At 42.5% G+C, this 121896-nt stretch overlaps 1 protein-coding gene across 5 annotated transcripts; it reads right to left on the bottom strand.

Annotated features, from left to right (window-relative positions):
- Window positions 1-4306: 4306 nt before the first annotated feature.
- On the bottom strand, window positions 4307-80014 carry PFKFB4 (6-phosphofructo-2-kinase/fructose-2,6-biphosphatase 4). Of its 5 annotated transcripts, none has more exons than XM_048488043.1 (15): window positions 79578-80014; window positions 41206-41322; window positions 39925-40021; window positions 38992-39058; window positions 36503-36577; window positions 35561-35617; window positions 34253-34374; window positions 30263-30470; window positions 29760-29906; window positions 27075-27179; window positions 23495-23624; window positions 21840-21902; window positions 19915-19979; window positions 13250-13341; window positions 4307-7101 (listed from the first exon to the last, which is right to left on the bottom strand). In XM_048488043.1, exons 1-14 carry the CDS (start codon window positions 79645-79647, stop codon window positions 13282-13284), a joined length of 1383 nt encoding a protein of 460 aa, XP_048344000.1. In that variant the 5' UTR covers window positions 79648-80014; the 3' UTR covers window positions 4307-7101; window positions 13250-13281. The 5 variants fall into 5 exon arrangements, with proteins under 5 accessions (XP_048344000.1, XP_048343995.1, XP_048343997.1 ...); XM_048488038.1 differs by lacking the exon at window positions 79578-80014 and adding an exon at window positions 51308-51541; XM_048488040.1 differs by lacking the exon at window positions 79578-80014 and adding an exon at window positions 51308-51541 and having other exon boundaries at window positions 13253-13341.
- Window positions 80015-121896: the final 41882 nt, after the last annotated feature.

Here is a 121896-nt window from a genome sequence, read left to right as displayed (position 1 = left end):
TGGGGGGGGGGGGGGGTGGGGGGGGGGGGGGGTGGGGGGGGGGGGGGGTGGGGGGGGGGGGGGGTGGGGGGGGGGGGGGGTGGGGGGGGGGGGGGGTGGGGGGGGGGGGGGGTGGGGGGGGGGGGGGGTGGGGGGGGGGGGGGGTGGGGGGGGGGGGGGGTGGGGGGGGGGGGGGGTGGGGGGGGGGGGGGGTGGGGGGGGGGGGGGGTGGGGGGGGGGGGGGGTGGGGGGGGGGGGGGGTGGGGGGGGGGGGGGGTGGGGGGGGGGGGGGGTGGGGGGGGGGGGGGGTGGGGGGGGGGGGGGGTGGGGGGGGGGGGGGGTGGGGGGGGGGGGGGGTGGGGGGGGGGGGGGGTGGGGGGGGGGGGGGGTGGGGGGGGGGGGGGGTGGGGGGGGGGGGGGGTGGGGGGGGGGGGGGGTGGGGGGGGGGGGGGGTGGGGGGGGGGGGGGGTGGGGGGGGGGGGGGGTGGGGGGGGGGGGGGGTGGGGGGGGGGGGGGGTGGGGGGGGGGGGGGGTGGGGGGGGGGGGGGGTGGGGGGGGGGGGGGGTGGGGGGGGGGGGGGGTGGGGGGGGGGGGGGGTGGGGGGGGGGGGGGGTGGGGGGGGGGGGGGGTGGGGGGGGGGGGGGGTGGGGGGGGGGGGGGGTGGGGGGGGGGGGGGGTGGGGGGGGGGGGGGGTGGGGGGGGGGGGGGGTGGGGGGGGGGGGGGGTGGGGGGGGGGGGGGGTGGGGGGGGGGGGGGGTGGGGGGGGGGGGGGGTGGGGGGGGGGGGGGGTGGGGGGGGGGGGGGGTGGGGGGGGGGGGGGGTGGGGGGGGGGGGGGGTGGGGGGGGGGGGGGGTGGGGGGGGGGGGGGGTGGGGGGGGGGGGGGGTGGGGGGGGGGGGGGGTGGGGGGGGGGGGGGGTGGGGGGGGGGGGGGGTGGGGGGGGGGGGGGGTGGGGGGGGGGGGGGGTGGGGGGGGGGGGGGGTGGGGGGGGGGGGGGGTGGGGGGGGGGGGGGGTGGGGGGGGGGGGGGGTGGGGGGGGGGGGGGGTGGGGGGGGGGGGGGGTGGGGGGGGGGGGGGGTGGGGGGGGGGGGGGGTGGGGGGGGGGGGGGGTGGGGGGGGGGGGGGGTGGGGGGGGGGGGGGGTGGGGGGGGGGGGGGGTGGGGGGGGGGGGGGGTGGGGGGGGGGGGGGGTGGGGGGGGGGGGGGGTGGGGGGGGGGGGGGGTGGGGGGGGGGGGGGGTGGGGGGGGGGGGGGGTGGGGGGGGGGGGGGGTGGGGGGGGGGGGGGGTGGGGGGGGGGGGGGGTGGGGGGGGGGGGGGGTGGGGGGGGGGGGGGGGGGGGGGGGGGGGGGGTGGGGTTACACCCAAAAAGCCTTTTATTTCTGCTTCTATGGAATTCCTTACACCCTGCAAGGAAATGTTGCTAGTAGGTGTTTGGGAGGGGGGCACCCCCTTATACCTCTATTCTCCCCTCTTCCACTTCCAATATTGGTGATGTATGGGCTGCCAGCATGAACAAGGGTTGGTGAGGGCCCATGTCTGCCAGTATTTCCTGCTAAGCTGTAAGCAAACGTAATTTTAGACTGTACAATGATGTGCTTCTTACACGATGCAGAAGCTAAAGTGGAAGTCAACGCTTACTACTTATGGAGGGCAAGTGAAAGTGCCTCTTAAACTAAAAATTATGTTTTTAAAGAAAATTCTAGAAATCTTTAGCTTTGTTACTTTTTGTTTCTCTGTTTTAGATGGCAGGAACATGCAATCTGCCTTCTGTAGCATTTTTCCTGTAAGATCTAAACTATTTTTTTCTTTACCAGCACTGTTGTTGCCTAAACAAAGGAGTTGTTTTGCAAATACACTGTGCTAAAGGCCAAGAGAAATACCTTGACCTGCTGAAAAAATGAAACACTCCTGTGTTCTCATGTGTGTGTTTAAAGACTGATACAGCTCAAAGTAAAGAAACTGAAGCAAGTACTTAATTTGATTTTTCTCCCAAGATATTCTGTTTGTAACTCCTTACAAGTTAAAACACAAAGAGCTTGTGAATATTCCCTGGAAATTATAATACTGCTGTGCAGTATACTCGGAAGAAATCATTACTGGTTTCCTGGAACATCTCGTGCTTATGAAGCAAAGATTGGCCAGGTATGAACATAACCAGTTACAAGGTCAGTTACAAACCTTGAAGTGAGCAGTCAACTATGACATGTTTTCTACTGTGCCCATCACAGGCTGCTGCCAAGGTATATATTTGGCCATTACCAGATATATTTGAGAGTCTCCCTGTTCTACACAAAGATTTCTAGACCCAATTAGTTGGTAATGAATGGAGATTATTCAGTGGAGATTTACATGTGAGCAAACTTGTGTAGGGTTGCCCTCTGAGTAGAGAAGCAATACATTGAGCTCATCCCTAATTATGCAAGGTATATTCTGGCTAACCAAGAAAAAATTGTATTAAAATTGTACAACTATCACGATGCAAGTGAACAAAAAGGGAACAAAAATTATCACTTTGCCTCTCTTTTTGCCCCTACATTTGTAATCTATATTGTAAAACTCTTACAAAACATTTAAAGGCTGCAAGTAAAATGTGCTTTTTCTGAATAGAATTTATAGCAACAGAGAACTAAGCATGTACTGTAGCTAATGGAAAGTGAACCTTGGTAAAGTCCTGCAAATTGACTAGATATGTCTGTTTCCACCATACCCTGCAGGGGCTGGTTTCAGGCTATGGGCATTGGTTTATTTATGTCCTCTGGCTATTTGCACTTGAAAGTGTTTTGTTACTTTGCCACTTGGTGTGTAATCTCAAATCCTAGCTCGGGATGAATGGTACAAACAATTCTTACAGACGCCCACATGAAAAATAAAGTTCCTCAATTGACTTCTACTTGAGCACCGGTTCTGTCCAAGTGCCACCTAGTGGAATACTCTACAAAGTACAGTACTTAATAAGTCCAGGATGCAGTTAAAGTGGATATGATTGCCTTTTCTGGTTCATATTATGAGGTTCAACATTATATAAATCCAAGTAGTGCAGGGAAGTTATCATAAAGAACAAAAATTACACCTCTATGTCTATGCTCCACATTAAACATGAAGCAGCCCCTTATCCAAGATCAATGTTGATAACTATTTTTATTCAAAAGTATAAAAATACTGAAAATTACTAAATATTGGATGTTTAAAATTACATTAAAATACTAAAAATACATAAAAACAGTGGCAGTGGCTTGAATATGGTATTCATCAACACAGATCTGTGGTTCACAAGCAATGAAAAAGAGAACCTCCACTGGTATGCAGTTGTACCAGTCCTGGCTGCAAGTATTACAGGCTTCTTAAATTCTATTAAGGAAAATAAATCTTCATCAACACACTTCACAAAACCAAGGGAAAAAAGAGAGCAAAAGGAGAGCTTTGCTGGCATAGGCCTGGCTGGCACTGCTGCTGACAAAGGCCTGCTAGTGTTGCTAATTATGGTTTTGCCAATGCTACAAAATTTTGTTACTGCTTCTGCCACACACACACACACCCACACCCCGGTCCTGTTCTATTGGTGGTCCTCAACATAGCCTGCTGCACTGCAGGTAGTAAAGAGCACGTATTGTAGCTGAGCACGTATTGTAGCTGCAGAGACTCATATCAGCTCCAGAGAAGATAAAACAGACAACATTTTCAAAGTATAGGTATAAGGTAACTATTCTAAGCACCAGCATGTCCAAATACCAGAGCCCTTTCAGTGGTCCTTTTCTTTCAGCATCCCTGCCTGCAGGGGCCACAGGTTGATATAGGCTGGAAATATTATATATTTGCTGATCACTAAAACACTGGATCAGAGCAGAGGTCTATTTCTAGTTCAGTATCCCTCTGCCTCATTGCAGCCAGGCAGTTTTTCTAGAGGCCCCACAACAGGGCATAGTAGCTGAGGTCTTCCCTTCATTGTACCTCCTGGTCTTCTGCCCACCACAAGATAACAGTTGTAACTCTTTTCTCACAGGACAGGAGATGCAGAGGATGCCTAGTTTACTACAGAGCATGCAAAGCCATAAAGCATAGGTCAAGGAAAGAATGACCAGATGGCAATGGTAACATAAAGCAGGCTTGTTACATCTTTCAAAGAGGAATTGATTTGTTATATCTGGTGTTATATCTGGTGTTTACATAGTTTCAAGAATGCATTTCATTTACTCACATACGCATTCCCCTGACACAAGGTGATCACACTGGATAAATCTAGAGAATGCTGGTTTTATAGTACTTTCCAAATAATGACAAGTGACAAAAAAGTCCATTGCAAAAGGGAGAGAAGCAAAATAGTACAAAACTAACACTTGAAATCAAACCTTTATTACTTTGAAATGAATGTTACATTAGATTAATATCTCTTTTAACATTAAGTTGAATGCTAAATATTTTGAGGACTTTATTATAACTAGGTAAATTAATTAACAGTCAAATCTGAATAAAAATATTTTCCAAAACAATTGGGGTCCCTTATACATGCACCAATATGACGGACATTTTAAAAATACATGTTTACTGCAATCATCTTTCTATTTCAAAATGTACAAACAGCCTGAAGAGCCAACCAATGCTATATATCTCTTGATCTTCAATGGAACTGATGATGGCTTTCAAAATCCCATTTCTAAATTTACTTGGAAGCAAGTAGTCAATTGCAAAAGGAGCTTTAAAATAAACTTTCAAAACTTATTTCCACATTGTGTGCTTAAGATCACAGCTTAAATTAGAACTCACAGATTCCTAGTTTTTCATTTTCAAGTATTAGCATATTTATATTTACACTTGCATACAATTTTTTTTCTCAATTGTACATCCATCTGTTTACGAGAAACCACTGTTATTACAATATATTTAAAGGTAGCCTATAAAAATATCTACTATACATAAAATATTTAGCCACAAAATTTAACACATTGAAAAACATGAAGATTAGAAAGTAAGAAAAACAAAACACTTCTCTCTTGTTAAGGAAAGGTTACTGGAACATTTTACACAGAAATATTAACTTAGAGAACAATATTTGTGTGTTTTACAAGAACTATACCTACCATACGTGGTTCCAAGGTTGTACCTACACAATTTTCTTTGAGCAGAACTTCAACTATCTCATGGCTTTCTATCTAGCAAACTTCTTCATGCTCTGTGATTCAGGTACACAGAAATTGGGACTAGTTTGCTTACAGGCCTCATCTGTAAATTCAGAAAACTTTTACAGAATGGTACAAACCCCCAACTCATGTATGTCATTTAATTGTGTTTCAACAGTGCTCTCAAATCTTACCGCTTCCACTAAGTGGAACCTACCAGAATAAATACATGACCACATAAATGCACATGATCTTACTGAATGGAAAAAAATTAAAGCACTTTGGACAGGTGTTTGGTTTATAAGCCATTGAGAGTTTAACAATATAGTCTTTATTCTTCTGAACTAAATCTCACTTTATGGCTTATCTCCAGAGCACTGAATATATTGCTAGAACTAGCTTATTGAAGAAATTCACAACGCAACTACAGGTTATATTATAGCACCCAGCTCCACATGAACTAAAATACATTTATCCCCTCCCTCTTGTAATGCCACCCTGGTACACTGCACCATACTTAACATTATTAAAATGGAGAGAGCTGGAAAGGTTCAGCAAAGTACTACTACAACCATCAAAACAGCAAACATTCCAACTGCAGAAGATAAAAGCTTTCTTTGTCTCAAGAGCTGTAATTTAAAGAATTATATACACGTACTTGACTGTGTCTGTGAATAACAGATAAAACATGCAGAAACTATTTTCCAGCAGGACTATGTTCTTCACAAGTTCTAGTGATTTCACAGAGAATTTTCCAATGGACTGTGTAGGAAAAATACATTTCAGATATTCACACACAATACTTGATTCTTCCAGTACAAAAGAATATTTGAAAATCCTCTTGAAGGACTCCACTTTCCCCTCATGCTTCATTTCCCTTTGGTCTCCAACACAAGTAAGGCTGAAAGAAGATGTGAAGAACTACAGAATATCATATCCATAATATCTTTTTTTGTGAGAATGAAGAACATTTCACTTATGAACATGCATATCTTGCCTTCTTCTGATCAGATACATAAAACTGGTATATTGAAGAATCCCTTTTGTCCTACACATCCGATGTACTTTAATTTACAAACAACTTCCATGCCACGTGTTAGTGCTAATCCACAATAGAAGTCAATCAGGCGATGTGAAGAACCATTACACAAAAAGAAAAAATCAACAAGGTGCCAATAGCTCACATGTACTTCTTAACAGACTTGTCATTTGTTGTATGTTCTGCTTTATTAATGCATATCATATATTGCCTTATTATGTGCTACGTGTAATTATGAACCATATCCTTTCTGCTCTTAGGAACAACTGAAACCTGAGTCTGGGAGAAGGGGATGTCTGCATAAATTTTTACTAGTATGAAAATAAAATAAAAATAATATTTTTGTGAATTTTAAAAAAACAAGCTGACATTCTACCAAATGTGATTCTGAAAAATAATCCAATGAGGGAGAAGGATGAAACATTTATAAAAGGTGGGAGTGTAGTGATAAACACCTGCACAGCTTTTCTGTGAGTCAGTGTTCAGTACCAAGTAGAGCCTTTAATGTATGAAATGCAAAGGTTAAAGCAAGGAAGTCTGAAGCTTGGTGGTCTCTCACAGCAAGAATAGTTTACAAAAATATTCCAGAAGAACACTGACATTTAAAAGCTGACACAGAAATTAAGACTGACAACAGAGTGTTATAACCTTTTTGATATACATAAAGAACGGAGTAAAAATAACATATATTAAGTTAGAAACAATTTCATTCCATGTTCCATAAATACTTGGTAAATTTCAGTCTCTAATGCCAAGCCTTCTCTCAGGAAAGAAAAACACATTCAGAGAGGAGTGTATGATTTTTTTTCATTGCTGCTTGGCTTCCTTGTAGGCTGTTTGTTCTTATGTCCCTGAGTTGTTTCCTTGACACTGCTTCAGCAGTTTGGGACGGTGGTGTTGGACAAGGGAGCTACAAATGATTAGGTACTGTCTTCAAGGCTTCCTCTCGTGAGCGGGTAATGCATACATTCTGAAAAGAAAACAAAATATTTCAGCAAGCCGAACAATGACTCTCAATCGTAAAATCTATAATCAAGAGTCAACCTCACCATGAAGCTTTCTGCAGTCAGTATTCCTTATCAATGTTCATTGTGAAACACTTGTAAAAAACTAAAACAAGATTCCTTTGCATACTTTCTTGACAGTAAATTCCTTTCCAAGAAGACATGAGTAGGATTGGGCTGAATTAAAAGAGCAGCTTTGTTCTATGTATTTTTTCCAATTCTGATCTATTACAGTCTGCAATGGATTCAATTCTTAATTGTGCTATGAACATCCAATCAATTAGGCTGTAAACCAGTTTATCAGAGATTACAACTTAAACCCTTGGCCCAAGGCTGTAGACCAATTATTGCGGTTGATTTGGAACTACTGACATCAGCCAAGTAGTATAGACAAAACATTTAGTTGGCTACCCAAACCACCCAAACAAATAGCAAGGGGTTCCATTTACACCAAGTAAACATAATAATACAGGTAGGGGGTCATCAAGAAACTCACAAGTTCTAGTCATTTCACAAACTCACAGAGAAAGAGTAATTCTAGTGGTAGCTACCCTCAACCACTGCCCTGTTCACTTGCTCAAGCATCCCTTTCCCCTTATCTGCCTAACTGGTGCTGCAGTTGTGCCTGCCGTCCCAATCCTCTGTCCCACGCACCTACAGCATTGCTTTGGCAACAGCAGTTCCTAAGGCAATTCCACCCTTCCCTTTCCTGACTTATATGGTGGCAGCAGTGCTTCTGCACCTTCCCCCACCCCATAAGACACTCACAAGACATTCACAGGGAAAGTAAATCTCACTTGACTGCCCCTTCCCCACCACTCAACAGTGTGTGGTGGGGCAGCAGCAGCTGCCACTCTCTCTCTAGCCCTCTCCTGCCTACCATAGCCCTACCACCTCCTTTACCTATGTAATTCAAGTTGTGATAGTAGCTGTCTACTACCTTCCCCATCTCGCAGACCCACCATAGATAACCACCCTGAGCCCAGCTTTGTGCTGGGGAAAGGCGGGATATTAAATCTGTTGAAATATGCTGCTCCAGAGTGTGACGGAGTCTTCTTCCTTGGAGATTTCTAAACAGAGGCTGGATGGCCATCTGTTTGGAGTGCTTTTGATTGTGTATTCCTGCATGGCAGGGAGTTGGATTTGATGGTCCTTGTGATCTCTTCAGCTCTATAATTCTATGCTTCTAAAAAAAGCATTTTTCAAAAATAAAAAATCCACATTGTTTGCAGAAGCCCAGACAATGCTGCTCAATCGGGGGGGGGGGGGGAATTTAAATCCCCCTTCATTTAAAAAAAGTTTTCTGATTTTTCTGCAAACCTGGGGATCTCCAAATTTATTTACTTTTATTTGTTAGGCTCGTATCTCACTCCTTTCCATCCAAAACACAGAGCGGCTTACAATATAAAATAATATATCAAAATATATTTCTACACAAAATAAAATCATATCAATTTAAATACCCCTTGGCATGGATTATTTCAACATATTATGCTTGTAATTTATTAGTTAAACTTACCCAGGAGAATGGGGCTAAGACAAAATCACACCTACCCTGCCCAACAAGATATCATAGCAAATAACTAAACAAATATCTCAACAAGGTACAGAAGGGCTAGGGTGGGCTGGTCAGCCAAGAGGGAACCATTGCTGCCTCAACATAGGTCTGGTGGAACATCTCCATTTTAGAACTGGGCTAAATCCCTCAGGGCTCAGCAGACAGGGTGTTCCACCAGGCCAGGGCCAGGGCCAGAGTAAAAAAAGGGTCTGACTCTGAGGACAGATAGACATTTTAAAGGTCAGAGACTACCAGCAGATTATTTCCTGCAGAATGTAACACTCTTCATGGGGTTTTATTGGGAGAAACTGTTCCATAGGTGCCACAGCCCTAAGGCACTAAAAGTTAACACCAAAACCTTGAACTTCATCTGGTGTTCAACTGGTAATTAGTGCAGCTAGCAGAGTACAGAATGAATATGTGATCTTAGAGATGTTCCTGTAAGAACCCTTGCTGCCACATTATGGACCAGCTGACATTTCTGGAGCAACCTCAAAAGTAGCCCTGAGTAGAGAAAGTTACAGGAGTCTAATCTGGAGGTGATTTATTTGGAAGAAATATGTTATCACATTATTTACCTCACTATATAGCCTCAATCCACAAATTTAAGTATCTGTAGATGGGGCCCCACCACCACATGGGGTTATGTGAGAATTAGATAAGATGTGCACCATGACAGAGAGAGGGGAGGGGAGAGAGAGAGAGAACAAGACTACTCCTGCGGACAAAGTCTCAAGTGTCTCCAGATTGTGGAGGAAAGAGAGATTTATTTTCCTTTACTCCAAGTGCTCTTAGTCAAACCTACTAGAAACTGCTACTTCTCATCACAAAATAAGGTATGTCATGATACCACTTGGAACATCCAGCTAGCTAGTCACACCATAAACATGGTTGTAAACGTCTAATTATAGAGTTATGAATTAAAGGATGAACCACAGGCACATGCAACTCATTTCACTTCTTAGTCATGTACATTTTCAAATTTCTCTTCTTGCCAATGGCAAACTATATTCTGCTGAATTATGTAGACTTACTGCTTTGATAAAATATGCATAGGAAAGCATATGATGCTTAATTTCTGTTTATCTGTATTAACTGCAACCTTTAACCTGTCAGCATAAGCTATCCATCAGCACAGCTTGTTAATATAGCTGCACTTTTACAGAATTAAGAAAATGTATTAAAATCAAGCAGTTAACTGTTAAGGCTGCTGGCCAATGCCACTTCAGAACTTGCCTTCACAAGGTCAGAGGGCCCCTCACCACCACTGTCATAAGCCTTCATATATCATTCTAGCATCTGGATTGGAGGAGGAATCAAGCTTGAGGAATCAAGCAGAATCATCAGGGGTTGTCCCTATGCTAAAAGGAAACACATAGGATGCCATGTGCTATGTGTCCTAGGACCAATCAATGCCATACTACACAGCTGCTGTGAGCTAAAGCTTCAGTTCCACAGAGTATAAGAACTACATGATTCAGAGGGCAGCAAAATCCCTCTTGCATGCAAATCATAGTTATCTGAAATTTATCTGCAGAGCCTGGTAATCAGAGACATAAATAGCAATTGTAGCTGACAGACATGAATAAAGACTTTTCCTTAAATGCAAATTCACTTCAAAGACATTAGCTGCACATGAATCAGAACAGAACAACTTGTATAAGTAGGGACGCTGTTTGGAATACTCACTCCATTAAAAAAACTCTCTGGGAGTAGAAAATGGATACACAGAAGGAAGCAGAGTTGGACTAGAACCTCTCTCAATGCAAATCTGGTATCAATAAGAAATTTTTTTCAAATGAGGGAAGCATTAAAAAAAACAGCATCCTCCATATGAAACCTGAAGTGCTACAGCATATTCAATCACATCCAGATTCTACCACTTAATTCTGCTGCCTTTGTGAACTAGCCAAACATAAATCTGTGCAAGCTACAGTCATCAACAGCCATTGCAGAAAGCTGCAACAGCTAAATGATTGAGTTGACAATGTGAACTGAGCCGTAATTACCCTTGAGGAAATTTGAATAGGTTTTTTTTATTTTCATGTCTTGAGATGCTTCACTATAACCCAGTCTGAGAATTCCTGCAGTTTGAGCAACATTAATTTCCCCACTATTTTTAGGAATCTTTATAACTGTCATCTATTTCACTGATCTCCAAAGAAAATAAATACATATGAAGATATGAAGTGATGTTTGTAGACCCCAAATAAAAATGACATCCACACACACCTGTCTTGCACCATTTGTTGCTGCCACTGCCGCTGCCACTGCTGTTCCCCACCCTTTCCCTGCTGCATGTGCACAAAAGCACAAATGTGAGATTTCACAGGGACACCCAATGGCTCAACCACCCTCCTTTGTTGTAAGAGGGTCATGGTGTATGGCAGAAAGTTGCCCCATATTGTCCTGAACTCAGAGATTAGCTCTGCTCTCCCCCTTCCTGTAGCACTTACAGGCAGAGTACAGAGATGCATGCTCCACCTGGAGCTACTCTGGGGTTTATTTTTTTCCCTTCAGATTAAAGGGAGGGGAAAAAACAAGAACAAGATGATTCATGCCCAGATTGGGTACACTATCATCTGGGTACTTTCCTTTATGGGGGGGAGGGGGGGGTGGCTTCCCCTGCCTATGTGGTGAAAAATCCCTGCATAGAAAAACTATTAAACAACTTCAGTGTTCGTAATATATATTGTAGTACTAACAAGATCTCTTACCTTTAGTGTTCTATATTGCCAGCAAGGGACACTATTGCATAAAACTTCATCAACAATGCCATCAACGTAGAATACTGTCGGTTACCATTGTAAAAGGTTTTCATATAGTATCTGAGATTAATTTTGATGTTCTAGTATTTATATTGTTTCTATATTATTTAAACTATCTATTTCTATGGTTGACTGACCTGATGTGAGCTGCCCCAAGGCCAAAAGGGGAGGGGCAGCATAGTAAGTCTAAATAATAATAATATCTAAAAGATTTGTTTCCAGTGGTATTCAGAACTTTTAAGTACAGAGAAAGAAGCCATACTAATTTTTAGATGATAGTTTTGGAGGGTAGCCACATTGGTCTGAAGTAGAAGAGCTACACTTGTGTCCAGTAGCACCTTACCAATCAACAAGTTTTTGGGGGTTTAAGCTTTTGAAATGAAGGGAAATAATTTGATTAAGGGAGCTCTGACGTTCGAAAGATTGTGCCTGAACATTTTATGGTCTCTAAGGTGCTGCTGGACTCAAATGTAGCTTTCCATTTTTAGATGAATAAGTTTTTTTCCCAGTGTACACCAAGTGTTTTTAGAAAGTAGGTAGGGCCAGGTGCGGCTTTTGTCCGCAAGGTTTCTGATTTTTAAAAATGTTACTTTGGCAGCAGCTGTCAGCACAGCACAAGGAAAGACTGAAGTCACTTGCAGCTGCCATCTTATGGCTAGTTTTGACTCCAGTGGCAACCATTTTGTGACTGCTATGTGCACCCACCTCACTGTGTCAGAACTCCAAAGGTGTCCCTGGGCTTAAAAAGGTTGGGGACCCCAGTCCAGTTTGCTTGTCAGCTGGTTATAATTTAGTATATATAAGTAAACAGTGGCTATGTATTATTACAGCAACTTACTGATCCACCTTAGAGTGTGTATCAGTTAAACTCCATTCTTGACACTTGTAAAATTCTGGGCTCATCTAGAAGCAAAAGTACCACCATGTACACTATATTTTTCATAAGTTACAATTTTGATATCTCATCAGCATGTTTTCACTCTCTTGAAACTTAAATTGTTTTCTATAGAATGGACTCTTGTGTCAGGGACAAAATATATTTTATAAGCTAATATATGCAATCCAATCCCCCATTCCATTAGAGCAACAGCAGGTTAAGAGAGAAGAATTTAGAGCACAAAAGCAGCAGGAAAGGAAATGGTTTTTTAACTCTTTCCCCACCTGCCATTTCTTCACTCCACATCTCTTCCAGCAGGTTTTTTTTTCTGGAGGAATTCAAAATAATGTTTGTTCTCCTATTAGTGATATTAGCAAGCAAAAAGCTGCTTCTATCTGCCAAAGTGAAAACAGTTTCTAAGATCTTATGAAATATGCTCCAAAAAGATTAGAAATCACCAAAAAAAATCCATTCTGAAAGGGTTAGTAGCTGTCACTAAAGCTAGTCATGAGCAGGAATAGCTGTAAGGGATTAATCAAGTTCTTCTAAATAAAACAATCCAATCACTCTAGAGAAAAATAAGAAAAAAATTCCAAGAAAATAACAAAAGACTGCAGTTATTGTACATGTATCTTCCAACACAGTTCCAGTATTCATAGTACTTAAAGCAAATCCTAGTAAACAAAACACATCAGTTTTAACATTGACAGTCATCCATGGTATTACAAAGCCTTCAAACAAATCACCCAGCCAATTAGTTCTATTTTGTGGGACAGAGCTGATTTGTCTCACAGGGTTGAATTATCTCTTAATGCCCACATACAACACAAAAGCGGATATGATTTATGACTGATTCCAAAGTGATTGGAATGATTATAAACAAATTTAATATAGTACGATGAAAACAGCACCACGGGTTTCATAGCTGATCAGGACACAGGATTCACTGGTGAGCAGGGACAGTTACAAGGGCTTCCTCTGGAGGTCTTGAAATGTCTACATTCTGTGTAATAATAAAAATACAGAGGAGAATATAATGTAGCATAAAAGCCAAGTTGCCTGCACAAGTACATAGTTGCACCCGTAAATTACCAAATACACTCATCCATAGGACCCAACTGCTTTTTAATTTTAATAAGCTAGCAACTATGAAGAGCTAAACCCTATTTCTTGTAGAAATAAAATCCTAATTTTATGCACCATGACCTCAAAGAGCCAACACACAGACACACATATATGCAGAAACTGCTTAGGTTTTAAAGTACAAAACGAAGTAATTACATACAAATAGCTATATTCACCTATACTTTCCAGACTCTATCAAACTGAGCATGTGTGTTGAGGCAACTAGTGAGGTCATTTTTCTGCTATTAGCAGCCTGTACACCAGCACAGGTAGCGATGTTTTAGAATTTTTAAAAATATTTTTATTATTGAAGCTACCATGAAGCTACCATTCTGAAGACAGAATGGATTTATTTATTTAGAATGGATTTGTACATTCTGCACTATAAAAACTATGAGACCGAGTTAGCAAAATTAAATTTTATGCTATTTCTATGTGTTGCAGTTTAAACAGTTACATATATTAAGAGGCTCTGTAGAACTTTAAGTACTGAAAATCCTGGTTTGCTCCCTTTCACATTTCTAAAATTTCATATTTTGTATCCTCAGTCCCAAAACTGCTGAAACTAGTATAAAGAAAGCTGGAATTCTTGAATTCTATATAAAATATCAAAATTTGCACTTCCAAAGCTATCACACAAAATTCTGGAATATACATTTTTGCTATATTATTCCAAGGTAACCCAGGACCAGTAATCCAATATTTTTAAAGCACCTTAAGCATTTATGTAGCTTCTTTCAGGCTGCATTCATAGGCAGAATTATGGTCCAGTCTAAGTGCAAGGAGGGGCAAAACACTGTCTGGGAGTGTTGCAGGGCTATGCAATGCCAATCCCTTTCCCCCCTCCACTGGCACAAGGGGCAACCACAGTGGCAGAGAGAGTAGACGTGCCAGCTTTTGGGCACTCCACAGATCCATAGCAGTAAAACCCAGTGGGTGCAGCTGTGGACCTAGGCTGGCATCCGAGCAGACACCAGTGCAGGGAAGAGGCAGGCCGGGGTGTTCCCAGGAATGGAGCCAATTTTAATCACCTTCCACCAGCATTCTGACCCAGGAATGGCACCCTCCAAGCCTGCAGATTTATGCCATATTATAAGCCTTTTTTGACTACGGGGTGATTCAAGGGGCAAGAGAATTTTCAAACTTCCCTCCTTTATGTGCCACCAAAGCCTCTTTGGAGGCAGTGTGGTGTCACTTTTGCCATGCTAACCCCAGCTGCCACAGTGTCCCGTCCCCCCATCTCAATTGTGCTGTCCAACTCCTTAAATTCCACAAATCTGACCAGGGTATACTATATTATAAACTTTTAAATATGCCATACAGAAAATAGTGCCCTAATAGAGCATATAGAGAATGAGGGTGAGGAATAAACTAATACTCTAGAGAAATCTGCTTGTTTTGTAGAAGTTGCATTATATAACTACGTCCAACTTAGTTCTTTGAAAGGAAAGGAGAACACAGCAGTTTTTCATGAATAACATATCTTGTATGAACTGACAGGGTTAGTGCAGGACTTTATCTCTGTGAGTTCTATCCAGAGCAGAAAACTACTACTGAGAAAAAAAGGTTGCTATTCAGAGTTGAGTATGTGCTAGGCCCAACTGACTTAGTGTTGTCAGATTACTATGAACTAGCTGTTTTCTACACTTTCAGCTGCCCCAAGTATAAAAAGCAGTGTGTTTCATGTTTTGCTGTGCAAGGTGAAATAGATGGCTCAGCAACTGCAAATTGTTCATAGGAAACCAGCTAGTAGTGACTTAGATCTCTAACGTGTCTATAAAACAAATGAAGAAAGCTATTGTACATGCTCTATAAAGGGCTAAGACAACTTTCTCTATGAATTACTTTGATACCAGGCATATTCTTCTTTGTTCTATAAAAGACCCAATTTTTATTTCTGCACATTATGGTAGCAGGTTGGCTATCAGTATAGTACAGTGGTGAGACTGCTGCATAAGTCAGGGAGGTCTGTCATAAGACCTTCTAGGAAACTGTGCCCCAGTCACTACCTTTTAAAAATTAACCAACTTCACCATGCTGTTGCAAAAAAAAAAAAGACTGTCTGCTCTCTTCTTAGCCTATATAATTTGCTAAAAAAGTGTCATGGCAATGAACCCTCAACCAATGGGCACATGAGACGGTCCTGCACACCCATTGGTTCAGTTATGGAAAGGAGAGCACCTGCCGCAAGCCCACCCAGACAACAGCAAGAGACCGGATGCCCAGTTGCTGTGGAAAGGGGGCATCTGTTGCGAGGCCAGCCACTCCAGAGCGTGAGTCTGCACAGTCTTTGGTTCAGCTGTGGAAAGGAACTGCTGGCTGCCATGAAAACAGGGCCACCCCGCTGCCATGGAAAGGACATGCCTGCCACAAGCCTGCTCAGATAAGAGTGACAAGCAGTGGAAAGTAGGCATCTGCTGTGAGTTCGCCCACATGCCACGACCACTTTCCCCAACCGCCAGAAAGGTTTGTCCATGCCAGAACACTGAATATGAGAGAATGGGAAAGGAAGCACAATATCTTTAGATGAAAAATCCAGCCATGAACAGGTTGGCACAGATCCGCAAGTATTTGCTGGGTAAACGGAATACATGAAGGGCCTGCCCTTGGCTTCACTGTGAAGTGCTGCCCTCCCGCCTCCCCTCTGTTGTATCAAAATCACAATTACCCAATCTCGCTACTATTTTTTCTTTTTAAAAATTACATAATTCAAATAGCCTTTTTTAAGCTGTAGTTTTTAAGGGTTTGCAATTTTTTAATCTATGTGCGCTGACAGTTACTTGAAAGGTTGGAATATATCTAAATCTACTATCAAGAACAGAATGGCATCTTTATAAATTAAATAAGGTTGTATTGCACTGTCCTCTATTGTATACCCAAGCCTTTCCATTGTGTGCAATATAATGTTTCACAGCACTATTACCCAGCCTTGCAATCTTGCTTTGACCATAGTACGTTGCCGTTTTCAGTGCCCTGTTCCCTAAATTTACTGGTTGTATTCACTATATTTTTCTCACTGTATTGTTTCCAGTTGTATTATGTTTTGAGCCTCAGGAAGAAAGGAAGAGTATAAAAGTAGTAAATAAAGAAAAATAAACACAACAATAGCTTATTTTCTGTTTTTTACTTCTCTGACTGGGAACATATACAAGGCAAAGTTGAAGCTCAGGCTTATCAAAATCCATTTTCATGCCATGCAGCAAAACATGAAAAATAAAATAGCCTATAACAGGTAAAAAGGAAATTCTGAGCTTTCACTGTGACTGTAATGTTGTGTCATTGTAGCTGCCATGATCAAAGAAAATGAATCAAGTTCCAGGGAAGCTCAATCATAAATGGAAAATTTCCTACAAAGCACAAAGATGTACATTTCTGTCAGCATATTATCCAGACCTTTGAGCCACCAACATAGCTGACAGAAATGGGTGCTAGTCTGAAAATATAATTTCTTCAGGGGGAATGTGCGTTTGTGTGGGCGCCCTCTGCAACATAAAAGTGCAAAGCTACATCAGAACAAACTTACCATATATACTCGCGTATAAGCCGAGTTTTTCAGCCCTGTTTTAAGGCTGAAAAATGCTCCCTCGGCTTATACATGAGTCACTGCTTACCAGCCGGCTCTTCAGGCCTCTGCCAAGGCTGGGGGCATAGCCGGGACGACCTCCCTGCGGCTGCACAAGCCGCTTGTTGCTGCCCTCCTGGGAGGGTGAAGGGGAACCCTGGCTGGCTGGGCTTCCTCAAACCCCGGGAGGCAGAGGGAGCTCCTTATTTGGGCAGTGACTCTCCCTGATGTCACTGCCCAAATAAGGAGCTCCCTCCACCTCCCGGTTGCCTGAGCTTCCTCAAACCCAGTCGGGAGGTGGAGGGAGCTCCTTATTTGGGCAATTACATCAGGGGGAGTCACTGCCCAAATAAGGAGCTCCCTCTGCCTCCCGGCTTCCCACCTTTGGCTTATACGTGAGTCAATACGTTTTCCCAGGTTTTGGTAGTAAAATTAGGTGCCTCGGCTTATACACAAGTTGGCTTATACACGAGTATATACGGTAAGATACTATGACAGGTAGGCAGTCAAAGAGTCAGACAATCCAAATTAACACAAATCCCTTTCTAAGATATACATTGATAAAAGAATGTTCCAAGATTCCATGTTCATCTACTTCTTATACTCAGAAAAAACAGAAAACAGAAAACTTAAACAGAAAATAAACAGCTGGAAAACTAGTGATGTAAGATTACAAACAACCTACCTACTTAATTCCAGTGCGTGTGCCACTGTTATAGGCTCCTTGAGCAAAAGTATAATGCAATGCCATTTTAAAGATTCAAGTATAAAACACTATTGAAATACAACACAGTGACTTCATATGATGAAAAGATTTAGTCATGTAATTGTGCTATTAGCAGCACAACTGCCATACTGTATCAGCTTTTAGGGATTCCATCAAACACCTCATTCATTAATTGGTCAGCAGGAACCTACATTGTACACACACTGCTAAACACACATTGTACACAAACTGCTAAACACTGAACACAAGGCCACTTCACAAGAGATACACAGCATATATATGTATTGATGCAGGTGATCACTGTTGAGAGAAAGTCCTTTTACCCAGCCTGGTTAAAAACATAATCTGAGTCATATATTGTGCTCTCAAAAAAACAGCCTCAATTTTACACACAACACATTTAAATGACATGCAGTATCTTCAGGCTTCACTATAAAGAGAGAGAAAAACCCTCCATTTTTTCAGCATAACTCCAAGAACACAAGTACTAAAGCCACAAAAATTACCAACTGTCGATTTGAAAGTCCTTCCTTTGTTTCGCAGAGCACTGTCATCTGAACCTTGAAGATCCACAGCATCCTTAAGCAATCTTTCTATATCCAACAACTTCCAATTTAGTTAAACATGTTTCAGTTCTCCCCCAAGCCATAAAAACAATTATGTTGTACTAGACTTCTTTTCCTAACATTTCTGAATGTTTTGAAGGATAATGTTCTCTATTTCAGTAGTCATAAAGATGTTAATTTATCCTGTACCAATAATCTTTCCATTTGACCATTATTAATTTGGAGTAAAGTATAACACATGCTGAAACAAATGGATGCATATATTATTGCTTACAAAATCACCCAGTCAGAGTACATTCTGTGCTACTGATTGGCAATATTGGTCGTACTACTACTACTACTACTACTACTCCTCATCCCTCTCAGTTAAATAACAGAAAGGCAACAAAAGCAAAGCAATTCTGTACATGAACAGCTGACATCTCTAGCAGCATCAACAGGATGTGGTTCAATCTAACACATGCGTATTTACTAGACACAGGGTTCTCTGCTGTTTTACTGGAACACTCTAATTCCATTCCCATGTATACTGCTAAGCCAACATGTTCTGCCTTCTTACCTTATACATGAGCACATACATACAATATGTGTGTAAGTTACCCAGGCAATATAGTTTCCAGTGAGAAGGCAAACTATGTTAGCATCTTCTCAAGGAGTCAGCCAATGTTTCATGTGGTTCTTCCAACTTCCTACGGATAATTGTTTTTATACTTTGTATTTTAAAGCTTGTTTTAATGGTATTTAATTATTAACTACCTTGAAACTTCTAAGCTGTGTAGAAATGCAGCATAAAATGTTTTAAAGGGGAAGGGCAGCCTAGAAATCAAATTATAAAAAAACTTAACTGCATGCTAGGAAAACATCTCATGTATTTCTTTCCAAAATAAAAAACTTGAAATGTATTTCAAAAAACAAATTAAAAATGCATCTTTCTGAACTAACTGAGCCCTGTTTGACATGTAGCTAACTTTGCTGAGAAGCAACAACATCATTGGCAGCAATTAGGTTATTGCAGAAATGTCTTAAATGGACAAGAAACAGGCAAGATGATCAAGAAATATGGGTAAGAAAAACCAATGAAAGTAAAAAGCAAAAAGACTGGAAACTGACACAGCCAAAGTAAGCAGTAAGAAGCTTTACAGGCAAAAAAGTACACTTATACAACAAATCTGAAACTGCTTTATTCTTCACATTTAAAAACTAAAAAGCATTTCATCTATAATGGCCCTATATTTTGTTGTTATTTGTGTCCCTACTTTAAGTATTGAACAAGACATTACACACATACACACATATGATATGGTTGTTTAGGATTATTGTGAGCCGCCTAGAGCCCTTTGGGGATGAGGCGGCCTATAAAATAAAATAAAATAAAATAAAATAAATAAATAAATATGCTGCAACATCCCCCTCCCCCAAAAGAAGAAACCAAAAGCAGCTTTGAAAGAAGGTGTCTAGAAACTGAGATGGTGAGAACATGGAAGAAGTGGTATTTAAGCCTTTTTGCCACCACTGGTTTGCAGATTCTAATATTCTTCATCTTTGGTTTTTCCTCCCAAGTTCAAAATGAATGTTAGGACGGAAAGAGAATCCTACCTGTGGTTTGTCTCTGTGCGTATTTACAGCTTCAACATTCAGAAATATAGATTCCACCTTGCAACCTGTAGACAGAAACCACTGATTTAGGTATTTTAGTTCATTATTTCATTAGACACTCACTATAAAAGATTGATTTTTATCTCCAAATCCATTAACACTGAAGATACAGTGGAACAGTGGTGATTAACACACTTCAGACAAATCAGATTCTTTCCAACTACATGGCAATTTGTTCATCTAAGGGACACAGGCAATGTTTATGTTACCTTAGCAGCATGGGAGTTAAAATGGGGCATCTTTCTCATTCCTTTTCAGGAACAGTGCAAGATACATGTAATGTGGGACAATGTAATTCCTTCCCAATAAACTTAAAGCTACCAACTTATCTGAGGGACATGAGAAGGGCCCATGCTGAAGTACCTCCCATGCCACTGTGATAACATTGGAATATGTCCAACGGCTGAAACCCTCACTCATAGTCTGCTCCTTTCTGATAGACATGGGATGGATCACAAGCAGCCTCCAAAATACTTAATATGTAAGCTCTGGTGTTTCCTCATACCCCTAATTTTAACTGAAACTTTACAGAGTTGTAAATTTGAAAATACAATATCAGGATAGAAAGTGAATATTGTTGAGGTGTTCATAACCACAGTCAACCATCTAAATGCATTAAAATACATCTAAAAAGTATTCTCTAAAAAGCAGGTGGCTCAAAAACAACTTGTCTTGCAAGACATGATTAATTTTGCACTTCAAGTGTCATTTTAGCCTACCCTTTGTTTAAAAAAATGAAACTATACAAAATAACAATGTTACTATAAGGGGAAAAAATCTGGGGGGTTGGCCTCCAGAACACATTGGCCTTACGGTTTATGACAGGTTGAATAGTACCGTGTTTCCCCGAAAATAAAACGGGGTCTTATATTAATTTTTGCACCAAAAAATGAATTAGGGCTTATTTTCGGGGTAGGGCTAATTTTAGGGGAAATACGGTACCTTCACAATTAATTAAGGCAGGCTCTTGGCAGCCCTGTTGCTTCCTCATCACGTGTGATGCAAGCTGCATCCTCATTGGCAGGAAGCACCCTGCTGGATCACACCATCCTGATCTGCGACTACCAGTAGGGGTTATTTTTGGAGTAGGGCTTATATTTTAAGCCTCCTCCAAAAATCCTGAAAAATCATGATAGGACTTATTTTCAGGGTAGGTCTTATTTTCGGGGAAACACAGTACTACAGTATTTGAACCAACTAAGAAGCAAACTTCTGAATTATATGTGTGTGTGCTGTCAAGTTACAGCTGACTGATGGAAAACCCATACGGTTGTTAGGGTTTTCAAGGCAAGAGATATTCAGAGGTACCCATCTCTGCCATTTCCCATCTCTGCATGGGCTGAGAGAGTTCTGAGAGGACTCGCCCAAAGTCACCCAGCAGGCTTCCTGTAAAGGATTAGAGTCCACTGCTCTTAACCACTATACCACACTGTCATCAAAAGAAAGGAGAGGCACCAATGGATATTGTAATATGACATCTATCAAAGCATATTTCATTTCTGAAGTTTTACTTTAGTCCAGATGTGATAAAATAAATTGGAAAAGGTGATTAGACTAAAACGTGCCATGTGATAATGCTTGAAATTGTGACATGGCTGATAATATACTAAAGTAACTATAGAATATAAATTATACTTTTATTAACTCAAAATGCCTAGCCTAACTTTTACATCCTACGGCTAAAGGAGAGAAGAATAAATATAATGTCAATACTGTAGCAGGGTTTACTGATAAAATTTCTTCAATCAATCAGCAACAAATAACTAGGTGTGCAAATAATAGTAATTAGCAGCTTGGCTACCTCATATTAGAATTAAATGGAAGGAAACTGAGTACTTTTACTGGGTAAATCTTGAATAACTTACCATAAGCCACTGGGGTTAGCTTTAAGACAGTATGCAGCGGGCACTTGAGATAAGGCAGTTGTCCTGAAAGGGGAAGGCAAAATAAAAATTCATGGTAACTACAAACATGAGCTTCTTTTGTCAAGTAACAGTAATTTAAAAGTCTACTGCTCCCAAAGAATCAAAAGCTGTATGTATTCAAATATCATCCTCCTTAGGCAGATAGGATTATGAGCTGGGAATGGGTCCTGAAAAGCATAACTTTTTCTGCTCATTTAAAATTTATTATTTATTTATTTTTCCTTATTTATAGACTACCTTTCTCACTAACGCTCAAGGTGGATTACATAGTGTAAGTGAATATGAACAAGAGCATGGGATATTCAATAAACAACGCAATATGGACTACACTGGTTTATGGCTGTAATAAAGATTGATTGAGGGCTGCACTGCAAACAAGCAAAATTCAGAAAAACCGCCAAAAGAAAGCATAAACATTTAAATAGGACACTTTGGGACCATCATATCTAGGACCGCCTCTCCCAAAAAAAAAAACTGCAGGACAGCATTATGATCAACTGGAAGCATTTGATGATGATATCTAGTTCTAGACGCATCCAGCTGTCCTCAAACAGAGCGCATGCTTTTTCTGATCTGCCACCAGCCTGTGGAACTCTCTACCAACTGAGACCTGGACCCTGCGGGATCTGACTCAATATCGCAGGGGCTGTAAGGAGATGTTCCACCAGGCCTATGATTGAGGCAGCAACAATTACATCACTGCTGGCATCCCTAACTCTATCCTTATTATTTGTCTTTACTTATGTAATTATTATAGCTGTTTTTGTTTTGGCTGCTTCATTTTCCTTGTGTCCCTCCCTACTTGATTGGTCATCCTTAGGAACTACAAATGATTGAAATAACTGGAGTATTGATGGGAACTTAATTGATGGGATTTTAAATCAATTGATGTGTTTTAACTGATTGAGTATTTCTATGTTATTAACTGCCCTTAGCTCGACTTCAGTCAGGAAAGGGCGGGACATAAATTTAACAAAATAAAATATATACAGTAAGAATTTACAGACAGCAACAGACAGTGCACATTAGTACAGTCCACAGTCCCCATCCCTTTCTTAAAGCATTTTTGTAAAACATTTCATAATAGTACAGTTGTGTAAAAACAACCTCCTGAATAATTCAGTTTCATACAGTATGCGGAAAGCTAGGAAACTGGTAACCTTTCTAACCTTATCAATAAGGGTCAGCTAAACTATGCTGAAAACATGAAAGACAGTGTGCTTCAAGATCTCTGCTGTTCTAACCAGCACCACTTCCATCTTGTCCCAGTTTGATTGCAGTTTGTTTCAACCATTAACCACAGTAGTCAGGCAGCTGCTCGAAATCTCTGCTATATCACCAGGAGAAATGGATAGAGAGATACTGAGCTGGACATCATGCGCTCATTGGTAATATCCAATTGCAAACCTACGGATGACGTCTCGTAAATGCTTTGCACAGAGGGTGAGTAACATGGGGGATAAAACTGTGCCCCAAGGAACCTCAATTCGTGACTTTCAATTGATGAATCACGAGGAAGAAATTATCATCTGCACAAAAACTGCTGATGGGCAAATGTGAAAAATTTCCATTACAGTTTGTACAAAGGTTCCTACCTGCAGGCTTGTCCAGAAAGTAAGCAAGTAGACAGCGCATAACAGCTTGATGACAGATTACAAGCACATTTTCCTGCCTTTCCAATTCCATAATTACTGGTTCCAATCTTTGAACAAGATCTTCATAGGACTGGAAAAATCAACACAACATAAAAAGTGGCTCACTGAACCAATCATTCAAATCTATTCAACCTTAATCACTTCAAGGCAAGACCAGGCTTAATGGATAATTTTTTAAAAGAAAAATCCTTCAAACATTTGCTTAGGGTTGTAAGAATTGTTGGTGTGTATCACGTCATCTGTGGACTCTGTAGAACAGGGCTTTCCTACCTCCCCATCTGGCTGCAGAAATTTTGTCAGCAGACTCTCAGGAACAGCATAGGTAATAAAAAGAATGTGGGTCTGCAGCAGGAAGGGAGAGCCGATAGATGTCACTCCTCCTCTTCCTCAAACAGAGAGGCCATTCCACTGAATTGTGTAGCTGAATACATGCCACTAATGACAACTATAGGACAGGATATGATCTCACAGAAGGGATAACACATAATGTGCACATGATTGTCATCTGGCCTTTTTTTTCACATATACACATACACTTTTGTTTCCACAAACACACACAATCAGGATTTGCATCCATTTTCTATTTTTCTATATCACCCGAGGAAATGGGGTACAACAGATAATGGGTAGATTATCCCATTTCTATGGTTTTCCTGGTATATTTTAAGAATTTACAGGCTGCTCAGATTTGTGGTTTAGCCTCATTTTTCTAAAATTTAATAAATGGTATGTCAAACTGTAAAGCTATGTTTCTCTGTTAAAAATAATTAGACATGCTTTCTTGTTAGTTTTGGGAACAACTGAAATAGTTCTGTGTAAGTGGCAGATGGAAATTGTTGGCTGGATAAGTTAGGAAGGGATTGAGTGAGTGAACTGAGGTAAATTAGCTGAAGAGAAGAAGAGTTTTGGATTTATATCCTCCCTTTCTCTCCTGAAAGGAGACTCAAAGGAATTTACACTCTCCTTTCCCTTCCCCCCACAACAAACACTCTGTGAGGTGGGTGGGGCTGGGAGAGCTCTGAAGGACTGTGACTAGCCCAAGGTCACCCAGCTGGCATGTATTGGAGTGCACAAGCTAATCTAGTTCACTAGATAAGCCTCCTTAGCTCAAGTGGCAGGGCAGGGAATCAAACCCAGTTCTCCAGATTAGTGTGCCTTCTCTTAACCACTACACCACGTTGGCTCTCCTCTGGGGAGTACTAGCTGTCCTTTATACTGTAAATAGTTGTTATTGTGTTATTTCCACTGCCCTTAGGAACTTGGGAATTGTGCACCAACAAAATTACCTACTCACAGGGGCGTAACGAGGCAGCCCTGGGCAAACTGTAGCCCTGGGCAAAACCTGAGTTGGATGCCCCCCCTCCATGGGCGGCCACTCCACCACGACCAATTTTTTTGCACCAGGACATTGGTGCCTGCAGGGGGTGCATTTTTAGACATATCAGCACCACAATTTCAGCACATCATCAGGAGACTGTTCTTATGTTACTCCCCAAGTTTGGTGAGGTTTGGTTCAAGGAGTCCAAAGTTATGGACTCCCAAAGGGGGTACCCCATCCCAAATTGTTTCCAATGGGAGCTAATAGGAGATGGGGGGCTACAGATTTGAGGGTCCATAACTTCGCCCCTGAAGGCCAAACTGCACCAAACCTCTGAAGTTATCATCGAAACAGTCTCCCTGATAATTTCTGAAAGGATTTTGAGACTGTGCCTTCAGAAAAGTCCCCAGCCTGCAACTCCCATGGACAGCAATGCAGAAAACTCAATGCAGAACAAAGATTCTTGGGCAAATTTCTGGGATGTTCCTGCAGGGGGCGCATTTTTTGATGTATCAGCACCAAAATTTTAGGGTATCATCTGGAAACTGTCCTCATGGTACCCCCAAAGTTTGGTGCGGTTTGGTTTAGGGGGTCCAAAGTTATGGACCCTCAAAGGGGGTGCTCCATCCCCCATTCTTTGCTAAGGAGATGGGGGCTACCGCTTTAACGAGGTCGCATAACTTTGGACCCCCTGAACTAATTGCGCCATAACTTGAGGGGTGCCATCATCTTTAGATGATACCCTGGAAATTGGTGCCAGTACTTCCAAAAATGCACCCCCTGTAGCAAAATCCTATTGCCCATCTTCGTTACCGACCATTGACCTACTGCATTGCTGTCTACTATCGGGGTTGCAGGCTGAAGAGGCGGAAGCGTTTCTGAAGTCTACAGATCTCAAAACTCAGAAGTCTCATCAGGAGACTGCCCTAATGATACCCCCCCAAGTTTGGTGCAGTTTGGTTCAGGGGGGCCAAAGTTATGGATCCTCAAAACTGTAGCCCCCATCTCCTATTAGCTCCCATTAGAAACAATGGGGGATAGGGGCACCCCCTTTGGGAGTCCATAACTTTGGACTCCTTGAACCAAACCTCACCAAACTTGGGGAGTAGCATAAGGACAGTCTCCTGATGATATGCTGAAATTTTGGTGCCGCTAGCCTAAAAACCGCGCCCCCTGCAGGCCAAAAATGGAAAACCACTAAAATACCCAAAAACGAACCCAGCATTTTGATGCCCCCCCCCCCACAAGGTGATGCCCTGGGCAGCTGCCCATCTTGCCCAATGGGCATTACGCCAGTGCCTACTCAATCAGAAAAACAAACAGAAAGGCAGAAAGGTCTCCCTCTGAAAGGTTAGCAAACAATATTAGAAAGTTTTCCATTTTATCAAACAGCCATTAGGACATGTGTACAATAAATAATGGCCATCTGTACTCCAGTACTGTTCTCAGACTGATGTCCACGTGGCCAATTTAAGGTAGGCAGAGCACTGAGCTAACAGCAAAGTGCACAGTTTTCATACATATAAAAACAGGTGTTTAATCAGTGCTTATTGTTAACACAGGAATTCTAATACTGACCTCTTTCTAATAAATGAATGTTCCAGTTTAATGGCTTGACATTACCATCAGCAGAAAATTTCTCCCCCTTCCCCAAGGTTGCTATTATGTTATTCCAAAAAAAATGACTAACTGGAATTCAAGCTTATCCAGGAGTTAAATTAAGAAAGTTACATTCCATATGAAAAGACTATACAGTTATGCTACAACTGTAATACTTCTCTACACAAATGAGAATCTGGTTGTTTTAATACGTTTATAGGATAAAAACTTGCAAAACTTCATTGCCACCCTGAGCCCATTTGGGGAAGGGCTGTCTAGAAGACAGACTTTGTTTTCAGTTTCAGCAGGGGTGAAGGGAGGGGAAAATGCAGTTGGGGTACGAACGCACCCTGCGCCCCTGCCACAGCACCGCCCACCCCCACCACGGCTCAGCCATACACACCCCACGGCTCTGCCTGGGGCATTGCACCCCCCCCGCCCCGTTGGCACTACACCACTAAGTTTCAGTATGCATAGATAATGAGAAAAAACCTTTTCCCTGCAGTAATATTCTTTTTTCACTTTCTGCCTAGTATCCCCTTTGCTAATCATGACTTTTACATTCTTAGCTTACAGGGAGCAAAATATTCAAAGTAAACATACTTCTCCTTTAGGATATCTGTATCTGTATTTATCCTGGTCTCTCAATGCAAATTCTAATGGATAATTTTCTTGAATTTCTTCATACATCATTTCTTCACAGACTCCCTGAATAAAACAAAAGAAACATAACAGAACTAGTCTAGCTTCCAATGAAACAGTAACTGGATGTACAATTTTACTTCAGGATTTAGGTATTAACCTTTTCCCTTAAAAATGATTCTGAAAATTGGAAGCAGCTATTTATAAGGTCACAATAAATCCAAAGAACTCACAAAATGTATGTCACAAGGTAAAATAAAGGCTGCTGCAACACAGGTTAGGTTTGCTTTCCAAACTGAAGTGATTTGTTTTGGGAGAAGGTTGCCCTCTGCAATATATGTTTGCCCCAGCTGATTTTCCAAAAACTGGTTGGCAATAAGAGCATGATCTGGCATCATGCGAATGGCAAGGTGTCTATTTTTGCGGTTTCACCCACAGGGATGCCATTCTCCTAGCCTCAGCCCTGGAGCTGCCATTCCCCACCACCAGAACAGAGGGTGTTTTTTGGGAGAAAAGCACAATATAAATGCTTTAAGTAAATAACTAACTAACACAGTATTGAAATGATTAATTGTTAGATTTTGTTTTCTCTGAATTTCTGGATTTTGTTTTCTAAAAGATAAGTTTCTAGCCCTTTTTCTTACTCCATTGTTTCTGAGAAGGTCTCTGCATTTGCCACAACATGAAAGTACACGGCCGATTACACACAATGTGTTTACTGCATTGTGAATGTCCATTGCAGCAACATTCCTTATATCAGTGGTTCTCAACCTGTGGGTAGGGACCCCTTTGGGGGTCAAACGACCCTTTCACAGGGGTTGCCTAAGACTCTCTGCATCAGTGTTCTCCATCTATAAAATGGATAAATGTTAGGGTTGGGGGTCACCACAATATGAGGAACTGTATTAAAGGGTCGCAGTATTAGGAAGGTTGAGAACCACTGCCTTATATGGACATATTTCTTCAAGTCCCACTTTCACTTTTTAGTCTCCCTGCAGCAAGTGAGAACACTTCTAGCACAAACATAATTTTGCTTCACCACTAAAGCAGGACAGGTGAGCCAGAGGGCACAGCTTTGCCCTGGACCGGCTCTTCCCTCCACCCATGGCCAGCCATGCCACCCCTTCACGCTGCTTTGCCTGCTTTCCCCCTCACCCCCTTCCACGTTGCCAGCTCCTCCTGCCTCTCTAAATATCTCTGTCAATATATTGACATTATTATATGATATTAACATCCAATGCACGCTCCAGGTGCATACCTAACTCGCTGACAGCTGCTTCCCTCCCCTCTTTCCCCTCCTCACACCAGAAGCCTGGGCTCCAGTGATGCTTCCTCACCACTGCGCTCAAATTGCAGTCACTTCACCTGAATCTCTCCCCCCTACCCCACCCTTCCTTCAAAACATCCCTTACTTCTCTTCCAGTCTTCTATCCCTGCCTTTTCCCGCCTCCTTCCATCAACTCTTCCCAAAGAGAAAATCCACCCTCCAGAGAACAGAATGAGCAGCGTTCTTCAGAGCGGCAATGTCATGAACCAGACCCTGGGCACTGAGAACTCTGATGTAGAGTCTGTGCATTCAGAGCTGACTTCTCAAGAGGAAATGCAGGCAGCAGAACCAGTTCCAAGCCCTTTCTTGCATGCTCAGGCAAAGCCTGATGCCATGAAGCTGGGAGAGCCTTCTGAGAGCCAAGTAATGAGCCAGCTACTCAAAGGAGGCAAAGGCAGAGGATACAACTGAAGAGTCAAAGGAGAAGTGCTCACAATGTTGCAGGGTATGGCAGAAGACTGCCAGATGGAGGCATCTGCATCGGAGGACGATATATAAACCCTGCCTAGGGCTAGGCTCTGCCTGGGTGCAACGAGTGTACTTCCTGGTAAGCCTCACATGCCTCTGACCTGCAGCTCTCAGCCTGCCTGCCTGATCTCTTACCTGTGCCTTGACCTTGGACTGCCCTGACCATGCATTTGCTTGATGCCTGCCCTAACTCTGGACTGATTATGACTACACTTTTGCTGGCAGCCTGCTCTGACTCTGGACTGGTTGACTAAGCCTCACGTGCTGCCTGCCTTGACTCTGGCTTGTCCCACATTCTAGCTCCTGCCTGCCTGCAGCACAGGCAAAAAAGCCCAGGGAAAGGGGACACTGGCCACAGCACGCACACACACGCACCCAGTCAGGGCTTGTGCAAGCAGTCAAAGTCTTTATTTTAAAACAAGCCAGTGTGTGTTGGGTGGGTGAGAGTATCAGCTCTCAGCTCTGTGCCTTTAAGGCTGTTGATGGGAGCAGTTTAGAGAACCAGGAGGACAACAGACAAACTGCCATGCAGGCTGTGGGCTGCCTCCTCGTGTATAAACAGAAAACCACAAGGAGGTCCCTCTGCAAGTCCTGAGGTAAGCGTTGTATGGTAATGAGCCACAGAATTGTCATTTGGTGAAAGCACAGACCTCAAGCAGGAACTGAACAGTTTGCATGCGAAGCAAATATTTATTATTTTCTAGCATTTGTTGAAGCTCAAATTAAAAGGACAAAAGACAAGCTTTGCCAACTTACAGTATTATAGAAACTAACTCCTTTGTTGCATTCTCTTTCCACCATAAAAGACAACAACTGAGAAGGGATCAAGAGAGAAAACTGGAATACCTTACCGCATCTATTTCGTTCAAAACTTTCCACTGCTCATAAGGCACTCCCAAGGCCTCTGCAGTCTGAATGGTCCTTTTCATCTGGCTTGTCCATACTTTCAGGTCTTTGATGTTTTGTTCATTAATAAACTGTGCCAGACCCTTGGCAAACTGCAAAAGCCATTAATATTTCATGAGAAAATTACAGCTAATGTTCTGCACACAAGTTAGAGATCCCAATAGGCCCTGTTGTTCCAACTACAAGATAATGAAGTCTTTGAAAAACAGTGAGCATATGACTTTAACCAAACAAGTCTAGTGGCATTTAGAATGAGAATCTCATAAGAGAGACTTTATATTGAATCTCTATTTCCTCATCTACAAAGAATCTATATTTATTCTCAGAAGGTGAGCAAAAGCAATACAGAGACTAAAGTGTTAAAATTAAAATTTAAACTGAAGTCCAGTTTAACTTTATTGAAGATAAGGAAAGGAAAAATATAGCTACTTAGCTAAAAGACATATACCTCTTTTCCTCTGAGGGACAACCCTGTGTCTCCTCCTATCCTTCCCTTCAGATTTAGTTCACTTTCTCCGTGACGACAGAGGTAGATGGAACGAGGAGTTACGTGGATATTCATGAGGTAGTAAACAATCCGACTTTGGATGTGGTCCATTACTCGATTCACAAGGTAACTCCGTCCAACATCCATTATTTTAATATAAGAAAGATCCCTTATGAAAAGAGAATAACATTTTCCAACTTTAAGTATAATATGAAGAACAACTATCATGTTTGTTTTGAAAACACTGGCATAGGTTAAATTACCACCAATGATTTAGGCACAAATGTCACTGTTCTTTAAGGAAAGAGAGAATAGACAGACAGATTTTTACTAATATAAATATACTACATAAATGTAACTAAAAATACATCCCTGACCACAGGTAGCTAACAGAACATGTAATGAAGTAGCAGAAGAATTTTATCTTACAGAGCGTTGATTTAAAATCAAGGTAATCCAAGTCATTTATGTAAGTCACCAAGAAAAGATGAATTTATCCTGTTAAAACAAGTTGCCCATTCTGAAATGCAAACATTTTGGAACCAAAATGTATTGGTTGCTGTAACCACATCAGTTAGTAAGTAATTAAGCTTAAAAAGAAGCATAATTTTATCATACAGATCTCAAACACTGTGAAATTATCAAGTTAGATAGAAGAGACCACTTTCTTTTGTAATCTCTGTACACATACAAGAAGACTAATCAAGATCACTTACATAAAAAAATAAAGCTGCAACTCCAGGCATACTAACTTGGAAGCAAGTCCTACTGAAGGTGAGAAATTGCTTCCAAGTAGAAAAGACTAGGACTGGACTATACGTGTGGAGCATTCCACAAGCAAGCTATTGCATACTACATTACCTGCAAGTAGAAAAGACTAGGACTGGACTATATGGGTGGAGCATTCCACAAGCAAGCTATTGCATACTACATTACCTGCAGTGCCATCATAAGCAGAGTTAATGACCTCACAAATCCACTGAATACAACAGACTTGGAAAAGTGCAACTCTAATTAGGATGGCACTCTTATTAACAGTTTTTGAACGAACTGGAAAGCAAAATGTCCCTACAATTTTGCTAGCAGAGTAACAGAACAATAACCTGAAGAAATACTACGAACCTCAAGTAGCTAGGCAGCACAAAAGGAGTATAAGATCATCCAAGCGGGGTCAGTAGATTACCATGGCAAGATACCATCTGGCACCTGATGGACTAAAACCTCTAATATCGCTTATGATGCCAGATACCCAATGATTTAAGCACACATACAGAGAAAGATGTATTTTAACTTGGTCTGTTCAGCAGATCATCATGATTCAGCCTGAAGAGTTCATGGGCAGGAATGCCTGTTTGAGTTATGGTCTCAACTAATTTTAACACACATTATCAATGAACGTAGTCATTTCTTCTTTAAATTCTTCACTTATAGTCAGAATTAAACACCCTTATTTCTTTGATTATTAACTTTGATCCAGCCCTTGATATATTATAATACAAGTCACTACAGAGCTGATACTAGCATTTAATACACCATCATTTGAAGTCGTGTTGGCTTCCAAGTAAAGTTTCCCAAAATTTAAGGAAGCAGATGGACAAGGCATCTTCATGGTCCATAAGGAACTGAACAGCTGATAGCGTACTGACACAGTCAAAACAAGAACTGTGGGTGAGAACTACATTGACATTCTCAGCAAATTGAGATGTACTTATCTTGAAGTACCATTGCCTCAGATAGCACAACACACACATCTCATAGCTGTCACTTTCTGCTTAAAGAGATAACTGTACATCCTTCCTACAAACTGTGTGTGTTACAGAGGATCAATAATCCATTTCATTTCACATAGAATTGACTGCACAGATCAGGATAATTGAAGTTTTTTCCAAGTTCAGCATTACATATGATTAGGTGAATGTTACGTTTCAAAACAAAGATTTAGCCTCTTTTCCACAAGCAAGAACTTACTTTGAACTGTTTATTTAGTCATTTTTCCCATATGCGTATTTGTTCATATGCGTACACTGAAAATAAAGTCAGAGATTGCTTTTTCTAAGATGGAGGTCTCCAACACTAAAGCAGCATTATACACAGACACTCTCCTGGTTGCCTTTCATGAACAAGTAATAGCAATCAGTAAGCTAAGAAGCTTTTGTAAATTGGAAGAGCACTAGAGATTGTATTTTTTTTTCCTAGACATCAGTATGCCACAATTCACTTAATTAGGAAATTGCTCTAGCAGCTTATATTGACCTACTTCCATGGCTACTGAATAATACAAGGAGAAAAGCCTAGTTCTTGGGGGCGGGGGAGCTGTATTCAGAGTACAGAATTTCAGATGGAGGGGCTCATATTATTATTGTTGTTGTTCTTCAGGGGAGGGCGGTATATAAATCCAATAATATAAATAAATAAATAAAAATACACACACCATCAAATTTTCAGAACTCTATGGTTGTGAACATGCTACTTGGCTATAATAGAATCATAGAGACCCCAAGGGCCATCAAGTCCAATCCCCTGCAATGAAGGAACACACAATCAAAGCACTCCTGACAGATAGCCACTGAGGCTCTCTTTAAAAACCTCAAAAGCAGGAGACTTGAGTTGACCATACTAAATACAATTTAGGTGGATGCACTGAACGTTAAGCTACTAATTCACTTTACACCCTAGGCTAACACACCTGTCACAAAACATGTTTTTTTTCTCCAAATCAGTATAATGTTATCAATTCAAATGTATAAATCATAATTAGACTGAGAAAAGAATAGAGTCCTCTAAATATCACTCAACTACATAATATTATCTTTGTAATTGTATTGGTATTATCAAGTATGTTTTATTTGTAGGAAAAGCAGGAGACGAAGTTGGTCAATATAGAACGTTTTGAAAGCACTGTACATTGTGCTGCAAGTGAGTAATGACCCAGTGTTTGAATTATTTAAAATTGTTTAAGATTATCTGTACTATGATACTATGTATTTGTCATACTTAGGTAATTGGGCCATATTGAAAGATTCCTGAGCCCAAACATACCAGATGTTGGTTAGTCTGAATGAATGTGTTTGTAAAAGTATAAGCAAGAGTGCTGCACTTAAAAATGTTTAAAGACGTCATGTTTTTTGACTTCTAAGCAATTTTGAAACATTTAAGTTGTTTATCAAGCTGGTTAGTTGCTTTATGTTTATGTATGTTATTTGAGAATTGACATTATATATGATTTATACATTTAAACTTATAACATTATACCTTGTTTTGTAACAAGTGTGTTAGCCTATGAAGAAGAGAAGAGTTTGGATTCATATTCCCCCCTTTCTCTCCTGTAGGAGACTCAAAGGGGCTTACAATCTCCTTGCCCTTCCCCCCTCACAACAAACACCCGTGAGGTGAGTGGGGCTGAGAGAGATCCGAAAAGCTGTGACTAGCCCAAGGTCACCCAACTGGCGTGTGTGGGAGTACACAGGCTAATCTGAATTCCCCAGATAAGCCTCCACAGCTCAGGCGGCAGAGCGGGGAATCAAACCCGGTTTCTCCAGATTAGAATGCATCTGCTCTTAACCACTACGCCACTGCTGCTCCTATGGTGTAAAGTGGATTGGTTGCTTAACATGACACTTGAGTTGGGAGAATACAATGAAAAAAACTGTGATACTTTCCTTCTTGTTTACAGTCCCAGATTACAAACCAAGGGAGCCCACAAGCTCAACAACTTCCAAGGCTGCTTTTTAGAAAAACTAAACACAGTTTGTTATTATGAAGGTGTATGGCCCTAATGACCTATGTACAGGGAATTGTTTTATACAGCTGTGCATTCAATTACATAATGTCCTATCACCAGCTGCAATAAATTTATCTCTCCAGTGGAATACCAGCCAAAGTTTCTAACACAGCATTGAGAATTTCAAGGTGAACAAAGTAGGTAACATCCAGTTTTATGTGGACACTTACTTGTCTAAGGTTTCATCTAATGTCTCATATGAATTCTTGTAACACTCAATTCTTTTCATGAAGTCTTCTGTAGCTTCATCACTACTGCAGTCAATATAGTCAGGACTGCCCAGTTTCACTTGCTAATTAAGGAAAGAAGGGAGAGAAAGCAGGAATACTTTAGAAAAATTGTATCCTTCTTCTGAAAGAAATAAATTAGAAGCCAGTGAGAAATCCCAGGGAATACATTCTTGAATGGGCAAGTGTTTCAGGTTTGACACCTTCAAGAAAATAAGAGATTAAAATACTTTCTGTTTAAATATTTTAAAACAGAAAAGCCATTGAAGAGCCTATATTTTTTTTCTCCAAATCAGTGCTTTTCCTGAAAACTGAACAATAGGGAGGACCTGGGTGGTCAATTGTTATTCTCAGGAACCTCTTCTTCCCATTTCAATAGGATGTTGCCCACACAAACATATTAATTGACTTTATTTTCACACAGAAGTAGTCTTCATACAAATATCCTACAATTCTTCTGACATGAGTTTTCCCCTGTTTCTAGAGACTTAATTCACACAACCATATCATACACCCATACACAATAAATATTTTATTATTAGGACGCTGTCCTAAACATTTTACAGCATGTTAGTATACTAAAGAATAATAATGAGGGTTCTCCAATGTGACCATGAAGTAATCATGTTATTCCCACCTGGCACTGAATGCCCCTTCAGAGGACAATATCACATAGCTGAATTTCCAATCAGCTCAGTTTTAAGTGACATAATTCAAAAATTGTAAAACAGCTCAGATAAAGCAGGTGACATTGAGACTTTGAACCCAGTATCCTGGATCTTAGTATTTCTTTTAGGTACCAGATTTCAGCTAAGAGATTTATTTATTTATTGAAAACATTCACTAGCTGCCTTTCTATCTTACAGGAACTCAAGGCAGATGACAACAGCTGGGTGAATGAGTACAAAGGCATAGTTGTGCAAAGCTGCCTTTAAAAAGAAAAAGGAAGAAACTGAAGCAGGGCAAACGTCAGACTTTTTCAAAAACAAGTGTGGCAAAACTTTGTTCCTCTACTGATATGTGAGGTCTACCAGGAAAAAAACAGGAAGCAGAGCAAGGGATATAATGTGAACCACACCTCTCCTTTCACAAAACAGTAATGCCAATCAAAAGAGAGAGATAGAGGGAGAAAGAGAGGAGATAAAAATATTTGATATCGAAGCAGAAAGAAGAAAAGAAACTGCATGACTGGTCTCCAAACTATATTTAGAACACAGATGTCTTTTTAAAAAGGGGGAAATCACTACTTACCACAATATTTGCAGCAATGACTTCTGGATCAACACACACTGACTCAACAAAAAAGGTCTTTGAACCAGATAGGAATTAAATTTACAGATAAGGGAGGGGGGAGAGAGAAAAAGCACATTAGAATTTATCTACTGGTGCTTCAAACACACCCACACTTCTAGTTTCCCCTCTAATTTCCAGGAAGCAGAATTTTAATTAAACAGTTGATAACAGAAGACAATCATCTAAAGGGAGCCAAGAAGATATCAAGACTGCCGCAGGATACAATCTCTGATCAAAATGCACGGTCACCCTCCTAGAAGAGAGAAGTGCAAGATGAGAGAGAAGTGCAGGTTAGCCCCACAGTTCCTCATTTCTCCTTCTGTGAAGCTTGCTCTTATGAAGCAGTAAAAACCAAAGGATGAAACAGTATGTGGAGAAGCTTTCTGATACAACAGGTACTCACAAAATCCCAACAGAAACAAGAAAGAAGTGAGTATAAACTGACTACTCTCATCTGTAATTAAACTTCAGGATTTTTGTTAACTAACAATTACTTTCAACAGTTTAGCGTGCTACTGTATGCAATCATGTCCCAAGATTCTTCCACTCAACAAAGAAGCCTTATATACATGATAGTAACTGCCTATTCACTATCTAAACAGGGTCATTGTTAAAATTTGCACATTCTGCAAGAGAGCAGTTATGACCTTAGGATGCCAGAGACGACAAGAATTATTATTAATTGTTACTATGAGAAGCATTAGCAAATGGAGCTAGCTATTTCATTAACTTTACAATATGAAGTTAATAGATAACAAAGATAACAAAGGAGGATACTTTTCCAAGACTGCTGTGGATACAGTTAGTGCTAAGTTGGGACTTCTATCTATACTGAGAATAAAAGAACTGGTACATAGCAAGCACCACTACGTAATTCTGTGATCTTTGTTCTTTAGTCACCTTGTACCCATTCTCTTCCCCAAACTTATGAATGGTTTCTCTGCGTTCTCTTGTAGTGTTTGTAGCATCAAACACCTAGGGGGGAAAAAAGGACTACTGCATTAAAGAAAAAAGCACAGCTGCTTCATGGAAGTGTATCATATTACATATTAGAAAAGCTCTGTCATGCATTACATTTTGACAATTATACAGCAAACATTTACAAACTGTAAATATGTGCTCCTGGCTCTGTACGTCAAGCACATTCATCCAATTGTAGTTCATTATCATACAGATAAAAAGTGTTTCACACAGGCCAATGCACATTTATCAGAATAAGACAATAAGCAGGGCTTTCTCAAAAGCATTTGGATAACTGCAGTCAAATTTTCATTAATAAAACAATGAACAGCCAGTATCAATGTCTCAGACCATGCTATATCCGGACAAAAAAACACCCCAAACTATTATTGACATAGTTAAATACATAATTTTCAATTGTGAAAGGGCTAGCCAGCTGGCTTTTTTACAATTTAAAATTATACATTTAGTTCTAATGGCAACTGTGGGACATACTTCCCTAAAATAATGTTCTAATCACTTAAAAATAGAACCAAGATTAGCCCAAAGGTCTTGCATTATCAAAGTTTAGGCAATCCCTAATCCTAACCAACCAATTGTAGAATCCTATGAAGATTTTTTCCAATCTAAACCCATAGATTTCAACAGACTAAATTTGCATGGATTATACTGTGACAAATTCAAACTGAATAACATGTCTTCTAAAAAAAATTTAATGAAAATAATAGAGCTAAGAAGTTATGGAACTAAGAGGAAAGAACTCATTTTTACAATGTATAGTTGAATATTCCTGATAAATTTCTCACTCCAGTACAGAGCAATGCTCAGTGCTTCACCAGCCCATTATCACAAGTGGTGACATTTCCATGTCTATTTTATAACATCTTGTCTTGCCACGTGTCAAGAGAACAATAATTTAGGTCACAAACCCACTGGACATGTTCTTAACAAAAGATTGGCATAGACATGAGTTCATTCAACTTTGTGAGGGGGAGGAGGGTGCAACAACAGAGGCTGACATTCTGAGCAACAAACAACAGTAAGTATGAAATCTGTAGGAAGCCTGCCCTGCTCGCTTGCTATGCCAGACCCTCCCCACACACTTCAATAGATGCATCCACTCTCACCCTTGTGTAAAAATGCAGAAAAGCAGAAGTAACAGCACTTTTCTAAAAGCTTTCCCAACAACAGCAAACGTTTGCAGAATAGAAAACAGAGACAACTTCAAAAGTTAAAATAAATGAAATAGCAGCACAAGTAGTAGCCATCAACATAAGAGTAAACTTCATTAATTTCTTATTTATCCCTGTATTCTATTCCTAAAGAAACCACATGAGGCTGCAAACATGCCTCATTGGAAAGCAAACAGCTTAAAAGAAAAATGTTACCATTTACTGGATTCAAGGTGAAGGAAAAGAGATTCCACCCAGGAAAAACTTCCTGACAGTAAGGGCTGTTCGACAGTGAACTGCACTACCGTAGTGTGGTGGAGTCTCCTTCTTTGGAGGTTTTTGAAGAGAGGCTGGATGGCCATCTGCCAGGAGTGCTTTGATTGTGTGTTCCTACATTGCAGGAGGTTGGACTGGATGGCCCTTGGGGTCTCTTCCAACTCTGTGATTCTATGATTATACTGTTTTGTTTAAAGCTTACAGCACTAGCTGCTGAATTATGTGTTTCAAATCTAATCTCAGTTCCACAGTAGAATTCATCCCCCCCTCCAAAAAAAACCAACACAACTTCCCCAACAGCTTTTCCCCCCTTTCTCTCAGACAGAATTCTTAAACATGTCCTCAAACTACAGTCTAAATTCACAATATGGGGAATATAGGTTCAGATCTGAAGTGGTAAAATTGATTGTAGCTGGGGAGTCACCACACAAAAACTTCACCTATGTTTAGTTCCCTGCAAAAACAAGAACAGTCAGAAGAAGCAAAGAGAAGGCAAAACCTTTCTTCGTGCTGTGCTAGATCTCTACTGAAGAAAAGGAATATGCAAAGCCACAATTCCATCACTTGTCATCTGAACTACTGAAGTTTGTTCTAACTTAATCCTATAGCTATGTCACCATATTCTCCTGCATGCATGAATCAGGCTTAAGAGTACAAACCACATCCACCATTACTTAATGGCACAGGATTAATTAGTTCAAATACTCTTGCCCCACAACTCTTGGCATCAATACCTTAAACTTAAGCAATAAGAATAGATAGGATTTCGAAACTGCAGATTAAATCTCAGCTGAAGATATTTCTTTTTAATCTCCAGTGTTGCAACATTATTATGTAATAACATCTCTGAAAGCAACAGGCAGCTTCTGCTATCAAATCAGGATTTAGAACCAAGATTCCAAAGAATATTTGCCCTTCAGGTTCTTATATGTTCACTGAGCGGTTTAAGCTTTATTTTTTTTCAAGAGAAAAAGAACTTACTGCCACTTGCCCTTTTTCTTCACTGAGATAACGATGTACATCATTCAGTGCTGCTAAGGCACATTTTCTTAAAGAGAAAATATAGCTGTTACAATTTTGAATACAATAAGTTAGATATACATAGCAGTTACCTTGTTCCTAACATGCTTAGAGTACAATATAACCTTCAGAAATCCAGATAACTTTCAAAGATATCTAAAAATCCAATTCTGCAGAAAATAACTTACAAGTGTTCCACAATACATAGCTGGAATGACAGTATAAAGATTTTGATCCCTATATTCTTTCTCTGGAAAGATCTAATCTTTGGAAAGAATGTAGCTTTCAAAAGTGAAGAATTACTTCACTTTACCCTACTTTCCATTCCACTAAAAACAAGAACTAGCTAAAAACACTGAGAACACAGCTTGTTAAATCTAATGGAACATTCTTCAGTTCAAAACAACATTTTATTTATTTATTTATTTATTTCTTCAATTTATATACTGCCCAATCCCCGAAGGGCTCCGGGCGGTGAACAACATTATCTAAATATCAGACAGGAGCGGTCATACAAAATATAAATACATAGGCTCCATCCCATAAAATAACTTAAAACTCATAAAACAGAGAATAACAGTAATACATAAATGAACAGGAGGCGTCCAACCCCAATTAAAAACCTACCCCCATGAGGGGAGAGATTGAGGGGCCCCTGATATAACTGCCCCAAGGCACAGAGCAGTGAGGGGGCACCGTATCAGTGGCTGGACACTCCAAAGGCCCAGTGGAGCAACACGGTCTTACAGGCCCTGCAGAACTCACCCAGGTCCCGCAGGGCCCGGACAGCTGGAGGGAGGGTGTTCCACCAGGCCGGGGCCAGTGCCATAAAAGTCCTGGCCCGCGTGGAGGCAGCCGCATCATGCCAAGCCAATGGAGGAAGAAACAACTTACTTTCGGATTTTCAGGCCTTCTTCATTGTCTGGCAGGAAAAACTCAAAGGACTTGTATGTTTTTACCAAGTCTCGGCGATACTGGCCAACATTAAATTCTGTTTAGAAAAACAAAAAAAGTTATCTGGCCCATTGTGATGTCCATATTCCCATGTGGTTTACAGCTGTGATAATCCATACTCTTAGGGCCGTGGTGGCGAACCTTTGGCACTCCAGATGTTATGGATTACAATTCCCATCAGCCCCTGCCAGCATGGCCAATTCGCCATGCTGGCAGAGGCTGATGGGAATTGTAGTCCATAACATCTGGAGTGCCAAAGGTTTGCCACCACTGTCCTAGGGCTACCATCTGATGCACACTTGAAAGCAGACCATGTCAGGAGTGTGACATAGCCCCATTCGTACAGTTTAAGGCTGGCCAGTTCATTGCCTCCAGTATCTACTCCTTATGGCAACATTGCATTCAGATTCTTATACCTAAACATAATCCTTTAATACCTAGATAAACCTACAGTGGTCTGTTTAAATAGTCTTAGATCAAAGTGTTTAAATGTATCAAGTTATATTTTGATATGAATACATATGCCCTATTGCTTTAACTTTTATTATTATAATATGTCACCAATTATCCACACACAATTATTATTAAAAACAAAAAAAGGTTCCAACTCTCCATACGTGTATGTGTGTGTGTGTGTACACATACACCCCACGTACACATCCTACATTGAGGCTGTTCTCTGCACACTGGACTTGCAGTGGACTCTTCACATTTCTCTGTTTACACGTGAGGAGACATTTAAGGCCTCAAAGAAGCTCTGGTGCTTCTGGTTCTCTTAACTCCACCCATCAGCAGTTTTAAAGGTACACATCTCATTACACAAGGGAGTTTCAACACTAGAGCTGATATTCACCCTCCCTCTTCCCCTCCACATACTCTCTCTCTCTCTCTCTCTGGCTGCTTGAGAGAAATATATAATAGAGGGTTTGGAATGCTGGACTAAGATCATGAGACACAAATTCAAATCCCCACTTGTTCAAAAAGTTCCTGAATGATTTTGGGCAAGCAAGAATCTCCCTCAGCCACAACTTATCTCCCATGTTTTTTATAAAGGAAAAAATATCTACGTGTCACCTTTCTGGAAGAGCAGCACAATAAAAATGCAATAGCGATATAGCTCTTCTAATCATTTAGTTATCCCTGCCAATACTGTTATAGGAGAACAAAATTAACCTATGAACCCTTCCTCTATATGTGTTTACAATAAGAAAAAACAGTCACCTTTTGTAGGAACTCCAATCCAGTTTAAGTAGCGGGTCAATTTTTTTGAGATGTAAGTTTTTCCTCTTGCTGGGAGGCCAACCATAACAATTAGTGTGGGACAATTGGTCATACATACTGCAAAAAATGGGGAAAACTTGTAATTAGTATTAATACTAACCATCCTTAACAAGAACTAGTATTGAGATTTGCCATTCCCAGCATGCTGGGGTCAGTTCTGCTTATAACAATAACAACCCATAAATGCAGTTAATTAAAACCACAGCCCTATTCTAACTGGCCAAGTATAAAATGGCACCCTGACTACACTCCTACATGATGCTGGTGGGCTAAGGATGGTAACAGGGAAGCCACTAGGCACGCAGCATTCTCAAGAGGAAGGAAACAGGAAGAGGACAGAAAAGGAGACAGGAAAGGGAGGGGAGCGTCTTATCTTTTCCCTACAATAATCCTGACCAACTGGATGAAATGGTCTAAGCAACATTTTAAGTAACAAAATCAGCATTGTTAAAGAGATACTTAAAGTTCTGCATATTTACTCATACATTTTCACACTCTAAAAGCATTTTTCAGGAATGTTCTCATTACTGCATCTTTCTAAAGAAAGCAACGTTCTTCCTTAAATCACCTTTTAAATTTTTTTAAAAGGTTATAGCCTTGGAGTTGGATATCTTTCAGAAGATTACCTAATCCCACCACCAGCCCTAGGACAGGATACACCTGATTCCTAAAAAGGCATCTCTGACAGCTGCTTGTCCACCTTTCCATATCATATAAATGACAGTCATAAAATGCTCCAGGATATTATTTTATTACTGTTAACAAAATGAATCTCTTTCTGGTCCCACTTGGACAATTTATTTCCTTTTGTGAAGCCATACAGAAAGCAAAGCAATACACCAGTTAATAACAAGTACTTGAAGCTCATTTCAAGTGTTCACAGTATTTCATAGTAAGCTCTGCAAAAGCCTCATAGAATAGATCAATGCTACCTATACATGTGGCCTGTGACAAATAAAGGTAGCATAAAATTATAATAAGTAAGAAGAGATAAGTGTGGAATCTAGAATTCAAAGCAAGCATACAGGGTTCCAAGAGAATCATAAGGGTAATCAGAAACCAGAGTTGTTGATTCAGCATAACCAAGAATCAACCACCTAGAGCAGGGGTAGGGAACCTGCGGCTCTCCAGATGTTCAGGAACTACAATTCCCATCAGCCCCTACCAGCATGGCCAATTGGCCATGCTGACAGAGGCTGATGGGAATTGTAGTTCCTGAACATCTGGAGAGCCGCAGGTTCCCTACCCCTGACCTAGAGGAAAAGCTGTCATCTCTAATCAGGTAAACAAACTCACTACCAAGAAAGCACGCAATCTACTCATAAGATAAGACACAATTACAAAACAAACCACGCAATGCAGAATCCACAGCTCAATGTGCATTTCAGAAACATTACTGCACAACAATCTCTTATTTTTGTGTATTACAGAAGCACGGGTTACAAAAACACTAAGCATTGTCTGTTGGACCCTGTAGTAATTTCTGCAGACAGAATCAGATTTTACCTCTCCCGTCCTACTGCAGTCAGCCACACTGTTCCTGGGGAAGGAGGACATTCAGGAATGGCATGAACTGAAGGTCTGCATTGAACAAGGGTAGTAGATAAAGTCTGCCCCCCACCAGTTAATGGAAATTTACTGCTAGATCCAATTCAACTACATATTAACCTTATTTTTCTCCTTGGTGAACGTTCCTGGCAACTGTCAAGGGAAAAAAAGAAATAAAAACCAGTCTACTTTATGTCACTAAGGTTAACAAATTTGAAAGATTTGCCTCAAATTCTAATAACTGAAAAGTAAAATCCAAGCAACAACTAATCTGAAGTGGCATGGCCCATACAGTCATTCAGTCAAGTCAAGATAATACGTAGAATCTAGTTAATATCCATACCAGCACTACTGGAGTTCACAGTTCAATTTCAAAGTAAAAGATCAAAAGCATACAAAATTGCTAAATGGTTTGAACTTGCTCATAAATTCTCAGAAATAATATACCAGTAACTACTAATATTGCACTGTCCCCCATGGTCAGAATTTTTTAAAGCCGCATATTTTAATCATGCAATAGAAAGTATAGTTAGCCCATTTTAGTGTGCAACCTGTTTTAAAAGAAAGCCAAAAAAAATTACTAAATCAGACCACTGACCTTGCCGTAAGGCAAAAGTGTGAACAAACTAGTACTGCCACTTCTCAGTCTATACTCTATTGTCTTCCCAAAACTGCCTCCTGGGAGAGATCTCAAGGAGACCTCAGGTTTGTGCACTGCCTACCTGCCCCCTCCCTATACTGATTAGTGCATAGTAGTAAACAAAGCTTGTTACTTTGGGGGCTTTAATCACCAGCATGCAGAAGAGATGTTATATTCAAATCACCATTTGCTCTCTACACTCTCACTTCTCTTTATAACAAAAAGCAGACAAAGTAGATAGAAGAAAAAGCAAACAGACTCAAGTTTGCAGAGAAGGTGGATAGAAGAAAAAGCAAACAAACTCAAGTATCATTCACAACCTCGGGATTGGGCAAGGGAGAGCGCAGCAAACTTGTATGGTGCATTGTGGAAACTTATTATATTCTACATTAATCACGTGGAGCTCTGTTCCTTGTTCACATGACTGAGGCGTGCACAACTTATGATGTGACCCCAGCCAAACACAACTCCTCAGCCAAAAAGCAAACAAAAAACTTAGAAGTTTCTTAAGCACTTGGCAGGCCACAAGGGGCTTCACACTTCTCAAATTAAACAGACCAAATTTAATTAAAACATTTCAAAACATCATAATTATCCACATAAGTTGTGATTATTACTTTCTTAAAACAATGCATGGATGTTTCTGGAAGTGATAAGGAGATACATCAAACAGGTTTACTTTATTTTGAGTGTAGAAGGGAAACTTCACTCTTATAACTGAATATTCTTCTCACTGCTCTCATATTTCCATTTGCTATTCTAGTTGCGAAAAAAATGAACATGCTTAGTAACTCATTCATAGGATACACTCAGGCCTGTTCTGGTCCCAGCAGTACCAATTCCTAGTCTGGCTAAATACTGTAGCTGCTGAGGGAAAAAATTGTGGTTTCAATCCAAATCTTTGCCTGTGCAGGGACAATCCTCTGCTGCAGTGAACATTCCTCTTGGCACAATGCAGGCAAAAGAAAAGAAACTTTAAAATCCATACTTGTCACAAAAATTAAAATTCAATGGTCAGTTCCTTAAGTTAATACAGTCCCATAGGAGATAAATGGCAATAGTTATCACTTTAAAAAAAAAAAGATTTCTCGGATCCAACAAGGCAATGTTTATGGTCTTAGCAATCGTATTCATCTCTTTTTTAAGAAAACAATTTAAGCATGCAAAAGCCCTGACATGAATCCACTTCTGAAAACTGAAAACTTCCAATTCCTCCCTTGAGGTCTATAAAGTCTATGAACCTTTGCCTGTTTTGGTCTGTTACTGATGTTAACTTTAACCAAAAACAACCCAATTCGCAGATAATGAGGGCAATCCTACAGAATATTCCCACTAATGGAAAGGGGAGTAATTTTTACCAATCTCCTCTCCCACTCAGGAAGAGCATTTGGGGGCAGCAGAAGGGGGGAGGCAAAGAAATCCCACTATAATGACAGAAATGCCATCCATTAGTAATTAAAAACTAACAAACTTTGTCTTTGAATAAATGCCATTTCAATTATTCGGACATTACGGTACAGAATTCCAAATAAAGTAATTGCATTGTCCATCGATCCTTCCTTGAAACAGAGGAAATCTCAAATATGACCATCATCCAAACCATATGCATTCCTTTTGTAGATCGACTTTGGCAGTATGACAATGCTGTGGCAGATACATCAATGTGATGTTCATTTCTAAAAGTTAGTTCTACGTATAGTTACTGTATCAGTCAGAGAAATCCCATGTGTGATTCTTATATACATATCTAGTTCCACTGGATCATAGTCTATATTGGTTCTGGTGGGTTTTCCAGGCTGTGTGGCCGTGGTCTGGTGGATCTTGTTCCTAACGTTTCGCCTGCATCTGTGGCTGGCATCTTCAGAGGGGTATCACAGAGGGAAGTCTGTGTGTAACAGACTTCCCTTTGTGATACACCTCTGAAGATGCCAGCCACAGATGCAGGCGAAACGTTAGGAACAAGATCCACCAGACCACGCCACAGATGCAGGCGAAACGTTAGGAACAAGATCCACCAGACCACGGCCACACAGCCTGGAAAACCCACCAGAACCAGTTGAATCCGGCAGTGAAAGCATTTGACAATACATGGTCTATATTGTTTCCTACAATGTGCAAAACATTCAATGTATTCATGCAAGAATGGGATTTTGAGCAACCAGAAATCCACTGAGGATTATTCTGGGCACATACAAATAGGCAATAAATCCTTCCCTGTAACAGAGGCTAAGTGAAAGGCCAAAGTGAAATAGGGAAGACATACACTCATTTCCCCCAATTATATAGTATGATACATGGTGAAAACCTCTGCTAAAGAAGCAACTGCATAAACCAGAGCTGCCAAATTGCGACCAGAAAGTATATCTTCAAGGAGAACAAATACTTGTACATCATTTAACATGAGCTATGTTTTTATGCATATTATCCAGAGAATGCTTACACCCAAAACTTCAAATAGTACAAATCAAAGTAAAACAAAATCTCCAATCAAAGAACACCCATGTGATATTACATATGCATTTACTTAATTTCTGAATTGTATTTCAAAATTTCTGAATTATATTTTAATCATCTGTAGAAAAATAAGAACTGTCTCCAGATGATCAGACAGACAATCTGCAGTAAATTTGGGGGTTCTTCCCTTTTTAACAAGGAGCCGCATGGCGTAGTGGTTAAGTGCTTGCACTGCCACTCACACGGTCAGGAGTTCGAGCCCCCTCTGGGTCAGACATCCTGGCAGCTGGCTCATGGTCAACTCAGCCATCCATCCATTTCTTGGTTGGTAAATGAGTACCTAGCTCATTGCTAGGGGGTAAAGAATAGCCAGGGAAAGCAATGGCAAACTATCCCACAAAAGAGGCTTGCCTGGGCTGTTTCCGCACGGGCATTTAATGGTGGCCTGGAGACGGCAAAAACGCCCCCAGGCCGCCATTCGCGACAGGTGCGCGAGCTGCATCGCGAGCCGCGATTAATTCTCAAGGCCAGCTCGGACCAGCTGAAGCCGGCAAGTTTCCCCAGAGCTTGAAGCGCTATGGGGAAACGTCACCGAACCGCTTTGCTGAGTTTAACGGCAGCGCTTCGACGCCTCTTCTAACTCCTCGGCATCTCTTTACTCCACCTCTGGTTTCCAGCGCATCGCCGAGGCCTGGGGACACGCCCCTGCCCCGCGCCCACTGGAGCAGGCCATAAAATAGGGCGTATCCCCAGGCCTCGGGCGACATTAATGCCGAGGCTGGGGATGATGCCGCCGTTGGTTGGCGCTGGCGCTTCACGCTGCCGGGCTGCTCCGTTTAGGACCGCCCGGTATGATGTGGTCCTAGTGTCGCCGGGTCGGCGCCAAGTCTGATTCCAGCCAAGCTTCCGCGATTTGTGCGAAACGGCTCCTATAAAAATCACTGCTCGAGTGGCAATTCCCAGGGTCGAACACAACTGAAGGGGAAACTTTACCTTTACTTTACCCTTTTTAAAGTCTGAGTTGACTAGCACTGGTATATGTAGACAGGAAAGCTAATAAAAAGTTCTGTAGATTAAGAATTCTTGTTACCCTCTTTGCCAAATTGTGTCCAAATGTTATTTTTCCCCTCCAATTCAATGATTTTCATTATTCACTGAACATCCTGTTGCATCTTTTTACCATAAACTTCAGATACATAATACAAGGCAAGCACACTCAGAAAAATCGTAAAAAAGGACTTGGATGTAAAATGTCTAGGGTTCCTGAATATATCAAATACAATCCAAAATGACTGAATGTCACCATTTATAGTTTGAAAGACACCTTACTTAGCAGAAATGGAGGCATCAACCTTGAATGCTTGAGTCAAACCTCTTAGCCCACAACTGACCAGTGTGCACAAAACTGATCTATTTCTCTATTATTATTTTTGCATGTCAAGTTATTGTCACTGACTTGCTTTGTTCCTGTAATGTATCAGTCAATCCAAGATCTTGGTGAAGAAACATCCAAGTATGAAGGGTACAGAGTCTATCTTCACGGCACTGATATCAGTGTGATTCACATGCAAATTATATCCCCATATTGCTGTACTCTTCAAATAAAAAATACAGAGTAACATTTTAATTAAATTGTAGATTATCTTGTACATCATTTATCACTCTTGAAAGCCATTCAGATAAAACTGACAGATAAAATTAAAGCCCAATTAATGCAGATTATACAAAAGAACCTCAAAAGAAACACAGTGTCAGCAGGTGGATACTTTTCCACATTATTTTTTCCAGAAAAGTATATGTAGAGGCCCATAATCCCACATCTTTGCAATCCAAAATGCATCATGTCACCATGATGATGGCTTGAAAGCAAAGACTGACATTAATCTCATTGATTTGACCAAAATATTAAGAGTCCTAGACAGTAACTATCTTGAACAAATAAAGACAAGCTCTAAAATTGATCTAAGAGTCTTTTGATAGACACTTCTGAAATACATCTATTACATTAGGATGTTAGTTGAACTGTCTTTTATAGGATTTTACTCATCAGACCTTCTAACAAATATAACTGTAAAATAATGAATAATATACAATGGAGAGAATCAGCTGAGTTTTAACTCTTAACAAACAGAATCATAGATACAGCAAGCTATTATTGCTACTCGGTGCAGAGATCAAGTTTAGAGCTCTGCATACAGTGTTTGCAAATTGTTGCTGTTGAACAAGAAAAAAAATGTGCCACAGCATATTTACTAACAGCAAATTATTTAGACATTACACATTGGATGGAAACTATCCTATGCAAAGTGACAAATACATGGATGCAATAACAGGTTTATAATGGGATGGGGAGCAGAAAGAAAAGCGACAGACGCAAGTAAGAGCGACAGTAAGGCCAGCTTTCCGCGATGGCCTCCATTAACGACGGCCCAGCACTAAAACGCCCCCAGGTCATTGCCAAGATATACGCCGATTGCTGCAACGCAGCAGCGGGCGATCTTTGACCTCGCTTCCTTTCCTCCCAGGGCGGCCTCAGGTCGCTTCTAAACAACAACCCTTTAGCGGGTTGTTGTTAGAGGAAGCAGTCGCCCGGGCGCACGGTGCGTAACTGCGGCTTAAGATGCTAGTTCTGGAAGAACGCCATGCCACCACGTTGCTGTCGCCAGCCGCTGCTGTCTGGAGCAAAGCCGATAACCATCGTCCTCTCACCTCCAGGGGCCTGGAGGGCAGCGTGGGTATACGCGTACCAGCATCTTACCTAAGCGACAATCTCATGAGTGGGGCTTATATAGAAGAGGCGGTTCGCAGAGTCAGCCAGCCGCCTGTCAGTTCTTCGCCGCTCGCTCGCGTGATGCTTGCATGCTGGTCGGCTTCACTTCCACGCCGCCAGAACTCTTGGCGGCGTGGGGGCGCATCCTGGCAGTGCGGAAACGGCCTAAGAAAAGGGGTGGCAAGAGGGGGAAAAGTGAGAGAAGGCAGAGGAGAGGGGAAGAAGCAAAGGTTGGGGGAAAGGGATAGTTGCTACTTGCAGGTCTCCACTTGAGACATCAGAATATTAATCAGTGTGGAGTTGCCAACCTTCAATAACCCCTCTCTCAGATTAATACATTTGGGAATGTGCATAACAATGGTACTAGCAGCAACATTTCAGAGTTCACTGAGTTTTGTGGAACAAGAGAGGGAGAAAAAAGGATCATCAACAATAAAATGCTAGTACTTCAGAACTTCATAAACTGCAAGGCCATTAGCTTCTTATTAACTCTAGCCATCAACCTGCAAGTACATTCCTCTGCTTTGAACCTTTCTGATTCTTGCTGATAACAAAAGTCAACCTCTTGAAGAGAGGCTAGAGAAGTGAAATTGTTTTGTGTTCTCCCAGGAAGAGATTCTAGGAAGCAGAAATCACACATTATCAAGCTTCTCTGACATGTGTATGCAACTTATTAAAAGAGTGTGTTCATGTATGTATATCATCCATGTTTTCTGTGCAGCAGACTCATATGTAGAAAACTTCATTCCAGTCCATTCCAGTCCATTGCTGCTAATCTGCCTTCCGTTGAGGACCTGTATACTGCACGGGTCAAAAAAAGGGCTGTGAAAATATTTACTGACCCCTCGCATCCTGGACATAAACTGTTTCAACTCTTACCCTCTAAACGTCGCTACAGAGCACTGCACACCAAGACAACTAGACATAAGAACAGTTTTTTCCCGAATGCCATCACTCTGTTAAACAAATAATTCCCTCGATAATGTCAAACTATTTATTATATATTTATTATATAATTACTGCACTACTTTTTTCATCATTCCTATTACCCATCTCCTCCCACTTATGACTGTATGACTATAGCCTGTGTATTGCACATTTTATCTTATTTTAAGATTTTACATTTTATGCTTTCATTACTATTGATTGTTTCCTGATTGCTTACTAGACCTATATGACAATCATTAAGTGCTGTACCTTATGATTCTTGACAAATGTATTTTTCTTTTATGTACACTGAGAGCATATGCACCGGAGACAAATTCCTTGTGTGTCCAATCACACTTGGCCAATAAAGATTCTATCCTATTCTATCCTTCTATCCTTTTCTATCCTTTTAAGGCTTACACATTTTTGTTTTGTTTTTTTTCAAAAACCTTATTTCTAGTAAAACTTTGGCTAGGTAAACCAGGTGTTTAGGATGAGCTAGCAATTCATAAAATGATGCACAGAATAAATTGTACTGAAATATCAGAAGCAGTCATGATGTACTTATTCCCAAATGATAGATTAGAACCCATTCTTGAATTAATGAAATACCATAGGAGGCTAAGGGTCTTTCATTTTCACAGTGGGACAAAATTTGGTATGCCCACTCTGTTTTTCAGAAACTGTTGTCATATGGACAAAGTCCAAGAGCGACAGCATATTGTCCATATAAAGAAACTCGATAATGTACTTGAAAGTACTAGGATAACCACCAATCATCCTGAAAATTCCAGATAACGAAGTAATTTGTGGAAGAACACGATTGATGTTGTTGGACTGACAATGACTTTACACTGTAACATGTCAAGATCACAGGCTGACATTTTTTCAAGGCTGCTTGAAAAAAGATAACACAGAAAAAAAGAGCAAGAGTCAAAAGTTTCAAAGATAACTGTTGCAGGTAAACATCTGTGTAGTATGTGATCTGAAGTAGATGGAAATGTGAAGCTACCCATTCAAATAGGTCTTTGATACCTACACACATAGATGCACCTTAATTGACCCCCACCTGTTCACACACCAAATGATACTGTCCACAAGGCAACACCAAAATCCTGCTGCATGAGGTATAAGGGGTTTCTCAGGTCACTCCCCATATTCCCAATTGTTTGGCGCTGAGCTCCTTCCTGGTACAGCAATGAAAGGCAGCTCGAGTTTTCATTATCAACATGCTGATTATCAGCATTTCTAAGGTGCCCTGCAGTCTAAATGTCGAAAAAGAAACTTCTGTTCCAGTTGCAAGCCTAAAAGCTGGTAACACTGCGCCCACAATAACGGGTACTCGAGGTCATCCCCGCATCACCCTCGATCTGTTCCGTGCCAGGATCCTGCTAGATAATAGTCTTACAAGAACTCTGACCCCAAAGTAAGAAAAGCTTACTCTCCCCATTACCCCGTCTTTCCTTGGTTACTCCGATCTCTGTTGCTTAACATTTGTTCAGATCTTGCAGTTTTTCTCGTCGTCCCGATAAACTCTTTGCCTCCTTCATCGCCCCACTCCTGGCCCATGCCTCAAACATTGGGTCTATTCTAGCTAGTTTCCTCATTGTTCAGAACCTCCCGGCAGGTGATGCAACTCCACCACTATCTCCCCCACCCCTCAAGTTGCAAGCTCTCTGCCTGCCCTGACCCCCTCCCCTTACCCCCTCGTTGCGCGCTGTGCTTCGCCGGCAGCCCGTTGTTGTAAGGCACCCAGATCTTCTGCAGGGGATTCTGCGTGAGCTCTCGCGCCGGCGACGCCGCCATCCCCGCATCGGAGCTCGAGCTTCACCGCAGTCCCGGCAGTTGCTGCGACAGCAGAAACGGGTTCCCGGCAAGAGGCGGAACAGACAGCCGGCTTCTGTCTGGGCTCCTTTCGGCGTCTAAAAGAGGCTGGCGGGCGGGCAGGGCCCCCGGAAGGCGGAGTCTGGAGCAAGGCTCCGCCTCAGGCCAGCGCTGGGAGCAAGTTGCGGCGCCCGGAGCAGAAAGACGCGCCCCCAGTGCGGAGCGGAGGTGCAGCCGCGGCTCCGCCCCCCAGACTGCTGGCGGAGACAAAGGGAAGCCCCTGCAAGAACTAATGAAGGCAGAAAACTCCGCGGGAAAGGAGCGGCTGCTTTATCCACAAATTCTGTTCTGCTTTATCGCTCACCCGAGAGAGAAAAACACACCCACTCCTATGGACGTTTACGGAAACATAATCTCCTCTGTATGCAATGATGCTTGACACTGACCACAATTATCTAATTGTCAAAGAGGGTTTTTTTCAGGTTGATAACGATTCTGTGCTTTAAAAATGTACTGTCTTGTTTTGTAGTATTCCTGAAAACGCATACACAGAATGTTTATCATAAGACCATTAAAAGCTAAGCTAAGGCCCAGTCACATGTAGCATGCAGGTGAATCATTTCAGATTAATCTAATGGGTACATTTAGTGCCTAATGGGTACAGTTAATAAACTTCCTTGACACATGTACATCCATATAAACACAGCTGGACACTTTGTTAAGCAAACAGCAGCTTTCTTGTCAGTGTAATGAGCATGTATAATACACAGGATTTCATTCTTTTGAAGGGGCAGACCCGCACAGAAGATACCCCATGAATCAGGGAGTATGTACTTTCTCATCAGAGGGTCATTTCCCCTAGCTCCAAAGCTGAGTAGTTCTCTTCAAGCTTACTCAAAACAATACCATTAACAAGTCACAAGTCATCTTTAAAACTAACAAACGTGCTGTGGCATAAGCATTAGTAGGCAAAAAATACAATGTCACTAGATACATTAAGTGACTAAGTAAAGAGGTATCATAAAGTTCAGGATAGGCGGAATTATTACACAAGGTAAGATCAATTCTGAAATCAGAAGTTGAACACATGGACTAAAGGTAACATATACCAAGGTTCAACAAAATTAAATCAGTACAATAAAGATAGCAAGATAGTAATAGCAATTTCACATTTTCTCTGACAAACAGGGTTCATGCAAATTTGTAGCTTTCATCACACCTCTCCTATTTCCAGCCCCTAAGGTCTTCAGTCAGAACACATGCCCATAAGTACTACTGATGTACCTAAATTACTCCTAATGTTTATGGGCAAGACTCCAGACATGTTAGCTAGCCTTGGCAGCAAAATTGGGCTGACCACTGTTCCTGACCCTCCTAGTTGGGAGAGAAGTCTTGTATGTGACATTGCCCTGAGGAGTACAACTCCATCCCACTCCCCAATGCTGCAGTAAACCTCAAGGCCTAGTTAGAAGTTGTATTTTTTTCCTCAGGCTGCTGACTCTGTGCCTCTTATGTTCAGCAAAACAACAAGAAGAGTACCTATGTTTCTTCAGGCTCTGGAGAAAAGGGATGACGAGCTCCACCCTGGTTTTTAAAATTCACTTAGTGGTAAATTGTTGAGCCCTGCTCATGAGACCTCTAGACAGCTTGTCATTTATGGAAAATAGCCTCAATAGATTGCTCCAAACTAGAATCGTTCCCACTATATTACCCCATGAGCAGGCTCTCAGCTGGGTTCCATCCGCTGATCTTACAGAAGGAATGTGCATCCTTTTTATTTTATTCCTTAACTTGGCCTTTACCAATGTTTGGAATGTATTTCTCTAATCTGGGGGTACAAATCACACCCCTTTCATGGTATAATGCTATTACCTCCATGTTTCAGAAAAGACAAATGGGAGCGAGCTCAAATCTCCTTCCCCTGAAGGTAATAATAGTGTTTCGATCAAATACATTCAGCATTCCACACACTCAAAGGATTTACCCATCAGATATGAATGAATCTCCAATTCTGGTATATTTATTTCCTTCACTATGTTTCCCTCCCCAGAATTCAATCCAAACAAATGGTGACCGTATAACCTAAGCTTGTTATACCATCTGGGGCCATAAACTTCATCAAAAAAAGTAACCAAAATCCCCAGTTTCCCCTGCCTTGTTCTCTTACTAATCTATTAAGGAGGTTTGAAACTTTTGACTTCAACCCAGTCAGCTTGGAGATTTCCCCTTCTGTCTTCACACTTTTGGACTATAAAGTTAGCCCCAAGAATCCCAGATTTAATGTTCCAGCCATAGATTTCCATCCCAACATTGGGTTCCAGTGACTGGTTCTGCACATCTGGGTGAAAATGCATCTTGGGGGAAGGTGTGTGTAACTTCTCACCAGCTCTGCCATCCAATGCAGGCATCCTTAGAGATCATGCTCTTCTCTTTCACCTGCTTTCATGAAGGTGGCTTCCTCCTCTTCTCAGCAAATCTCACTGGGACGTCAATCCCTAGACAAGGTTTGTACATTTCCCTTCTGTTTTCTTTTCCCTCTTCTCACCTTTTATATTAGCAGCATTTCCTTAGGTTAGGATTTAGTAGACGTTTAGGATCTGTAGAACATTTCTATAGTGTGTGTGTGTTTGTTTCCCGTTGCTATTCTTTTCTTAATAATATTTTTCACTTTAAATCAACTCCTGTTTATTCTAAGAATCTGCACACCCTCATGAGGTGTTAGATCAAATCCTGGACCTATACATCAGGCAAGACAGTCTCAATAATATTTGCCCTAAGCATAGATATGTACAGGCTACTAACTCCTTAAAAGGAGGATGTTCATTTCATCAGAGTATATACATATATGGGCCATCTGGGTAACAACTACAGGAGCACCCAATGCATCTGGCAACAGACCATGCTCCAAGACAGTAATTGCAAAAACTGTATATATCATAGACATTAAGTGCAGATGGATGTAAACCACTCACATTTGTAGTGACAGTCCTATTTGCTGAACCACAGAATCCTTGGCTGAAAGCTACAGGCTTCCTGAAACCCTGTGTCCTTTGCCAGGTCCTGAACTGTAGTTATTCACTAACATTTCTTGTTCCTACATAACCTTTTTCTTCCTATTAGGAGATAGTGGATGCATTCAAAGTATCATACCAAACTCTAAACAGTGGGTTTGTCAATATAACTAATGAATACAGCTTGTTCACTGTAACCAGACTCCTCCCCCTTATTCTTCCTCATGTTATGTTCAAAGTTTGATTATCACTTTCCAGCTTGGTTCAAGCTCTGGTTCAACATGATATTTGAATACTGGAACCCTTACAAACTGGAGTTCCCCATTCATTTCAAACTCCATTCTAAACAGAGTTACAGTTTTCTAAATAGGTTCTAGATCAAATCAAGCCCAAACTGGCTTTTGAAGCTAAAATGAATAAATTGAAGCTATCATATGTTGGTCACATTATGAGAATAAAAGAGTCACTAGAAAGGATAATGATGCTAGGAAAAGTTGAAGCAGCAAGAATAGAGGAAGATGCAATATGAGATGGACTCTATAAAGAAGCCATAATCCTCAGTCTGCAAGACATAAGCAAGGCTATTAACCAATAGGACACTTTGGAGAACACTAATTCATTGGGTTGCCATGAATTGAAAGCAAACTGGCAGCATATAACACACATACACACACTCGTGGACTTAAAACTTATTTAGAAGAGTGTAAGTCTGTTTCAGATTGCACTGCAAACCTCTGTTAAACACTAGTTTTAAAATCTCAATGTATGGGGAGAAAGACGCTCTTATTTGCTATGGCACCTGTATTCAGAATCACAGTAAACTGAAGCATGGTCAAGCAACAAAGCATTCAATCAAGCTCTGAACACTAGAGGAGAAAGGAGGTGGGAGAAGCATGAACACAAAAACAAGCCTGATGCATGATGCTGACAAATCAGTTTAATTGGTTTATGAGGCCAGAATACAGTATGTGTCTGTGTATGAAAGGACCTACATTATTATTGTTCTAATTATTATTACAACATAGATAAAATACAATTATAAAAATCATAAACTACAATTATAAAACTCATAAAGATGGGAAAGGGGGGGGAGGGAGGGAGGGAGGCCAGCCAGCTAGATATCTCAACTTTGTTGTTGCCCCCAACTATAGGCCTGGTGGAATAGCTTTGTTTTACAGGCCCTGCAGAATTGTGATAACTTTGACAGGGCCCTGGTCTCATTTGACAGAGCATTCTAGCAGGCAGGCCTGTTCAAGTTTTCCTGCCTGCAAGCTGAGTGACAGCCTATGGACACTTCTAGCCAGAGACCAGCTGTTGCTATGGCCAGAATGAACAGCCCCTGGGGACATTTATGGCTGTGGAGAGGGTTACATTCCCACAGATCATGCTTGCCTCACCACAGTCAATGCACCCCAGTGAGTTCTAAATGCATCTGTTGGTCTGTTGGTTTCCAAAGTTGAAGTCAGAGAGCGTCTTAAGGACCCATGAGGCCACACTTAACTTGTGAACCAGCTGGAGCTTCATGGTTCAGACCCAAGGCAGTTCTGCATGTAATGAGTCATCAGTGGTCCACTCCCTGGAGGCACCATTGCATGGAGTTCCACTGCAGCCAAGTCACAGCATGCAAGCTGTAAGGCACCACCTGATCTGGACATGATGGAAAATGCCATCGGCTTCCATTGAGTGGAGTGCCTTCCTGAACCACACCCAGGATTCATGACTTCATGGGTATAGGTGATAATTGTACACTGTGCAGCGTCCAAGTTTGCAGATGATGTCAAATTATGTAGGCAGGCATGGAACCCCAAAGTGATCAAGTATGAGCCATCCTGGAGGCCTTTGATAAATTAGGTGAGTGGCCAAGAAATGGCAGCCCATCAATGTAGCTAAATGCAAAGTGATGCACGGAGTCCCAAACTTCCAAATGATATGGCCACGCTAGTGTGGTTCAGTGCCATCAGGCCCAGACCAGGAAAGTGATTTAATGTCTAAGTTGAGGAATCTGCATGGAAATGTCAACCCACTGCATTAAGCTGCTGCAAAGGCAACCCCATGCTGAGGATAATTAGGAAAAGCAATTGAGAAATAAAAAACTGCAAAGATCATCATGCCCTGAAATAGCACGGGTCCCACCGCTAATTCTGAGTTGCTCTGTAAACGAAGTCTCATGATCACTTCTCAAAAAAGTGCTGACCAAGAGGCTAGAAAAAAGTGCAGAGAAGGGCAATGAGGAGGATTTTGAAGGATTGATCAGATTCCTTCCGAGTGATAGGAATGCAAGCTTGGGACTCTTAGCCTTTGGAGAGGAGACGCCTGAGGGGGATGATGAGTTCATAGTGCCCTATAAAATTATGCATGGAAGAAAAAATTGCCAAAGAGAAATTCTTTTTCCTTCCCACAATACTAGAACTCAGGGGCATTCATTGAAAATGCCAGTGGAAGAATTAGGACCAGATCACAGGAAACACTCCTTCACGAACGCAGGATTGGTGTCGGGAATGTAAACATTTGTCAGAGGTGGGTGATGGCTACCAACGCGGAGCAGTTTCAAAGGCCTGATGCAGATTCTGGAGGACAGGAAGTCACCCATTCATACCAATCCAGGATCCTCCTGATCCCGGACGCCAATGCCCTAGCAGACCAGGTGCCTCAGGTGCAGCAGCATGTCAGAAGGCTACTGCTTTCATGGTCCTGCATGCAGCCCCAAAGTCCCCAGGTGGCCACTTCATGAGAAAGTAGAATGCTGGACTAGATGGACTCTGGTCTGATCCAGCAGGCTAGTTCTTATGTTCTTAAAGAGTTGGGAGCTGATACCCAATCTCAGATCCTCCCCAGTTCAGCCACAGCACCTCTGTCTTCACTGAGTTTTGCTTCATCCAACTTTGTTTCATCCACTTCACTAGACATCCAAAAAACTGGCCAAGTTGTCCACAGTGACGGTTGATCAGTCGCTCATCAACAGATATAACTGGGGATTATCAGTGTACTGATGACAACCCAGTCCATAATTCCATTACCAACTGGGCTACAGGGAGCATATAAATGTTAAATAACATTGGGAAGGATTGGGACACCAACAAATGGTATGATGAGATTCTCTCTCCCAATGCCAGCCTCTGGAGAAAAGAAACCAGCTACTGCAAGGCTGTTCCTCTTATTCCAGTGTTGGCAAGGTCATGGGTCAAAAGAGAATAATCAACCAGGTCAAATGCTGCTGTTAGATCAAGAAGAATCAGCATCACTGACCCACCTTGATCCAGCTGTCTTTATACATTGTCAGTGAGAGCAACTAATGTCATTTCCATCACATGACCAGGTCAGAAGCTGGACTGAAATGGGTCCAATGCTAATGAATCATCTAGGAACGCTTGGAGCTGCACCGCTACCACTCTCTCAAATACCTTACTGAAATCCGAGACTGGGCAGTAGTTAGCTAGATCCAACGGATCTACTGATGTTTTTTTCAAAAGCAGACATACCACCACTTCCTTCAGTTCCACTATAAAACCCCTACAGATTTGTAATGTCCCTCAGGGGAGCCCACAACCCATCACTACTGACTTTTACCAGCCATGATGGACATGAATCCAGAGGATGGTAGGCTTTACAGTTGCCATGATCCTATCAACATCAGCCTACCACCTTTGTGGAGCTTCCAGACTCCTCTTGTGCTTTTCTCCTCCCTTGTCCAGGGCTGGCTCCCACCACCCAGCACTCACCTCAACCCAGCTGACTGGTGGACAGCCCCCACTAGGCCGCAGAAGAACCTGCCACCCAGGAGAGGCTCCAGACACCTCCACTCCACCATCATTGCAGGAAATGGCAGTGGAGGACAGTGCAGAAGCACAGTGTCGGCAGAGTCCACCACCTAGGCCACAGCAGATGACGCCTGCTGACTTACCTGCTGTGAGGGTGGGGGCAGCATGGAGCAGCTGAGAAGATGAACAGGAGAAAGATGCCCACCCAAGAAAGTGACCAACTGGCCCAAGCAGGCCTCCAGGCTGATGCACAATCTGACACCACAGCCCTGCCAGCCACTGCCCTAATTACTAGCCCTTAAAGGGGCGAGTGGGTCCTCAGGCCAGGGGACCAATCTGCAGACTGGCAGTGCCCAACAGATGGCACAAGAACCAATAGGGGCTTGACAACTGGCCCTACCCATGTGGGAGAAGACAGAGGTGGAGGATAAAATGGAATGAAGTAGAGGAGCTGGCAATGGGGTGAGAGAGAATAGAGAAGAAGAGAGGAGAGAGAGAAAGCTTTAGGGAGTTAGTAGGACAGTCTAAACCATAGGTGTCAAACTCACGGCCCACCAGATGTTATGGACTACAGTTCCCATCATCCCCTGCCAGCATCATGCTGGCAGGGGATGATGGGAACTGTAGTCCATAACATCTGAGGGCCACGAGTTTGATACCTGTGGTCTAAACAGACTAGAGAGGGACAGGGGGGAGTCCCAGGTCCATGAGGCATGAGGTCTAAGCCCTGCAAGTACAGCCAAAAGATGACCACGTGAGTAGTTACATACTTGTATTCTAATTGTAGCTGTCAAGAATACAAACAAAGGTGACCGGCCCAGATAGACTGATTAAACCTCTACAGGCTTTAGTAACTTGTGCTTTAAATGTCTTATAATCCTGTAATACCTAAAGTATCTTACAGCACAATGCATAATTAAGCTTGCTGTAATATAATTGGATGACCAACCATTCCAGTGTGACCCGTGAAAATGGAATACATCCCATGATTTTGTGAAGGAATAATATTAGTCTGGGATAACCTATGACAGTGGTGGTGAACCTCTGGCACTCCAGATGTTATGGACTACAATTCCCATCAGCCCCTGCCAGCATGGCCAATTGGCAGGGGCTGATGGGAATTGTAGTCCATAACATCTGGAGTGCCAAAGTTCGCCACCACGGACCTATGATGACTTTGGGCATGCCACTGTCTCTTATACCACTGTCGATCACAAGGTTACTTTAAAGATAATAAGCCAGGAAGCCATAGTGATTAGAATCGTAAATTAGAGTATCAAAATAGTACCGGGGAGTACAAAATTCACTGGCTCATGAACTGATCTACCTCACAAGGATGGTGTGAGGATAAAAATAGAAAAGAGAAGAAACTATGCATACCACCCTAAGTTCTTTGAAGGAAGGGCAACATAAAAACAACAGGTGGGTGGGATCCATTATGGTGGGACTATAGGAGATGTGTTTTTTTTAAAATTTATACAGTCCTTTCCCCCTAATGGTGTTGCAGTGAGACTGGTTCAGAATCGCCATAACTGTCAATCCAAAGGGCTGAAAGGAAAATATTTACGTCTGGGAAGGGAAATTAATGTAACTGCCTTAACCATAGCTAAGAAACACACCTGTTACATGTGCTCAAACTGGCATAGTTCAGCATGATCTGAAAGTAACTTCAATTATATACTGCCCGTATTAGTATTATTAATATTGACCTGCCGTATAACAGGTATAATTGACATGTCGGTGTAAACTGGTTAAGTTACAAAAACTAGCTTCGCATTAAAGCTTTTCAGCATTATGATGCTACCAACTAAATCTACACCTTGTTTTTGTCAGAACACCAGGGCAGAGAATCTTCATCTCTCTTAGCTAGTTTTTTGGTTCAATGTGCTAAGTGGCTTACTCCACACAATTCTACATTTCCAAAAAAAAACAGATTATGGTATTGTTTACATGGGAAGTTAGTCTGAAAAAAAGTGACAATGAGTAATAACTTCTTCCACCAAAAAACAAATGACTGGGCATGACCAAAGCATATATTTAAAAGATGTGTGCTGTGTGTTACAACATCAGCAGTCTTTTACTCAGACTTTTGTTAAAGAGTTGCTGTGGTGTTCACTACATCCTAAACTTGACTTTTTTTCTGAATAAGTTGTAACTTATGATCCATAGAGAGAAATAGGGTGATCTAGTTCCATATTCTAATCAATACTGAAACTCTGCATATCATATTATTAATCAACATCCGATATTTATAGACAAACATTGTAGATTTCATTTCCAGGTACCAGGGGCACTCTTGAGACACTTAATGGCACAGGGCTGTATTTAGTTACCAATAGGTGTTGCAATTGTACATGCTGCTAATTAACAGCAGTTGGCAAGTCATATCTATTATACAGTGGATCCTCAGTTTTTGCTGCTAATCCATCTGGCGACGGGCAGTGAAAACCAAAAACTGCGTACTCTGAGGCATGCCATTTGTGCATGCGCAACGCCATTCAAAAGTCGCCTCGGAAGCCAACAGAAGCCAAGATGACTGCCGATCTCCAGGCGACCAAACAGCCGGGGGTGACCGGCGAAGACCAAAACCGTAGATCTCTGAGGGCAACAAAGACTGAGGTTTGACTGTACATATTTATGATTCTGCGTCCATAAGATTGATCAGAGACATGAGTAACAATTAAGGTGCAGACAATGTGGATATCTGTCCCTTTCCTTTTGAAACTATTGGATGCTGGGTTTAGCAAGAGGCTTTGGCATGAGCAGAAACACTCCCAGCACCTGGCCATTAGTCTGTGACTCTGTGTGAGCCACAGTAAAATAATATATATGTAAAAAAATGTTCACCATGAATGAAGCATATACAAAGATGGATATGTTTCTAAGTTATATAGCTTTCCTCCTTTAATAACACAATACTTAACAATATACAGCACTTATCTTATTGGTACTTAAAATTAATTGCGAGTTAAGACTAATGCTTAAATTCTTTCTGACTAGAATCATTTTTGCACTTTGGTTAAAATGATGAGTCTATTAGGAACTGTGGAAATATTGTTTTTTAAAAATTCAGAATATGAGATTAAGGACTCACAATAATGATTTTTTGCTACAAAGATGATCAGTCATGCTGCTATTTTTGAAATCAGACTTTATTATTGATTACATTTGTTTGGGACATGATGGTTGAGAAACAGTATATAAATCTTAGATTAGTGTGAAGAGACAACATTTTAATAGTTTTGAGGTGTAATTAAATGAATATGCTATAGCAACATGTTTTAATATGTACTTGGCCTTTGTACTAAAACTGCAAATGGCAAATACTATACGTTACGATATTTTAAAAGCCAAAGCCAGCATTGCCAGTAGATGGCACTTCTGCTTCATAGCGTACAGTAAAAGCATACAAATCACATCCTGATAGTGAGCCAATCTAAATAACCCATTGTCCTTTTTCTTAAATTAAAAGGCAGAAAGTTCTGAAGAAGTAACAGATGGGTCTCCCTCACGCATTTGTCTTTCCCCAAGAAAACAGAAGCTACAGGATTAAAAACACACCACTGTTTTCTATTCAAAGAAAGGCTAGAGTTCATCCTATCCAACTCCTGCAAGCAGGAAACACTAGCATCTGGAAAGCAGAACAATCAATTGTGGACAAGTTGTATCTAAGTGGTACAGCACATCTGTTGCATGCATAAGGCCTCAATCCCTGGCGCATGAATTTCAAGAATCTCACATGGGAGAAGACCTTTCTTTCCTTGAGACTTCAGAGAGCTGATGCCAGTCAAAATTAGCCAATACTGAGCTGTCTGGACCAAATGTTTGATTCAGTATATTCCAGCTTCACATTATCTTGCCAATTTCTCAATCCACACAGTCTTTACAAGGTCTTGTGCACGGCCTCTCATTTGTTCCAAGTCATACATGAAGTGGTGGGAATTAATAAACTTCAGATTGCAGTAGTGGTTATGGTATTGGGTCTGGGATCTGAGAGACCAGAGTTCAATTTTCCACTTGGCTTGTTCAGTCCTCCGCTTAGCCTTGGGCCAGTGACACCCAGCTTAATCTACCTATTATCAGCCAGATTTGTCTGGGTTCTGATCCCCAATCACTGGGACATACCTATATTTTTAAGTAATATTACAAAGAGAAATTAAATTGGCACTATCATTAGGTAGATTTTTACAAAGTAAAATATGTATATAATTTACATGAATTCCAAATTTTACTGTATTATGTGTCATTAGATAGGTACACGGCATGACTTGTGAACTGCTCTGAGCCACATTTTGGTGGGGAAAGGGTAGGATAAAAATCCAGTATTATTATGGTAGATTTCACAGCTGCCAGATCTTTAGCTGGTTGTTGGCCTTCATTACAATTCGAGCCTCACCCAGAGGCCTAGGAAGTTGTAATGCATTGGTGTAGTATTTGTACGGATCCCAGCAGGGCTGCTTTCTGAATTTGACAGATGTTAATTTTGCCAATTCAAAGATGTTTCAAGTGCTGCCCTAGTGTTTTCGGGATGGCGCCCAGCATGCCGATTACCACTGGGACGACCTCAGCTGGTTTGTGCCATAGACATTGAAGCTCAATTTTCAAATCATGATATCTAGTGACCTTCTCGTGTTCTTTTTCAATGACCCTGCTGTTGCTGCGAAATAGGTGACTAAGTGGCAGATGGCCACCTGTTCCAGCACAGGGACTACCTATACCTGGCTGGGTCACAGTTGGCCAGGTGGGTGGTGGTATTCTGTGTTCTTCCCCTTGACTGTTGAAAGAGATGTCTGGACGCCAGGTGGCAGATGGATCCAGGTTACTCCTCCTTTCTATCTTTCTCTTCTTCTTATCTCTTTCTTTTTTCTATCTGTTTTCTTCTGTGCAAACCGGCTTTTGGGAGAGTTTTCTACTAGTTAATATGTGGTGCTACTGCCTGTGATGTTCAGTAGGCATGGCTATATATTTACCTTTGTATTCCTTTGTATGGTGACACCAGCTGTCTAGAATTATTGTTAATTTATGAAAAACTGGTCTCAATTGGTTTAATTGTATTTATGATGCTTATATGTTCTATTATTACTGTATTGTTTGGATTTTTATTGGCATTAAAATGCTATGTCTATGTTGCTATATTTATGATGTTATGTTTATTGACCCTATGTTATTGATGCATTTATTGATGGTTGTTCTACGATGTTATGTTTATTTATGTTGTTATTATGTTGTTGTGCACCACCCTGAGCCTTTCGGTGGAGGGCGGTATATAAATTAAATATACCATACCATACCAAACTCTTATGTACAGGAACACTGGAAGAGAACAGATCTTTGTTATTAAACAAGAAAAAAAATACAACAGATTACCACAGGCAGCTAGAAATACAGAATGGAAAGAAGAAAGGCCAGCAATACAGAATGGAAGGAAGAAAGTCAGCCAGCAATCTGGATGGATGCATATACAGTCTAGAGTCACAGGTGCAAAAAGCTTAATTGCCAGAAGTTGTAACTTTCTCTTACTACATTGCTTCACAAACAATCAAATTAAAAATACATGTGCAATTTGTTGGTATAGTTGAAATCCTAGAGCCTTGACAATGTCTGTCAAAATTATGGAGTTGTCACTAGAGTTATCAACCTCCAGTTGGTGCCTGGAGACCTCCCACAATTACAACTGATCCAGACAATAGATATCAGTTTCCCTAGAAAAAGGGCTCCTTTGTAGGATGAACTCTATGGCATTATATTTCATTGTGGTCTCTCCTCACATCATACCCTCCCAAAGCTCCACCCCCAGATCTCCAGGAATTTCCTAACCCAGAGATGGTAACACTCGTTATTAGAGAAGGAACAATAAATTATACAGGAAGGAATTAGTAAATGGACAAGGAGTTGGGCGAACATGTTATTAGATTATTAAAAATGACTCTACTGAAGCCTTGCGCCATTTTACAGATACCAACTTACTATGTTTCATTTCAGGACAGCTACAATAAATTTCACTTTAATTACTGCAACTTTCTTAGGATGACATAAAGAAAATTAAAAAGCAATATTAAAATTTAAAAGCTCTTTAATCCTTCCAATCTTTGCAGGAAGGAGACCTCAAAGATTAGCCCTTCTCTCTTATGTTTCTAGCACCCTCCTTCTAAACTAGTATTCTATCCCTAGATTCTTCCCTCTAGTTAGTTTTCGTATTGTCCTATGCATATTTTTTCCTAATCTCTACTCCTTCACATACAAAATTCTCCGATTTCAGTTCCCAATCATTCCATATTAGACTTTTTTTCCTGCTATCAAGCTGACTTGTGGCAACCCTCTAGGGTTTATAAGGCAAGAGACGTTGGGAGATGATTTACTATGGCCTGCCTCCACATCATACCTGTGGTAATCATTAGAGGTCTTCCATCCAGAGGCGAACAGCCTGTAGGGTTCATGTTCCCATCCACATGCCTTTTGATCATGTTGACAAAACGGCATGCGCCCCAGTCACACACACATGAGCCCCACCCCCTCCCTGCCTCCCTGCAGGCCATCTCCTGCCATCCCCAGAGCCTGGGGAAGGGCAGGAACAGCCTGCAGGGAGATGGGGGCAGGGCTTGGTGGTGGGCAGCCCCACCACCTTGAGCCGCACCTCCATGCAGGCTGGCTTTTGCCCTCCCCGGGGTCTGGGGATGGCAGGAACCAGCCTCCACAGAGGACGGGGTCATGGAGCTCAGCAGCGGTCAACCCGCCCGCCGAGCCTGCCCCCCAGCCTCTGTGCAGGTCAGCTTTTGGCCTCCTCGGGCCCTGGGAATGGCAGGAGCCAGCCTGCAGGGAGGCAGAGGGAGGGGCTTGGCACCCCCGAGTTAAGCCCCCAGGTGTGGGGGGGACAGTGGTGGGGGGCGCCCAGAGAAGGTGTTGTCCCAGGCACCATTTCCCCTCAATGCGCCTCTGCTCTCATCCAAATGCTAGCCAGAGAAGGCTGAGAATATGTGACTGGCCCAGCTCATCCAAGCAATCTTCCATGGTGGGAATAGGGATTTCAACCTGGGTTTCCCAAGTCCTAGTCCAACATTGTAACTACTACACCACACTAGCTGTCATTTCACATTAGTATAGTATAGCAAAATAAATCAGAAATCCAGTAGCACTTTAAAGACTAAACTATTTATTCCAACCTGAGCTTTCATATATGAAGAAATGAACCCTGAGTTATGAAAGCTTATATAGGATTAAACGTTTCAGTCTGTAAGGCGCCACCAGAGTGTTTTTTTATTTCCCTATAATACAGTCAGAGAAACCAAAGGTTTTTACAGACTTCCTCGCATGACACATACTGGAACATCTCAAGTGTCCAACACTACTTACATCAGGAAAATAAAAATATCCCTCTGAGTTAACTCTAAATGGCAGCTATTCCAAATGTGGAAACACTATGACAACATAACGCAATTATATGAAGCATGGATATGAAGTGCATTTCTCTTAGGGCAGTGAGGAAAGTAGTAAAGATTTCTAAATATTTTGCTCATGCAAATTCATTCAGTTTAGTAATCTCATTAGATTTACTCAACACTCACCAAAAACATTTTAAAATAAAACAGATTAAACAATCTCTCACAGTTAAGAACTATCATCATTGGGTTTATTTACCATGCTACTGTTTTATTTTCAGCTTTGTCTCAAGGTCAAATAAAGGGTAAATCCCTGCAGTTTCAAACAGCATTTAACCAGGTTCAGAATGAGGTCAGAGTGCCTGCTGTGTATTTCTTCAGTCCTCAGTCCTAAGAGAGAAAATGTATACTAGCCAAAAAAAAAAAAGATTCCTTTGTATTCTAAAGCAGTGTCCCATAAACATTTAGAACTTTAATTTGTTAAGTATTTTTAAAGAGAGAAGGCATACCCCATATTTTAAAAGCAGTATGTACTTAGGGCTTGTGATGTGCTTTACATTATTATTGTTTGAAATGGAATAAAAGTGTGCATAAGAGCAAAGTGAGGAGAGGCAAACAGATGGTGCTGAAGGCACTAACATGAAATTAAAAGGTCACTAAAGAAAGAGATATTGAATATCTCTGTAATTCCATGGCTTTCACAAAATCTCAGTTTCTCTTACAACTTCCCTTTCCTTTTGGAAAAAGTATAGTGCCATGGTGATTTGAAAACAAGACTACATGTGATAACCGACTGATAAGCAAATTTTATAAATATATTTTGCAATGAATTTATGCTGTCTGAAAATTAGTGAGGCAATAACCTAGTTAGTAAATCCCAGAAATGCAATAGTAGGAAATAGTGTCAGAGACTCAAAAGATGAGTATTTCCCCTTGCATTTGACAACCAATAAATATCTTTGCATAACCGAAAACTACACATTCCAGGAAGCAAAGTACCATCACATAAACTTATGATACAAAAATAGATAGATCTCTATTTCTCACATGTTCCTGGGAACCAAATAAAACATTGGTTTGGACTAGTCTTTGCTTCATGTAACGATCAACTGTTTCAAGTTAAAATTACTGCCACCAAGTTATTCCCCTTTAAGTAAATGAAACAGTAAATCACAGGTAAACCAAACTTTTTAACAGCTAGGCTCTTCAAGTAAAACTGAAACAAATGGTCTGATTTGTTTTTCAGATATACTGGAAGACATATGGAGGTGAACTGACACAAACATACTCATCCCTCCACTCATGCCAGGTATAAACTCATATTCTCTTCAAATATCCACTTCAAGATGATCTCAGAGTTGTTTTTAGTACCCCCCCCCCTTTTTTTAAACTGGTCATTCTGAATTTTCAATCTCAACTGCTTTGGAGTTTTTACTTTGTGATAAAACTCCCACAATTACTTTATCTGTAGCCAGTTCTTTCAGTCCTTTCATCAAACTGATTGTGATTCTCAAGAGCATTGTCTCATGGAGCTCTGATAGGAGACAAGAAAGGAAACGAAAGAAAAAAGGAAAGAAAAAAAGGAAACAAATAAAAAGTTGGTTGTTACACTTTGGTGGTAGAAACCACCATTGAGTCGCAAACAAATTATGGCAACCTGGTAGGGTTTTGAAAGTAAGACATGTTCAGAGGTAGTTTTCCATTGCCTACCTCTGCATAATGACCCCTAGCCTTCCTTAATCTCCCATCCATGGTTTTCAACTAAGGTTGCCAGTTCCAGGTTGAGAATTACCTGGAGATTTTGGGGTAGAGGGCAGGGTTTGGGACGGGAGGGATTTCAGTATATAATGGCATAGAATCTATCTTCCAAAGTGGCCATTTTCTCAAGGTGAACTGATCTCTGTCACCTGGAGAGCAGTTCTATTAGCAGGGAATCTTTCCCAAACACCCCCATCACCCTATACTTTCACCACATGTGTATCCACACTGCATTTCCAACACTTCTTCAAGAGGATATTTTTATGAAGGGAATAAGATCGTAGCAAATTTTTAAAAAGTGGTCAGAATGGCATCTTTCTAATGATGATGATAATGGTTTCATAAGCTTGCTCTGGGACAAAAAATCCAGTTGCAGTTCTAAAAGAAGTCACATGCCTCTCTGGGCAAGGAGAGAGCCAGCAAAATGCCGTACTTGCTCCTGGGATGATCTCCCCTGCAAGGAAGCATGCAGAAACTCAAACCACAGTGTCTAGCTGGGGTGGGAGTCTGCGGTGCTTCCATCATTTACCAGCTGTAGCCCTCGCAGCTCCACACCTTTAGGGAAGATTACATCTAAGCCAAGCAGAGATATTGTCATCTTCGTCTATGTAAAGGATTTTGGTGATCAAGTCTCAGAGGCCCATCAAAAACCATCATTCCAAATGGAAGATAATGAGGTCATAATAATGAGATAAATATGGATGAGAGCAGTGGTGGGATTCAGCAGGTTCACACCACTTCGGCAGAACTGGTTGTTAAAATGGTCCTTGTAAACAATCAGTTGTTAAATTATTTGAATTCCACCACCGGAACCAGTTGTTAAATTATTGAATCCCACCACTGGATGAGAGTCTTGCAAAAGATAAAAAACTATGCTTTTTTGGCTGATTTTCTAAAGTAGAAGCAGATTAGATTTGCATAGCTTCAATGGGAAGGTCTTTTGTTTACGCACAAAGAGCAGCAACAGAGAATCACCACTACAGCAAGCGCCAAGAAATTCTGTGCACAGAATAATAAGGATTTTACTTTAAAATATCTCGCTGTTGAATTTGTGAAATGTAAGAGAACTGGATAAAATAGATTAAAATGTTAGATAATAAAAACAATAGAGGAACATCAGTTTAAATTATACAATTTACTGGAGGAAATGACCTGGGGGGGAAGGAAAAATACTGTATAAAACCTTCAGTTTTGAAAACTAAGTTAGGAAGATAAGGCTATAACAATGTTATATTATAGCTCTGTGTCTGCACTTTTTTAAAAAATGGAACTGGGTTCAAATTATTTTTTAACATTTTAAAGCTTTCTGGTTTTGATATTAATGAAAAATTTACTAAATAAGGGGTAATTTCAACAGTGGGATTTGGGCAGGAAGTCAAATTAGTTATCCGTAGTCTTTACCTATGTTGTCTTAGTAGTATAAAGTGATTGGTTCACTAATGTCTACTGTTAGTTTTGTAGTTGTTATAAAATCAATAAAATTACTCAAAAATAAATGTTTGCTCAGGAGGGAATATTTATAAACATAATTCTAACTTTAATGTTGGTAAAAAATTGAGGTTTTTTCTATTCTTGCATTTATTGCATTATGTTGTTTAGATTGCACTGTTTCCTAACTTTGTAGTCCTTTTTTAGTTTCAGTTGCTTCTTGTATATATTATATAATCATTATTGTATGTTCTGCTAACTCAGAAATCTCTTTCAACATCAAAAGACCATACATGAAGTACATAAGGATTGTGTATTGTTCTCTTGGCCCAATGAGTCACATTCTGCTGTGCATGAACAGAATTCATATGTAATAAGTATCAGAAGAGACGTTTCCAGGTATGTTTTAGTTACATGTTTGTAACCAATTACAATCTTTCATGTGTACTTTTAAAGAATTAACCATCAATATATAGTAATGAATAAAGATGGTGTGAAATTGAAAAGAAAGTTCATTCTTCTTTCTTCTTCAAAATATTTTAGATTTTTACAAGCACAGTGTTCTGGCTTAGGTCAAAAAATTCAAATAAGTGAAGTAACTGGCAATAGAAGCATGATTATTGTGTAGTATCTTAACTCCCAAAATGTCATAGACTATTCAAATACCATTCACAACACACCCACAGTTTAAACAGAGATTGCATAATGCAGTACGTGCTGTTGCTATAGCAACATCATTGATCACTCCCAAAGCAAGGCATGAAAAAGATTACTTAAAATACTTGGTGGAAAGTGCTGTCAAGTAACAGCTGATTTATGATGACCTCAAAGGGTTTTCAAGGCAACAAGCATTTGGATGTAGTTTGCCATTGCCTGCCTCCATATCGGTTGAGAGAGTTCTGACAGAATAGTGACTGGTCCGAGGTCACCCAGCAGGCTTCATGTGGATGAGTGGGGAATTGAACCTTGTTCTCCAGATTCAAGTACACAGCTCTTAATCACTACATTATGCTGGCTCAAAAATTTTTGCATGAAGTTTAACTATGGTTTTAATTGTTTTGATGATTTCCTGGTGATTGGGGTTGGTTTTCATAGATTTATAACATGATTTTATTATGTATAAATTTGTTGGCTACATAAGTGACTCATGTGAAAGGGGTATAAATGTTGTAAAATAAACAATAAAATAAATAAAATCCACCTCTCATGAATGTGTATGTCGAGGAGTTGAGTTTTCAAAAGAGGTTCTGGACATTATATACTCTGACCACCAAAAACAGGTTTTATGGGACATTTTCTACCCTAATATGAAAAGGTAAAATAAAGAATAAAGTGTAAGATAAACAAGTTAAAGAAAACATATTTTTATATTAACTTTAGGGAACCAGAGACCCACAGTAATTGTGGTCCATAGCTCTCCTTCCCTCAGTGTGAGTGTGTGTATGTGTTAAAAATATATCATATAACCCCATAACAAAAGCAGATTCTAAATGATGGCGAAGTTGAAGTTTTCAACGCATTCCAAGAATTAAAAGACAGGAGAAGCCTGAGATAAGCTTAAGAGCGTTTAAGCTAAAAACTGCCTTATGCTAATATAGACCAATGTCCCCAGCATTGAGTCTGTGAGTGCCAAGATGCCTACTTTTCCCTGTGCCTGGCAAGTATATTTAGAAAGTAGGTGGAGAGCTATGGCCCTACAACATTTCTGCTTGGCACTGGAGAACTAACTGGCTTTATTTGTGTGCATAGTTTGCTGGAGTCACTATAATGGAGGTTACAGAAGAAGCTGGGCTACCAGAAGAGTTGTAGTCAGCATGTGCATCTATCAGAAATGTGAAACTATATTACCCCTTTATTAAATTATTCAGCCACACTGTTCTGCCACCCAAGTGAATCTGTTTTTGGTGCCCTGCACTTGGCTAGGACACAGTGGGGGGAGACACAAGCCAGGTTCAACAGTTCAAACAATAGGTTTATTAGGAGAATTAAGACCCTAACTCCTCCCTTGGGTCTGTCTAAAACTCTAAATCAAAGCACTTGCTCGTCTTGAGCAGATTTGAAGCTGTAGACTCTGTCTTCTCTTGGTTGCTTTCAAGAAAGTCCACTGTGCCTTGCTTCCTTTTAGTTCTTTCAGTCTTTGTCTGGTTCTAATTGCTGTTAACCTTAACTTGTGCTCTACATATCACCATAGACTACAATGGACCACCATATATGTCACGAATATTACAGTCTCCAGCTACCCTTGGCACCTCACTCTGACTGACTGGCTAGAGCTAAAACAGGGGATTGCTGGGTAAAGAAGGAAAACTGCCTCTTGGGAAATGTCTTAAAGGGACAGGGGCTAACTAAAATTGCCTCCCTTTGAAGACTTTACAATGAACTAAACCCATGCTAACTATGGGGAAACTGAAGCTTCATGGGGAAATAACAAAAGCCTCTGTGGGGGCATGACACACACCATCGTCAGTATCCTAGTCAACATCTGTGATATTCAAGATTATTCATCCTTTTTGTATATTTTGTCAATATTTAAGACCAGGGCTAGAAATGATGGCATTCTATGAGTTAAGTATGAAACTGCCTAAATTGCATAGAGAAAGTAGTTGGGGGTCTGATAAGCAAAAAATTAAAATGTGTGATGGATATCCTATCTTTCCTGTGCCTTACAATAATCCTCTTCCCCAAGAACATTTCCCCAAAGTAACATCACTTCTAGTATCTGTGGTCATCTTAAAAGCAAAGCACCCAAGGACCTAAGCAATAGAGGAGCTAAGTTGCTGGTGAGGAAAAAATTTTTAGCACTTCGAACACTCATGCCATACATAAAAAACACCATACTCACATGAAATGTGGCTCTGAGATTACTCCAGCTTGTGAAATAATAAACTCATTATGTACTGACTGTCCTTTCTGCAACGTTTCTTCCATTCAGAACAGTACTTATAAAAATACATTGATTTTTTTCCCAATTCCCCCTTACATTATGTCAGTATTGATATTTATGTAACTTACACAGTAATCGTGAATAGGTCTCCTCAGAATCATATCCAGGTCAATTCAATGGGGTTAAATCCCATGAAAGTATTCTTAGGATTGCAGTTAACACATGTTCATATAGCACCATTTGTTTCTGTATCACAATTTTATACTTAGATATTACCATATAACCTAATGAATATTTAATGAGAGGAAACCAAATCATATTTTCACTCACACTGAAAAAATTAAGCATAATGTCATAGTGAAAATAAATGTACCCAGAATAAAAAGAACAATTAAGTTGAACAGTATTTAAAAATTTCATTTTTTTTTTCAAATAGCCGAAATAGCATACTTATAGTAGTTCTAAGGAACATTAAGCAAGAAGCTCATTCACAGAACTATTTTTGGAAACAAGCTATCTATGAATACATAAGTAAAAACTATACATATGTAGAAACAGTGCCTCTGTTAGACAAAGAACATGCTTAATAAAGAGCAACACTTATTAACTGAGAAAACAAATGTTCACTGTGGGCTGACCATGGAACATGCAAAAAACATACCAAGTTGAAAAGCACAAATTCTGACTACTAATAAAGATTAATTCCTACCCCTTTAAATAGTTTGTAAATAGCCAATTAAAGCTTTTCATGGCATGGAGGCAAATAACATCACTAGGTAAATAACATTCCTTTAAGCCTCTGGGTCTGATGTAATCCCAGGTTATTTCTTGAAAGCTAATCTGATATGGTGGAGTAAACTGATGGCCACCCTTTTTGCCCAGATTAATGTTACAGGAATTATTCCCATAGCTTGGAAGTATGCAATAATAGTTCCTATATATAAATAGGAGCCAAGAATACTCCCGCAAATTATCAACCCATGAGCTTGCTTTCAACAATAGGCAAGGTTTATGCAGCATTTGTATTCCCAGCTTCGGGACAGGGTAGATTCAGAATCTATACTATATCCTGGGCAGGCAGGATTTAAGAGGGGAGTTTCAGTTCTTGATCATTGTCTCACACTATAACACTTAGCTGAGAAATACCCTCTTTCCCAGGAGGCCATTTTATGTAACATTTATGGATCTCAGGCTGCTTTTGATTCAGTACCAAGATTTCATATTTGGGCTAAACTACCAATGCAACAATAGATAAGTCTTCTCTGGTCAATTTTCAAATTGTATGAGAATCCAACAGCACAAGTTCATCGCAGATCAAAGGGTGAACTAATTGACTCTATTTCCTTGATAAAAGGTGCTAAACAAGGCTGTCTTCTAGCCTCTCTACTTTTTAACCCTTACTTAAACAACCCTTACCTCCAAAAAACAGCACTTTATATTGGCTGGTCATGAAGCTAATGTTCTAAACGAATTGTCTTTTCAAAAAGTTCTTTCCCTAAGCAGAAAGTCTGGGCTGTCAAGGGATGGGAAAGAGAACAGGAAGCAAATTTTAATATTTGGGAGTCATGACAAGTTATAATCGCATTTGAAAAGCTCATGTCCACTCACTAACTGAAGCTACTAGGAATAATACAAATGCTGTTCTAAGATTTTTTTTAATTCAATGTTAAGATTTATTTATTTTTTAAAAAGATTTATTTATTAAATACTAAAATAATTCCATGTTTGGGGAAGCTATTTGGATAAATGGAGTTTCTAAGTCTTTGGACTATACAGTTCTTCAATGGATGGCAAGAGTGCTTAGTTGTGTCAAAAGAATCATAGTCAGAGTTGTGTTTGTGCTGCACTTATTTGCATCTAGAGCTTGGATTGCTACTTTTAATCTGAGACTGAAGGTACTTTTTACAGTACCAAATGTCCAAAGAGGGCTCTTGCACCTTTTAGACAATTTTAGAAGCCTGGGAGCAGTATGTAGATAATAGGATTAACTTCCTTAGCTTTTCCCTTATAACGCTTAGGAATAAGGGTATCCAGGAACTGTCAAAGCTGATTAAGATGAGGATGATTGACCTTGATCAAGCTAGCACACTAATTCGGGCAAGGCAAGTGTGCTCCACTTTCACACAAGGGATTCCACTTCTGATCACTCTCCCTCCATAACTGAAATTCCTTTCAATCACTAGTCACAGGTGTGCTTTTATGCTCACCAGATGGCATGTTTGCCAACAGCAGTAATGATAGGACGATTTAATAAGATCCCATTTTGCTTTTGTGGCTATGTATTAGGTTCAACTGAGACTGTAGATCACTTCTTGCAATGCTGCGATCAATGGATTGCCCCCAGGGTTCTTTGGATTACTCCTATTTAGATATTGGTTTTCTATCGAGTCCTGGGTGATAGCCCCACTGCTAGCAGATTTTGATCCAGAAATCACTAGATTTGATGCAAAATAAATAACAGTAATCTCCCTAAAATCTTGTTAAAATGTGTTTTACTTTTTTTATTATATAATGATATAGGTTTATTTAAAAAATAATGTTTTAATTTATGTTTTAATTTTAGGAGTTATGTTTTAATTTTAGGAGTTATATATTTTACTGGTTTGTAATTTTAGGAGTTATGTTTTAATTTTAGGAGTTATATATTTTACTGGTTTGTAATTTTGAATATTGTTATGCTGTTTTACTCTCCAATGTATTGATTTATGCTCAAGATTTCTGTAATAAATTTCTGATTTCTGTAACCTCTGGTCACAATAGCTTAATAATAACGGAAGGAAGGAAGGAAGGAAGGAAGGAAGGAAGGAAGGAAGGAAGGAAGGAAGGAAGGAAGGAAGGAAGGAAGGAAGGAAGGAAGGGGGAAGGAAGGAAGGAAGGAAGGAAGGAAGGAAGGGAAGGAAGGAAGGAAGGAAGGAAGGAAGGAAGGAAGGAAGGAAGGAAGGAAGGAAGGAAGGGAAGGAAGGAAGGGAAGGAAGGGAAGGAAGGAAGGGAGGGAAGGGAAGGGAAGGGAAGGGAAGGGAAGGGAAGGGAAGGAAGGAAGGAAGGAAGGAAGGAAGGAAGGAAGGAAGGAAGGAAGGAAGGAAGGAAGGAAGGAAGGAAGGAAGGAAGGAAGGAAGGAAGGAAGGAAGGAAGGAAGGAAGGAAGGCTCTATTAAGGGGACAGGACATTTTTCTAGCACTAGCTCCCACTCTTTCAAGCTGCAGAGACTGGCCACCAAAGATAGATAATCTTCTGTGGCAGTGCAATGTCTTTGAAATTTCACACAGATGCTACTCACAATTTTAAGCCCCAGATGGATCCTACATGCTACTCATGCTGCCTAATAATTTTATGTTGTTGGGTTTGTTTGTTTTTATTAATTAACCATTTTCATTAGTAAGGGATTTTAATGGCCTTCAGTCCAGAGGAAAGATGAGGTATAAATATTTTGATAAATAAATAAATATGTCAGCTAATTAAGTTATTGTCTTTTTTAAAATATTATTTTAAAATTGGGGAGCTTTTCTGTGATCTTAACTGTTGGTTTTAGTTTATTTGTGAAAGCTCAAAAGCTTTTAGCCCACTGTAGTTAAGGGGTTTAAATCGTTCAAAAATAAATAAATAAATAAATAAAAATGTTGCTGAATGGGTCTCAAGAGGTTCTTTAAGGAAGTTTTTACATCAACTCAACTGAATTAAAATAAAATATGGCATCCCATACCAAATACTTACTGCAAGATAGATGTGTCTGAAATCTAGATATCTTCCTTATCAATAGAATGCTCAAGGAGTTTTATACCGTATTTTAGGTTTATTGAAAGCTCAGTTATGTGGGCAACTTTCTGTCAATTTAGTTCCGGCTGTTCAGTTATTCCTTAGTCATCCATGCAAATGGTTACAAGGAGTCCTAGATAAGCATTTATCTCTTCTATTTTTCTACAATTCAGCAATTTTGATGCCTAATTACTGAGCTATTTTGACCCTAATTAGGATACAGGTTGTTATCAAAATAGCTTACTGACAAAGCAAGCACTACCTAAGCCCCAGGACGACCTCAGTCACATTGGCGACACTGAGGAAGGGACTCTGGCATTTGGGTAAAACATAAAGAGTTTTCGCCCAAACACCAGAGCATCTCCCTCAATGTCACCATGTTGACATCACTTCCAAAAGTGATGTCAGCACTGTCCTCCCTAAGTCCCCACCTTCACCCCCATCCCCTGCCAATTGTCACAGTGGACCTGGCAACCCTAGCTTACACTGTTGCCTTAATAACACTGTTGCAAGACTTAACTTCATATAAATGACAGCCAAACCACAAATCTGTGAAATGGCTGTGTTTATACGAAGAAGCTCAGTGATCTACAAGTGTTAGATTTTGGATAACTTCACAAGAATTAAGATCGTGTTAATCTTACATCTCACCATAATGTACCCCTTAATGGTGTGCACATTACAAGCTATATCTACTTACCTGCCACTACCTATTTGCAAGGTGCCAAGTTCCAGGAAGATTCCCGTATCAATACTGACTCTTACAAGATTTTCAAACTAACATGTATGCAGTTTTAAGGAAGTTGTTCAATCAAGGTGGACTGATTTAAATCAAGTTTCTGTCTTTCCAATTAATATAGTTCTGAACAAGAATGTATAAAAATTTAATTGGGGGAGCCCTTTGGGGGAGGGGCGGTATATAAGAATGATTGATTGGTAGATAAATAAATAAATAAATAAATAAATAAATAAATAAATGTGCGATTAAAGTATGTTTCCAAGGAGAATAACCAAAATTATTGATCACACAGCCCACATGTCCTTTGAATTATAAAATTCACACCTGTTTAGGCAAGCCATAGCATTGCTGTGTACTTGAATTCTTTCACTCCTGCTTCCCTATATAGGGTTTACTTTCTACAAAATATGTCAAATGTTATTCAATTATAGCATAAGCCAGACTGCATATAGGAGAATACACATGGAATGAGACAACTGTAAGTTCAAAATGAAATATTTCATTAAGAAATATGACTAGCTTGGGGGGTGAGGGCTGTGGTCCTATTAATGCAGCTTAGAGAATGACTGTCTAAAATATACCAAGTATGCCAAAAAAGTTAGGCAGATAATTTAAAATGAAAATTTCTTGACAATACATATTTTCAAATTTTACTTGGCTAGTGTCATACATGTTTTAATAACTTTCTGCTTGAACTACTATGATAGGTTAAACACTGGGGAGCATCACTAACTTAAATATAATATCCTAGCACTTCAATTAGTACAGAATGCTACATCCAGAACATTGGCTGGAGAGGGTCGTATCACTCCAGTCGTGTCCCATTTAGACTAGATTCCAATTTGTTTCCACACACAATTCACAATCCTGACATTTAAAGCCCTATATGGTTTGAGACTATGGTACCTGACTGACCACCTACCCTCTTATGAACCTACCTCACCACTACAGCTATCTTTGGAGTCTATCCTTCAGGTACTTGCACCTTCAGAGATTAGGCATGTGGCAACCCAAGAGAAGGCCTTCTTGGTCATAACACCCACACTATGGAACTCTCTCCCCAGGGAGACTTTTTTGGTTCAGGTGGTGCTGTCTCAATGATTCCTCATCTCTGCTCAGTGTTTTAAGTACACTTTTATGTCTTCGTATTTATTTTAATTCTACTTTGAATGATGTGTGAGGTTTTTTGTTGGTTTTAAAACATGGTTTTATTATGTATGTATTACTTTGTTAGCAGCCTGGGTAGCCCACATGAGAGCAGAAAGACAGGACACACATTTCATGAAATAAAATAAATACCTGATTTTGTGCTCTAAGAATTCTTAACGTATGCTAATAGATCAAAAGGAAGAAACAGTAAACCAATGCATATAGTACAGGAAAACTGATAATCACTGTGCACACCACCACTGTAAAGAAACATACAAAAATGCTGAAAATGGACCCCACACCTCAAAAAAAAAATACCCAACCTTTTAGATTAGGCTTCCTTATTTCATAGTAACTCCTCATTCATTCATACTAACATTGAAATGAAGATGGAGTTCACTGATATAAGTTTATAAATTCTTATAAGCAAGGCATTTTATATATTGATTTTCTTTTGCACCTAAAGTATGTGATTCCTGAACGGAAAATGCAACATGTGATAATCACGCACATATAAATCACTGCATGTACTCAGATGAAGATGCAACCCATCATGGCATTCCAGTACAAAGCAGAGTAATCTACATGAATACAGAATTACCATACATTGTAACGGAAGTGACTTACGCATATATAATATCAGTAACATATAAAACAGCTTGGAGCCATGGGTGTATCATACCACTCCCAGAAGCTCAGCATAACAATGTAGTAGAATGCATTTGCTTGTGAGTTTTTCCTACTTCCTCTTCAGCACTTCATTTGTAAACTGGAAGTTCTGGAGCAGACACATACACCCCCAATAAAAACAATATGGGTCGTGAGTCAATCCTCCTCTAACAATACACCTTGGATTATGCAGGCAGATGATCTCATATTGGCTTCATTGTTGGACTATCATTTTGTTGACAGAAAATTAAGGAGGGCCGAGGGCCTGAATCAAGACTGTGAGTGTTTGGAGGAACATCTGACCCTGACAAAATCCTTGCGCAGATTTATCTTTCGCTCAGGTAACCACGACAACTAATAACAAACCTTGTAGTTCCCATTCACTGTATCTTCAGTCTACTCAAAGCTCATTATGAAAACCAAAACATTACTTTTCAGTTATGTTTGCTTTGCTGAAACACATGGAACTGGCTACTGTCTGAGATCAGGACTTAGAAGAGGAGAACCCTGTTCATTAGACTAAACAGGAGTATGGTTAGCCATGAACTGAAATGCAACATATGGAGAATACTACTGGATTCAATGGTTGTACAAAGATTCAAGCTCTGAATATATGATATATAAATAGCAAAAAGATGGAACCTCTCCCTCACTGACCCAATGCAGCTGAAAAGAAAACTAAAGATTTCAGACCCAGTACTCAACAAGAAAATCCTTTAGCTGGCCCATCTACCATGACCCTCCATCTACTATAGAAGCACAAATCTGATTTCATTCCAGCCATCTCAGCCAACGAGTATTTATCTCAAGGAAGACTCCAAAACTATCATTTAAATCCTGCTAGGCAGCGTATTTCTTTAAATTACTTATTTGCTACTTTGCACTTTAAAAGCCCTCAATTCGGAAGTAACAGCTAGTCAGTGCCTCTGGGCATGCGCAAAATGCCGTTTTCCTCCCCTTCCTCATAAATTTGGCCTCAGGAACAAAGACAGTCTTTGAAAGACTTATAGCTCAGGACTCGTTGCCCGTCAGGGATGAGACTCTGATTTCTGCAAATGGAAATACAGAAAGCGGGGGAAATACAGAAAAGTTCCGGACAGCAGCCCGGGCCGCGCCTGGAGGTTCCTGGTCAGTAAACGAAGAAGAGATGGGCCAACAGACATCAAAGCAAAAGGGTCAGGGAGCTCCAAGGCCAGACCCCTCGAGAGGCTAAAACGAGACTGAAGCTCCAGAACTGCGACGCCTCACCAGGAAAGGGGCCAATCTGCCATTGCCGCAGGAGGAAGAGAAGCGGGTAAGGGGAAAGGAAGGGGCACAAGATCCCCTTTGCACTGCGTGGCAGAGCAAGGCCGGGGGAGCAGCAGGACTTCTCTCCACCGACAGTCTCCCTCGCCCCCGAGGAAAGGCAAACAACATGCAGCCTCCTCTGGGCGAGGCCAAGCCCTCCCCTGCCCCGAAAAAGGAACAGCAATACGAGGACGCCCGATATCTTCCCCAGCGCAGCCTGCAGGAGGCGGGATTCAGTCGCTCTGGCCGGCGGCTGTGGACGTGAACGCCGCCTGGCCCCCTCCTGGAGGCGCCTGTACTGTATACCCCACACGCACCCGCCACGCGAAGGTTTTACCTTTCCAGTCCCGGCCCTGCAAAGGACGCCTGGCTCGAGCCCCGCCGCCGCAGCACCTGGAGACCGACATCCGTGTCGCTCCTGAGCGAGGGAGCCGCGGCCAGCGGTTTGCAGCCTTGCGCCGGGTCCTGGGCTAGCGTCACCCAGCCTCGGCCGCTAGACCGGGAGGGAGGGAAGAAGGGCAGCAGCAGCCCGGCAGCCCCGCGCTTCTGCTAAGGAAAGGCGCAAGGGCCGCAAGGAGGACGAGCCCCGCTAGCTGCCCCGCGCTGGGCAAGATGGAGCTGGTGCGCAAGATCATCCCGCGGAGGGCGCAAAAGCCCCTGGAGAGGGTCCCCCCTCCGTCCTCCACGGCGCTGAGCGGGAGGGGGCGTGCAGGGCTTCAGCCGCTCCCGCCGCCCGGGCGAGCCGGTTGGAGAGACTCGCCGAGAGGGGCGGGGAAAGGGGCGGGGAGATGCCCTGCAAGCATAACAGGCTCCTTCCGTCCCGAAAGGTCTCCCAAGAGCCTCGTGTGTGACTAGAGGAGGAGGAAGGGGGCGCAGGAGGGGGCTCGGCCAGAGGCCGGTCTCGACTGGGCGTCGCTTGCCGACGTCTGGTGTGGACGACGGATCCGGATTCCCGGCAGTCTCGCGTCGCTGAAACGTGTCTGTTCTTGAAATGGTCTCCCGTCCGTGGAGGTGGATTAATGCTCAATAGCAAGAGAGACGAATTATTTCAAGGAACTAGTGAGGTTTTTTTTCAGCCCAGTTTTACATTCGACCGGATAAAAGCAGCAACCGGCTTGTGGGCTTCAGTTCTATGGGGATTCGACCCCATTAAACCAACTGCCTTGCGTTTAACTCCTGCGTCCCTGGGGTTACGCTGCAGGTTCGAGACTCACGCGTTCATGGAAAGGCATGGCTGCTGGCGAGAAACCTCTTCCACCTAGTCGGACACCGCCTCGCATTTGTAATATAGGTGCGCTAACAGATCAAAGACGTAGTTCCCACGCCAGAAACATACTTTTAGCTAAACACTGGAAGGACTCTCATAACGTCCGTGTCATTTTATGTTTTCAACTAAGTGGACAAAGTCTGGGGAGTCACTGCAGAAAGCATTTGGGCTGTAACTTGAATTTCTGCTTTCTGTGTTTTTATAGTAAAGATTATCTTGTACCTCGTCCGATTTCTTTAATAAACAGATATGGCCCACTGTATTTCTGGCTCCACATCAAAAGTAATTTGAAACCAATAGATTCTAGCCCAAGCTTAAAAATTAGTCCATAACCCTTGCCTTTAATTCCAAAAAGATTTTAAAACTTACACATTGCACGTGTAAAAGTGTAAAGCACTATCTAAATTAATAGGCTTTGTATAATACCCTCAAAGTCATATAACAAAACAGGCGGCTGTAAAGGGATGGGTTGCAAATTATTCCCATTATTCTGATGCATTATCACATTTGTTGTTGTTCCTACTGTTGGAACACAATCCTCTATCTATTCTTAGACAGAAGAACGTATGGCACAAACAAGATTATTAATAAGTCTCTCAACCAAAAAGCTTCCAAGCACAGTTTCTACAAGAGTATATTAAGATCCATTTGCAATGGTGGCATAGTGCCCACTACTGGACTAATATTTTCTTCCGTGTATATATTCCTTTGAGCTCCATGTAGTCGCAATAAGATTTTAAAGTATTGTAAAATATCAATTGAGATAACTATTTTATGGTTGAACCCTGCAGTACTAAGCATGATTTAGCCAGTGCTTGCATGAAATTCAGGAGAACTTGCTCTGAGCTAAAATGAATGTAGGATCATAGTCTGACATACCTGGAAATAAATTTCTGTCAATATCCAGATGAATATTCTTAGAATTCATATCCTTAATTATTTGACTAGAAGAGAGACCATCCAAGTTTTCTGAAACCCTAGGAGAATCTTCAGCCAGGGAGAATTTGCAGCCAGAAACATGCACACATATTCTTCCTCTTTCCACCATCCATGCGAGGAAGAAGGCTGTTTTTAGTGAGAAACCCTGAGCATGAACTCTACAATAAGTGATTAGAGGAAGAAGCCTCCCACTTCCTGACCGTAAAGGCAGAATCTAGAGAACTGGATAGTCTACATTCCCAGCCTGCAAAACCTACTTCTGACTTATGGTGACCCCTAATGGGATTTTCAAGGCAAGAGACATTGAGAGATGGTTTGCTGTTAACTGCTTCCTTGGTGTTAGAGTTGTTGCTTTCCTGTTTCCCATGCTGGGCTTGTCATATAACTGGAACTGAACACTAAAGGTACATGATGACGACAAAGAGATAAAAGGGGAAGAACTCTTGCCAAAATTATCTTTGCCTGTTTACTGGGAATTGTTCATTGTACATCTCCCTCCTCATCCATCTCCCCAAAAAGAAGACTTGAATTATCACAGTGAACATTCTATACATTATATAATTAATTTGATAGTAATTCAGTTTCATTGAACTATATCTAATCAGGTGAAGTTAAAAGAGTAAAACTTTAATGGCCTGATATACAGCCTTAGTTTCCTCTCCTTTGTTTACCAGACTCTTAACAAAAAAAAGCAGATATCTCCCTAGTGCAATAGAAATGGTAGTCTAAAGTCCCTGTGAGGAAAAATGTATTTTATTATAGTTATCGATATAAGATATTCACAATCACTTGAGTTTAGAAATTGAATTTAAAATCTAATCAAACCAGTTCAAAGCCATACTGAATCCTTACATTACATGTATATCAGGAGTTCTGAAGGCAAATCTGATATAGTTAGGACATAAAAATCCTTCCGTTTAAAAAAAAAAAAGATTTTTTGCAATACTGACATGCTTTCAAACGTATGTGAGCTTCTATGAGTGATACACTAGTATTAGGTACACGAGTATTAGGATTTTAAAAAACTAGGGTAAGGATTTCCAGGCATTATTTTGAAACCAACTGGTTACTTCACCATTTCAGGTAAAGGCCACTATCTTGCTCAATCACTGCCTGTTACTACACCAATAGCTCATATGAATTTAACCAATTTCCACAAACAGAAGCTAAAGGAGTGCCCATCATATGTTGTGCTATTGTCTTCTGCTTATTGCAAAATTAGGAAATGGGAAAGATGTGCCTCACAGTAGCTGTAAGAACCAGGCCAAGATATGCGAAGGCTGCATTGCAATCTTATTACACAACTAAAAATATATCAGTTCCCAGCAGGATATCACTATTAACATTGCAAGAACAGCTGATTCTACCACAACATACAATTATCTTAATAGTGGTCAATTACGCATAAGGTTTTTGTGACGTGATGGGGGTGAATGTCCTTCGCAGCAAGATTTCTTGCATGAACCTGTTTCCTGGAGCCCCGCTTTCACTTTCAATTCTCTGCCACAAGCAAAACCACTTCTAGCAGGATTTAAATTTTTGCTTCACTGCCAGAACGGGGAGATTTTCCAGTGAGCCCAGATTTTCCAGTGAGCGAGCTTGCTTGCTTGCTTGCTTGCTTGCTTGCTTCCTTCCTTCCTTCCTTGCTTCCTTGCTTCCTTCCTTCCTTCCTTCCTTCCTTCCTTCCTTCCGCCCCCCACTCCCTCACGCCACTGTCTGAAATAAAGTTTTAACACCACTACCCCCAATCATTGAGGAGGGCAGAAACAGAGAGGTGGAGGTGGAGGGATAGAGCCAAAGAGATGCCCTTCTTTTGTTGTCCCTTGCAAAAGCCTTCTCTGCTGCTTTGCATGCCTTCTGTCTCAATGCCACCCCCCCCCCCCCATGCTGCCACCTCCTGCTTCTCTAAGTGCACAGAGATGGATCTCTTGATCTGTGCACTTAGGGAAGCAGGAAGGAGTTGGCAGCATGGAGTGCGGGCAAGGGGGAAGGTGTGCAACACAACAAATAAGTCTTTTGCAAGGGAGGGGAGAGAACACTAGGCATCACTCTCATTTCTTCTCTTGCCTCAGTGCCACGGCAGGTGAGGCCACAGTGGTTCCTACCCTGAGATGGGAGGGGTCGATGCACACGCATTTTTGGAATGGGGAGGGGGGTTAGAATTCTGCTCAGTCAAAGCTTCAGGGCCCATCCTTAGAGATCAGCTAGAATGAGGAATCAGTGGCCAGATGGCCCACTGTAAGCAGCACACCAATCAAAGCAGATCCAAAGCTGGAAGAATGGACAGAACAAGCCCATCTTGGGAGGCCACTGAACCAGGTGGGCTCTGTCCCCACAGAACCCTTGGCATCTTCTTACTAAACTCCTGGACCTTTGGAGGTTGTTTGTGTAGTGAGACTCCCATGTGTAATGAGATCTGTGCCTTTAAAGCTGTTGATGGGCGGAGTTAAGAGAATCAGAGTCCATTTAAACAACTGTTGGGCAGGCACTAGGCTGCCTCCTCGCGTGTAAACAGAGAAACATGAGTAATGGGCCATTGCAAAGGATGCACTTCATCAAAGCAATCATTCAGAATTAGTGAGAGCTGCTGCTTGATAGAATGTTGCCCTTGGAGCCAAAATCCCAGTTTTAAATCCCCTTTCTTGCCATGAAGATTATTAGAACTTGAGTTAATTCACTGGCTTTTTCCACACAGACCATTTAAAACATTCTGCAAACATTTTAAAAAGAACCATTTTGGCTTTTTTTGTCTGCATAGCGCAGAACACTAAAGCGTTGCTATTGAAAAGGGTTCTTTTTCCTGCCGCTCTGTCATGCCCACCATTTTCTGCTGCTTGATTTCCTCCATGCTGTGCACCATTTGCTGTGTTTCCCACAGAGGTCTCCTCTGTTTGCAGTGTAACCCCCTCCCCCCATTTCAATGTTTAAAGTACATGAATAAAGTTAGTTTTGCCTGCCGATTCCATGCAGACGAAACCTCCGTGGGAAACAGCAAATGGCGAACAGCACAGAGGATCTCAAGCAGCAGAAAATGGCAGGTGCAACAAAAAGAGCTTCTAAATTGGGCAGGAAAAATGTTTCCTGCACTCTGCACAGTGAACAGGAAATGATTCTAAAATGTTATAATGGAAAAAGTCACTAGTTCAGATTTTTCGGAATAAAGCATTTGGAGGAAAAATAAAATAGTTCCAAAACATTTTGAGCAGAAAGCTGTGCAGACATCCTGTATGAAATGTTTTATTTGCTGACCTCAAAACATCTTACCTGTGTTGTTCAGAATGGGCCACTCACTTTCTCAGCCTACCCAATCTCACAGCAGAGAACCACATAGACTGTCCTAAATTTTTCCAAGGACAACACAATAAAAGTGTAATTGCTATAGAACAGTATGTTCTTGAAATAGCAGTAGTTGTAATTGGATACTGTCATTCTATTTAGAAAGGCAGAGAATATTGCAAATAACAATTGCTAAAACATTTACAAAATATTAAAGGGACAATATATAATAGAATCACAAAAAGAAAAAAGAAAAGAAATAGCAAAAACAAAAGATAAAACAATCAGTAGAATGAAAAGGGAAATAAGTTACATTGCCCTATTGCTTAAAATATATCCATAATGTAGTTTGTTTTATGGCTATTAATTATTAGAGGGTTAGATTGCTAATTGATTATTATGCAGGAATTGCAAATATGAATGAATTTTCACATGCATAACACCACAAACCTTCCTGACATGCAGCATTTTCCAAGGAGTCAGTGTTTATAGTGTTTAATAATCAGATAGCGTTCACACATACATGACTTGGTTCATAATCCCAAATAAGTCCCATGCAGATATCAGGACACATAAAATTGACAATTGTTCTGATCAAGAGCACTCTGTCATTGATGATCATGCTGACTGGTCTTTTAGAATGGGAGGAAGATGTTGCAGTCCATGCAGGCCAGACTTTTGATATGTACATTTAAATTCCTCCTATAGCAGGGGAAAGTCAGCCACATCTCCCTCCAGATCTCATGGAGTAACTTCTTTGTCCTCTGCAGTGGTAAATAGTACTCCAGATGAGGAGAACTGGAATAGCCCACTGTTTCCTTGTCTCCTGCTGTGTATGGTGATTTAAAGATATGCATCTGGTGTCTGGGATAAGAGATTAAATCCCTATACAAGCCCCTTCCCTAATATCCTTCAGCCTTATATCCCTTATATCTCAGGCCACCAGTCTACCACCACCTTCCCACTCCTGTTTTCTCCATGCAAATTTCCTCAAACAGTAGGAAGGAGGAGACACAGAAGTATTTATGAGTGAGATAAAGAGAAGCATTTCTGTTTCCATATGCATCACTCTTCCACTCTCTGACTCCAAGACAGCAGGAAGATCTTCTGGCCATCTAATCACTTGAAGGTTTTCAAGAAATTTTGCTGGGGGAGGGGGGATACCTCCCAGACAGAGTGACAGAACCAGATCTACAAGCTCACTTTACAACTGCTGTCATAGAATCACATGCAGAGTTGTCAGTATGCGAATGAAACTTTTCCAGTTAAAGGGTAAACTTGTCCATTATCCCTCATGTTTACATTAGCTATTCAATATATAAGAAGGGTATTCTCATCTTTTTCAGCTGCTTTTTTAAATGGAGAATTTTTAAAGTCTATAAACTGATTAGTAGAAGAGCAGAATACTCTGCACATATCTCAAAATATGTTTTCTAACATACACTAAACTATCTAAATCAGTTCACTTAGGAAAGAAATTCCATTTATACTGCTAAGTTTCCTGGTGCATGATCTTCATAGACAAAGGAAATATGACCAGTGTTGGTCATTCCTATTATTCCTAAAGCTATGGATGATCACTTAATTTTATCTGGAATTTGAAAAAGTTAGGAGTTTACAGGGACAAGTTTCCAATGTTTTCTGTCTTTTATCTTGTGAGACTCAAGGCAGCTTAATCACTTACATGGGAGTTGAGGAGCCTCTCAAGGCTCTAGTCACTTACCCAGGCTCCCGAGCATTTATGCCAGCCTGCTTAACAAAATCATCCAGCATCAAATCTATATTAATAGAATAAAGTTTCCAAAAATCAACAGTCCTTGATCAGTGTCTGGATGCAGGGGTCAAGAAGGAACAAACTAAAACTGAATAAAGGCTGATCTGGGAGTCCAATGTTCTAGATGTTCGGTCCCCATGGGATGCTCCTGTCACTGGTAGATAAGGGGGAGGGTTTGAAAGTAGATTTGGGCCCAATCTTGTTATTAGAGAAGCAAAGTTGGCAGTGTACTTACAATCACTCTCTTCCTTAAACCTAATATAGACAGTTTTTGTATTTTTTTATACTCACCTTACTACATTGATCTATGCATTTGTAATCTCTAAAGTGGATTGCTGCAATGCTCCTTACATGAAATTGCAACAGAAGACAGCATAGTGTGCTGCTAGGAACATAAGGGGCTTGGCTGGAGCATCTGCTTGGTGCACTGAAGATCCCAAGTTCAATGTCTAGCAATTCCAGCTAAAAGGATCAAGTAGTAGGTGATGTAAAAGACCTCCAGCTGAGACCCTAGACAGTTTCTGACAGTCTGAGTAGACAGTACTGGCCTTGATAGAACAATGATCTGATTCAGGATAAGATAGCTTCAAGTGTTCATATTACATTACTCTTAAAAATAACACACTGGTTACCTAAATGCTGTCAATTCATTTTATGGTGCTGGTTCTTAAGGCCTTCCTTGCATCTAACAGAGGGCCTTTCCCCACTTACCGTAAGCCCCGCGCTACTTGAGGAGAGTAGCGCGGGGTTCCTCCTCCCTCCCCACGGCAGGCGCGGCCACAGCGCAGCCGCCCTGACACTGCCGCTGTCGCGCCCCCTTAGCGCGCGGCATCCCAGGCGCTCTTCCGAACGGCGCCTTTTGACGACCCCGCACAGAGCGCGGGGTCGTGGGGACGCCTGGGCGCACGCCTGGGATGCCGCGCGCTGAGAGCAGCGTGCGGCATAGGGGGGATGGAAGGGAGTGGGGAAAGGCCCAGAAAGACAACAGAATTCCTCATTCTTGGAAAATATGAATTGCATGAGGTAGCCAATTCAGAATTCTTAACTACATTTAACCCCACTTTTGTATGCAAGAAAGAAACCATACATTTGTTAAAACACCCACTTCAGATGTCACAATAATTTGTGTTCCAAATAAGAAGCCTTCGAGATATGCAAGGAAAGAGAATGCCCAAGGCTAAGGACTTCCTGGCTCATTCTTATTAAACAAAACTACCATTTGTAAGTGACATCTTAATGGGGCTCACTGGCGTAATGCCCATTGGGCAAGGTGGGCAGCTGCCCAGGGCATCACCTTGTGGGGGGCATCAAAATGTTGGGTTCTTTTTTGGGTATTTTAGTGGTTTTCCATTTTTGGCCTGCAGGGGGTGCATTTTATAGGCTAGTGGCACCAAAATTTCGGCGTTTCATCAGGAGACTGTCCTTATGCTACCCCTCAAGTTTGGTGAGGTTTGGTTCAGGGAGTCCAAAGTTATGGACTCCCAAAAGGGGTGCCCCTATCCCCCATTGTTTCCAATGGGAGCTAATAGGAGATGGGGGCTACCTTTTTGAGGGTCCATAACTTTGGCCCCCCTGAACCAAACTGCACCAAACCTGGGGGGTATCATTAGGGCAGTCTCCTGATGAGACCCGGAAAGTTTTGAGACTGTGCCTTCAGAAATGTGCCCCCCACAGCCTGCAACCCCATTGACAGCAATGCAGAAAACTCAATGCAGAACAAAGATTCTTGGGCAAATTTCTAGGATGTTCCTGCAGGGGGTGCATTTTTGGATGTATCGGCACCAAAATTTCAGGGTATCATCTGGAGTTTGGTGCAGTTTGGTTCAAGGGGGCCAAAGTTATGGACCCTCAAAACTGTAGCCCCCATCTCCTATTAGCTCCCATTGGAAACAATGGGGGATGGGGCACCCCCTTTGGGAGTCCATAACTTTGGTCTCCCTGAACCAAACCTCACCAAACTTGGGGAGTAGCATAAGGACAGTCTCCTGATGATATGCTAAAATTGTGGTGCTGATATGTCTAAAAATGCACCTCCTGCAGACACCAATGTCCTGGTGCAAAAAAAAATTTGGTCGTGGTGGAGTGGCCGCCCATGGGGGGGGGGGGGCATCCAACTCAGGTTTTGCCCAGGGCTACAGTTTGCCCAGGGCTGCCTCGTTATGCCCCTGATGGGGCTGATGGATGGTATTTAGCTTCACCCCACTAGGCTATTACAGCTGCAAGCAGATAAATATACTTCCTATGGAAAGACTGATTATATGCAGTTTTGTTTGCTTATTTCTTACAGAACTAAGTAGATCTGAAACATAAATTGAAAGACAGTAACTGTTTATTCTTATCTCTTTGCCCTGAGCATTTTGGTAATTATGAACATTTGCTGTGGAAACTCTGAAGGATCAAGTTTTTAAAAACGTATTTTAAAGTCTTACTCCAAAAAAAAAGTAATTTTTCCAACGAACCTGTTTGGAAGAATAATTGAGATTCTTAAACTAACAATATTTTTACTCCATGATGACTATCTACCACTGCAAACCTAATTCTCAATGTAATATGGCAAAATATTGATGTGTAGGATATATAAATATTGCAATCCTGCTTGTATAGGGAGCAGCAGATGGCCACTCTGATGTGTTTGCCCTTTTTGTCAGTGCAACGGACACCTCCGCCAGCAGAGGGAGCAAAGACGCTGGTGGCTGTCCCCCCTTCAACTCCACAGCAGCGAAACCCAAAAATCGGGGTCGCCATGGAGCAGTGGTGGCATTTGCTCAGGCGCTGGCATTGGGGGGGAAGGTGTGGGGCACTCCCAGGGGTGAAGCTGATGTTAGTCAGATTCCACTAGCGTTCCAGCCAAGGAATGGCAGCCCCCACTCACAGACTTACACCACACAAAAGTGCAGCAAAAGCCTGTGTTGCCTATGGGGCAATTCAGGTGGCAGGGGGGCTTTTTGCCCCCCCCCCTTCTTTGCCACTTGGAGCCCTTTTGAAGGTAGCATTGCTCAGCTTTCTCAATGCCACTTCGGGGCACTGCAGTGCTCCCCCCTCTCCCCCCCCAAGCTGGACTGCACTGTAAGTCTTATGACACAATTGTAACATAGATATCAAGGAGAAATTGCTTCAGGTTTTAGCAAGCCAGCCAAAGTGCTCATACATATGAAGGGGAGAGAGTCTACCTGCAACATGCATCACTTCTGCATTGCTGCATCACTTTGAGTGGTCTACCTGTAATATGCATCACTTTCTGTCTTTTCTGAACAACATCCTTCAGTGCAGCTATTATTACTCCATTGCTGGGAGGCTAGGACACTGAAGATAATGGACTCAGAACTACCTATTTTCAGAGATTTAGGAAGTGACAGTTTTCAGCTAAAAAACTGTTTATGATCAAAGTTATCTAGACATTGCATTCCTTGACCCTACTGGAACAGCATCAAATTTGCAAAATTATAATCCAACTTCATGTTTAAGATTTATGTGTGTAAATATTAGAAAATGTATGTAAGTGCATGTGTAAATATTAGGAAATGTATGCATCAGGAGATTTCCATGCTGAGATATTCCCATCCTCAGATATTTCCATGCTTCACACCATTCCTCCAGTTACTTGTAGGTCCCATCACTGCCCACGAACAGAATGATCACCACTTCATCCCTCTGAATTCCTATTCCAAAGTAAAATGTGGCATAAATCCCTGGGCAGATGTAGGAACCATTTCTGTTCTGAAAGCCCTGTGGAAGCCGACTGAAGTTGGAAATGCCCCCAGACTGCATTGGAAGAACATGCATTGCATGATAGCTTCTGGGCTCAGGCACTGCGCAGTTGGGCTGCATAGCCCCTTTGTCAGTACATTTGCCCCTTGCGCTGGTAGAGTGGGTACCCATGTCAGAACATCTTCGTACTTCCAAGAGTCCTTTCCTCATCTACCCTCCCATGGGTTGTGGTGTTAGCCTATCCTTCACAGCTGAACTAATCCTTCCTTCCTTCACAACCTAGTTTCCACTGAAATTTACCGGTACATGCATTTGAAACACTTGTCAAACTAGGGATCTGATCCCACTATGGTGATCCTGTTTTGACAGGGCTTGCCACTTTAACTCTGGCTGGGAAGAGGAGCAAGATTCTAGGTCAGATTTCCATGGTGGGCAAGTTTTCCTTTGCTACACTTTGAATGGCAGCACAGAGTTTGCAAACACTTTTAAAATCTAGCTTTCCGTGACAATAACCAGCTTCCTCAGAATAAGAAAAAACCCCACTATATTCATTTTTTCTTTTTCTATTTGGTAAAGATTGCAAACACATCATGAGGTAAAGTGGTATGTGGTAAAGCGATTAGAAGGTTAGATTAGGAACTGGGGGGCGCAGGTACAAAGTCCCAGCCAGTCAGTCTCATTAACCATCGCCCAGTGTTGTTGGGTGGATGAAATGGAGGTTAGAACAATATTGTAAGCTACTTCAGGTTCCCACTGGACAGAGCAATTTTTCAGGACAGGATTAAGAAATCTATAGACTCTGGACTTTTCTGTCATGCCCCAAAGCACTTCTGTTTCCCTAACAGGAAAAATATAACCTGAATGAAGTTTGGGGGAACTTAAAGTCTATTTATAATAGGACATTTACTTTGCTACTTTAATAAATGATTTGTTAGACACATAGGTTGGGGTGCTTGTATTTTTTTTTACATGCATTCTATTGTTAAAGGCTTCTTTCCAAAACAAATTCTTTCTTAGCCTCTCCGCTCTAGTGAAATAAATGAAATGGCAAATCAGAGACAAAGCTTGGCCTCTCAAGTAAGAACAGCAATTGCCACAGGCATTACATGCCGTCAGATATATTAGCTCAGTCAGCTTTCTTTTAGCTTTCTTCCTGGTTCCAAGAAAGATGATTACTAGCCTGACACTAGGACTTAAGACTGATTTTTATTTTATTTTTAGCATACAATATTAGAATAGGCCTCCAATTACCAAGGCTCTGTTGCTTGTGTAACTGTTACAGCTTGTGCAACTTCAGAACTGTTAGAGTTGCCTCAAACCACCTCCTTCAGACAACTGGCAACATCCTGTAGCAGGGTTTTAATAGAAGATTTTACCATCTGCACAATTGTTTTTGAAGCTTGTATGTATGTTACTCCAGTTAGATGGAACAGGATAAGTTACCCAATTCAGATTTAGAGAATCAAAGAGACAGACAAAGAAAATGATTTCAAGAAGTTAGTAAGTTTATTAGAGAGGAACAGGTTGCAAAAGCACCCTGGGAGGAAAGACTCAACTTCGGCTTTGGGGACTGTCCCTTTTATAGAAAAGCATCACATGCTAAGTCATTAAATTCCTATATATCACAGAGTTCTTGACGGGATAACATACAAAACTGAAGGACATGTTTTTGCCAGGCTAATGATTCTTCTGACACAGAGATGTTTTCTTTTGCCATCTCTGAGAGGTATGTCCCATAGATTGATCGTTTCTTTATTACATGTTCATCCTATTGCCTTGTTAAACTCAGGGTCAAATACAGGACAATCCTTAAACAATTTTCCACTTTATTAAAACAACTTTCTCCCGAAGCTTCTCGACCCTCGGCACCATCCCAGTGCCCCTGCCTTCACCCGCTTAGATGGATGGTAAAACACAGAATCTGACAGGAGGAATGCACTGAGAGAGGCAAGTGTATTCCTAACTAATAATATGTGTCCCCTTTAACTTAGTTCCCTTTCTCCGACCTTGGTTCAGTCAGGAGGATTTACTGCTTTAGAAACACTTTGGCTGGTGTACCCTTAAAGGCCTCCTTTTGTTATGTGTTAGGGGCTTCTTTTAGGCTATATGTTTTACCTATGCCTTTAGAGTCTGCTGAATCAGCAGAAAGTGTAGACATCCATGTTGTCTAGCTCTCCGCCATCCAGCTCAAGTTGAGAGCTGGAGGCCTTTCCACAATGAGCAACTCGAAATAGCTAGTATAACGTGGGAATAAGCATATCGTGATTATTGAATATAAGTGACCAATAAATGTGATTAAATATGATTAAATGTGATTATACTTTCAGTGCTAACATGTATTCAACATAGAACTTACTGTTGCCCACTGCCTGATACAAAAGCAAGAAGTTCAGATAATCTACAGCTCATGTATATACATTTATAATGCAGTATGACACCCTCACATTTCCTGTGCAACACCTACTCTAGAGAAATGAATGAACTTCAGAAGCAAGGAGCAGTATAGTGAAAAGACCAGGTAGTTTTAATTTAAATCACTAGTCAGTAAGACTAGATTTAGATCATGGTTTTCTTCATAAAGACTGATTCTTAACATTTACAACCAGATGAAAGTTCCATGTTCAGAATAATAACTTTTCAAATTAGTTTTAGTTGTATAAAAAATACTGATTTGGTTGTACTGTTAAAAATGCATAGATAGAAAGTATTGCGAAGTGAACTATCTTCAGTTTCATTTGAGCCAGGAGGCCATGCGTGCCTTTATTACAGTGTTTGCATTTTACATGCATGCTTGCCTTAACCGTAGATAAGGAAGCTTCATTAAAATATTTCCAAACTGGGTCTCTTTTATGGCCTACTGCCATTATAGATTTTCTCCACCAGAAGAAACCTGTATATACAAAGATCCCAAGACTTGTGGAGTAATCTGCTCAAAAGGATTCACTTACATTTTTCCTGTCTCTTCCCACTTAGCACCTTGTGCAGATCCTTCTATTTCAAAAAATCTTCTTTTCATTGAACTTCTTGAAAATTAGCACATTGGAGGTGAGGGGTTGATTCTGTGTACACCAATTTGCAAAGAAACAATTACATTAAGGTATTTTTCTCAAATCTGCATTTTTATCTTATAACAGTTTTCTTGTGAAGAAGAGGCATGTTATCTGTACAGAGACAAATTCACAGTTTTGAGAACTGCAAAGCCAAGCATCTGTGATATCTTCAGATAGAATCTTACAGAAACCTTTGAAAGAGCATGACATTATTAATGGATTAATGGAATTCATTTACCAACAAAATTGAACATTGGATGACTTTACAGCCTCATGTTATATAATTATCAGGAGCGGAGCAAGGGGTGGGCGGGGGAAGAGGGAAGGCCTGGCCTGAGCTGTGCCCCCACCCCCTACCTCCCTCCATCACTGCACAGGAGGCTCAGCCGGAGGGTCTCGGGGCAAACAGCCAGGCTTGAACCTGGAGATCTGCTGGCTGAAGGAGCAGGCTGGCGGGGTGGGGGTGGGTTGGTTTGGGGGTGGGGGGAAGGAGGAGGGGTGTTGTGGGCCTCCTCCTTCTCTCCACTCCTCACTTCCCCTTTCCTTTCCCATACCAACATCTCCTTTGGCCTGACTCTGCATACTCTGTTAGGCAGCACAGGCTGCTTAAAGGGAAAGGGACGCTTTCCACTTTAAGGGGAACCTCTTCACTGGGGACCTTGCCACTGCAGAGCTGGGAGGCTGGGGGACCTTGTAGGTTCTGCAAACTAGACAAAAAATTTGCTACCGGTTTTAATGAACCAGTTGAATCCCACCAGGGCTTGGAGTGAGGGGGAACTGCCACACCCCCACCTTCTCTGTGCCCCACCACTCCACACCCCCATGCCCCCTCCACGCCCCGCACAGACACACTCCCAGGGTGTCACACACACACACACGGCACTATGCCACTGACATGCAACCCCTAGCGCAGCTGGTCTGAAGTTTGGGGCTGGGTTGTCACCCAGCTTGACCTACTGATGGCCAGCTGGCTGAAGCCCCAGATGCTCTGGCACAGTGCCTGAAGGCTGTGGCTGGATGGTCGAGAAAGAGTAGACTGAGATTAAATCCATCAGGCAGAGGTCTTGTGGCTGGGTTGAGAAGGGTTGGTGGAGGACTTTCAACAGCTTTGATTTGACAGTGGCTTTACAACCTGCCTCATCCATGTGACCTTGGAGTACTCCTTGTCTATGAAGACCCAGGTAGTACATATGGCAAAAGTGGCCTTTTCCCACCTTCAATGGGCCTCCTCCTCCTCTCTAGCGCACCAGTGCAAACCAGTTGAATCCCACCAGGCCATGCCATGCCATGCCACGCCACGCCACGCCCCCACCCCACCGAGGAACACTCCCAGAATGCCCCCAGAACACCCTCGCCACACCCCTGCACCGGTGCGCGTGTGCAGTGCATTGTGCACACCCCCATCCCCTTGGTGCTATGCCATTGAATTCCACCACTGTCTAGAATGCACTATGAACATACACACCACCTCCACCACTTCGTTTCATCCATGGTATCTACAGCTTCCAAGCAGAGATCTCTCAGACTGAAGTAGACTGCCTGCGGGGCATATCAAATGGATCATACTAGAGTTTTACTATTAGTACAGACTTACTAAGTAAATGCTCATTGAATGCCAACAGTAAGACAAATAAATTTTTATGGTGAGTCTTAGACAAACAAACACATAAGCTGTTTAACACTAAATTGTACTTGAAGGAGTTTTGTTTTAACCATACTTGTAAGTTGGCTTTTAAGTATTTAGAATAACTTCATCCTACAACCTGTTCTTTTGAACAAAACTGAAAGTTAAAAAAAGAAAAGAAAACAAGATTACCCGTTTCAGTTCTCCTTCCTTTTGGATTTGACACATTAATACCCCTGGGCTCAAAAAAGTCTCATGGTCACTTTCTGCCCTTTTCAGCTACATTTCTTTTCGATTTAGGAACAAATTATGTTGGGGTTTCCTCGGGGGGGTGGGGGAGATGCTAACATCTAGGCCTGTACTGAGTATTGCAAGTTAAAGTTCTTTAAAGCCAATCACTGCAATAGGTTGGGAATTAGGCAATGAGTTCCTTGGAACCCAAGCTGGGTTGTAGATGGCCATTTACAGCACCAGCTACACTTAGAATGACTTTTATTGGGTGTACAGTTAAACTGAAAAATGACCAGTGAATGCTCAGAATGGGTCACAATACTTTGTGGAAGAGACGATGTGGAATTCCTTGTTTTTACAAAATACAGCTCTCAAACTACAGTCTCCAAGTTCGATATGGATAAGGGATGATGATTCCCTTATGCACTGGCTGCAGCACAGAACTTCCATTTAATTTGACAATGCATTGATAGATGCGTGCTTCATCATACCCATTGCCTGGTCAACAACTACTTTCAGTGGAGACTGAAAGTAGTTGTTCCATTAGATGCAAGTTACAAATTGTTACTCCATAAACATATTCATATCCCATCTTTCTGTTTTGGCTAATGGCAGTTTACAATTCTAAATTAAAACCATATATTTGATCAAGTAATGTATGTGAATATAGGTCTCCAACCTTATAATCCATTTCAGTGATACCCACAGCAATAGGCTACCTTCCTTAATCAGTGGAGTTGCTACAGTTCTAAGCAGCACTTTAAAGAGGTGGAGAGATTTTCTTTCTATTATCTTCTTACCAAGTTCAAGTGCCTAAATGAATTTTAATGTCCATAAAATTGGTACCGTCAGAATGGATGATGAACATATTTATGTTCCACGTTTCTTTCTACATCTTCATTAGCGAAAACTTTAACCTACCTCATTTGTCATCTAAGGATCTTACATATGCCCCCATCCAAGTTGGAGGATCGAAAGAGCTTGAGGAAGCCGCACAGCCTCATGTGGGCGCATTTGCCCCTCTGATGCAGGAAGCAGCAAACTCACCAATGTCTGGTCTCCCCTCAGCTCCACATCAGCAAAACTCAGAAAAGGTGACTTAATCCATTTATTCCCATGGACAACTTTTGGGCAATCAGGGAGAATTTTTGTTTTTTTCTGCCTCACTGAACTGCTTGAAAGCCCTCTGGAGGCAGCAGGGCAGCATGCTGGCAGTACTGTCCCCGACCACCTTGACTTTGGATAGGGCTATTATAGTCTCAAGCAAAGTAAGGGGACAAATGTCTGAGCTGAGGAAGGTATTAGATAACAAAATTGAACAAGTCAGGACAGGAAGACAAAATTGGAGCGCTATCACTTTTTATAATGTATCAGCCTCTACTTCATTTTTAGCTAGAAGTGTTTCTATTCTAGTAACTACTAATACCACGTTTTTTAAAAAAAAGTTCAAATAATTATTAGAAGGGGTTAATCAGCTTTCCAGGGAGACAGTATACCCCAACTCTGGCTATAGCTCTGCTGTCACTTACTTAAATTTATATGATTTTTGCTCAGTTTTCTTGTTTTGTATTTTCCTTTCCCCTTTGACCTCCTCTGGGAGATCCATGAATTGCATCATGAAGATGAAGAATTTGGAGAACTTACAGGTGGATGAGGCACAGGCAATGGTCAGGGTACTTCAGATACAGGAGCTGGATGGGGAAAAACAAAATTTTGTGATGAATTACAAATGTTTTGCTGTCTCCATATGGGCGATACTTATAAAACTGTTCCTTGAAGCAGACAGAAAAATTTTAAATATTCTCAGCACTCACACAATGTACAGGATATTTCACATGGAAATCATCAGCTTTCCTAGTCAGTTATGAAGGAGAATTTCTCATATTTCTCATATTAGGTAGACGTTATCATTGATATTGTAGGAAAGCATGCCCCATCACCAATATTTTTTCATACCTTACAGTTACTTTTTCCTTATGTGTAATATTGAACCTTATGTGTAATATGTTAATAATGTTTTACTTTCGTAAAGTACACTATTTAAGTCTTTTAAACTCATTAAAGGAAAGCAGGGGAACTCTACTTCCTTTCACCTACAAGTTCAGAACATGAATTGAATATACCCTTTTTATTGAAGTGACATTAAGAGTAAAAACAAAACTATACAGAGAAAAACTACATACTCAAATACCTCTAAATCATTAGTTACTACCATTGGGGAAAAATCACAGTAGGACTTTAAATAAAATGGAATTTACCAAAGACAAAAATATTCCCAAACAAACTACACTTTGCTGCTACTTTCAACAATAACTTTTATCAGCAGTTTATCCCCTAAAACAATTTAAAGGAAAAGGGGCAGGATTCTGTTTTAATCCATTCCCATCCATTAATTAAAATGAGCTGTTGTCAAAAAGCTTCTTTGTGAGTACTATTAGGCTTCACATTGTAATTACAGCCAGAGACTTTACCAGGGGTCGGCAACCTGCGGCTCCAGAGCCGCATGCAGCATTTTCATCCTCATACTGCAGCTCCGCAGCGGCAACACCAATGACTGCAAGTTGCACTTGGGACGTGGTGAGCACGCCTCCTTCCCTGCCCCTTCCTTCCTTCCTTCCTTCCTTCCTTCCTCCTTCCTTCCTTCCTTCCTTCCCTCCCTCCCTCCCTCCCTCTGTCGTCCTTTCCCCTCCTTCTCTCGTCTGGTGCCTGGGAAGGAGGGGAAAGGACAGCGGAAAGAGGAAGGAAGGAGGGGGTGGGGAAGGAGGTGCACTCGCCGCATCCCAAGTGCAACTTGCCATCATTGGTGCCGCCACCGGTGTCTATCCCACCTGCTTGGCTGAAGGCAGGGCTTAGGGAGGCCGGGGACAGGGGCGGGGCTTGGGGAGGTGGGGCCAAATGGCTCTTTGGGTTAAGGCTAAAGGTTGCCGACCCCTGCTTTAGATGGTAAACTTAAGGAGTCATCTATGCATGGCTCCAATCCTGTTGAACATAGAGAGCTGGATAATACTTTGGCGATTCTGACTGAAAGCCCTACTCTAATTGTTTATCTATGTAATTTGGAGCATTAGGGAGCCTATGTGATTCTCAGTTAAAGATTATAATAAAACTCTACCCCACCAACTACTAGGCTTGCTGAAACTAATTCTTTAATTTTTGCTATTGTTGGTTTAATTATGGCCTTTTACATAGTTTGGTTATTATTTTAAGATGTTTTGTGGACACATTTTAGTTTTCAAAAGGCTTAATTAAAAAAACTTAATAAGACTCTTGCAGCAATCTTTGGATGGTTGATAACTGACTAACTCTTGGCTCTATATGAGCTTCTAAATTCAATACAAATCTTAATATAAAAAGAGATACAAGATGGGGAGTGGACCCCCCCCCCTCCACACACACAGACATTTGTGATAATAGCAGGATGGTGACTGCCAACTGGCACGCTGGGAAATAATGTGATAAAAGCCCCCAAGCCCTCAAATTTGATCATTCGGTCACAGCATTATTTGGAAGCAAGTACATGACTGGAAAGAGTGCACAGGATTGGAGCAATGTTTAAATCTCAATTGTTATCTGTGTAAGGCTGAAAACTTACCAGTCTGGCAAAAAGTGCCACTGAACACACAAGGGGTAGGGGTCACTTCTGAATACACAGATATAGGACTGGATTGCATACTTGGTTAGTGAAAATGGGGAAAAAATGAACATTTGTAGCTTCTTGACATTTTCTGGAACTTTCTCCCAAATAAATACATATCTATTCTGTTGTTATGAATGTAGCCCTATCAACTATTCCACAAAACACTGAGCCTCGGCTGAAGTCTTATTTACAATACCCTAAGTACACACTTTACAAGAGCTAATATTACTGGTTATCGTTTGAAATCAGTTAAAAATGGCATAACCTGAATTTATGTTCCATCTTGGGAACTGAATTTCATGTCATGCTGGAGTTCTCTGACTAAAATGCCAGACAATTTTTGCCTGTAGGACTGGCAGGAAATCTCCCCACTGGGACTGTAGGAAATCTCCTCACTGCATGGATTGTGGTTACAGCTCTGGGTAAGTTACCTATTCCATTTCCCCCAATAAAAAAAATGCCTGCTGTCAAGGATGTAGGTAAGGGGGGGGGGGTGTTTCGGGTTCAAACCTCTCCATTACATGTCCGAAGCTCCGCTCCCCGTTTGTGGGGGGTTTTTTGAAAATTTTAAGTGTTTTTTCAGTTTTTAGCTTTCAGGGGGTGCAGTTTTTAGGCTAGGTTTTGTGATGTTTGGTCAAGGGGGTCCAAAGCTAAGGACTCCCAAAAGGGGTGTCCAATCCCCCATTGTTTCCAAAGGGAGCTAATAGGAGATGGGGGCTACACATTTGAGGGTCCATAACTTTGGCCCCCATGAACCAAATTTCTCCCAACCTAGGTGGTATCATCAGGAGAGTCTTCTACTGATACCACCCAGGTTGTGTGCAGTTTTGTCAAGGGGGTCCAAAGCTATGGACTCCCAAAAGGGGTGACCCCGTCCCCCATTGTTTCCAATTGTAGGGATGCACTGCTGACCCAGCAGCACCGTAAGTAGAGCGCTGGCACACCGGCGCTCCTACGGCCTTCTGGTCGCACCGCTCCCCCACCCCTCATCCCCCGATGAGTCACGGGTCATGAACTACCTGGCTCACAACCACAGGGTGTCCCGGACAAAGGGACAATGGTCTTGCCCCCAGGTGAGGATTAGGCCCAGACGCTGATGCTCCTCTCCGCACGTAGCAGCCAGATGAGATCATGCATCACATGATGATCTCTCAGTCTCCCGCTCTCCCGCTCTCCCGGAATTCCCCCCGTTCCGCCCTTCTACACGCCCCCGTTAGAATCATAATAAAAGGTGCCAGGAACCAGCACGCGGCAGAGTAAGCTAGGAACACGGACACCACGCGCTCCCGCTGCTGGCACTCTCCACCAGATGTTATCACCGCGTCTCGTCTTGTTCTTGCGCTGACCTGCAGCGGTCCCGCGACTACAAGCTGGTGCGGCAACCCGGGAATCCTCGAACCTCCACCCTGCCACCGTCGCCTGGGAAAGGGCGGCGGGTACCGGCGTCCGCTGGATCGGCGCATCCAGAGACCCACGCCGGGTGCCGCCCGTCCGCTGGATCGGCGCATCCGGAGACCCGAGTCCTAGGACACTCTCTCGTCCAGCGGAACACCGGTAGAAGTATAGGAGCTTGCAAAAGCAGGGCTTATGACAAACGCGTTAACGAGCTAAAAGCGTTAAGCAGCAGCAGCAGGATCCCCGTAAAGAGAGGGGAGCTGCGCCAGAAGTGGTTGAGGAGATTGAAGCTCAATGTCCATGGTACCCGGAGGAGGGGGACATTGAATCTTGGGACTGGGAAAACATCGGTACTCTTCGCGCAGAGCCTGTGGCGCGCCGGTGTCCACTGCTACTGGCGTGGAGACTTGATACTATGTCGCCATCAGCCTGCAGACCTATGGCTCCCTTGCTGTAGGCAGCCCTCCTTTCGATCTTTCAACTTCAGTTTCACCCCCGGAGTTTTCTCTATCCTCTAAATTGGGCGCCTGTCCTCCTTCTGCCCCCCTTGCCCCCCTGCCTCCTTCAAAATTCTCCCGCGGCTCGGCCGCCCCCTCCCCTTGCTCCGCCTTCATTTTTCTGAAGCCACAGCACCTCCGTCAGCGCTTGCGTAATGGCGCGGGTTCCAAGACCCTCGCCAGAGCGTATTAGCCCGCGACCTGCGAAAAAGGGAAACTCTGGCGGAAGGCGATGCCGATATCATTTCTATGCCCGCGTTCACTACGCGGATACCGAGGGGGAGGATAAGCGTTATTCGGCCGGGTTGTCAAGTACCGCCCTTTAGGCTGCAACATCCCTCACCGAGCTCCGCCGCTGATGCGGGACGTAGGAGTCCACCAGCCCCTATGTGAGAGGCGCTGCTGGAAGCAGTGGCAAGGAATCACCTAATGGTTCCGGATGACTGGAAGACCTGCTTTCGCATGCTTTTTTGAGCCCTGCACAATATGTGATCTGGGAAAGCGAGTTCCGCCAGCAATGTCTCGCTAGGGGCATACCGGTGACGCCTGCATGGCCGCTGGCAACTTTACGGCCGTGCGATGCCTTCGGCAATAGCGATCAGATTGTCCTGCCAGAATGCCACCCTTCACGGTCGCCTCTGAGTGCGCCTACAAGGCATTTATCAAGGAGTTCCCAATGCCGGCCAGCCAACCCCAAAGTTTCCTCGCCATCCGGCCAAAAGCCCAAGAGCCCTAAGCTGAATTTGTGAACCAGGCTCCAGGAGGCTCTCAAGAGAGCCAGGTAGATGGCGAGGAGGCCCAAAAGCAGCGAGCTCCTCATGCTTTGCGCCACCATGGAGAGCGCCTCCCACCGAGTGCCGCCCAGAGCAATCACGGGCCTAGGCAAGGATCCTGAACTGGCCGACATGCTTGAGGCTTGCCAGGACATCGGATCCTCAGCGCGAAGGCTTCAGCCTCCTCGCCGCAGCACTCTCCACCGCCAGGGGACAGCCCCAGGATGATTGCTTTAATTGCAGCAGGTGGGAACACTTCCGGAGGGAGTGTAGAGCAGCCAGGCGAGGGGCCTACAACCCCGATGGAGGAGAAGTCTTCCCAAAGAGGCGAAGGCCCCCGAGGAGCCGCCAAAAACCCGATGCCCCCGGTGCCAAAAAGGCTTCCACTGGAGAAACAGCTGCCCGTCGGGAAACTTCGCGCGCCGGGCATCTCCCCAGCCCAGGACCAAGGGGGAGGAAGTACTAGAACAGGCCCAAGCGCCAAGACCCACACCCAAACCACCCCCCTCCTCGCGGCATCTCGCTCCGCGTGCACCCAGCCCATCTCCTTCAAGTTCCCCCACGAGGTCCTCGTCGCTAGCCAGTATGGCGACCCCATCCCTACCGGGACCATTGGGCTGGTGCTGCCAAAGGCCTCCGCCCGCTGAACAGGAATTGTTCATGCGTCCCCAGAGTGATTGACTTCTTGCGCACCAGGGACCCATCCATCTCCAAGTCTGGACAAAACATCCCGCGGGAGTTGCCCAGCGGAACCAGCTCGTGCGCTGGCTGATCCTCCTGCCCCATGCATGCCCGCCATCAGCGCAATAAAGGCCACGAGGCCCGGCAGCCATCAGAGCGCAGCCAGTACTACCAGCGCATGGCGGTGGAGACACGCAGCGGAAGCTCCCGCCCATTATCTGGAGCTCACCGTGGAGGGGTGTCTGTTCAAGGGCCTGGTGAACACCGGCGCTGATGTGACCGTCATCAAGAACAGCCGAGTGGCCTGACCAGTGGCCAGCCGAGACCTGTCCGCACATCTGGGGGGTGGGGGGGAAAACAAACCCGGCGAGACGGAGCATCCGCCCGCTCACGGTCCATAGCCGGGAAGCAGAAGCGGCAGCTCACAGTCCGCCCCATCATTCTGGACATCCATGTGTCAATCTCTGGGGAAGGGATCTCATGAGCCAGGTCAGCGACCCTAGTCTGGGATGGATAAGCCCATCCGCACAGATTATTGATCCTAAGTGGCGCCTTCAGAACTCATTCTCGAACTTCCGCCAGAGAGCTGTTCCCCCCCTTTTTTCCTTTTCTCTTCCCTCTATTTTTTCAACCAGCAAAAGACGGGAGGGCCAATTGGCTGGCTGGCCCTCCCTGGATTAAAATCTGGGCCCGTCCTGGTACCGCAGCACTGCCAGGACAGGCCCCAGTTAAAAAAAAGGGCTACCGCCACTATGCCCCTAACAAACCTGTTTGGCTTGTATTTCCTGCATCGCCAGAGCGCTTAGCGGAAACTGCGCCCTTAAGGAGATGGTTTCGTGACCAGAACGAGCCTCTGATCAAGGGGATGCTGCAGCACCAAATTCACACATAACCTGTGTGGGTTGTGGTTGCCCAGCGCCTGGCGGCTGTATGAACACAGTGTGCAAGGCCAGGCGCTTGGCCGAAGCCGCCCCTTAAGGAGCGGTTTCGGCGGGCGGCAATTCCCCAAGATAGTTCGATTACAAATTCAGCACCATTTCCAGCCTCTCGGCGCTAACCACCCGAGATGCGGTAAGTATATTTTCCCTGCAAAGAAATGCCCCTCCCCCCCTTTGTGTGTGAAATTCACCCCTAATAAGCCTAATTGCTTTGTCTCCCGGATGCATCCATCACCCAAAAGCGCATCAGAAGCCCACCTCTTTTGTGTTACCAGATTTAGCATGCGCCCACAATTCCCCCAGGGTCCTTTGCTCCCTCCTCCCCCGAGGCGCCGGACCCTGGCTTTGTACCCTGATGGCGGCTCTGAAGCCAGCTTCCATCAGGATCGCCTACCCTCTGCCCTTCACCAATAGAAACAATTTTAAAAGAAAGAGGAGTGGGCTGAAGTAGACTGCATTAGAAGCAACCCTTACGCATGAGCTGCAAGATAAACTAACACCGTGTATGATGCGTCTTCCCCATATCCAAACGCTAAAATCCAACAAAGGCAGGATTTTGACCTCCCGCCATCGATACCAAACCTGGCGGGACCCGGCCCCCTCCTATAACCTGGGGAAGGGGGTGTGTTTCAGTCCTTCTTTCCTACCAAGATCTCCTGTGGATCCTGACTGCGCCATGTGCGGGCCAGCCCGTGGAATGGCGCCATGAGGAAAATATTAACCCCATCCTGGAGATGGAGCGCGTCTCTCTGGAGGATCCCGTCCAGCTGACCTCAACGGGAGCAGCGCCACCGACGCCTTAGACGGTCCAAGGACCCGGATGACCTGGGGGAATGTCAAAGCAGCAGCGGCCCAAACTCAAGAGCTGCTGCGTAAGCATTAGGCCACCCCGAGGCGCCCGAGAACCTCTGTGCCGCCCGCTTTTTTTGCAATCATCACTGCCAACTCGCCCGCCACCATCCTTTGCCTGCTCTGCTGCCTCCTGCCACAGTGGCAATCGGCCACCCCCTGGCCAGAGCTTTTGAGCCAAACCAGCATCTGGAAGCAGATTTGCCTGCCGCTGCCAACGTTTCGTCCTTCTGCCTGGGCCAGTACCTTCCTAGGAGTCGGGAGCCTGCTAAGCTCCTGCCTGCTCCCCTCGTTTGCAAAGCCCCTGGAGACTTCCTAGCGGAGTCTGGTTTAAGCCCCTTTTATGAATGCTTCATCCATCAAGTTACTCTATGAGCGCTGACTGGGGACCCGTTGTCCAAACCCTCCCGGCGGTAGCTCTCCTTGTCACCAAGACTGTCGCCAATCTACAAGTCCAATACTTGCGCCCGCGTTGCCGGGCGCGACAAGATGAGAGACCGAATTCCGGGCCCATTCACCGGCCTCGGCCAATTGGAATCTGCACACGCATACGGAGGACATTCCCCGTGTATGGAAATATCTTGCTCCCAAGGGTTGGTTCTTGGACTTGCGCGGGAGAGAACTTCTTCAACTACATCCCTGCTCGGCTTTCTGCCGGGACTCTCTGTTGCCTTAGTCAGCCTCACCATTGTCCTGCTCCTCAGGCTCCACTCCCGGGAGCTCCGGACGCTACGTCGCCGGCCCGCCTCCCACTTCCTGCCCCTCGGCCCTCTTGCCGGAGCGGCGGTTGCCCTCTCTCGAAGCGGAGTTCGTCTCCCTCGCTGACTTCCCTAGTGGGAGTCCCCGGACTTGCGCTTCTGTACAACAGCTTAAGACCATTGGCCGGCTGGCCTGTGCCTCTCATGCGAAGATCCATCAACTCCACCTCCATTGCTCTGGATGCTCTGGCCTCCGCAGCAGCAGGAACTTCGCTGTCAAGCGACTTTAGATAATCGTGCCGCTATTGATTATTTGTTGTTATTGCATCACACCAAGGTTGTGAGAATGTACATGATATGTGTTGTTTTAATCTTTCTGATAATTCCCATTTGATTCATATGAAAGCGCATTGAACTGCAAGATGTTGTATCTAATCTGAAGTATGACGTTTTACCCCACTGGTGGTCAGCCCTCTGGAGCTGGCTACCGGGGGGATGGTTAAGAATGCTATTGTACAGCTCTGCATTGGCTTGATTGTGTCCCTCATCGTCGGATCTTGTTTCTATTCTAATGTATATGCTACATATTGCCTGTAACATGTGTAAGAAACCCCTCGAGCTTTTCCCTTACATCGCATGAAATCCGCCAAGTTCTAATGTTGCACAAGCAGCTCGACCAGCTTGGCCAGACGGGTATGGAGGAGACGAAAGTGTCCCCTTAAATGCAGCCCCCTAACATTTCGGCCTCCCTTCTAAATGTAAAAGCGAGGAGATGTAGGGATGCACTGCTGACCCAGCAGCTACCGGTAAGTAGAGCTGCTGGCACACCGGGCGCTCCTATCGCCTTCTGGTCGCATCTCCGCTTCCCCACCCCTCATCCCCCGATGAGTCACCACGTAATGTCAGTGAACTACCTGGCTTCGTTCAAAACCACCGGGTGTCCCGGACAAAGGGACAATGGTCTTGCCCCCAGGTGAGGATTAGGCCCAGACGCTGATGCTCCTCTCCGCACGTAGCAGCCAGATGAGATCATGCATCACATGATGATCTCTCAGTCTCCCGCTCTCCCGCTCTCCCGGAATTCCCCCCGTTCCGCCCTTCTACACGCCCCCGTTAGAATCATAATAAAAGGTGCCAGGAACCAGCACGCGGCAGAGTCGCTAGGAACACGGACACCCGCGCTCCCACTGCTGGCACTCTCCACCAGATGTTATCACCGCGTCTCGTCTTGTTCTTGCGCTGATCTCGCGGTCACGACTACACCAATAAGAGCTAATAGGAGATGGGGCTACACATTTGAGAGTCCATAACATTGGCCCCCCTGAACCAAACGTCTCCAAACATGGGTGGTATCATCAGAAGAGTCTCCTACTGATACCACCAAGGTTTTGTGTAGTTTGGTCAAGGGGGTCCAAAGCTATGGACTCCCAAAGGGGGTGCCTCCATCCCCTATTGTTTCCAAAGGGAGCTAATAGGAGATGGGGGCTACACATTTGAGGGTCCAAACTTGGGCCCCATGAACCAAACTTCACCAAACCTGGGTGGTATCACCATGAGAGTCTCCTAAAGATACCCTGAACGTTTGGTGCTGCTAGCTTAACAATTGCACCCCTGACAGTAGGCACACCCCAAATTTTCCCAGATTCTCCTTTTCAATCCACCCCCTTTGGTATGGATGGAAAGGGAGAATGTGAGGTCCCCAGTTTAAACATTGAAAGTGATGCTGTTTAAGGGTGGGGGATAATCCACCCCAAAACAGCATCACTTTACATTCTGTTTTAACTGCGGATCCCAGATTCTCCCTTCAAGGTGGATTTAAAAGGAGAATCTGGGCTCCCTAGTTTAAACACCATTGAAAGTGATGCTGTTTGGGGGTGGATTCCAGCATCACAGTGGCTGCCCATGGGGGAGCCACCTGCAAAACTCAGATTTTGCACCAGGCTTCATTTTCCCTAGCTATGCCTCTGCCCAGAGGGGAGGGCAGAAGGGACCGCTGACTGGGAGCACAGCCGGTGGGGGGACAGGGGAGGGGAGTCTGCCGGTCGGGGAGCTGCATTTATAAGCACTGAGGCTGGGGGTGGGGCTTGGGGAGGCATGGCCCCACCCCTGTACCCCCCATAAAAAATCTATACCTACGTCCCTGCCTGTTGTCTATAATTTTAAACCTTAATAGAGAAAATAGAGAAGCAGAAATATTGTCCCTGTTTATTTAGTTAATTATTTTACCTAATAGGGCTTAAGACAGACAGGCCATTACCATCATGATCCAACTCCAGAATTGTTTTTCAGCGCCAAATGCTATACCCAGAGTTTCAGTCAAAGAAGTCCAGTGTCACATGCACTTTGATCTTGGAACAGCAACAATACTTAATTTCAATGATATAATAATATTTCAGTCCCATAGAAACAAGTGGTTTGCATAGATCAGCTTCCTTTTCTCACTGTTTTGGTACTGTCTGTAAAGGAAATGCTCTTCCTTCCTATTCAGAGGTTATTTTCTATATATGTGATTTTGAGGGTTATATACTTTTCCATGATACTCTTGAGTTTGTTCCACATTTTTATGTTCTGAGGTTTTTGTTTACTTTTTTAAACCTTATTTCTACTCTTATATAAACAGTAGAAGTATTGGATTGAAAGGGAAGACATAAGAATCTGATTATATGGTGTGGGGAATGCTAAGAATCTTCAGAACATCTAATGTGAATGGGCTTATTTCATCATTTTATAAATGTGTGCCATCTTTGATTATGACTGAGGTATACAGTGACCTCTGGTGGTGCTGAATGTGTGTGTGTGGTCGCTGGTAAAAGCACATGTAGCCTAATTACACATTTCATTTTCCTTGGGATGTCAGGGTTGAGGGTATTGAGTCTTCCTTGGAAGCTGAAAGGGTCATGGCTGCTGACCCTGAAGAGCTCAAGGCCTGGAAGACCCCAGAGTCCATGGGCTAGATTGTGATGGACTTAAGGAGCAGGCAGAGACAGAAAAGTCAGAAAGTAAAGTGTTAACTCCTCACGGAGCCTGAGAGTGTGAGTAACAGACTGGGAGTGGGTGGAGTTTTAGGAAGAGGTAGAGTTTAGAGCTTCAGACAATAATTGGAGGAATTAAGCTCTGAGTTCCAGAGAAAGCAGACATGTTTAGTGTTCTGTAGACCTTTGGTTTTGGCAGAAAGACAATAATGGGAGAGACTGTGCCGTTAACAAGGACAGGAATTTACTTCTAGGCAGAGAAGAATTCCTAGCCTAAGTTGTTAGAGCAGAGCTAGTTTGTCTTCTGGACAAAGTGGGTAGAACTGAGGGAACCAACTTAGAAAGAGTTTATGTCAGAGAGGGACCATTCTCTTATCAGAATGAGAATTGCCCACGTATGGGAGAAGAATTTCCATCCTTAGTTCATTAGGAGGATTTACTTCAAATGCTGTGGTTTGAGAAGTCTGTAAGGAAAAGCAAGTTGTAGAAATACTCCTTTCTGTATAGTTTATAGGCACAAGATAGTATGCAGAGAGTATACACATGAACTTCTGGGTTATAGCTGGGTGATAGATGGATATAATCTGTGAAACATTTTGAAAGTTTATCATATTCTGAAAACATTGTGAATTCCGTGACAAACTGACATCTTTTCATAAAGCCAGTTACTAACTTTGCTGAACTTTGAAAACATCTTGATATCTGTAAATAAAATTGCTTCTTTCCTTTTTGATAATACTCCCTCCTTGTTACCGCTGGGAAAATTGAAAAAATTATGCTTTCTAATAAAGTTAGATAAATGAAACTCTTTGCACCATACTACACCCTCCATGGAGCCAGAAAATGAAAGGGTATGTGTGTCAGTGACAAAGCCACTCATTGGAAACAAACATTGCTCAAACAATCCTTTCCTCTCCTTTATTTTTGTTTTAACATATATGTAGGCTTTCTTTATTACGTTGTAAATTCTTTGGTGTCACATTAATATTGGTCTGATTTTGATAATGTTTAATATATTAGCACAGATCCTTTATATTTTTAAGTAATATTTTTGTATGTGTCTTATGTATTCACTTGAGAAATAGTATAGGATTATTTTCTGCACTAGTAGTTCCTCATCAGCAGGGGTTGGGCCTGGATTCATCATCAGCCAGCAGCCAGCCCCTCAGGTAATCCCATCATCACCAACAAAAGGACTTTTTGACTTACAAAGGATGGACTCAGGGTGTGGACTGACTGTTGGAAGATGTCACCCTGTTTTGTGATTGGACTATTTATTTATTTTATTTTATTTATTTATTATTTTATTTATTATTTAGACTTTTATACTGCCCCATCCCCGAGGGGCTCCGGGCTGTGTACAACATAAAATCCCAATACAGGTATAAATATAATTACTAAAACCTTTGAAAACAGCAGTAAAAATAATAAGAGGAGTCCAACAAACCCCAATTTTAAATCCTCCCCTAAGCGGGAGGGAACGGCGGGTCCCATTAGATGGAAGAAGGCTCGGATGTTAAGAGCCAAAAAGAGGGGGGGCACCTTCAGTGGCTGGTCCCTCCAAAGGCCCGGCAGAACAACTCCGTCTTACAGGCCCTGCGGAACTCACCAAGGTCCCGCAGGGCCTGGATGGCTGGAGGAAGAGTGTTCCACCCGGCCGGGGCCAGAGCCGTAAAGGCCATGGCCCACTTGGAGGCCAGCCGCATCATTGAGGGGCCAGGGACCACCAGTAGATTGGCCTCAGCCGAACGGAGAGGCCATGTAGGGACATATGGGGTGATGCGGTCTCGAAGATACGATGGTCCCAGGCTGCGTAAGGCCTTAAAGGTCAACACCAAAACCTTGAAGATGATTTGGAACTCTACTGGGAGCCAATGCAGCTGGCACAGCACAGGCTGGATGTGATCCCAAATGGCGCTGCCTGTAAGCAACCATGCCGCCGCATGTTGGACCAGTTTTAGTCTCCGAATCCGATGCAAGGGAAGGTCCACGTAGAGCGAGTTACAGTAGTCTAATCTGGAGGTGACCGTTGCATGGATCACAGTGGCTAGGTCCGCTTGGGAGAGGAAGGGAGCCAGCCGCCAGGCCTGACGAAGATGGAAGAAAGCAACCCGGGTTATATGGGCCACCTGGGTCTCCATTGAAAGAGATGAATCCAGGTGGACCCCCAGGCTGCGAACGGAGGGGGTCGACGCCAATGTGACCCCTCCCACATCCCGCCCACTCCCTCGTGGCCAAGCCAGAGGATCTCCATCTTCTATGGATTCAGTTTTAGCCTGCTCTGCCGTAACCAACCAGCAACCACCTCCAAACAATGCTGTAGAGTTGCAGGGGCGGTGACCACTCCCCCCTCCATCAACAGAATGAGCTGCGTGTCATCCGCATACTGATGACAAATCAGCCCAAAACTCCATACCAGCTGAGCAAGGGGTCGCATATAGATATTAAATAACAGCGGGGTACACCGCAGTGAAGCGGGCATTTCTGGGCAGTATTTGAAATTTTATTCTCAGGATCCACAAGCTTATTGGACTGTTCACACTCTTACTTTCAGGATCCAGGAATTCATTGGATCATTTAAACTTTTTTTTGTCTAACACTCTCAAGGAAGCACCTCAGGCAAGAGAGTGCAACCTTTTCTTCTGGGATTTGATCTCATCAGCATTTGCAAAAGGACTGTTTTCTCCCTTTGGTGTTTTAGGATATTTTCTCTGTATTAGATGGAAGGGGACCGCCCCCTTCTTGGTTTTACACTGTGGGGGTGGGACTACCCTACATCCATTTTTCTGGGTTACTGGGGAAAGGTATAAAAGGGGCTGATGCACAGCCATGTGGGGGCTCTTTCCTGAGCTGTTTTCGAGGAATCACTTGCCAATAAAGAATCTCTTGTTTTGAAGAATCTCCAGTCTCCTGCGCCTTTCCTCTTTGCTTTGCTGTCACGAGCTGAAATCACTTGAAATCACTTTAAGTTACCAGGGCAGCGGTAACAACCTAACTTAATACCCTGAAGTTTTTAATAAAACTATGCTATTTATTTGTTAAATTTGAAAAAAGTATTTTGTGTGGTTATCTGAGATAAAGAGGCCCCTTCCGCACTTACAGAATAATGCACTTTCAATCCACTTTCACAATTGTTTGCAAGTGAATTTTGCTATTCCGCACAGTAAAATCCAGCTCAGTAAAAGACACTTCAGTTCATTCAGCTGATTCCTCAGGTAAACATTTATTCTAAAGAGGAACAGGGTGAGACAATTGAAGAGAACCACCCCCCCCCCCCCCCCCGAGGAAAATAATATATTAGGAGGATCGTTGCCTTCAGGTATTTGGGGCTGAGAGATTTTTTCTCTCTAGGACTCCCTGCCTTCACAACATTTCTTCTGGCACTCACCAGACATGACATCATCACACTACCAGTTATGTGCAGATGCACTGGTATTTGGGCAAAAACTCTATAGTAAAAACAGCTTCTACCATGAAGTTTTTACCCAAATACCAGAGTGTCCCCATATTGCCAGTGACGTAATGACCTTACTTCCAGTGTATGTGCTAGGTGTGACATCAACATGTCACCAACAACAGAGGCCTCAATTTGCTTCCAGTAAGTTCCCCCATCCCCACTGGTTGCCAAGGAATAACTGGCAATCCTACCCTAGGTCCTTACACACCTGGGATTCAGATAGGCCACCTGCCAAGACAATAGGTCCAGAAAACCAAATAGCTCATGAACAGGAGCCTGACATGGGGTCCATAGAAGAGCATTTGAACTACATTTATACTGCCCTAAAGCTGGATAATCTCCAACAAAACACTAAGGAAATAAATCTAAGATTAAATTACCAGCACAATGGGATACCCTTGCTGTGTGAGAGGAATTATTAATTATGTATATCCCACTTTTCTTCCTGATCAGGGACCCAAATATGCTTTTCACATTGTTCCCACCCCCACCCCCCACTCAATCCTCACTATAACAACCTTGTGATAATAGGTTAGGCTGAGAGGTTGTCATAGGCTCAAAGTCATCTGGGGCTAATGGGCTTCCATGGCAGAGCATGAGATCCAAAACAGGTTGTCCCAATTCCTAGTCTGACACTCTAATCACTACACCACAGCAGCCCAGTTGTTATGTCCCCAGAGAAGCTGTTATTATTTTCCTATTAAGTCTAAGTTTTCCTATAGCTACCATGGGTTTTGTTCTTTGTATAGTGTTCTAAGGAAGGGAATTGTAGTTAGACCCTGTCCTTTAAGAAATTTCCCTGGGGCAATCTTCCTTCATTACCCAGCAATGCCCCTGCTTAGCTCAGTCAGTCTAAGGTGCCTAGGGCGTTGGAAGGCTGCAATATCTGTTACATCTATGGTGCATAGACTAAAGTGTATATGGTCTAGAAAACGCAAAGTTAAGGTGTCGACAGAAAATAGAATCCAGACAAAAGACTGAAGGAACCTGGAGGAAACATAGACAATGGACTTTCTTGAAAGGAGCCAAGAAAGAATAAAAGTCTACAGCTTCAAGTGTGTTCACCAGTCAAGCAAGTACCTTATCTTAGTCAGACTACTAGTATACTATATCACACATTTTACCACAAGTTTACCATGAATAGTGGAAACAGCAATAGGGCTGCCAGGTTTTGTGAGATGGGGGGGGGGGGGCAAGAATGCAGAGGCACTGTCATTACACACATTCAGGGAAAATTAGAAGTGACACCTCATTGCTCTAGGAATTGCCAGAAGCTCTATGATAAAACCACATACTTTCCATTCCTACCAATAGGGGGTGTTGTGGCAGGTTTAAGTGTATGAGCTGGTTCTGTATTGTTAATAATGGTTATTCTGTGTTCTGTGGAGGTTAACTGTCTAACTATAGTTTTTTTAAAAAAGATCTTTATTGGAAGTTGTACTGCAGACGACGTGAAACCGTTTTGTTAAGGTTTGTGCTTTAATAAGTGTGTTACAATACCATGTTAGATACAATATAAATGTATGATGAGTTACCCAAAATGGTGAGATGCAACAACCCTCTTTGGTTGGGGAACCAGTCTTATAGTGGATATCCAGGAGACAGAGACCTAATGCGCCAGCACTAGGCTCTGAAATGATCTGCGCTGATGGAATATTATCAAGCACCATGGTGTGTGGTAATATTGTACATCAAACTGGGGTCTGAGGCTTGCCTTTAGAAGGGAAAACATGCCATAGGGTAAAGGAGATCCTTTGAACAAAGGATTTTTCCCTCTGTTCCAGGTGAGTCAGTAGTCTTGAGTGTCAGACTACTTACCTGATGGCTGACCCATTATCTGTTTGGGTTTTGCCTGTGTTGGACAATAAACAAACAATGATACTTAATGGGGGTTACCACATAGATGGTCATGAGAAGGGTAAGTCAGAGGAAGACCTTTGAGTAGGTTAAGAGATATAGACAAAAGAGAACTGGTTTGTCCAGGTGTGCTGTTTGTTCATATTCAAATGCTGTTTCCTGAGTACTTGCAAGACATGAGGTTGAGGGAGGAGGTCATTTAGGCAGTCAAGCCTGAAAGGTCAGACACAGTCCCAATATGGAGTTCTGCAAACAGGCTGCTCTGTTCAGGGCACTGTTCTGACAGGGCAGCACTCCAGGTAGAAAGGCTATTCTCACAGCCACACGACATCACAGGGTGGATGATGGAATGACAGTGGAGTAGGAGCAGCAGTGGAGTAGGAGCAGCAGTGACGTAGTGGTTAAGGATAGGTGTACTCTAAACTGGAGGAACTGGGTTTGATTCTCTGCTCTGCCATTTGAGCTGTGGAGGTTTATCTGGGGAATTCAGATTAGCCTGTGCACTCTAACACATGCCAACTGGGTGACCTTGGGCTAATCACAGTTCTTCTGAGCTCTCTCAGATCCACCTACCTCACAGGGTGTTTGTTGTCGGGGTGGGGGAGGGAAAGGAGATTGTAAGCCCCCTTGAGTCTCCTTACAGGAGAGAAAGAGGGGATATAAATCCACTCTTCTTCTTCCCCCTCCATGCCACCACAGGTCAGGCTGGTTACAGATGTTCCTAGAATATTATCTAGTTATTATTGCTTGGGTGATTTATTTTACATTGCAGCCACCTACACACTTAGCCCTGTGCTTTACTGATAACTTGTAGCTCATTTGGAGAGAAATCCTAAACAGGCCTACTTATAATCCTACTCAGGTCTAACCAGTGAGACTTACCCCCAGGAAAACATTCTTAGGATTGCATTGTGGGTAAGAAAGAGACCAGTTCAAGCCACCTCAAAGGGAACAGCTGGGAGGTCATGAAAAAAAATCTGTCAGAGCCAGGTGGTGGTGTAGTTACCATACAGGGCAGAAAGTTTGGTTCAAATCCCCACTCTACTTTCAGCACAATCCTTAGGGCTGCTGAGGGTGAGGCAGTTGACTGTCAAAGCAAGTGGCACCACTTGTCCATTCTCTAAAGGGAATCTGCATAGGCTAGAGACTGGGTAGATGCCCGTGCAGTGGGACCACCCCACCAATTACACTGACACAGCCACACGACATCACAGGGTGGATAATGGAATGGCAGTGATGGACAAGGCAGGGGAAAAAAACAATCACAGATACCCAGAGGAGCATGGCCCTGGGAAAATAAGAGCAGAATGGTGGGGTGGGCCAGTGCCCTGCATAGCTGAGCCATGTTCATGGTACACCCCTCATCCCCTTGAAGATATAGGCCCCTACTGCATAGACCAGAGGTAGGCCTGCCTACGGGATCACAAAAGAGGATGGAGGACTCCCATTCACTGGGAGCAAACCCTACCACCCATGGTTGGGGTGCTCTACCTGTGAAAGGAAGAGGCATGGTGATGGTGTGGCTATAGATATGTAAGGCACGCAATTGACCTCTGCTTAGTTACAGGGTCCTGTGATGCATGGGCTCCACCTTTGTGGCTCAAGATGGTCCGGGGAGACTTGGGGTCAGGGGAGATATGAACCCATGAAGGTTACCTGCCACACCATATGTCTTCCAAGTGGTGGGTGATCTCTGTGGTTGGCTGCCTGGACTGCAGGTGCATCCTTGGGTGGGAGGCTCAGAAATTTATTGAGTGGATATGTGGGTGTACATGTTGATACATGGCTGGATGGGCTGCCCTCCTATGCTTTGTGATGCATCCTCATCAGTGGATGGGTCTGAGAGGGGTGTGACTACCTGCCCTGAGGACATAGGCTATGGTGCCTCAGGAGTAGCCACAGCTTCTGGCTGGTGGGGAGGGGCAAGGGTTTGAGAGAGGGACTTTCCAAGAGAGGGGAGGGGGAATTGAACTTACCTCCCTCCATGCAGGGACATCATTGTTGTGACCACTAGGCCAGGGATCTGTGGTTGTTTCTGTGGCTGTTTCAGTTTGGCAAGCTGGTGGGAGAAAAACAGGGTGTGTCCTTGCAGAAATAAAGGGACACCCTCTGTAAGCGGAAACAGGTCTGCAGGCCTCTCTACAACAGCTTCCCCACGTATCTGCTCAGTGGCGTAGTGCCATCGGGGCAGGGGCTGCGACGCCCTGGGTGGAGCCGTGGTGGAGGCATGGCTGGGCTGTGGAGGGGGCATAGTGGGGGGTGTTCCGGGGGCGTTCCAGGGTGTGGCGGGAAATACTGCAACAGGGGTGCAGGGCAAGCATGTGCCCCAGTTTTCCCTTGCTCCACCTCTGTATCTGCTCCACCTGTGAGTTTTGCTCTCTCATGGTGTGCCCAGTGCCTGAGTTCATGTAAGCCCCTGCTGTGCAGCAAGACGCTATGTCCTGCGGTTGCTAAGACCTCAGAGCCCTGTGTTGCTCAACTTGGTATCCTGCTTGCCCAGGTTCCACCACTGACCACACCAGGAGACAGGAGATCAGCCGGGAACAATGGGTGCTGGACACAGTGCTTCTCAGCATCCTGTGGTCTCTGAGACACCAGGGACATATGGGCTTGGAGGTGGCAGTGATGACTGAAAGCAGACTTGAACAAGCCAGGACTGTATGTGAGTGCACTATAAAAAGGAACACACAAAAGAAACATGTTGGTTCATATGTAAATGAAATAACAAGGAATGCCTTGCATGTTTCTCTGTGTTAGCTCTTAGTGCCAACTGTAACCTAATTTAGTTTGAAAGAAATGTCCAGATCCAGGAGCGCTGTATAGGAGGGCCTGGCAACACTTCACATGTACATTCTAGAAGGAAGCAAGAGCTTTTGGAGACTCCTATTAGATATGACCATACTGAGCAAAACGGGTCCTGCGTAAATCAATTTATTTTCCTCATTATTGATAAAATGTTCTTAGTCTACAAAACACCAAAAAAAACCCCATTGTCTACTCAGAAAAATACATTTTCAAATGTATCTTGCAACACGACCTAAACATTTTTTTAGAATCAACGTATCATTTTTAATGTGAAGTGAACATTGTTTCAGGATTTCAGCCTTTATTGGAAAACACTAGAGGGAACTGTTCTCATATGAGTTCACCCTTTAATGCAGATTGTTGCACATTCTTGATCTCCAAAACATGTTGCAAAGCAGAACTAGATTAACTTCCATTTTAGTTATACAACTATCATCTTAATATGGGCCAGGTGAATTGACATGAAAGAAAATATATCAGTGACCAGCTGTTTCCTTGCTTTAAAAGAAATAGAAGAAAAATCTTTACTCTTGTCATTTGTAGGCCACCCTTTCGGTGCACATATTTCACTCCTCCATTTTAGCCTCACAACAACCCAATCAGATGCATTATTCTTAGTATTACATATCTACTCCCCTTTCTTCAAGGATATCAGGGCAGTATGCATTTATTTGATTCTCACAGCCACTTTGTGAGGTAAGCTACTAGGACTAGGAAATTCCAGGAGTCCAAGGAGGGTTGGATTTGAGGGGGGAGGGACCTAAGTGGGGTATGATGTCATAAAGTCTACCTCCACTTTCCCAAAGGAACTGATTTCTATAGTCTGGAGATCCATTTTAATTCTGAGAGATCTCCAGGTCTGACCTTGTGGTTGGCAATCCCAAGCCTAAGAGAATGAATGGTCCAGGTTCACCCAGTGAGCATCATGGCAAGCAGGGATTTTAAATTGGGTTTCCCCAAACTTCATCCAGTACTCTACTGTCTAAGACACACAGGCTCTCTTAACATCTTCAGGCATTTTACTTCTAAAGTACTCTTTTTAGTTAAGGAAAAGTCCATGTTATGGTCCCAGGAAAAGCACACCTACAAGTGTGATTAAATGAATCTTCTCTCTGTTAAACTAATAATCACACTAGGGTTTAGCTTCAATTAATTAATTCCCAGTATTCCTTAAACTTTTGTAATTGTTCTCTTGTTATTGTCTAAAGGATGATGCAGCAGCTTTTCTGAAACTAAGCTGGTCTGTGCCTGATTGAAAACCTTCTAAGAACATCCTACAAACTATCCTCCATCCCACTGAAGAAGGGGGGGGGGGGTAAACAAACAAAGAAATTATTTAATATTGTTAGTTTCTAAAGGTTAAGGTAAAGACAGGTGTTTATTAAAACATGTTAAAGCCACATTGCCACTCAATTCAAGGTTCTCAGGACACCCAACAATCAAAATAGTAAAATAGACTTTTAAAAGTTTCTATATAAAACACTAAAAACAGTTGAAGAAAACACAGACACGTATACATAAACAGGAAGGAGGGTCAATGAGGCCACTGAGGGAATGCCAAGCAAAACATAAAGGGTTTCGCCTGCTGGTGGAAAACAGTGATAAAGGGGGAAAAACACATCTCCCTGGTTAGGGACTACTGTATTTATGTATGGACTGGGTTTCTTGCTTGTAAGTAAAGATAAGCTACAAAAAAGGGTCTTTAAGACCTGTTGGATTTGGAGGAAAGAATAATTATCACTACTGACTTGATAATATTCATTGATTAGTTTTATGTCCATACTTTAAAATGCCTGTTACTCTGGGAAGTTCTGTCAGATAACTTATCTTTCTTACTACACATAATTGGCTAAGGGTTCGTATGTTCAATGAGGAACCCTTTGTCAATTGCTATGCAGGACACACAGGGACCAAAGCCCCATGTGTCCTGCACACCCATTGGCCATTGCCAGGCCACAGAGGAGCTGCTCCACAGCCTGGCAAAGCCATCAACCCCCCACCACTCCCTCCCTACCCCAGGCTCACAAGCCAGGGGAAGAAAGGGGGGCAATGCCCTGCCACCCCTTCTTCCCCCAATCCCTTCCCCAGGTGAACCGAGTCCAACAGGCAGGCCAGCCACTCCTTCTGCCGCCCCCCTCCCTTCCCTAGGTTTGCAAGCCTGGAGAAGGAAGGGGGGCTGCTATACCTGTTGAACTAAGGAAGCCAAGTCCAACAGGCAGGCCTGCCGCCTGTTCTCCCCCTCCCTTCCCCAGGCTTGAAGGAAGGTGCCCCTTCTCTCTCCCCCCCTTCCCCAGGCTTGCAAGTCTGGGGAAGCAGGGAGGGTCTGCTCCGCCTGTTGGACTAAAACCTATTGCAGGGGGAGATGCTTCCTCTTTGACCCTTTGCTAGGGCCCATTGCATCTCCCCAGCAATGGGCTTTGCTGCTAGTAACTCTATAAAGGGCACTACTATTCATTTAAGTATTTATATCCAACCCCACAACCATATAACTGATTCCCAGGGAGGTTAACAATATAATGAAACTTTTTGAAGCATTATAAAGTTGAATTCCAACTTCAAATCATCAAACCTAAAACAGATTTAATCAAAGAACAAAATAGAAAAAAAGAAGAGTAATGTATAAAACCAAAAATTTAAGTAAAGACCATTTAAAAAAACAAATAAAATAAAATAAAAAGCCTGGAACAAAAAGGGGTTAACCCAGTTTCAGGAAGGCATCAGTTCTGGGACTTGAGGAGCTTTTAGGGCAGAATTATTCAAAAACAGGGAAACCACTGTTGAAAAAATCCTGCTCTTTACCATTCTCTTGTGAGCAATTTTCCTGTGACTCTCCTCCCTTTTTTTGTGACAACTGCAATCTCACACCATTGCACACTTGAATTATTCATTTGTACTTCTTTTCAAATCCATTCATGTTCAGATCCACCACAGAGTTCATACAAAGTGCTTTGTATGATTCAAGAAGATAAACGTAAGTCATGAGCATTGCTGATTTCTAATGAAATCTGAAAAGGAATTTAATTGTATTATGCCTTCATCTAATTGCTTTCAGATACTATTAAAAGAAAGTGGATGGATTATCAGAGCACAGTTGAATACTACAGTTTTTATAACTGTGTAAAAAGAGAATTTTTGCAGAAACAATGTACACCTGCCATCCTCTCTTTACAACAGTCTTGTCCATGACGTCTGATCATCCTTAAAAGTGAGCATATGTTAAATCTTGTCAATTATTCAGCTAGTCTCTGTGACTGCTGTTGTTATTTATTTATTTATTTATTTATTTATTTATTTATTTATTTATTTATTTATTTATTTATTTTATTGCATTTTTATACCGCCCTTCCCCGGAGGGCTCAGAAGGTCACAAGGTGCGCATTACAATGCGCATTACAATGTTTCAGCTTCACCTTGTGACCTTCTGACTTCTGCAGACAAATAGCATCAATGTGAGAAGAGCAGGACTGACTAATTTACTGGTCAGCTGCCAATCCAATAATGTTCTCCCACCTCTCTGAAAATAAAGAAATTCTCATCAAAATAGTGAATTGAAACTGCAATTAGAGAGGAAGTTTGTGCAGGACTCTTTGACGAAGGAATCCAAAAGAAAATCGGCAGTGATTGCTAGAGCTATAGATAGGGCTTCTTTAATTGGGTAACAAGAGCAGTTCAATATGCAGAGCTTTGGAAGTCTCTGAGGAGAGCACTTATGGTGGAATGTAGGATGTTGTAACTAAGTGAAGTTACCAAAGAAACTAGGAAGGAGGAACTATTTACATCTGGGACAATTATCCTATAAAAGTCCAGGACCCATTTTCTAGCAGAGAAAAGATCAGTTGCTTTTGAAAAGTATGTATGGGTGTCCAAAACAAAAGCTAGGAAAACAATAACAAAACATTTTTAGTTAATTAATATTTGCTATTTTTGTATTTGGATGACTTGAATTATTTTTGGTTGATTTTATGTTAGATTTAATACACCCACAAAGACATGAAGCTGCCTTATGTTGCATGAGACAATGGCTCAGATGAGCAGTGGCTGTCCATGGCCTCAGGAAGAGGTCTTTCACATTACTTCCTGTCAAGAAATGGATCCCCTTAACCAATTTCTTGTTCAATTCAAGTAATAGTTCAGGCTGAGACATAGAGAAAATGGAAATTTTTCTCTTAAGTCAAGCTGCTTGTAACTTCAAAGACACAAATAAGGGAGACAGTAATACAGGTGTCAGTCACACCATTAGGCCTGGCAGTTTCAAGGACACATGAATGTAGGAGGGTATATTCAGTCTCCTTATTGCAGGAGCACATGAGTGGGAAAATAAGTTTGTTTCATTGGACATGATGCAGCTGAAGGCATTTGGCAAATTGGCAAACTATAATTGGCAAACTCACCTGATTGTTTACATCACATAGTTAGCAACATAATTGATTGGTCAAGTTACATCATTTGTTATATATTTGACTGGTAAATTAGAATCGGGTCAATATAAGCTGCCCACCAGAAGGCAACGATACTTCATTTTAGTTTTGTCCTGTGTCTGGATTACATCTGGCTCTAGGATACTTTTTCAAATCATGCTGACTGGAAGCCTTATTCTGGACTGTGGAACCCTAATGGACTCAGTCTTATGGATAACAGCTACATTTTTGAACTAATTTTGTAAATGTATTTAACATAGACTTATACTTTTATTATTTTTATCCTCCATGTTCATAGCTTTTTTATGTAGTATTCCAGAACAATTTTGCAATAAAACACTTCTATTTATGTTTTCTGGTGCTCCTGAATTCAAGAGGCTTCAATCTGAACCCTTGTTAGATACAACTATTGTTACCGCTGCTGCTCATGTAACAATAAGTGATTTCAGCTCAAGCAATGTAGTGAGGCGCACAGGAAGCCGGTGTTTCTTCAAAGCAAAGTATTTTATTCGGAAGCGGTGGTGACAGCTCGGGCAGGAGAATCGCGCTCCTGTAACCAAGCGCAAGAACTTTTATACACATACATCAAAAGGGGGCAGGTAAAGAGGCAGGTCCCTTACCTTACACCAATAAAGAAACATCAATACAAAATAGAGATACAATTACAACTTTTGTGAATGGGATTACGAAATCTCGCTGTCAAGTGTCTTCCCACAAGACTTCACGATGGTGCTGAAAGGAGAGTGGAGAAGGTCCATTCATAGAACTGGGTGGGCCTGCTACCGCACCCAGTTATCTCTGTTATCAGACAGGTTATTTCCTTGAATTACCACAGTTCCACAACAAAAGAAAGTTCAAACTGTCCAATGGTGGTCCCGACATGTTTTCCAATGGCTGGGACATCTGGGTGCTGTCATCAGATTTGATTTGCAAAACCAAAGGGGTCTTTGTCTTTGCTAAGGAGTCGGCTGGGTGTTGGTCTAAGCTGAATTCCAAGGTTAACTTCCTTGTCCCTTAATATCAGCTTCTACAGGCTATTGCTTTTACTAACAGACACAAATATCAAAAATAACATTTCTAAACTTAAACATTAAAGAAAACCTTAAAGAGTACAAAACACTTCACTTATAGGCAAGAATATCCTAAATTAACAATAACAAAACCTTAAATCAATTGGAAAACCTAGCTAAAACATAAACCTAGACAATGGGCAAATAGTAAATTCAGCACTAAAGGGCTTTCATTATATCCTAAAAGGGACAAAGGCAAGAGGGAAACCATGTAGAACATTGGCACAATCACATATATACGTCCTTTGCAAGCCTTATGGAGGCTTCTGAACCACACAGGTCTCTGTATCCTGACCTGGAGCCAGTGTAGTCAGGTAACCCGACTCAGGAAAATATTTTGGCTATTTTCCTGGCGGTAACACTATCAGAATATTTGTTTTCTGGAACTCACCTTGCAAATATACTACCTTGTAAGAGTGGCATCCTTGATTTTAGTCCCAGGAGGAATGAAAGCTTTGTTCCTTGGTTGCTAGTTGGATGGGTAGAAAAGGAGCTGGTGGTAGCGTTAGGCCCCTTCTGCACATGCAGAATAATGTACTGTCAATCCACCTTCACAATTGTTTGCAAGTGGACTTTGCTTTTCTTCACAGTAAAATTCAGCTGCAAAGTGCATTGAAAGTGGATTCAGAGTTCATTATTCTGCATGCATGGAAGGGCCCTTACTCTGAAGAATGGGGATTCACTGTTAGCCTTTATGGCTGTCTTGTTTGACCTGCCCCTAAACAGGATTTGGGTTTTAA

This window comes from Sphaerodactylus townsendi, linkage group LG03 (assembly GCF_021028975.2).
Source record: "Sphaerodactylus townsendi isolate TG3544 linkage group LG03, MPM_Stown_v2.3, whole genome shotgun sequence".
Classification (NCBI taxonomy): Eukaryota; Metazoa; Chordata; class Lepidosauria; order Squamata; family Sphaerodactylidae; genus Sphaerodactylus; species Sphaerodactylus townsendi.
This window is presented reverse-complemented; position numbering and strand designations above follow the sequence as displayed.

Excerpts from the sequence above, each read along its gene's own strand:
- PFKFB4 (XM_048488038.1), bottom strand. The coding sequence starts at position 51,410 with ATGGCGGCGTCGCCGGCGCGAGAGCTCACGCAGAATCCCCTGCAGAAG. Across the intron at positions 36,578-38,991 it reads AAGAAAAAGGGCAAGTGGCA|GTGTTTGATGCTACAAACAC; the intron begins GTAAGTTCTTTT and ends TTTCCCCCCTAG. Across the intron at positions 19,980-21,839 it reads GCTAACCCCAGTGGCTTATG|GTTGCAAGGTGGAATCTATA; the intron begins GTAAGTTATTCA and ends TTCTGTCTACAG.